We start from the raw sequence: 140,796 nt of genomic DNA, 5'->3' as shown, positions 1-140,796 counted from the left end.
TCGTCGATCTTAAGTTTCTTGTTCAGCAGAGCGTTAGCTTAACATTGTGGCCGCTAAGACCTACACTTGCAATGGTAAACAACAGTTATGAATAGTATCGCCGCTATAATGCCCTTGTCCGAGTGCTACTGTTTGGAAAGATCCCCAAGATGAAATTTCTACTGTCTTGTACCCCCAGCCAGTAATCTCAGGAGGCTTAAAAAAATCTTCCCAGCTAGAGGTACAACTTGCATATCTAGTCAACTTTGCCTGATTGTTACAACGATTTGTTTCGCATTTTACTTTTTCTATACTCCAAATTAGTATTACACTCTTTTGAATCACTTTTTTCGGGAATACGTATACAATTTTTTTTATTTTTATTTGGTCTTGAACCTCTAGCTGGTAGGATCTTGCCGGGCTCATAAAAGAGGTACAGCTTGCACACTTAGTTGACTTTCCCAATTTTAATTATGGTTTGCTCCACATTTTACTTTTATGCACTTCAAGTTGTAGTCTTAAACTCCTTGGAATCACTTTTCACAAGAGTACGTTTACATTAATTTTTTTATTTGGTCTTGTACCTCATGCCAGTAGGATTTTAAGAGGCTTAGAAATACTACCGGCTAGAGGTTCAGCTTGCATACTTAGTCGACTCTGCACAATTTTTAATACAGTTTGCGTCACATTTTACTTTTCTGCCCTCTAAATTAGTCTTGCATCCCTTTGAATCACTTTTTCCAAGGATAACTATACATATATTTATTTTTATTTGGTCTTGAACCTTTAGCCGGTAGGATCTTAGCGGGCTGATAAAATACTACCGGCTAGAGGTACAGCTTGCCTACTTAGTGGACTTTCCCAATTTTTATTATGGTTCGCTCCACATTTTACTTTTCTGCTGTCCAAGTTGTAGTCTTACACTCCTTGGAATCAAGGAGTGTAAGATTACAATTAGCACATTACAAGAGTACGTCTACTTGTCTTGCACCCCTCTGAATCACTCTTTTCAAGAATAAGTGTATATTTATTTCTTTTTAATTTGGTCTTGTACCTGTGGTTGGTAGGATCTTAGGGGGCTTAGAATATACTACCAGCTACAGGTACGGCTTGCATACTAAGTGGACTTTGCCTAATTCTTTTTATGGTTTGCTCCACATTTTGCTTTTCTGCACTCCAAGTTGTGGTCTTACACTTAGGAATCTTTTTTTTTTTCAAAGAAAACGTTGATTTTTTTTTCTTTGATTTGGTCTTGTACCTTTAGCCAGTAGCATCTCAGGAGGCTTAGAAAAGACTACCAGCTAGAGGCACAGCTTGCATGTTTAGTCAACTTTGCCCAATTTTTACTGTGGTTTGCTCATTTTACTTTTCTGCACTCCAAATTAGTCTTGCATTCCTTGGAATCACTTTTTTATGAATACATTAACATTTTATTCTCTCTTATTTAGTATATAACTTCTAGCTAGTAGGATCTTAGGAGGCTTAGAAAATACAGTAAGTAGAGCTTGCATGTTTAATTAACTTTGCCCAATTTTCATTACTGTCTGCTTCGCATTTTACTTTTTGGCATTCCATTTTAGTCTTGCACTACATTGGAATCATTTTTTCAAGAATATCTTCTTCTTCCTTGGTCGTGTACCTACCACTGTTTATTTGATAGCACAGCACACATGCTACAGCATCAAATGACGCCTTATGGGGAATCACCTGAAACTAAAGCACGCATTATTTGGCAAAAGGCAAGGGGTTTCTGGTTGATGTGCAAATAAGAAAGGTTTGATATATTTTTACTAGTAGCAATTTTTATTTAAAAATACAGTAGATAACAAAGGCACAGGTTAATGTCATTTATATAATTGTATGAATTCAGTATATATAGTTGATAACCATTCTGTATTTTCAGCAGAAAGTCAAATGTGGAGCAAACTGTGATAAAATTGGGCTAAGTCAACTAAATATGCAAGCTGTACCTCTAACCGGTAGTATTTTATAAGCCCGCCAAGATCCTACCAGCTAAAGGTTCAAGACCAAATAAAAAGCATAAATAAATGTATACGTATTCTTGAAAAAAATGATTCAAGAGAGTGTAAGACTAATTTGGAGTGCACATAAAGTAACAAACCTTTGTAACAACTGGACAAAGTTGACTAGATATGCAAGCTGTACTACTAACTGGTAGAATTTTCTAAGCCTCCTGAGGTCCTACCGGCTAGAGGTACAAGACAATAGAAATTTCATCTTGGGGATCTTTCCAACCAGCAGAACTATAAAAAGGGCATTATGATGGCGATGCTATTCATAATTTTGTTTACCTTTGCAAGCGCAGGTCTTAGCGGCTGAGTGAGCTAAAACTCTGCTGAACAAGAAACTTAAGATCGACTAGGGTGAAGGAAACAGCCACACAAAATTTAGCGAAATTTCCTTGATTTAAACTCAACAATGCATTATTCACATGTAAAGTATGTTATAATATTCATATCTCGTTCAATCTCGTCGCTTGAATGTTGGTAATTATAAAACTTGAATAGTCCGCCATATTGCTATAGCCGGCAATTTCCGATAATCACCCGACTCGGAAACTTAAAAAATGACATCGAGGAGACGAAACTGAAAGCTTGCCAAACCAGAAAACAGCTGTTAGATTCAAACACCTCTTCATTAGCACTTTTAGTTTTCTTTTGTTTTCCTACTTGACGTTGCTTCGTTCATGAATGTTGTAATTTTTCGTCGCTCGTGTGAAATGGGTTAATGCAAAATGTGTAACTTAAAATTGATTTTTGACATTCTTTCGAGGAAAGATCTGGTGAGGATGACAAGTGGTTGGCGCAATCAATCAGAGTCCTTATTAACAATCGTTTGGATCTGTTGTCAACATGGCTCTAATAATGGAGTATAAGCCCTTTGTTGGTGTTTCTTCTGCAGACACAGGTGTTGAGGCGGTTATCGGTCTCATTGATTACCATGCCTGCGAAGGGAAAGCTGTTGTTGACTGCTGGGTGTGCATCATTCAGAACTGAAAGGAAATTTGTAGCAGCGGCCAAGTCGGACACTAGAGCGAAGGTATCGTCGAAGATACCTTTGCTCTAGTACCTAAACTCAATCAAAGACCGAACAATCTTCATGAGCAATTTGCCAGGTAAAATTTCCGCACAGCCCCATACTATTGTACAACAGATCTGTTTTCCTAATGGCAATGCATTGTTTTTGTCATTGTTTTCTCTATCCAAGAACTGAATGCATAATGTAGTATGGGGCTGTGCGGAAACTTTACCACCGACTCTGAACACTCAAAAAGACTCCATCCCAGCGAAACTGTTCATTTGATGATGTACATTCTTATGTTTTACTCCATCTCATTTTTTTTCTAATTTAGTTTCACACTTTCCTTTCTTTATAGAACGTCACTGAACTTAGAATAATTTTACATTTGATAGTGGTGACATGTCGTCGCCGAAACGTCTTAATCTCGCTACTTTTTATTATGAAATGTTTTTTCTAAATCTTTCGTCATCAGTAGTTTTGTTTTGCCCGTAAAGGCAGTAGTTCTCAAATCACGGTAAAATTCGCATCCACTGCAGCTAAAGTAACCCAGCAACAAATGTAAGTGTTATTCGAGTTGATTCTTTGTTTTCTCTGACTGTATTTCAAAATTTTGTGTATGTTACTCTCTGGTTTAGTTTAAAGTGGTAGCCAGACACTCGAACAAGTGTGCAAATATGGCCAACTATCCAAATACCAAAATCACAAAGTCCTAACAGCACTAATGGGCTCCTAGTCTTAACTTTCTGGCAGAGATGTGTTAAAACGACAAACTTGCCTTCAGGGTCAGGGCTAGCTGCAGTTTTAACTTTGCTTTCTTATTATTACATCGATTATGATGTGGCACGTTTACCATTTAGCCTCGATTTGACTTGCTCGACCCAGCTTTTTTTGAGCTCGCCTCCAAAGATTACGAATTAACTTATGCCATTAAAAGAAGTGTCTCGTAAGTGTACACTATACGTATTACACCGCCCACTTATTCTAAACTAATCAGGATTTAATTTGTCTACAAATAAATTAAGACGGATTGATTTTGAAATGTGGAATCAGTTTCGAGCGTTAACCCTTCTTCTTGATAGCTTTTTCATACTCTTTTGTTACTGACGCCGATATTGGACCAAATAGATCCTTGACATTTCCAACTGCTCAGTGTAATGAGGATAAAAGCAATCATCTCTGTACCTGTATTTTATCCCAGAGGACAAATAATAGACAAGTTTTGACAGGTCCTGACACTAACCACATCTTGAAAGCTGTCAAGTTAAAGTGGGTAATTATCAAACTTTTATTATATCGCGCTTGTGCTGACTGAAAAATTACGAACAAAATACGACAGAGAAGAGTAAAAACGAAGAAAGTACTAATGATTCAGCCATACTTAAACGATGCTTTTATGGCCCAGTTCGACATAAGACAGACTTTTAGGTACACTCACATAGAAAACACAATTTTTCGATTTGTTTTGTTTTAGTGCAAGGAGTTTCCCAGTTCTTTTACAGTCTTATAGACTGAAATGATCTTAATCTTTCCAAATTACACATTTGGAATCCGTATCAATTTTGTGAATCTCCGTTCCTTTTAAGTTTTTTTTTCCAAAGCTTTGCGGTAAGCTGTTTGTCTACCGATGGAAAACGATTAGGCCTCGGTTTTTTTTCTAAATATGGTAACTCTTTATAATGCTAAAATGACTCCAAAGTGCTAATTTCTATACAATTTCAAATTTACACGTCATTTCAGGAGTTGAAATTATGAATTCAAATTTTGGAAAGAAAAGTTAATACTTTACTTTTTTGATAGCCAAAACAAGTCAGTTATTATTCATTTTAGGCACGGTTACAGTTACCCAGTATCAGTGTTAGTAAATATTGCAGGTATCAGTATGTGCTTAATTCAATATGTCGAAAAAATTGCACAGTCTGTTTCGTGTTTATCCAGCTTTTACTTAAATCTCGATTTAAGGGTTGGTATCTAAACATTATTGACATGGCATTTACCATAAAACAAAAGATGCGGCAGAGGTAAAGTGATTTTCCAACCACATTTATTCCAACTTTTCGGGCGAATTGTCCAACTGCACTTAACTTCTATTAATTATCCATCCGCTCTGATAGTCGGTACCACGTTTATATAAATTGCACAAAGCTTTCTTAGCGATCAGTCACTTGCGTGTAAACAAGCGCACCAAAAGGTAAGTCTGTGGTTCCACGTTCGATTTATTTTCAGTCATTTAGATTCTCTGAGTTAGCGTGGTTAGGAATTTGTGCGATGTCTGTTCTAAAGCTTCCACTCAGTTACAGTAAATTATAGCCGAATAGTCGTGTCTTCTGTCATGTAACTCTTCTCGCTGGTCGCGCTTGCATCCTCTGTTCGAGATTCCCCGTTCGAGATTCCCTCTAAAGAGCTTCACCTAAGATATCACGTCCTTAACAACAGAATGAGCCCGAATTCGACAATATTCGATTTGTAATACGATATGATTCTTCAAGATTATACTTACTACAGCTGCTTTGACCTTATATTTGTACCCAGTGACGGACATAGGCGCACTAGTTTTAAATAAGCGACATTATTTTCCTGTCTGTTTTACATAATGCTTAAAATATCAAGGGCCACGACAAAGTCTTTTCATTGTCTGGAGTAGTATTATTTGCTCTCAACCAAGTAAACCTGTCATCGAATATGGACTAAGTCGAATCTTGTATTTTTTTGAGAACCGCTACAAGCAAGTGAAATTTAACTTTCGGGAATCAACATTAATAGCAAAAGTACTACATGAAATCACCAGAAGCAATATGGCAAATTGATCTAAATCCTCTAAAGAATTTTTTTTCAAGATGGAAGCATGCTTTGCATCGAAACAAAATAAAGGATTAGCAATTCTGAAACTTTGCATCCGATTCGAACCTTAAGCCATGTCCTATAACTGAATATTGTAATTTTAAAAGCTCTCTCTTCCAGCCCAAACGATCTCCCACCGAATTTTGATGACAATGAATGTTTCATTTTATTGTGAATGCTTATTATGACTTGTAGTAGCCTTCCCTCCCCAAACGAGCTAACTCTGAAACATTCAAAGTCGTGAGTGTGCATAAAAACGTTTCAAAAATATGGTATCATAGTCTCAGGACATTTCTCGCAGATTTTTAAATTGTTTCGAAAAAGGAGACAATGTTTCCTTCTGAGACAAAGAAGAGGAGGTGAAATACTTTATTTGAGTGGAACCTTAATCCAAGTCTAACATGCATGTAGAAATTTAAAGCGCTTTTCCCTCAGCGGTTAAATGCGCGCAGAAAGCTCGAAAGACATACGTAAATCACACGTACCCATCATTTTAGAGTTCATGTTCCGTAATAACGTTCTTCACGGCTGAGAAATCCGTGACCCCTGATTCTGCATAAAAAAATCATCTCAAAACGCTTTGTATTTGTAGAATCTTTAACGCTTTGGGAGATCTTTATTATTATTATTTTTTGCATCTGAGTGGAGAATTAATCCAGGCATGAAATTTAAAAGTATATTTTGAGCCTTTTTTTTCTAGCAGTTAAAAGCACACAGAAAACTAAAGAGGAATAAGGGAATCATCCATGCGAAATATATTCGTTAACACCTACATGCAACTTCTGTAGAACAGTCGAGAACTTTTTGATCCTTTACCTCGCATAAAAAATCATTCTAAACGTTAGCTATTTTTAAGGGCCTGTACACTCTAGAGGGTTTTTATATTTCCTTTCATTATCTAGTCATTTATCTATTTCAAAGCATCTGTCTTGCAATTTAATAGTTCACGGAAGAATATTCTACGAAATAGCTGTTGCTTGCAATCCCTCTTTTCGATGCTTCGCTGTTGAAAATATTTAAGAGCTATTTCTATGCTAGATATTTCATATCTATGATAGAAATGAGGAAATTTTCACTTATCTGAGATGATAGTCCAAATCATAAGACGAGCTTTGAACGCGTTCGTGCAGCACCTAAAAGCTAAATTTTGCGAGCAGATCGTCAATGTTGGAAAATGCTAATGTGCTTGAAATGGTTGTCCATAGTTCGCGTTTCCTTAGTGACGCGATATTGGAGGGCAGATGTGAATAATAACGGATCCTCTTGAAACAGCTTCTACATGATGTTGTTATGTTAAAACATGGCTATAGGGTTATCAACCGCCACTAAAGAATCATTACAGCCAATGACAATGCAAAGAAACTGACCAATCAGTTTTTGAAACTCGGCCAGAAGTAAGACTAAGGCTAGCATAAAACTTTACCACCTTGAGTTCTTCCCTTTTGATGTCATCATTGCTGTTTCACTATTGGCATAAATTGATCAAAGGCCAATGATTTTGACAGCTACCTGCAGAAAGTACTCTTTTTAAAACGGTTATGTAATACCTCCGGTATTCAGATTCCCGACAAATTAAGGAAATTCGATTATGCAACAACACATAATAGCAGGGGGTTTCAGTGATCTCAACCATAAGCGGCTGCTGACGGTTTTATAGGCGGTTGTGCTCTAGGCCGTAAGGCGAGACACAAACACACGGCCTAAACAGACTGCGGTAAGAGATCATATGAGTCGCGATAGACCCACGGTAACCGAATTTATCAAAACTCTTGCGGTAGGCATTATGCTTGGTCGTTCGTTTTGGGGAGATGAGTCAATCTGTAAAGTTCACTGAGTGGCATCTCAAAAGAGCAAACACTTATTTTCGTGGCCTTTTAACCTTTTTAGCAAAAGAAGAACAGGTAAACCATGAACATGTTTTTCTAGTAAGGATATATGCAAATCAGTTTCAAAAACGTCTGTTTACAAGAACATGCTATGGTAATTTATCAGAAGATTACGCCAGATATTTTTTTAATTCTTCAAAGCAACCATATTTGAAATAAGGTCTCCTCTTCCATAGTTAACATAAAAATTAAGATCTTTCTTACCACGTAACCGCCTTTCGTATATACATATTAATTCAAGATTTTGTTCGCTATTTCGATGGAGGGTCTTTGGGCAGCATTAAGTGTAAATATTGATAAACGCAAGACGAATATTTAGAGCAGTGAATTAATACTCCAAGTCTCTTCCTTCTTTTTTAGGTACGACACATCATGAGCCTTCCAACAGAAAAAGTGATACCTAATGTCAGAAATGGGACTGAGGATTCACAAGCAACAGAAGAACTTAGCGAACAGGTCTATTACGCAATTGCCAGCGTGTATGTTGTCCTCGCTGTAATAGCATTCATTTTTAATACTCTTGTGCTTGTTGTATTCATGAAGGACAGCTCCCTTCGCTCGCACTCAAACATTCTTATTCTTAGCATAGCTATTGGCGACTGGATACAAGCAGTGGTAGCATATCCTTTAGGGGTTGTTGGCATTTTATCAAAAAGTTGGCAAACGACCGGAACGACCTGTTCATGTTACGGCTTCATTGTGGCGTTTTTATCCTTTGGCACAATGCTACACCATGCCACTTTTGCCATCGAACGTGCCATTGTAATTAAGTTTTCTTTCTCATTTTCCATTGTCAACAAATTAAAATACATCATCGTTGGACTTTGGTTGTTTGCCCTAATTTGGAGCAGCTTGCCTCTGATTGGCTGGTCAGGGTATGCCCCTGAGGGAGGACGCTCGGTTTGCTCGATTGATTGGCAAAGTTCTGATCCAAGTGCTGTTGCTTACATTTGGTGCATCTTCGTTCTTTTCTTCTTAGCTCCTTTTATTACCATGGTTACCGCATACGGCTCTATCTACCGCAACGTGAAAAGAATGACTCAAACTGCGCATAATATTTGGGGAGAGTACGCTGCTCAAACTTTAGAAACTATTTTAGCAGAATCAAGAACCGCTCGAATGGCATGCATTATGTCATTTTGTTTCTTATTTGCATGGACACCGTATGCCGCTGTATCACTTTATGCCATCATACGAGCACCGGAGCCTGCCATATCTCCCTTGATGGCCACCTTACCTGCTCTTTTTGCTAAAACAGCCCCGTGTTATAACCCGCTTATTTACTTCTTGCTGTTTAAGAAATTCCGCTCCAGTCTCAGAAAAGTGCTGAGGCCATTACCAATCTGCAGGCGCTTTTTGAGACAAGAATCAAGTGGGGGAAATATGGAGGTGATTTCACGTTTAACAGCTTCTGATGATAAAGAGAACACCAGCAAGCCTAATGAAGTATTACCAAGACAGGTTCAAGATGCGGTCACCATCTGATGACACAAAAGAAAATCGCTTTTTGTCACCTTGTTTTTTCATCAGATCATATGATCAGAGGAAGCTTCCAGTGACCTTGAAAAAGGTTTGATGTCATAAAGCTGATGTTAATGATCAGTTGTATAGCCGTTATTTGGCAAACGGAAACCAAACAATGATTCATTCTCAAACGATACTGGCTTCCTGATACGATAAGTCTGGGAAACCAAAGGAATTTTTTATTTTTTTTTTTGACATGCCAAACCTGGTGCTTATTAGCGTTACTTTTCCGCTTCTTTTTTCATTACCTTTCAAAGTTAATTTTGCGATGTACGTCCCAAGGTATTGAGCAAAACCTGATATATATAAAAAGGTTGAAATATCATCAGACTAACCGTCTTTTTGGGAGTTCTTGGACCAATGTTCTCATGTGGACTGGAGCCAATAAATGAGAGTCAAGAACAAGTTTGAATTCCTCCTTAAAGAGATGCTTTCATTGCTCGGGCTGCCCGAATGAATTGTGGAAACTGATATTTTTTCGTGATTAGAGATCAATATCTCAAGTAGGCGAGACAACAAAAGAAAACTATAACTATCGACATGAGAAGATCCGTGAATAAGTGTATGTTATCCACCGGGCAGGAGGTCTGTTATGGGAGAAATTGCACAAGGACTCAGCGGAATGCCTAGCTTGAAACCAAGGGCACATTGGTCTCCCATAAGGACCGACCTAAACCATTAACTTTATCAATCATGTCTGCGGTTTTGCTTTTTCCTCCTTTGTTACGCATTTTTGGGACCGTGGTCCGTATTGTAAAGGTTGACCAGTTACAAGGATGCGATTAGCCTTTCAGAATCGAGAACTTAAGATTTCAACCCGCTGAAAAAAAAGAGATTTGTATCCATAAAACAGACATTTTATGTTTAATTTTTTGTTTTCTTCTGGCTTGTCTTTCAAGTCAGAGATAACTTAAACAAACACGAATGCAGAATTTACTCGCGTTTTATTTGAGGCCGCAGAAAGGCTTCAACCTCAGACGTAAAGATAAAACGAAAAAAACCCTTTCGCGAGATGGCGATAGACCTTCAAGCATGACGAGATTGGGACGTTCAGTGTGCGCGGTAAAGATGTCATGTTTTCCAAACAGAAGAAATTCTGGTATTTCATCAATGTCTAACTAGACAGAGGATAAAATATGGCCGCCGGTGAATGTGAATTATATAAAAGATGATATCAACACAAAATGATAAAAGTGCGTGCACAAGCGGACCTTTGATGTCCTGTTTATCATACGAATGTTGATCACAATTTTTTTAATAAAACAAATTTGAAATTACATCATTGCAGTTTCGTAATAGTTTTACTTCCTAAGTCCGAGGGCAATTACGAGAAAACAAAAGCGTACGCGGTCCATCTGATGAAATCATTTTACCAGAGCATAACTGAAGTGTACTCGTGTAATGGCGTCTCCCTCAGAAAATTATTCTTAGAATTAAGAATCTCGACAGTTACTGCCGTCCATCTCCCTACGTTTGCAAAGATAAGGAACAAGGAGTACTGAGGCTATAAAAATGTATAACACGGAACATCGTGCATCTATTTCTTAAGAACATCATTTTCTGTGCCAACGCTGTTTAATTTCTTCAGCTTCATCACTTATCATCAGGCTAGACTTAAAGTAAATCTGGGTAAAAATCAGAACAATTTGGATCGGATCTTAGACGCAGAAAAGAACAAACTGGACTAATGAACCAGCGCGAGCCCTTGGAATTTGTATTTCTTACGACAAACAGAAAAACGGCAAAAAAAGTGTAACTAGAAAAATTTATAAGTTGTATATCAAGCTAGACATAACGAGAGAACGCAATCTTTTCCTCTTCAGGGAATGCCTTATTGTTTAAAGCTTGGCCATGGGAATCTCGCAAATTGTATACTCAGCGTCTTTGTTAGACATCAGTCCAGACAATATCTCTCGAAATAAGAGAGCCATTTTCAATTTCTATTTATAACATAGCTAGTAAATTGGTCTGATCAAATTCAATTGCGTGAGCGTGTTTCCTATTCCTATTGTACACGCTCATAACGTCAGCAAACAAATCCCTCGAGAAAAAAAAAATTGAAATTGTTATAAAACAATTGGTTCATGCGTCATATGAAGCACGTGCGAAGTTTGGAGGGCACTCAAGAAGCTGGAGTTGCTCGAAGCATAGCCGAGAGCAACTCTTACGCATCTTTCGTGCTCTCCAAACTTCCCGTGTTTTTCATATCTCGATGAACGCACGCTGATGTATGAACCAATTGTTAATTGGGATAAGAAACAAGACAACATAAAAAGAAATGTCGTGCACCAAGACTGTATGAGTGGGAGATTGCGGGCGCCGGATCCACATACTTAATTTAAATCTTTGCGTTTAGCCTGGATTTCAAGGTGTTTAATTGATATCCATTGTAACTCGAATGTTACAGAAACTTGGAAATCCATTGCAACCTACTTTTTTCCAAAAATACGGTGGACTAAACTTGCTTCTGTGATGTAGTTATGATTCCAGATTTCAAGAGAAAACAGATAAACCACCTTTTTATGAAGAATATTGGACAATTTTCAAGGAACTAAGGAACCTATACAACTGCGACAATGGTCATGATCTAATTCTTTCTAATAATAGTGAAGTTATTCTTGAAGGAAATAGCTTTTTCTCAAGAAATTGGACAGATAAAGGAGTGATCACTGTTCAAGATATCCTGGATGATAATAGAATTCCCTTAACCCTTTACACCCTAACATCATTATGCATATTCTCCACGCTGATCTCTATACATTCCCTGAGGTTCTGACGGGGAGAATTTGTTTAACAACTTGTTAAACAAGAGCTTCGTCAGTTGGCGATCATTTCTTTTATTTTCAGGACCTTTATGAGTGATTCTGGGATGATATTTTATGCTACCCACTCTTAGGGGTCAAAGGGTTATCACATGAAGACAAATTCAAGATCAAATCAAATTTTTAAAGTTATTTCAGTTTGTTTCGGCAGTTTCTAAACATCCATTACGTAAGGCTATAAAATTGAGCAGGCCAGAAAGCTCTACAGCTGTAAAAGCATCTTTAATTTTCTCAGCCCTGACTCATTCAATAAACTTTGATCTTTAACTTTCCCCTTTTCTGATGGTCCTCCCTATAGTTATGTAGGATTTGAGAGTAACGCGTTCGTATCAAAACTGGTTATCAAAATCCGTGTCAGGATTACTTGAAACAACGTACTTTTCATTGTTCAGATATGTTAAAACGTGGCTAAAGAACCGAACAGAACAACTGACGGATTAAAATTGATGAACCGTTACCAACGATTCTCACGTGACACTGAGAACCAATTGTAATACTAACAGTAGACGAACCAATCAGGTTACACGAACCATTCGTAAAGGTAAGGCTGGCAAAACTTGAGCTCGTCCCTTTTGATTTCATCATTGCCGTTTCATTATTGGCACAAAGTGATCATGGAAATGTCAATGGTTATGACAGCTGCATGCCCGTGGTAAGTGCTTCTTTCAGAAAGATATAATTCCTCCGGTATTAAAATTAACGACAAATTAAGGAAAAGCAACTATGCATCCTCATACAACAGCAGAGGTTTCAAAACTTTTTTCCGTAAGCGGCTGCCGATGGTATAATGGGAGGCTGTACCCTGAAATTGGCTGCAGGGTCAAACCCAAACATGAGAAACTGTCTGTTAGCTAAAGAGATGGCGGTAAGAAATCTTATGGACCCCAGTTGACCGCTGACTGCTTTTATTGAAACCCCCGCAAAAGGCGTTATGTTTAGTCGTAATTTTTTGAGAGATATTCTGTTAAGTTCAATGAGTGCCAGCACTAAATATTTGAGGCTTTCTAACCTTCAGGCGGAGCATAAGAAGACAAGTAGACCATCAACATGAATACAGGGGGTAAGTTTCTAAAGAAACTGTGGTGGTGCGTCGGTAGGAGAGTATAAAAGGGTAATTTAGTATTATCAGTTGGGTTCATAACGTAAATTAGCCACCGAGAAGAGTTTAGAAACTGTCGTTTCGAGCGTTGGCCCTTTGTCAGAGCGATTGGAGGAGTTGTGGGTTGTTTGTGTGTTTATATGCAGAAAATGAAGCTACGCTATTGGTGGGAATATGGTGACGAGAAAACAAGAATAAGTTGGTAAATAGAATAAGAGAGATGATAGGCTCGGTAAAGAAATAGGGAAAGATGTAAGATCTTAGCGTGCGGAATGTAGTCAATCATTCATTAGGGTGTCTTTTTTGTGTTGTTATTGTTCCTTGTCGTCTATTAGTGTATTTTCACCGGTTAGTTAGCTTCTGTTGTTTTCCTTATCACATACTTTCGTTTGTTATGTTTCTTTCGCAATTATTGGCGTCAATTACATTTTCAGTTAATCGTTTTCGCATGCATTAATTTTTAGTTTTTCGTACGTATATATACTTAGTTTTCTCTATTCAAGGCCTTTTCTTTTCGGTTGTCGCGCTAGTCGCAGTTCGCTTTCAAGTAGTTCCTTCATTCTTCATTTCGTCTTCGGATAGTGTTTTTTCGTCAAGCGCAGTTTTGCAGTAATCGTAACAATGTAAGTGTTGTCGTTTCAAGTCGGCTCAGTGTATTTCTTTCTTATCACCTTTACTTAATCAATTGTTGTAATTTTGTATTCATTTATTATTTTTAAGTTTCAACCTACATCGTTCACCGTCAATAAATCGTCTATTTTATCAGTAATTGTGGTGTTGAGAAGTTACGATTGCCGCAGTCACAAAAGATGTTTTTCGTCTTGTCACGAGCGTGGGGAAAAGATAAAATTCTGAGTCTCCATGAGGAAACCTCGTGGTGGACTCACGATTTTTTTCTATGTCCCACGCTCGCGACACGACGAAAATCACTTTTCTCTAAAATAAGTTAGCTGAATGAAAAGCACTCGTTGTTCACGTGGGAAGTAAGAGTGCCGATTTGAAAGATAAATTTTTGCTCTAGAGTTTTTCGGCTCTCCTAAATGTCTAGATATAGGGAAAGGCTGCAAACTGCCATATGCTAGAGTGGTTATAGACATTAAAGTGTTTAGCGACTGGTTTGCGGGATGCGTCCTTGTCAGAATGTGTTCTCGGAGTCGGTCACCTATAGTCGTTTTCCTGTTGCACCAATGTATAACTTTTTACAATACGTGAAAACTATGCAGTAGATGACATTAGCGCAAGTACACGTAAAATGATCGGTGATCTTAATGGATCTCTTGGGTCCAGACATTTTCTCTACGTTAAAAGTTCCAGGTTGGTTATTGATTTGAAATGAGCTTCTGACCAAAAAAGTTGGCTATGCTTTGTCGCGTTTAAATGAAATTAGTGCAGTTTGCGAAAAGATAATACTAGTTTCTGAATCGTTTTGGAGTAATTTAAAGTTTTTAAGAATAATAGATTTAACTGCGTGGTTGTGAGGGCGAAATGTGAGAGTGAATGGAATGCGATCAAAATTTTCCTTCTCAGCTGTTGTACTACTAGCTATCGATCAATTTGTTGGGCGAAGTGGCGGCCTGCCTGAACGACAGAAACAGGATAGCCACGTTTATCGAAAAACTGGCACATTGCCTCTGATTTTTCGGAAAAATCAGAGTCGTCACTGCGTAAACGACGAAGTCTGAGAAACTGTGAAAAAGGTATGGAATTCTTGCCGTGTGATGAATGCGAATATGAATACAGCAAGTAACTATGTAAATCTGTTGGTTTATAGTAAACACTGGTGCACAGACCGTTGCCCTCAGTTAAACTTTTGATGTTTATATAGTCGTCACTATATAAACGACGAAGTCTGAGAATCTGTGTAAAAGATATGGAATTCTTGACCTGTGATGGATGCGAAGATGAACACAAAAAGTAACAAGGTGAATCTTGGGCCTCGTTTTTCATTTTATTTACATATTTTGTCTACCTCGCGCACCTGACAAAATTCACGTGTGGAAGCTCTTTGTACCTCCGCCAATGTCATTTTACCTCATAGCTTGCTCTTCTACATGATGAAACAGAAAGACGACTAGCTGACCGATTCCGAGAACACCTTCACAATGTAGAAAGAAATGACATGGACGCATCCAAACCAGTCGCGAGACACTCTAATCTCTTATACTCGCCCACCGACGCAGCAACGCAGTTGATAGGTTGCCATGGCTATCCTGTTTCTGTCGTTCAAGTGGGCCACCACCGGGCCCAACAAATTGATCTATAGTCAGCACAACAAACGACTGAGAAGGGAAATACCGTTCGCGCTCCTCCGCCAATATCATCTACTGCATAGTTTGCTCTTAATGTAAAAGTTATGCATTGGTGAAACAGGAAGACAACTAAGTGACCGACCCGAGAACACCTTCGCGATGTAGAAAGAAATGACAAGGACGCATCCAAACCAGTCGCTAGACACTTTTATTTCCCTGAACATTCTCAGCAGCGCATGGCGGTTTGCGGCCTTTCCCTAACAACGAGCGCTTTTCATTCAATTAATTTATTGCTCTGCCATCTCTCTTATTCTAATTTGTTCTTGTTTTCTCGTCTCACCGATAGCGTAGCTCCATTTTCCGCATATAAACACACACACAACCCACGATTTCTCCAATCGCTATGACGAAGGGCTAACGCTCGAAACGTCAGTTTTTAGACTCTTAACGGTGGCCAAGTAACGTTATCAATTCACTGTGATAATACTAATTTACCCTGTTGACCATCGACATGTTAGTCTCGTTGGGATATATACAAATCAGTTTAAACAAACGTCTACACATATGAAGATGGTATGGTAATTTAAATTGTCAGAAGTTAGTCATATATATTTTATTTTTCATAGTTACCATATTTAAGTAAGATCTCCCTTAGCGTAGTTACCATTTGAATTAATATCTTTTTTGCATATTTAGAGCATTGAATTAGTTTTCCAAGTTTCTTCCTAATGTCACCATATTTCAATTAAGGCCTACTTTTTCAGAGTTACCAAATAGATGAAAATTCTTTCTTGCCACGGAATCCCCTTTCGAATATACACACGAATGCAAGATTTTGTTTGCCCTTTTCTTAGGAGGGTCTTTGGGCAGTATTAAGTGTAAGTATTGATGAACGCAAGACGAATATATGAAGCAGTGAATTTATACTTCAAGTTTCTGTCTTCCTTTCTAGGTACGACACATCATGAACCTTCCAACAGAAAAAGTGATACCTAATGTCAGAAATGGGACTGAGGATTCACAAGCAACAGAAGAACTTGGTGAACAGGTCTATTACGCAATTGCCAGCGTGTATGTTGTCCTCGCTGTAATAGCATTCATTTTTAATACTCTTGTGCTTTTTGTATTCACGAAGGACAGCTCCCTTCGCTCGCACTCAAACATTCTTATTCTTAGCATAGCTGTTGGCGACTGGATACAAGCAGTGGTAGCATATCCGTTGGGGGTTATTGGCATTTTATCAAAAAGTTGGCAAACTACTGGAACGACCTGTTCGTGTTACGGCTTCATTGTGACGTTTTTATCCTTTGGCACAATGCTACACCATGCCACTTTCGCCATCGAGCGCGCCATTGTAATTAAGTTTTCTTTCTCATTTTCCATTTTCAACAAGTTAAAATACATCATTGTTGGACTTTGGTTGTTTGCGCTAATCTGGAGCAGCTTGCCTCTGATTGGCTGGTCAGGGTATGCCCCTGAGGGAGGACGCTCGGTTTGCTCGATTGACTGGCAAAGTTCTGATCCAAGTGCTGTTGCTTACATTTGTTGCATCTTCGTTCTTTTCTTCTTAGCACCTTTTATTACCATGGTTGCCTCATACTGCTCTGTCTACCGCAACGTGAAAAGAATGACTCAAACTGCGCATAATATTTGGGGAGAGTGCGCTGCTTCAACTTTAGAAATGATTTTAGCAGAATCAAGAACCGCTCGAATGGCATGCATTATGTCATTTTGTTTCCTATTCGCATGGACACCGTATGCCGCTGTATCGCTTTATGCCATCATACGAGCACCGGAGCCTGCTATATCTCCCTTGGTGGCCACCTTACCTGCTCTTTTTGCTAAAACAGCCCCATGTTACAACCCACTTATTTACTTCTTACTGTTTAAGAAATTCCGCTCCAGTCTTAGAAGTTCATTACCACTATGCAAGCGGTTTTTGAGGAAAGATTCAAGTGGGGGCAAAATTGGGGCCATCTCATCTATAACAGCTTTTGATGACAAAGAGAACATCAGCAGGCCTGGGAAGGTTTTATCAAGAAGGATTCAATTTGTGGCCACCGTCTAACAGTACAGAAAAAAAGAGCTTTTTTTCTCCGCATTGTGTGAAAATGAATCAGAGGGACATTGCTGAGGCTTTCCAAAATATTTGATATCAGATAGAGGGTCTTAATTGGGTCAACCGATGGCCGTAAAACGGTAAAAAAAAAATTAGCGGTTAGGGGAAAAAAAATTGACAAATTTTCAACCATTAGTCGTAAAAAAAAAATTAAACGCATAAAAAGATTTCTGATGACCACAATTGAAAAATGTGAACCGTTAGCCGTAAATTGGCCAAAAAATTAACCGTTAGCCGTAAAAGCCATCACCTCATCGAGACCCTACAGAAGGCTGGTGGCACTTTCATAGTTTTTATTTCGTTGACAAAAACCAAGCAGCGATTTACTCTAACACAACACGTTCTTGCTGCGGAGATATAGCGTTTGGCGATAAAATTGTTTTCCCTCTGGCAAACCCAAGCACATTGGACTTTATGGGCGATACTTTTTGCCATGCCTTTCCCATAATATTGAACTAAACTTGAAATATAACTTGAACGTGATATCATCAGGCTAGCTATTCAAAATCTATTTAATGTCCCAAATACTTTCAGTGTTACCGAAGTAACTTGAACGTGATATCATCAGGCTAGCTATTCAAAATCTATTTAATGTCCCAAATACTTTCAGTGTTACCGAAGTAACACCCTAGAGATGTCTCACTTCTGTGTTGGTTCTTGAGAAGTTAAATATGGTTTGTGACATCAGTAAAGCGTCAATTTTGACTTTCTCGTCAGAGAAACTTTTGGTGCTCACGTTTCTCCCGAATTTAATGGTGAAAACTGAAATTTTTCTTTATAATAGATCAATGTCTCTCCCAAGTGGGGGAGGCAACAGAAGGAAGCTATAACTATTGACACGAGAAGATAAATAAAATAAATATATGTTATTTAATGGGCAGGGGGTCTATATGGGTAAAAGCAGTGCCTGAAGTCTCGGCCAAGAGCTGAACTAAAGACCAAGGGCTCTGAATTTCCCATAAGGACTGACTAAGACTGCCTAGTAACTCTTCTACTTTTCTGCCGATGTCGGTTTTTTCTCCTTTGCCACGAATTTTGCGGAAAGAATTTTGAACCGAGGTGCATAATTTAAAAAGCTGGTCGCAGCCGGTTACTAGTTCGCGATTAGCCAACGTAACCGGATCAAGGATAAAAGATTCCCGCCCGCTGAGAGGCTTCAGAAAAAAAAAAAAAAAATTCATATCTATAAACAGCCATGTAACTTTTTATTTATAGTGTATGCTTTAGTCACATGTTTTAAGTCTGAGACAATTAAAAACTGAAAAACACAAATACAGAGATTACCTGCATTTTAATTGAGATCGCAGAAAAGCTTTAACGTCCGACGTAAAGTAAAGCAAGAGAATTCAACAAATCTTTTCCTTCATCCTTAGTAATGTTAATAATTTTTCAACAAAAAAAAAATGATGACTGTTTAGTATGACGAAATTGCCATCTTCACACGTGATGATATAATTAATACGTTCGGTACACGCGGCGAAGATGACATGTTTTCCAAACAGAAGAAATTCTGGTATTTCAAAATATCTATTTAGAAATACGACTGATATCACATTGCCACCAGTGGATACGAATTTTATAAGCGATGATATCAACACGAAATGATAGAGTTGCGTGCACAAGTAGACATGTAATTTCCTGTTTATCATACGAGTGTTGATCACAATTGTTTCAATAAAATAAATTTCATTTGACCTGCGGATGAAAATCAAGTAAAGCAGGTGAACTGTGATTTTAGTAATTGCATGAAAGAAGGCTGAAAAAATTCAGGCCTCTACAGAATACAAAGCCGTGTTTCCCGCGCAGCTCTAGTTGAAGCTTGAATTATTTCATGCTTCTTTTCTACAGTTGCTGCAATTGCTTCTCACCTGCGAAAATTATTACTATACTTCATATATATGTTAATGAGGGATTTGAGAGGCAATTTTGGAACTCTTTTTAATTGCACCGAATGTAGATATTACCTGCTTGTCGAATGACCTTACCTCGCAGATTGCTACTTTAACTCTCGACACAAAAAAACCAATAATAAAAGAAGCTTGCGTTGAGAAAATGTTTCTTTTGCTTTAAAACAAAAAAAGCAACAACATCAGGAGGTTGAAGTCGACCATATTGTAATTCTGGTAAAGCTCTTCGGTAAGATACATGTGCAGATCTACAGAAACGGTCATAGCCGTGTATGTTTGGTCACGTAATCCTGCAAATTCAAATTAAACAAGTTTAGTCCGAGTGACATAATGAACTACTAACTAACCTCGCTCGCTCGAGTCGAACCGAAGAATATTGGCTCTCGGTCGTTTTGGTCAACAACCTCGGGCAAAAAATTTTCACTGCACGGCCCACGCGCTCAGCTAGTCAGAAGCTATTATTTTGCAACTGTCCATAGTCAGTGGTAGATATTTTATTTGAAGAGTCGCACGTGATGCAAGAAAAATGAAAGAACAATGTAGAAATCGTAAATAAATGTAGATTGAATTCTTATTTTCTTATTCTACAAAATTCTTATTATAGTCCATTTTTTTAAGTAACTCGACGCAGTTATGGATCTTTGTTACTATCATTATCATTTTTGTTTGTGCGCGGCCTGCAATATAAAAAGTACCTTGGCGATAAACTCTTCTCAACAAAACAGTTTTCGGGAATGCCTCTGTGGCATTAGAAGTTTAGTATAGCAAAATCACAATCACAGGCTTTCTTTCCATAAACACAACCGTTCTTTATTCTCCCACACCTTCTCTTGGGAAAAAAACACTCCCAAAAAAGCGACATGCATGACTTCACCATGTGCAGTGTCAGTCAAATTCAACTACGTTCTGGTGCGTTATGCCGTGAACGTTGCAAAAGTGAAATGTCCATGGGAAGACCATACTATAACCGTATCGGGCATTTAGATAACGCGCAAACTTTGGATTAAAAAATTATTTCGTTTCATGAAGCCGTCAATCATCTTGCGAACTCTGTCAATGGATGACCTGTTTGCGAATTCACTTAATAACACTTGAAGCGTAAAAGGGGGACTTGTCACTTAAACGAACGATAACTACGATTAATTATCGTATAGGACCAAGAGTTAACCTGCAAGTGCTTTCGTCTGAAAAGATCACTTATCAACAGAGTACCCCCGGCTTCCCCCACTTCCATCCTAACTTTTCTGATGGTCCGTCCCCACTAGTGTAGAATTTGAGAGTGAAAGCGTTCGTAGCAAAACTGGTCATCAAAATCAGCGCATGAGATTGCGTGAATACTGCTTAAAGATACTAAAATTTGTGCAAAATGAAATATAAAATATTCAGTGGTAAGTTCGAGTCGGGCTCTAATTTTGATGGTCACAGTTCGCCCCACTCCATCCATTGTAACATTTGCAGCTCTGAAATTTCCACTGATCTGTCAAATCCTTTGCAAATTCATGAAATGAGGAGTGAATACCCTCAACAGGTGTCAGCTGGAAGGTACACCTTCCATGGGAGTTGCAGAACTCTTGGCTGCAGGCTTGAGTGATTGTGGTGAGGTTTCTAATCACTGGTCCCAGAAAATTATCAATGTAGGTCTTAATCTCTAAACAGTCGGTTTTTGTCCTCTCTGTCAGATGGTCTCCCCATATAACAACGCCGGCGACTCCTTGCTCGGCTGACTGGCTAATTGTTGCCACAATATCGGCCTGTTGCACAAAGAAGATTGACAAGTAGACGTAGAACGCTTGAAAAATTTAGGCTTTGCTCATTTGAGCCTACGATTCAAACGGTCTGGCTCAGTTTTCGAGATCTATATTCATCACCCTTTTATGTGCTAACAATTTAGTGTATCGCATGAAATGGTGGGAGTGACTGGACAATAAACTTTCTTATATGTAAGCATTATCTCGATACTCGAATGAAATATTAAAGAATACACGTTATTCATCTTGTCTCGCTAACCGGGGTAAGTACGGCCGCCTGGCTAATGAAGTACAGGCTAATCCACTCTTCTCGCCCGTCACCTCATATGAAAACAGACAAATACATAAAATGCAACGAATTTAACCTGATGGAGTTTCGGTTGCGGCAAAATGCAAACAATCTTCCTATAACCCTACGTTTTAAGAGGTCTTTTTGCAATTTTCCAAATACCACTTTCATGCTCTTTCCACTGAACGAATCCTCACAATTTAAAAAGAACAAACTGGTATACTAAGGTAAGGGCACGATCTCGCATTTTTACAAAAATGCCGCATCGGTATTCACTCCAAAAGAAGCCAAAATAGGGAAGGCCAACGCCCCTTCGCTACTTCCCCTTTCTCCCTCCAGAAACGCCCTTAATGGAAAATAATATATTCCTCTACATAAGGTTACACTGGTAAAGACATTGAAACCACTTTCATCTTCTAGGTCCTCAACGTAATATTTTCACTTCTGAATGCGTGAGATCTTCGTTGGTAAGAGAAAAAAAAAAACAAGAACAACAAAAAAGGGGTATTACTCACCTCATTAAGATATAGCTGCGAATCTGGATAGGTTATGCGAACGTAAGGATAGACAGGAATGAAATGACCATCTAGTTTCTTTGAGTGTCTAAAGCCTTCCAATAATCTATACTTCACAAATAGCGTGTTATTTCGGGACTTGTCATTGTAAAGGTAAATTGAAGGAAACAATGCTGAACTAGACTCAAACATCCACCAGAGTTGATCGTTCATCTGCATAGTCTGTTTACTACAGGTGTAAGGTTTTGCGTCATTGTCGTTGTAACAATTTGGGAAGCCGTATAAACCCCAAGCAGACTTCGGACGAAGTTTTTGAGCGAGCAGTAAGGTGTCTTCAATAAACTGTTGAGCTGCAGTTTCAAATTCTACGCGGGCTATTTCTTCGATAAGACTGTCTGACCACAAAGGATGTCTTTCTTTGACCAACTCCATTGACTTATTTCTGCAAACAAAGCCTTAGTCAGAACAGCTACGAAGCTCGAGGAGAACTGTGAGCCTCTAGGAGCATATAGTGTCCAGGGACAAATCTACGAACACATTTTCGCGCTAATTGTAAAATTTTTACGATAAGCTTACAGTTTGCTCGTGGAATGTTTACTTTTCAGCTTTCTCTGGTACGACTTTACAAACAAGCAAACATTTTCCTTCTCGTGTAACAATAGCTAAATGTTCCTTCATCTTGAATTAAATTTGAAATGAACGCTTTCATCTAGTAGACGTAAGGTTTGAAAATTGAGGAATATCATTTGGAGTATCTCTTTGGATATTCCCCAGTTTTAGCTAGGGCATATTCGATTACGTGATGCATTTAGACTTATAACGCGCGAGCAAAAATATTTCATGGATTATAAGTACAAACACCAACAAAGAAACACACGAAAACAAATAAACATAACACGCATGCTTAGTTTGAAATTGAGTGGTAGTTATCCTTGTCTAGCTTAGCAGAACTTGTTGTAAGCCATTTTGTCATAACATCCCCCACGTTTACAAACAGTGATTATACAAACTCAAACCTGTAGATAGAAAGTTTATCCCAATTTCTGTCAAATATTGGTCTCCAGAACTCCCAATCAATTATGCCAAGGCCTTGAAAGTCTGGATCTTTTATCACTTCTGCAATGTCTTTTTCAACCATGGTGAGGTGTGCGGTCATGTTGGCCAGCTTAAAGAAGCAGAACGGTCTACTGAGAAATTTATCAAAACGTCCAGGGAAAGAGATTTATTTTTCAATATTAGCCACATCAAACATACAAGACTCTTTTTTGTATGCGCTACTGCGGTCAGGGGTGAAAAGGGGTCAGAGGTTTCCTTCCACGGGAAATTTTTGCATGTTTAGTACTCGGGAAACACAATTTTGAACACTCTGAGGCGAATTCGGCGTGTATTTACGTTTCAGCTCGTTCAGTCAAAAGTTCACCCTTTTGCATTAAAATATTGTGGGGCCTCGCGGAGGCTATTGTCAGTCATACATATATACCTGCAACGCTAAAATTTCTTTACCCCATTTTCGAATATACCAACCAGTCCGTAATTTGTAACTAGTATAGAGCTCACCGATAAAAGATGAGGGGAGGGAGGGAAGGGGGCTTCTCAGAGGGAGCATAGGAGCAAGAGTCTAACGGCGAAGTTACAACATACTTTTAAGCTTCCAGGCTCCAAGGTCGACGTCTACATATGACTCTGAATTAGATGTTATCCAGACAAAAAGTAATTTACTTTTGTAGCGATGAATTTACCTGTGGAAGGCCTCCATTCACTGCTTTCCCATTGCTATCATAATAAGGATACAAACCCAGCTGCGAGTTGTAAAATATCACGATATGCTCCCCACACCACGTTTGGTCAGGGTTGACTACGAAATCGAATGCACTAAAATCAAGAGTAACGTTCCATTTCGTTTTGCACAGCTCTGTCGGAGTATGCCAAACTGTGATAAAGGGCCTGTTCGGTAGAGGAGGTCCTTGAAAATGGCTGCATGTAGATTGTAACGTAGAGTGAAGATTGCTTGAAAGGATAATGACAAGAATAATTCCTCCTGTTGTGGACGCCATGTTGTTCTGTCACGCAGTACTGTCACGATATGATGCATGTGACTGTCACTTGACAACAGATAAACCCCTGGGGATGAGGGGTGACAAGTGACGGTAGTCGCAGCTCGCCCCAGTTGACCCCAAACAATTCAAATTTATTATGGCGAAATAAACACCAAACGAACAGGTACATGTAGCTAACTGTTGCTTGTTGGGAGCCATGTTTATCGTTGGCTTAACAGGTGGGATAGCGACTGGTAAAAGCACAGTTTCAAGCCTACTTAAAGATCTAGGATGTCCGGTCGTGGATGCAGACCACATTGCTCGGGAAGGTGAGATAATTGAAAGCATGCAATTTAATTCACTAAACATATAGTTTAAAACCATAATGGGAGAAAAGATGAGATAAATACATCTTATTAGACGTTTTGGTTTGTAGTATTTTTGAGTATTTTTACAAATTGTGCCGTATTTTGACGAGCCCGAGGACTGATCAAACAACAACTTTATGGGAGTATGTGCTGGGCAATTTAGTTGGTAATATTTCATTGTATAGCCTCCTTAATTCAAAGGTTTTTTTTTTAATTGAAATCTTCTCCCTCAATATCTTAATAACCTTGTTTTCTTGGTTGGTACAATGAGATGTAGAACTTGGTTTTTTCCTCTTGGTACATAACTTAGAGTATGGACCATGACCTTGGTTATGGGAATATACAGAGAAGGTATCGCCTTCACAAGCCCTCCTCATTCAGTTAAACCTTTAAACCCTAAGAGTGACTAACATCTTGTTTCTTCCAACAATATCACCTCTGAATCACACAGTAAGGTCATGAGAATTAAGGATATGGTCACCATGGAAGGAACCCTTTGATTGGCCAACAAATTCTCCTTGTCAACACCTAAGGAATGGTATAAAGAACAGTCTGGAGAGTATGCAAACTGATGTTAGGGTGTAAAGGGTTAAACCTTCTCATTATTTCACAACCTTGCATTCACACTTGATTTTACTTGTGAGTTCTTTTTTTCATGAGAAGGTAACAAACTTTTCTTCAACAATTTTTAGTTGTTGAGCCTCACAGGCCAGCATGGAAGGCTATAGTAAAGAACTTTGGAAGTGATATTTTACTTTCCAATGAGGAGATTGACAGGGAGAAACTTGGAAAAATCATTTTTGGAGACGATGCCAAAAGACGTATTCTGAACAAGTGCACTCATCCTGCTATTTATCGTTCAATTTTATGGACCTTGTTGAGGAATTTTTTTTCAGGTCTGTTTATTTTTTTACTTCTTGCAAGGTTGTTATTGAGTAATTTTGGGAGACCTGTTATTGTGGATCAAATAAGTTAAAACATTACTTGCATAAACACCAAAGATGTAAAATTCTACTTTGTTGTTGAAAGAACATGATTATACTTATGCTCAATGGTCAATGAGTGTTGGTCAATGAGTTTTAGCATAGATCTATATTTAACATCAGTACTTAATTATTAAGTACTAATGTTATGGGTGAAGCCTGCAAATTAATCTGAAAAATTTAGAAGCTACATGTACTTGCCATCAGCTCTGATTTATATTGCTCTTTCAGATTTGTTCTTTTACAACAATGACTTCCAGTAATTAGCCACCAATGTACAAGTTTTTTACAGAATTATGTTTTCCTAGATAGACATCTAAGAACTATGTGTATTTTGTTTTAGTTTAAAAACTTTGCTAGTTGTATGAGAGATATTGTTAGCCAATGGTTTGTTTGTAGGTCAGACATCAAAGGGTCTGGATTTAAATCAAGGCCACTGTGTCACTGACTCATAACCTCTGCTATTTCCCATACTTAACAAATAGAGAAGCCTTGATTGTGCTCTGTTCTGTTGTAAAGTGTGTAGGAAGCAGCTAGAGCATGAAAGAGGTGTAGTGAGAAACAAAGAGTATGTCTTCTGTTTCTCCGTACTTCTCTTGTTTAGAAATTTAACATTCAATCAATGAAAAAAGGCTTGAGAGAATTCCCAGAAAAGGTTGGACATAGTACAGTTTGGTAGATGGCCTGGCAGCTTTCGATCAGCTCTATGCTTTGTACTCTGATAGAGCATGCTCTTTCCACCAATGACAGCACATGTTAGATCCGAACTTTATTGTAAATGGAATTGGGTCAGCTGCAACATTATTGATTGTTTTGCACCACACAAACTGAGACTAACTGCATGTACACATAAGATAAAGTGTGACACTTGGCTTGCAAATGGACTCTTAATAGATGAATACAATAAAATGTCAGGTTTTTTTAAAGTTAGAGTTTCATAAGTCTTGTTAAACACTCATCAAAATTTTTTTTTAGGGGGGTACCCTGAAATTCAAGAATACACTGATGGCAAGATTCATTGCCTCTGTCTCAAGTACATGTTGTGTTACACTTGAAATGAGGGAATTCACTTTGAGTTATTTTTTCTGTTCACTTATTCTCCAGTCCATGACTGTCTACAGTGTGGACAATTTCCAGTTTATGTTTGAGCTGGCACTCCTACCCAGAAGAATGGACCTGAGACAACCACTAGAATCAGGCCCAATCATTGCTGTCCCTTTTAAATCCCATTTTTCACTATGTTTTCACAAAGGAAGTTAAGATGTCCTACAAAATTTGTATCCCAATATTGTACTTCTACTAAAAGTATTTCTCAAATTCTTTGTAGGGGAAAAGTTTGTAATACTTGATTTGCCACTTATGTTTGAGACTGGGATTGCCTTGTATCTGATGAAAGAAGTTGTTGTAGTGTACTGGTAAGTAATAATTACAATTATGCGGCATACACATAATTATTATGTGTATGCCGCATAATTGCATTTTAGTTTTCCTCCCTGATATTAGAGGCAGCTCAGCCCAATTTACTGAGTGGGAGGTCTGTATAAAGGGAAAAAAAATGCCTTGAATACAGCCCTCAGTCTTTAGCCTTAGGTTGTACTCATGACCAAGGGCAAAGGTTTTCAATACAGATGGACCAACACAGGTACAAAATACCTTGTCCTTTTTATCTGCTCATTTTTTTTTCCTGCTTGTTTGCTTTTTCCTGCTTTGCTCAGAAAAATTCTGGATTGGGGTCCATATTGTAAATAGCTGGTCAGGAGCATTTAAGTGCATGTTATTAGCCAAACAGATTGGAGAAATTAAGATTTTGGCCTACTACAATGCATCACAATAAAACAAAAATGAATTAACTGCTGGTGCAAATTGAATATAAAAGCATGTAGGAATTACATAGAATTTTGAATTGGGTCAGGAGCCCTTGGTCTTTGATTTCTGTGATTGGTTATTCATTGTGATTGGCATCAATAATACAATGTACATGATCAAATTGTCATAGAGGTTTTATCTGATATATTTAACCCCTAAAAAGTGTCAAGGATCTAATTTCTCTTCACAATTTCACCCCTGAATCACACATTAAGTTCACAGGAAATATTCACCATGAAAGACTAATTAAAGAAACTCTTGATTATTAAATAAATTCTCCTTGCCAGTGCCTTATAAAATGTATAGAGAACAGTATGGAGAATACACATACTGATGTTAGGGTGTGAAGGGTTACTCTAAGGCCAAGGAAATAGCAAACTCAGGTTTTCTTCCTTATAAGCTGTTTAATTTGATTATTTTGTTTTATTTCTCATAATCCTCCCCTCCAGCTGCATATTCCTTTGTGCAAGATCATAAATATTCACATCTTTGCATTAAGAGTTAAACATTTGTCTTAATTTCCCTATCACCTAGATTCTAATTTCTCTTCCCTCTAGTGACAAAGACACTCAACTGAAGCGTTTGATGGAAAGAAATAACTTCACACAAAATGATGCTGAACAGAGAATAAATGCTCAGATATCACTGGATGAAAAATGTCGTAGAGCATCTTATATCATTGACAATTCTTCCAACAGGGAGAATACTGAGACACAAGTGAAAAGACTCTATGAAAAATTGAACAAATCGTATGCATATCTACCTTTCCGTGGATTTGCTTTTTTACTACTTGGTTTGATCCTGTATTTTTTCAGTTTTTTAGTTAGTAAGTTACTGGTTGGCTGATAAAAATTATTTTCAGACAAAGGTGTTCCTCATCATCTAGACAATGTTATCAGTCAGACTAGATGTTCCTCGTTTTCTGAATTAGAAGGATTTTAGACAAGTTTGGTTGCTATTTAACTAGCTTGTGTATTCATTTGGTAGAAGTATCGTTAAATATAATGACATGAAATTTGTTTCTGGAAACAGTGATCCCATGGTTTCTCTTTTTCCCAAAGTTATGATTTCTAAAGGGAAAGATTATTTTGTCCTACTATGTATTGTTCATGGCTGCCCAGGTCTCACAGAGTTTCTTACTCGTCTTGCTTCAAGGTTCTTTCAATGTTTTTGTATAGAACATTATAGACCAGTTTCTGGTTCCCTGTTCCAAAATAACAATTCCTGGATTTCCATTCTCTATTTTTTATTTCTGGACTTCAACTTTCCGTATACGATGTATCAGATCTCTCTGCCGTGTGCAGATTAAAAGTCAATCAGAATTACAACCAGTGGTTAACTTGTGCTGGTTTGTTCTGAGCTGTTGTACTAATCGTTTTCTAGACTTGGTAGCAATCTGTGTAAGAATTTCAAATTGGAAATTGTGAGTATCTCTTACAATACTACTCTTTAGGTTCATTGCATCAGCTTGGTTATTAAACAAAAAAAAAATGCAAAATTTGTCACCGAACTAGCAACTTGAAGTTACTGTTTTCTAAGTTCATCTCAATGTCCTCTACATCTGTTAGGGTTTGTAGAAAAAGTTGAGAACCTGAAACTCCAGTAGAAAAGACACTTATTTTGAAGTTGCTGAAAGTGAATAACGTGCAAAGAGCTATATTTGTATTATTAAGGTTAAATCCCTCCTTCAGAGGCCGAAAAAATCGATTTTTCTTTTATTTGACTGAGCTGGACCTAACGTATTTTCAAATAATAGTTCATATATCAGGAAGGTGTCGTAATCTCGGACCTGGGCGAATTTATAGAGCATCTAGGGTGCGTTCCTTTGGGAGGATCCGGATTGGGATTTGTGATCCAATATCACACAGATCACGGTTAATGAAAGGAACGGAGTTTTAAGGTGCGTTCCTTTGGGAGAATTCGGATCAGGGTTTCTGATATATGGCGTTCCTTTCGAGCAAATTTATTTTCAGATCAGTGATCTATCTAATCCACTCTGGACAAGGATCAATCAGATCACTAGTCTGCGTGGGCTTAAGACGGATGAATGGATCTCTGATCCAACGCGTTCCTTTGGACGACGGATCCGAAATTAATAATTTTGCTCAGCGGTGCTCAATTTCTAACAAGTAGGTATTTCATGTATTGACCGGAAAGATTGTTGGGAATCGCTCCACAAATTCTGCGATAAAAACGAAATAAAATCGATTTTGTAATGTTAAATCGAGAGGCCACTGATCGCAGGCATTCAAGGTTCCCAAGTATCCATATCGTAATCAATACTTCTGTTTTAATTCCATCGTTTGATCAGTGATCCGATGAATCCTTGTCCAGAGTGGATTTGATAGATCACTGATCTGAAAATGGATTTGCTCGAAAGGAACGCCACAGACCAGAAATCCTGATCCGGATTCTCCCAAAGGAACGCACCCTTAGATTTGACCGATTTTCGTTAAATTTCGCCAAAACATTCTAGAAATAATGACAAACGAAAGTGGGTCGGGAAATTTTGATAGTTTAAATATTTGTCCCGTGGGGTGCATTTACGCAACACGCCTCGCATATTTTTAGCTACTTCAACTTTAGATGCCGATATCTAGACAACCAATCAGAATATCGAAAACGCCTGACTCATTTCTGTTGATAGATGCCTTGTGAATAAGACTGTGCAGCCACTTTAATTTGCTCGTCCCGCGGCATCCAATACCCAATAAATTTAATAAAAGAACCTTCAGTCGTTTCACGCCTTAGCGGTTCCCGAAACTTACTTTAAAGAAAAGTGATAATTTTTATCGTAAATTGCAGTTATTAAGCTTTCTTCTGATGTATACTTTGCTAGGAATTTAGTGAAACTAGCGCGCGTACGAAATTTTTCCCGAGGGACACCCGGAGGTGGGAAGTAACCTTAAAACCAAAAGTTGTTCAAGTTTTTTCCTTGTAAATTTTACCCTCCCCACTTTCAGTTCGCTGGTCTCCGTATCCTATACCCAGTACCCCGCTTTGGATCCTGCTCTCCCGTTCCTGTCCCACTGTCCCACTGTCCCAGCTCCACACTCCATTCTCTTATTTTCAACATTCCCTCTTCGTTTTCGGCACAATCAACCCGTTTTACAGAGAGACCATTCATTGTGTCGAGTTTCTAAACACTATGACCAAGAACCATCAACGAATTGCACCGAAGGAGGTCGAAAGCCTGAATTTTGGCAAACTTCTCGCTCGCGTGAATTTTGCCAAGTTAAACGAGTTCTATTCTTGATAACGGAATTTTGTCTGATACGAGAGAAACTGGCTCTAGACTATAAATAACCTGCAGTCACGAGGTTTTCACATGGCTTAATCTTGGAACTATACTTTTCGCCTCACATAATTCCTGTTAGTGAGTGTGCTGGAGGTCTACCGAAGGGTTTGCGATGAATGCTAGTAGAAGCTTTAGAAAGGTAGGTGGTTTCAAGTTAATGGCATTTTCCAACTACCTTCACATCTGGGAGTTTATTTGGACAAGGGAGTTAATTTACCCCGAAGATTTCACCAGATCAAGTTGAATGCGTCCTTCTGTCTTGAATGAAAAGTTCATCAGTTTCTGTCCGAGCCAAATTTGGGTGTGCAGTTGCTGAATAATAAACAATTATCGAATTTTTCCTGGTGCAACGTTAAAATATTGTGACCATTCTGTGCAATTTCGTCAAAATGCTTCGGATTGATTGATTGCAGTTCATGCACGAGACTTCCTCAAGGAATTTTTACGACTAAAACTCTTTAAAGAAGCGAAAGTGTTTCACTTTCTTTAATCTCATAGTCTTTCCATAGTTTCCTCGCGAAAGTGGAGGCTTTTCCATGGGAAAGAAATTCTTAGAAAAGAAGCGGTATTTAATTTGTTAAGTCGATGATTTGTTGAGTCGATGAACTTACGAACGAGTGTCGAGAATCTGAAGGAACCATTTTACAACTTAACTTCCGCTTGGCCGGAACGATCGTTGCGAACGTTGGTTTCCATGTGCAATTTCTCTATTAAGCATGAATTAATACACCAAATATAGAAAATTATGAGATGAATTAGGATGCAAATTAGGAATGAAACCGTCTCGCTTGTCCAAGTGCTAACAGAAATTTGATACAATCCTGAAATCCGGAAATGTGAACGCACGAAAGATTATTTCGACTCAGTATCATGTGTCCCTGACGAGTACTCTTTTTTAAAAGACTTTTCAAATTTCTAAGACTTTTTCACCTAAATAAATATTGAACACAACTGAAATGTTGCTACATGCTACAATTATACCTGTACTGTCTTTTTTTGTTATTCAGTTATATTCTGCATATTAGAGTCATCTTTAAACAAAGTTTCATATAAATAATATGTATAATATAATGTATCCATTATACTCATGGGTAGAGAGAGGCATGGTGGGAGTGAGGTGTCTTGCCCCAAGAACCCTTTAACCCATAAGAGTGACTGGCATCTAATTTCTCCTTACTGTATCACCCCTGAATCAAACATTAAGGTCATGAGAATAAAGGAACTGATCACAAACAAAAAAAAGCTTTTGATTTTTAGACAAATTCTCCTCGTCAGCACCTTAGGAAATGTTTAGAGAACAGTATGGAGAATATGAATACTGATGTTAGGGGGTAAAGGGTTAAAACAGCTAAGTCTTGAACCCGAATCTCTTAAAGCAGAGGATGGTTCAATAGAAATCTGATCTGTTCCACACATTCCTCCAAAACAAGGCATGTTGAAATGTTTCCATATCTACCCAGAAAACTAGTTTAAGACTGAGAAGTATTCTTACCTTAATCATTTAACATTCTTAGTGGCTCAGTTATTATCTTTACTCAAGGATCTAGTAACATTTTCATTACAGCTCAGCAAACAGTGATGTTTTTGGACATGTTTATCAATTCTTGCAGTCAAACATTTTCATATTTTCCAGCCTGAGTTACCCTAAGCTTGTCTCAGGGAGCTGCTTCTTCCTCAGACCTTTGTGGCTTAGGCAAAGCTATCCATATTCAAGACCTCAGCAAGCACACAATAACCCCCTTTCTTTCTGTTCCTCTCCTTGCCACCTCTCCACACTTTTTTTAGAGCTGTGTTACTCATTCCAGTTACCCATCTGCGTCCTGTTTGTCCTCAACTCTTCTCCTCCACATTTAGTTTGATCATTCAGTTTTCCCTTCCCCCCTAAAATTCTACTCTCATGAACTTGAGATCTTAAAGAGTTCCTGTCATGCAAAGGCTGACAAGTCCACAAAGCAAAAAAAGGCCTACTGTTAGTTAGGTAATGTTATTGACAGAGGTTTTAAACAAACCACAAATTGCTGCTAACCTTGGCACTTTTTTTTATTGAATATGCAGATGAAGTGGTACCTCACTTTAGTGTTCATACTGCTGTATAGCCAGGTGAGCTTTTGTCATTTTGAGGAGCGAAAAGAAAACACATTTCTTCACCTCAAGAAGATTCCTTCAACCTTCACATCAGTAAGTTTTATTATGACTGTTTTTTAGATTTAACTCTTTAATTAACTTCTAGATCAAATTTGTAATTATCTTTACTGTCAACTATATAATTCTTATAAAGCTGGTTCAGAGAATTTAGTATTGGATCAACTAATTATCCCCAAATTGATATTTTTCTCTATTCTCATCACTTATCTGTTTGATATTGTATTGATATTGTAAGGAGAAATTCTGACTTGCTCACTCATGGTAGTTAAAGGGTTAATGTGCTTAGCAATGCATAATAGTGCAAATGCTCTGAATTATTACAAAATGGATCGTGACTAATTCAATTGTAGGAACTCTACCAACTTTGAATTCATAACCATTTCAACCAAAAGAAGTGACCAGTTAGTAATTTTTCCTTACAATATTTATCGATTGTCCTGATGGGAGGTTAATTTTGAGAAGAAAGATGAACATTACTTTATGGAGAATGTTAGTCTTGATTTAATACCAAATTATCAGAGCCAAGGTCATTAGAAATGTATAACAGACAATGATAAGAACTGAGGGTTAAGTTTCTAAAGAAGCAGTGGTGCTGCATCGGTGGGAGAGTGTAACAGGTAATTTGGTGCTAACAACTGAGTTGAAAACATAAATCGTCCACTGTAAAGAGTTAAAAGGCTGAAATTTCGAACATTAGTCCTTCGTCAGGGTGATTGACAAAGGGCTAATGCTTGAAATGTCAGCCTTTAACTCTTTACAGTAGCCAATTTATGTTTTCAACTCAGTTGTTAACACCAAATTACCAATGGTAAGAATCAATTTGAAGACATTCAGTCAGCCTTCCATGGTTCACTTGAAGAACTGTTCATGCACCTTCATTCACCTTCAAACTGTAGATTAAAATAATGTGATTCATACAGTAGATCCTTGAGTAGGTATGCTTTAAGCTTTTAAATAATAAATGTTGAAAAAAAGCTTGTGCAGTTTGCTGGTAAGGTGTAATAGGCAGCTTCCCTTTGTTTTATGATTACTGTTTTGGAGATCTGTAGGTTGTCTTGCATGTATTCATGGTTGACATGTGCAGTTGTTGTTGTTGTTGTTGTTGTTTTTTTTCACCCAGCCCAAGTTTTTCCAAGCACACCTTTTTTAGAGTTTCCATTTTGGCAATCTAAAATCATTAACCTTTTAACCCCTAAGAGTGACTAACATTTAATTTCTCCTTACAATATCATCCCTGAATTAAACATTAAGGTCATGAAAATAAAAGAGATGATCACCAACTAAAGGAGCTCTGGATTATTGAACAAATTCTCCTTCCCATAACCCTAGGAAATGTCCAGGGAGTAGTATGGAGAATATGCATATTGATGTAAGGGAGTAAAGGGTTAAGTAGTGGCTTAATGAAAAAAATATTGGGCTGTGTAGTCAAGCAGACAGACAAAAAGCTTTTGTTAAGTGAACAGGACCACAGCAGTGCATGTGCAAATGCAGCTGAAAGCAACTCAAGACGATTGACAGACAGTGGTGCAGCTTAACCACCAGTTTTTACTAAAAATGCAATGCACATTGAAAGAAACAGTGACCATTACACACTACAGAAAACAATCAGCTAGCTCATACATACTAATTTTACATAGGCGTCTAAGAATGGAATTATATGCTTGTCTGTCAAGATTAGTATGCATGGGGTCTTAATTGATTAAATTTGTCAAGTATGCTTACAATTTACTGTTAAGTATTTGTACGTATGTGAATGCAGATTAACCCTTTGTTTCATGGGCTGCGTGTCACTCATCATTCTGGTATATTTTTCATCAACAGAATGAAATTGGTGTGTTGGATGCTGTTGTATGTCCTGGTGCCATCAGACAGTGTCCTTCTCTCCACTCCTGTTGTTCTGTTCCAGGCAGTGATGAGGTTCACTGCTGTCCTGCTGGTTACTCCTGTGAAAATGGTGTGTGTCAAGAAACAAGGAAAGACGATGTTGCTGCTCTGTTTCCTTCCATGGGGGCCAACATTGTAAAATGCAACAATCAGTATGCTTGCCCAGACAGGTATTGATTGATATTGTATAGTACTTGGTGTGGAGACAGATCAAAGTAGTAAAAGTGTATTGGTGTTCTTGTTAAAATAATAAAAAGTCACTGGTTTTGTTTATTTTTTAATAAACATGTATTTAATATGTAGCATTTTCAATTATCTTTTTCCCTATTTTTGAGTTCAGGATGTATGGAGATAAGGCAAAAATGATATATATTTATATTTGAATGAATAATGTCACAGAGATCTTTATTTTTAGCAAAGTAGTATGTAAGTAGGATTTAAATTTTTAATTGTTTCTGTTGTTTTCTGTTATTGTCATTTGTTATTCAGTAGTTATTATTTGCTCTTGTTAAAGTTCTTAGATTTAAATGGGATGTACAAATCAGCATATTTGTTAGGGTTAGGTTAAAAAAGTAGTTGCAATTATCTGGATTTCAGTAGCCTCTCACTAGGTTCTTCAAAATTGATTTTGGATTGTTTGAAATTTTAAATTTCAGGCAAATGAAGTACTACCATCTGTATCTTTTCTTAGTAATGCACTAATCAATTCAAAGCTTCAATTCCCCCCCCTCCCTCTCCCTCCCTGGCCAAAATTTTGTTTTAGTGTTCCATCCAAAATGTTCCTGTATTTTTATTTTGGACCTTTCAGAGTAATCTGCTCCTTAAAGTTACCTTTTTCCCTTTCAACACCTCCACAGTAAAAGGTATAATAGTTATTTTGCTGGAAAGACTTGATGGTTCTGAGTCAAATTCCTCACCCCACCCAGCAAAGTTTAAAGGGCCCACCCTTCCCCCCTAGATGTGGATGACAGTGATATGCCCATGGGATGCCCAGGGTGGATGTTAGAGCTGGTAAGAATACTACTTAACTCTCAGACATTCACACGTATTACATGTTAAACAATCTAATGGGGTGTACATGTATCTATGTCAGAAGTTTTCCAAATATTAAATCAAGATGCCACAACAAAACGTGCAGTCAGTATGAAACAGAGAATTCTAACATAACCTTAGTTCACTTTCTACATAAGTTTGCCAGTTAATAAAGAGAAGCATACACCTTTAGGTTGTATTGATATTGTAAGGAGAAATTCTGTCTTGGTCACTCGTGGGAGTTAAAGGGTTAAACCAAAAGCATCAGTTGTAATCAAATTAAGTTATCATTTCATTACTTTTATCTTCTAGATACACCTGTTGCCAAGATGGTAGTAAATATCACTGCTGTCCAATGTCAGAGGCAGTATGTTGTCCTGATCAATTACACTGCTGTCCCCAAGGTTACAGTTGCTCTAAAGATGGCAAAACCTGTTCATCTGGCTCTGATACTGTAGCTTCATTATCGAGTAAATCACCCAAATCTCTTAAGAAGCCCTTGGAGAGATTACTGGAGCAAATAAAAGGACAATATTCCAGCAAGAAGACCCTACTTTTAAAGCAGTCAACGGTCAAAATGGGAAAGATAGCAGCATCAAAGAGCAGAGACCATGAAAAAATACCTGTGATGAAAAAAACACTATCAATAAAGGATTCTAACCTGAATGATGTCTTGTGCCCTGATGGTGAGTCCGAGTGTCCAGATGGAAACACTTGCTGTAAGCTTCACACAAGGGATTGGGGCTGCTGTCCATTTCCCAAGGCTGTTTGCTGCGATGACCAAATTCATTGCTGTCCAGGTAATACCAAATGTAATATCGAAAAGAAAACTTGTGACAGGAAGACAGATATAGAAACTCTTCTTACCAAAATACAAGTATGGAAAGGAGAGACAGGAAAGAGCAATATTATCTGTCCTGATGGTCAGTCTGAGTGCCCTGAAGGTAACACTTGCTGTAAACTTCAATCAGGGCAATATGGTTGTTGTCCTCTTCCAAAGGCTGTTTGTTGCAGCGATGGAGTACACTGCTGTCCCAATGGATATACTTGTGACGTGCGTGCTGGAACCTGTACACAAGGAAGCAGCAGTTTACCAATGGTTAAGAAAGTGTCGTCATCAAAACGTGAAAGTGCAGCGAGTAACATCGTTTGTCCTGATGGTCAGTCCGAATGTCCACAGGGAAGCACTTGCTGTAAACTCTCTTCAGGTGAATATGGTTGTTGTCCTCTGCCAAAGGCTGTTTGTTGCAGCGATGGAGTACACTGCTGTCCCAATGGATACACTTGTGACGTGTCTGCTGGAACCTGTATGCAAGGAAGCAGCAGTTTACCAATTCTTAAGAAAATGCTGGCATTGAAACAAGAAAGTGCAGCGAGTAACATCGTTTGTCCCGATGGTCAGTCCCAGTGTCCAGATGGAAACACTTGCTGTAAACTGTCTTCTGGTGAATATGGCTGTTGTCCTCTTCCAAAGGCTGTTTGTTGCAGCGATGGAGTACACTGCTGTCCCAATGGATATACTTGCGACGTGCGTGCTGGAACCTGTACGCAAGGAAGCAGCAGTATACCACTGGTTAAGAAAATGGTAGCATTGAAACAAGAAAGTGCAGCTAGTAACAAAGTTTGTCCCGATGGTCATTCCGAATGTCCAGAGGGAAACACTTGCTGTAAACTCTCTTCAGGTGAATATGGCTGTTGTCCTCTCCCAAATGCTGTTTGTTGCAGCGATGGAGTACACTGCTGTCCCAATGGATATACTTGTGACGTGTCTGCTGGAACCTGTACGCAAGGAAGCAGCAGTTTACTAATTCTTAAGAAAATGCTAGCATTGAAACAAGAAAGTGCAGCGAGTAACAAAGTTTGTCCCGATGGTCAGTCCGAATGTCCAGATGGAAACACTTGCTGTAAACTCTCTTCAGGTGAATATGGCTGTTGTCCTCTCCCAAATGCTGTTTGTTGCAGCGATGGAGTACACTGTTGTCCCAATGGATACACTTGTGACGTGTCTGCTGGAACCTGTACGCAAGGAAGCAGCAGTTTACCAATTCTTAAGAAAATGCTAGCATTGAAACAAGAAAGTGCAGCGAGTAACAAAGTTTGTCCCGATGGTCAGTCCGAATGTCCAGAGGGAAACACTTGCTGTAAACTCTCTTCAGGTGAATATGGCTGTTGTCCTCTCCCAAATGCTGTTTGTTGCAGCGATGGAGTACACTGTTGTCCCAATGGATATACTTGTGATGTGTCTGCTGGAACCTGCACACAAGGAAGCAGCAGTTTACCATTGGTTAAGAAAATTCTGGCATTGAAACAAGAAAGTGCAACCAGTAACATCGTTTGTCCTGATGGTCAGTCCGAATGTCCACAGGGAAGCACTTGCTGTAAACTCTCTTCAGGTGAATACGGTTGTTGTCCTCTGCCAAAGGCTGTTTGTTGCAGCGATGGAGTACACTGCTGTCCCAATGGGTATACTTGTGACGTGTCTGCTGGAACCTGTACGCAAGGAAGTAGCAGTTTACTAATTCTTAAGAAAATGCTGGCATTGAAACAAGAAAGTGCAGCGAGTAACATCGTTTGTCCCGATGGTCAGTCCCAGTGTCCAGATGGAAACACTTGCTGTAAACTGTCTTCTGGTGAATATGGCTGTTGTCCTCTTCCAAAGGCTGTTTGTTGCAGCGATGGAGTACACTGCTGTCCCAATGGATATACTTGCGACGTGCGTGCTGGAACCTGTACGCAAGGAAGCAGTAGTTTACCAATTCTTAAGAAAATGCTGGCATTGAAACAAGAAAGTGCAGCGAGTAACAAAGTTTGTCCCGATGGTCAGTCCGAATGTCCAGATGGGAGCACTTGCTGTAAACTGTCTTCTGGTGAATATGGCTGTTGTCCTCTTCCAAATGCTGTTTGTTGCAGCGATGGAGTACACTGTTGTCCCAATGGATATACTTGTGATGTGTCTGCTGGAACCTGTACGCAAGGAAGCAGCAGTTTACCAATGGTTAAGAAAGTGCTGGCATTGAAACAAGAAAGTGCAGCGAGTAACATCGTTTGTCCCGATGGTCAGTCCGAATGTCCAGATGGAAACACTTGCTGTAAACTTCAATCAGGACAATATGGTTGTTGTCCTCTTCCAAAGGCTGTTTGTTGCAGCGATGGAGTACACTGCTGTCCCAATGGATATACTTGTGACGTGTCTGCCGGAACCTGTACACAAGGAAGCAGCAGTTTACCAATGGTTAAGAAAATGTCGTCATCAAAACGAGAAAGTATAGCGAGTAACATCGTTTGTCCCGATGGTCAGTCCGAATGTCCAGAGGGAAGCACTTGCTGTAAACTGTCTTCTGGTGAATATGGCTGTTGTCCTCTGCCAAAGGCTGTTTGTTGCAGCGATGGAGTACACTGCTGTCCCAATGGATATACTTGCGACGTGTCTGCTGGAACCTGTACGCAAGGAGACAGCAGTTTACCAATGGTTAAGAAAACGCCGGCATCAAAACAAGGAGGTACAGCGAGTAACAAAGTTTGTCCCGATGGTCAGTCCGAATGTCCAGATGGAAGCACTTGCTGTAAACTCTCTTCAGGTGAATATGGCTGTTGTCCTCTTCCAAATGCTGTTTGTTGCAGCGATGGAGAACACTGCTGTCCCAATGGATATACTTGCGACGTGCCTGCTGGAACCTGTACCCACGGAAGCAGCAGTATAGCTTCTCTAAAGATGTATGCAGCGGTGCAGGTAATTACGCACATCAGGGCAGGAAGTGGCATCGTATGCCCCGATAAACAATATCAATGTCCTAATGGAAGTACCTGCTGTAAAGTGCCATCTGGAACGTACGGTTGCTGCCCGTTAAAGAATGCTGTATGTTGCAGCGACAACATACACTGCTGCCCGGAGGGGTACACATGTGACGTCAAAGGAGGTATGTGTTGTAACGTCAAAAGAATGTATGTGTTGTAGAGTTTGACTCATTTACCTTTTCAAACAGACTGACAGTTACATGTATTTCAAGATTCTCAGTACCAATTTAAATGCATTTTTTTTTTGGGGGGGGGGGGCCGAGTTATATTTTAAATTTTCCTATTTCCTCTTTTTTTTTTTCGGTTTTTGTCTGTGTGTGTTTGGTGTTCTTTCAGTGTCTTTTTTGTTGTTGTTGTTGTTGTTTTTGTGTTGTTCATGGAAATTACTTGGTTTTAGCTGTTACTGCCACCCAACAAACCAAAGAAACGAAACAAAACAAAAACGTAAATAACCATTCCATCGGATTCTCGAGATCGACCAGCACGGCTATCGTCTGAATTTCATGTGTAAAAGGTGTTTCTTTGGGTTGAAAAACAGGTAAAATTTGGTGGAGATTAGAATACGAATAACAGCCTTTTTAATACTCGTTCAATAATCGTAATATTTTGATGTTAAAAAAAAAACCCTCTTTGTGTAATTTCAGGGAAATGTCATAAAAATGCTGAGCGCATAAAGATGATGCACAATGTTCCGTCTTCCAGGTCAATAATGGGTATGTGTTTCAAGATTCTTTGCGAACTACTTTGGTAATTTAATGAATTGACTAATACATAAATATAAGCGCTCAAACCAATATCTTTCATCTTCTGTTTCATTCATTTCATTTCAAGAAGAGCAATAAACTGCCTGTGGAAAAAAATAAATGTTTTTTTAATATTCCTTGCTTGCAAAGGATCTCAAAACAGTTTTTTCCCATTTTTTTTCTCTAGAAGCCAGACAGAACTACATTAAATGCCCTGATGGATGTTCCTGTTTGGATTACGAGACCTGCTGTGAGTTGGCTGATGGAAGTTACGGCTGTTGTCCTTTACCACATGCAGTTTGCTGTGAAGACCACAAACACTGCTGTCCCTCGGGATATAGGTAATATTACACAAAGATTCACTACTCCCTCCCCCCCCCACCCTATTTTTCGTTCACCATAATTACAGTCGAACCTGTATTAAGCGATCACCCTGTATTAAGCGGTCGGTCCTCCAAGTTTCGAAATTACTTTGCTTTAATTACCGTTATTTTTACCTCTATTACGCGGTCACCCCTGTTAACCCTTTACGCCCTAACATCAGTAAGCATATTCTCCACACTGTTCTTTATACATTTCCTAAGGTGCTGATAAGGAGACTTTGTTTGCTAATCTAAAGGTTCCTTCCCTGGTGATCATTTCCTTTATTCTCGTGACCTCAATGTGTGATTAAGGAGTGATATTGTAGGGAGAAATTAGATGCTGCACCAAGCGGCTGAAGGGTTAAACGGTCGTGGTCACCCTTTACTGACTCTCAATGGCTTGCTTGTATCGTCTTCCACCTGTATTGAACGGTCACTTAAGCAGAACCACTCAAATTAAAGAAAGAATTATCTTTAAAGCAAAATTTAATCCATGTTTTCTCCCGAAATCAATGATGTTTGTAGTATTTTCAAGCAAGTTTTAGTACATCAAATGGTCAGTTGTGACATAAAATGGCGTTTTTTTCATCGTTTTTACAATACCTCTATTTTCTTGGCCATACTTCGTGGGTGGCCGCTAAATACGGGTTTGACCGTATGTTAGTTTCTTCCATTTTCCCTTTCTTTACTTATTGTTCTCATTCCGTCTTGTTCATTTGCTTGTTTGTTTTTTTGCTTTTTTATTAAACTTTCCTCAAGTCATTCACCTAGTTATTCAGACCTTCAATCGGTTAGCCGTTTAGTGAGTTACTTATAAGCTAACTGACCCACCCTCTCTTTTAATGTAAGGGTAGTTATTTTCAGTGGATGAATTATTTCTTGAGAGTCTATTTACTCTGTTTTCTTTCTTTCTTGTGTCTTCAAAAATTTACCCTTTTCTATTGCCCTTCGAACGTCAGATGTGACTTGGCTGCTGGGATGTGTGTTACTGGTAATGTCCGCCTCCCAATGCTGAAAAAGATCCGTTCCCCGAGAAAACAGAAGACTCCAAGAGTTAACTTAGACGAGAAAGTCCGCTTTGTTCCCTCACATGTCCAAGATGAGTATCCTGTAGCAAAGGATCTGTTGCAGTGAAAAGAAACTTCCGTTTAAGCTTGCTATCTTTCCGAATTTTCCGAAAAATACATAGATTTCTTTGATTATGTTCTCTGTTAATTTTCTTTTATTATACTAAAGTTTAAGAATAAATTAGTTAGGCCATCATTTACTTGTTATTACGCTATACTTAGAACCATGTCTTGCATTTCAGCCGTTTAAGCTTTTTCATTTAAAGACAGACTTCATATTAATTGAACCGATTTTCAGCTTTCAAAGCTAATGAAGTGTAAGTGTGCTCGAAATCCCAGTCGTCCAAACTCTCCGCCATATATTTCAACTTGATGGGTAATGAAGGCAAAGCACACACTTGCCTCAATCTTTTATGACAGTTTGTGATTTAGAATGAGTTCGTCGTCACTTGATCTCCTAGTTTGTCTTGTTATCAAGTAGTCTTGTAAAAGATGTGGCTGCCTAATTTTATCAAGGTTTTCAGCTATTAATTAGGCGATTCGACAAGATTCTTATTATTTCTATTATTATTGTTATTATTATTACTATTGTTATTATTATAGTCATTATCATTATAATTATTATTATTAGTATTACCATTATTGATATTTCTCATTTGACATTATTGTTTTAGCCCCCGCGCTTTTTAGGGGGAGATATCTTTTTCTCGATGTTTTTCTTATGGGGGAATCCAATTCTTTGATTTTATGGGATTGCGGAAAAATCGACGAAAACAACCCCAAACGCAAGAAACTTAGAGGGGAACAAAAAGCACGATTGAGAATTGTGCTGGTAGGGTGATATCTTTTGATATTAAACTGCAATTTGTGTTTCCGTTTACAGAGGGGTCGTTGTAACCCAATTAGTTAACGAAGTTTGTAAGCTCTTACATGGAAAAACGAGTCAATGTGATATTAATTACGACGAGCTTTTGTGCTAGACAGTATTTTTAAAGTTTTTTTTTATCTAAGAGATTTCTTTAAGTAAAATATTGCTAATTGAACGCGTAATGTTGCAAAAAAAAATAAACGACAGTAATTTTGTTTCTCAACAAAGAAATAACTTGATAAGATATGCATATTCCCAGAAGCATCCCATCGGATCATGACGAAAACTTGATAGTTCATTCCTCTAATCGTTGTGTAGATCATATTTGATTAGCCCCTACCAGGCTCTAGATAAGGGACAAGACCGAAAAGATGGGCCACTTCAATTTGCACGCCCTTCAAGCCTAAAGGTGTGGCACAAATATATTTATCGTACACTTTTTTCTTCATTTTTTTTTCTTCATTTTATTTCCTTTTTTAATATGCAAGCAGTTTGATCGTCCAGTCAAAAAACGTGTGGTTTCTAATGATGGTTCAGAAACGTACTGAAAAGTAACCATTAAGTTGCGCATAAGGAAAGGTTTCCTGATGTACGCTTGCAAAGCTTACAATTTTCTTGAGCGTCACCATATATGTTTCCTTATCGAAGCAGAAAATGTTCAAAGAGTTTATATCCTCGCGGCAAATTAACGAATTTCTCTACATACCACGTGCAAATATCCGAATTCATGACCCATCAAGAATTTTTGCTCGTTCGCGAATGGTGTAAACGCATCACGTGACCGAATGTTCCCCAGCTGAAACTGATTCCCTAATTTCAAATCTTTCTTCCACTACGATAAGTTTAGTCTGACTTTAACTCAAGATGAGAGAGCGTTTTGTGGTTGTTACTGAAGTTTGGCAATACATGTTTGTTCATAGAGTCGTACCAGAGAACACTCAAGAGAAACATTCCACGCAGCAAATAGTAAGCTGTCCGTTGATACATTTTTCATGTGCGTTGCAAATATTTGAAGGATATTGAAACATAACAGCCTTAATTTGGCGCGACAGTATGCTCGTATAATTGTCCTTGGACATTATCTGATTCGCGAAGTTCACAGTTTCCTTCGACCTTCGCTCTCGGAAAACTGTTCGCATCTTGGAACAGGTAATGTCCGCTGACAAATATCCGTGCTTTTTTCGCGCCAAATAGAGGCTTTTGTTGATATATTTTGGCGCAAAAATGTGTGTTACTGCCTGTGTTTATGTTCACAAAATTAATTTACACGCCCCTTACTCAGTTAATTGAAATCCTAACGTCTTCAACCAAACCAAGGGTTGTTTCGTTTTCTTTACTGATAATGCAGATTTCGTGTCACCTGGCTTTCATATGCAAAATAGTTATGAAAACGACCAGCGGTAAAAAAAATTGCAGTGAGAGTGTCGTATAAAACTACATGAAACTCGTTCCTCAATATGGCGGCTCGTACCTCGGGTTTTGTCTGGTTGACTGCAGTTTTTCTGCGTTTCTTTTGGGTTTGCCTTCCACAAACAGGCTACATCCACCCAGACGAGTTTTTCCAAGGACCAGAGATCACTGCTGGTGATTTATTTGAATTTAAACACACAAGAACGTGGGAATTCCAGGAGGAATTTCCTGTCAGATCTGCGGCTTTCCCATACGCTTTCACAGGCTTACCGTTGTATATCTTGAGGACCTTTTTGGGTGTAGAAGCTATCAGTTCAAAAGCTCTTGTTGTGGCTCCAAGACTATTTATTTGTGGTGCTTCATTGATCATTGATCTGTCAGTTTATGTAATTTGTCGAAATCTTCGAACAGACCCAGCACCGTCCTTATGTCTTCTTGGAACTTCCTTCGTAACCCTTGTGTTTTATACGCGAACGTTTTCCAATACAGCTGAGGCCATATTATTCGCTTTTCTCCTCCTTTTAGTTGTGCTCTCCTTGACGAAAAGAAGTGCTTTACACTCAAGAAAGGACCAGGCACGATACCTCTTGATAGGGGCCATGGTAGGTGCAGGGATTTGGATCCGTCCCACCTTTCTGGCCTTTGCTTGTGTTCCTATGTTTTGGTGCCTGCTAGATGCTTGTTTACTCAGATGGTCCATCGATAAAATGATTACAAAATTTGTAACAAATATTATGAAATACTGCATTTGGTTGGGTCTTGGTGGAGCTCTGACAATTGTTAGTTTGATTATATTAGACTCTTATTACTTCGGGTATTTGCAGATAAGAAAATTTGTTTTGACTCCTGTAAACTTTTTCTTGTACAACATGGACACCAGCTCACTGGAAGAACATGGTCTCCATCCAAGGATTACACATTTTGCAGTTAACATGCTACTTTTGTTTGGACCGCTAGCTTTAGTTTTGTATGTATACACTGTCTATGCCATGATGGGAAGAAAATTTTTTGCACCTATGACAACTTTGGAAAGCACAAATGATCAAAAGGACAATACTAGCTATGATTTAAAAGCTCATTTCATTTTAAGGATGTTGTTTTGTAGTATTTTAGTTCCTGTGGTGTTGCTGTCGTTAATACCACATCAAGAGGCGCGATTTATCACCCCAGTTCTCATTCCACTTGTAGTTGTTTTTTCTCAAAGCTTCTTTTCTTCATCTGTTACACCCTTGTTGCTGTTATCATGGCTTATCTGGAACATACTTGGCTGTATGATGTTTGGAATATTGCATCAAGGGGGTGTCTACCCATGTCTGGAACATCTCCAAAGACATCTTCACTTCACACGGATTAATACTTTGAGCACATCAATTCATATAACTTTTTACCACACCTATATGCCACCCCAACATCTTTTAGCATGGCCCAAGTTGGCTTATAGTTCCCACAAAGGGATGTATCACAACCTGGCATTGTATGACTTAAAAGGTGCTTCACAATATGAACTAAACAATCATTTGACAGTGATTTTGGAGAAAACTGAGGCTCGTGGAATGAAGAAAGAGGTAAATCCTAGTAAAACACTTTAATTTGTGAGTATTGCATAATTTTGGCGTACACTGTACTGCTGATTTGACTGTTAAATGTGTGAATGCGTGTCCCTTTGTAATTTCATAAAATTACATTGAATGAAGAATCTTTCAGAGAGTTATGGGGCAGCAAACTAAAGTATGCACAGATGAATGAGCACAAATCCAATGTTAATGAAATACTACAATGACAAACTTTAATGTTTATTGGTTTAACATTTTTATGAGATCTTTAGAAATCAGGGTTTAACATGAAGTGTGCAATAGATTAGCCCTTAGATTAGTAATCCTCTCAATTGACTTCCACATATTTATTTGTGACTGAGACAGAAGAATTAAGTGGTATATCAAGATGACACTCACTTCATGATAAACTGGCCTGTTCTCATAATCTGTTTATGAGGAAACACATTGGGATCACAAGGATAAGATACATTGTAATTGTTTCTGGGAATTAAAGGTTTAATTGTGTTATAATTGAGCCTGTAGTTTACTATTGTGGTATGATAAAGCACTCCCATCTCCAATCCAATGTGAGATAAGTAGGTCCCTCTTTGTCAGTTTTAGATAAGCAGGTTGTTGGTAAACAGAACATCCCTTCTCTTTGAGATGGGAACAGGTTGGAAATAAAAATAATGCTTCAAAATAAAACCAGTTATGTTATTGAATTGATGGCATTTCTAACCATCCAGTGTACAGAAATGCAGAGTATTGAGTGTATTACATATCACAGTGGCTTAGTGTAAGTGTTCACTGTATTTACTAGCAGACTATTCATGTGTTTTAACAGGTTTTCTTGGTGTGTCCATCAACAGTAAAGTTCCATGACCCCCAGTTTGAGTTGATAAAGCAGTTTTATCCCCATCTAAGCATGGAAGACCCCCCTGACTTGAACAGTTTGTTTAACCCAGCTCAGATGAAATCTGTTACCTGTTCAAGCAGTCATCAGGGGGATAAATACCAAGATACAGGGTTTATGGAGAGCACCTGTCAAAAAGATAACAAAGAGAAAGACAGAACTTGGTGGAAATTCTTCACTTGGCAAGATCTCAACAGATGGACTACATCAGAGCTTTCGTTAAATCTCTACAGATACAAGATGCACTAGAAACTGCCTAAAATATACCTCTACAGCATACAGTGGCCCACAAACAAAGAGAAGTGATCAGGCAGGTTTTTCAAAAGGTGTTACTTACTTAATGTAAGTTGTGTGTGGGGAAATGTTTGTCAAAGAAAGCAGTTATGGACTTGGAATTTAATCATGCAATCCTGTCTCCTTGAAGTAGTGAAAGAAAAAAGAAAGCAATTGAAAAGAAAACCAGCAAACAAACATAAATTAAGAAATTGACAAACAAACAAAATTCTGGCACCTTGTTATTATCTAAAAGCCAGACCTCAGAGTAACTTCCCACCAACTTTATTGTGGTAAAATCCATCCTGGAGTAGAGATGTACAGTGTAAACTAGAGAATTGTTAAAGCAACCCAAACAGATGTTTGAACTTTTCAACTAAGAAGACAATTATTTACATGTGTTGTTTAAGGCCATTTATGGTTAGGTATACAGTCAAATATACATGCCCACACATACATGTAATTATGCCATTCAGATTAAAACTCCCTGCCTTTACATAATCATTCAATCAATAATCTAATCAATCTTCTTATTCTATCATCCACATGTTATTTGACTGATTAATTAATCATTTAATCATTTAATTATTTGCTCAATCATGCTTTGAAACATTCAATCAATGAATCAATTAATCATTCAATTATATTATCCATAATTTTTTCAATCTGTTAATCAATCAGACAATCATTCAGCCCACATTTATTTGTTCTCTGACATTTGTTACAACAATGGTGCAGTTATTTTAATTATTTTCTTTGTCTAGCATAAGTTCTTTGCAAAATCCTCTGTATTTCCTGGAGAGGACGTCTGTAACCTGTATTGACAGGGTTTGAACAGGTCCTGGAAAAACTATTTACCCCTTAAGCCCCTGAGGGTGATTTGCATCTAATTTTTCTGTACTTTGTCACTACTTAATAATGACCACTTACTCAAGAAGCTCTTTTTTTTTTAAAAAAAAAGTTATCCCTGTGAATTCGGTAAGAAATGTATAGAGAACAGTGTGGAGAATTTGTATACTGATGCTGGGGATATAATGGGTTATGTCCTGGGATTTTGTACAGGAATTTTCCAGCACCAGAAAACCCCAGAAAAATATCCCTGATTAGTCCTTTAGAGTCCTGAAAACCTGGGTGATATGTCATATGTTGTACAATGTCTGTTTTTCTTTATTCGCATCACAAGCCATTGAGATATTTCAGGTAGAAATTTGGTTTACTTAGAGGGAAAGGGTTAATGTTAATCTTCGAGTCCTGGAAAATTCCTGGAAAAGTGATTCAGTCTGAAAAAGTGCGTAAGCCCTGCTTTGAGTGTTACCTAACAAACAGAACAAAAATAAACTTACTACATTATCATGTTTGTTGAAAGATTATGCCAAGAAATAGAAGTATTTAGTTAGATGCATCAGTAAGTCTCTAAATTATTTCAAATGAACAAGACTTTCCACTGTTGTTAGAAAGTTATTCCACGTTCTATAGGCTTTGTATTTAGTTTTTTACTGTTTGTTATTTGTGGTTGGTTTTGAATTTAAACGAGCATCTGTGTAATGTTCGAAATTTCGCACGCCCAGTAGAATACATTGCATGACAAATGAATTTGAAAGCGTAATATCTAAGCCTGTATTGCCTTGAGATTTCTCACAGAGCCAAAAAAACAAAGAAAACTAGAAATGGACAAAACAAATTAAAACAAACTGTGTTCAAGGACTATGATTTATTTATGAGCCGTAGGAGACCTCAAAGGAATAATTGAAAGAAGACCCCACGCAAACTGGCTAGCTCAAATGGAATTAGAATCTGTTTTCTCGCGTCAAAATCCTATAAAGTGTCTCAAATGGATTGGTTCCTTGGTAGTCTGGAGTTTACATATCACTCCTTCGCTGTGCGTTTTGAAGATCGACCTATCTCAGTGTTTTCGCCCCTTATTGAAATTTTAACGATTTTCGTGTTACATACTCTGATCTCTGAATTACATCGACAGCTAAGCATTTGCAATTGTTCTTCAACTCGAGAATATTTTCGAAGCATTAATGATGCATTTGAGAGAAAACATAATGTAGTTTCTTTGAAATTTCGTTTCAGTAACGATAGTGATAACATCGATATGATTACACAGTATGGTGAAAAAATAAAGTCGGTTACAAACGTTAAATTTAAACTTCGCACTCCACATGCGAATCCTACTATTGATTGTTTGCGCTTAGTTTTTTACTTTTCCTCCGTTCACATTAATTGTCAACTTGAATAATCCTCTGGGTGCTTTTCAACATATTAAGGAAATTGCTTTCTTTGCTATGACAACCCGACATTATATTGAAGATTTTGGGAATAAACAGCAATGACTAAGTAATGGTAATAGGACTGGGTGAAGTCTAATTGATACGACTGATAACAGAATCGGACGACCGCGTAGCGGGAGTCCGATTTGTTTATCACACGAATGATTATAGACCGGATTGGACGACACGAAGTCTCACGACCAATTAATCAAAAAAATTATAATCTCCGAGATAAGAGGAATATCTAAGCTATAAAAGAAAGGGAAAATTTGCACTAAAAGACTAACAAAAAATTCTCCATTTTGAAGGCAGCTCCAATTTAGGAGTCTGTACACTGTTTCTATAATGGTGATTAAAACCAAGGTTGTGATTAATTGATTTAAACTACAACTATGACAGTGATTGTTTGATTCAAACTACATATTTGAAATAGGAGGTTTCTTTAACCAATTACAATCGAGAAAATTGTAATTTTTATGTTAATTAAACAATGAAATATCCATTCCTTCTTACAATTAATTGAGTGTATGCAAGGTTAAATTATTAAAGCATTGTTGAATATGTTTGGGTCAGTTGAAATGAAGTTACCTATCTAACAAAGATGATTTTGTGGAAGTTTGTTACTGCCGCTTTGTTTTTAACTTGCATTTCGTATGCTGTTGTTCTGTCGGAAGAGGAAACTCTTTACCGAGTCACATCGAAAAGATTTCGGTTTGTGAACTTTAAAATTGAGTTATTCCACGCTCTTGATGGTAAAAAGATTGTGGTTGGTTATGAAGAAACTCGAGAACACTGCTTGTGGAAATGTTTGAGAAGCCTCGAATGTTTCTCAGCAAATATCTGCATTCACGTAGAAAGTAATGGAAAGGTTTGGTGCGAGTTGATGTCTTCCGATAAACACACTTTGCCAGCACTGAGCTTTCAGGCGAACGAAAGCTATCATCATTACTTCATTCCGGTGAGTAAGTAAAATTTTTAGGGCTAGTTGGGTGTAGTATTGCTGCGTGAATTTCTGTTTGACAGTTTTGCTATTAAGAAAGATGTTTTCTACGAAAAAACATCTTTATTAATTCTTCACCGAGCTCAAAACTTACCATCTCTACTATTGCTATCTAAAAGTTTTGTTATTATTATTTCGATGTTTTACATCTGAAATGTTAGGCTTTCGGAGTCAAAGAGTTATTTGTTTCATTACAGAATCCATGTGAAAGTTCTCCTTGTCAGAACGGAGGCACCTGCCGAAGACTTAATGAAACAAATGACTATAGGTGCACTTGCACTGGAAACTATGCTGGAAAAAACTGCGAGCGCAGTAAGTTCATTAATTCAATTACTTTGAGTATCGTATACTCAACATAATATCTTGTCCCCCACTGGTCATTGGTATGTGTAAGATTATATAGATAAACAAAGCTTGTTAATTTCTAGAAAGCTACGAAAAACATTAACCTTAGTTTGTCCGTCACAATTATTGTAAAAAATGATCGATTCACGGGAAGCATGGAGCATTTCTTAAGTCGTTGAAAGGTATGATGGGCATTAAGCAATCAGGACCTACAGAGTAGCTTTAGAGGGTGACGTCATGAGAACATCTACTTCATTCATGATGTTTTCAAAAAGTTTGACATTGCAAAAACTTTCAAATATCAGTCGTGCCCGTAAACTACCAAATGTACTTGGTTTGATACAATCTCCTGCGTTTATTGCTAGGATTTGAAGGAAGGTTCGTCTCCTCTGTAAGAGTCAGATTTTTAGCTAGCTTATTACGGAAATTTGGCAGAACGTTTTCAAAACTTCCTGATAAGAGTGTATAAACGCCGTGATTAGAAAAAATTAAATTAAATTTGTAGCAACTTAGGTATCTTCTCGATACCAAATTGGAAGTGTATTGACAACTCAGAGGGTATACTATGATGTTATTTTTGTTGAAAATGTAGCATTTGATTATCGCCTTATACAACCTAAGTTAGTAGATTACAGATACTGTCTCAGACTGTCTGAAACTGCAAATACTAGTATCTCCTCACGTAAATGAACACAGGTAAAAACACGCTTTCAGCAATCTGAAAAATCGGAAACATGACAACGACTATTTTATTATAAAAGTTTACTTCTCTTATTTTTTGATCCTTTGCATTACCATTATTTCAAATAGGCGTAACGGGAATAGTATTATCTGTCCTTTTTTTCCTTTTCCAAGTTTTTTCTAATTGTTGTGTTGTCCCTTACTTCCCCATTGTAACAATTCCTCTAAGAAACTCTATTGAAAGTAAACACTGTCGTTTAGTCTGCCTAGAGACTTCTACAGTTCCTCTATCTTCGCGTGGAAAGGCTAATAGCCTTCAGAAAGTGATGCATAGACCGGTCTACCAACTGATTAACAACTTCAATCGCTTTATTTCTTGGTGTGCGTATGTGTGTGAACGGTTTTATTATTATTTGATTTTTTCAAAACAGCCTCTTGTGTTGATCAAGGATGGAAGTCCTTCAAATCTACTTGTTACAAGTATTTCGATCAAGTGGGGAAGGAAAGGGGCCAAGCTAAATCACACTGCCAATCGTTCACCAGTAACTTGGTAATGTTTAAGAATGCTGATGAACAGAAATTTGTCATTAACGATGTCCTTCCTACTCATTACGGCCGCGTGTGGATTGGACTAAGTCGTGATTCAGCCAACAAAACGGTTTGGAGATGGGATGATGGCTCCCCTCTGACCTTTGCCCATTGGCAGTATAATGAACCAAACAACCGGGATGAAGATTGCGCTCAGATGGTGACTGGGTGGCACTATAATGGAAAGTGGAACGATGGCTGGCTTGACATTCATTGTGCTGATTCTAAAGGAAATCCCGGTTTTGTTTGCGAAAGGGAGGCAACCGTGTTTTCTAATCCGTAGTGAATCTTTCACTCTGATGACACTTATGTAACTAATGGCACCCACACTGGAAATCCATTGGTAACCACTCGCTTATTTTGAGGGGAAAACCCGAGTAAACTACGCTTGCAAGATTTAGGGTCTCCAAAGTATGGAACTCTACATGAAATAATTCTCAAGCCTTCTCTAATTCAAAGATTTTTAAGATTATTAGTTACATGTATTCACTTTACATTAGATTGCAGTTGTGTCAATCCCCGAATTATCTGGTAAATCAGTCTTTCCATGAATTCTATCACTTTCTAGGCCTTTCTTAGCCTTATTTTCTTTTGTAATTTTTATAAATGCATATAATATTATTGTGTGTTATTATTATATGGCAGGGTAGTGCGGAGGTGAATCCGAGCGTTCTGATTGGTTTTTAATCTGTCGGGATATTGCCATACTGACCGTTTCCACGGAAAAGGCCAGAAACCGTGTATTTTTATTCTCGAAAACTGGCAAATTCAAAACTTGCAACTAAAACTGCGAAAACGAAACCTGTTTTCTTTTTAAAGAATCTATTAAACAAGTCACCAAACGAGTGTTGACGAAGACGAATAAGTTCATTCACTAAGCAAATTTTGTTGCGATCTGGAAACCTCTGCAACAAGCATTGACGAAAGCCAGGAAGCTATTTGTGATTGTATCAATTAGTAAACTGATAGGCTTTAACACAAAAAGATGGTTAATAAAACAGACACTCTTGCTCACTTTGTAGATGTAACTGAAATGAAAAAACCAAAGAACTAAAAGCCTAGATGCATCTGACCTTGACCACCTTTTATCGGAATTTCTTTATAATTAATTGGTAGTAGACAGCCTCTCTGAGATGGTATATCCTGTCTCTAGAGACAGATGAGGGGGCGGGACAATTCAATGGCTGGTGTTTGATTGAGACAACATTTGCATGAAGACCAATGCTGGATGCGCAAACTCGCCTGCAAGGAGTACAGGGGTAGGCATCCTAGGCAGCAGCAGCTTCTTTTATCCTCTTTCTTTGAAAACAAAAAGCAGCTGCACTATCATTGAAATCAAGAGATATCTTTTGTGTAGCTCCTAATTGTTCAAGGAAATCGCCTGGAAATGGAAAAGAGAGGAATATAACATTGTTGCTCAGTAAAATTCAAAATAGTGGTGTCCACGGTCGAGATTCTGGAACATGCAAAGACAATCATTTCTAAACGTTAGGTCACTCGCTAGCAGCCCAAATCGTTATATCGTATCGTATACCAGTATCAAGATAAACTCCCTGAATTTAATTACAAGCTAACAAAGGCATTGATATTTCCACTGTGTATACGAAAGGGAGATGCTGAGGTATTACAAGCACTTTTCGTCGCCACTCTCGTAACATCCCCAGAATCAACTAATGTTTAGCTGCAGTGATTGTTTTAAAGAAATCGTGGAGAACATCCAAGGTAAGCGAAAATATAACATGCTTGGAGGCTATGCCAGCTCTGTAAGTGGTCCTGAGGTATAATGGATGTAATAACAATCATGATATTCTTTGAGACAATCGTAAAATCAGCCAGGCTAGTTTGTGAGAACCTCTACAAACACATGCTATAAAGGGAAAGGCAAAACTGATAATTTGATAACCTACAGACGAAAACAGTAATTGAAAACAACCGTAACACATTTTACTAAGATCGAAATATTGAGGAACAAAAAAAAAACTACATACTTTCGTAATGTTGAAATTAAAACGGGATAGAAAAGGCGCAAAAGTCCAGTTTACAATAAAGGATTCCTTGATAGCAAAACTCAGTTCTGAAAAAATGTATATGGAAAGATCATCAGCCGTCGTTTAGTAATAGTAGAAGCAACTCACAATAACGATTTCCTTCTTAAACGCTTGCCATCCTAGGTGCCCGCGGAATTGGATAACACATCCAAGATCCCTGTAGATTAAAACAGCAAGTTTCACCATCATCGAAAGAGCCACAACCAGCACACTTGACTATTGTAACATTTACAGTAACTTGATCCACCTACAATAAAAACAAATGCAAAGAAAACATTAAAAAAATTACAAAGTTCAAAACAAAGTAAAAAGAGAAGCAATTATCTACAGCCTCGGGTGACAACGACGGTAATAGAGTGCAGAGACGGTGACAGTGACGATGATAACAATTATGATGATGATTTCGGATTTTGTACATTAGTAGCCGATGTTAGATTTAAGACACTTGTGGCCGATTTTAGATTTTGCATTCATAAATCGTTTATGGAATAAGGACACAAGAAGCAGATTTTATATTTTGGACCCAAGTGGCCGATTTTAGATTTTGAACACTAGTGTCCAAATTTGGATTTTTGACATTAGCTGCCGATTTTAGAATTGGGAAACTAGTGGCCGATGTTGGATTTTGGATACTAATGGCCGGTTTCATATTTTTGGACACTAATGGCCGATTTAGGCATTGATGGCCGATATTATTCTTTAGACACTAGTGGCTAATTTTGGATTTTTAACACAAGTGACAAATTCTAAAAAATTTTTCGATATTAGTGACCGATTTTACATTTTGAATAGTATCGGCAACTTTATATTTGGATACTAGTGGCCGATATTGGAGTTAGGACATTAGCGGACGATTTTGGATTTTGGACCCTAGTGGCCGATATTGGATTTTGGAAACTAGTGGCCGATATTGATATTTGGACACTAGTGGCCGATTTTGGATTATGGTCCCTAGTGACCAATATTGAATTTTGGACAATAGTGGCCAATATTGGAATTAGGAAACTAGTTGCCGATTTTGGATTTTGGATACTGGTGGCCGATTTTGGATTTTGGACCCTAGTGGCCGATTTTGGATTTAGACACCAGTGGCCGATATTGCGGCTTCGTCTCCAATAATTTAGAGGCAGCAACCACAAAACAACAACAGCAAAAATAGAAGAACAAAACAAAAACACAACACAAAAACACAACACAAAAACACAACACAAAAACACAACACAAAAACACAAAATAAAAGCACAGAACGAAATAAAAGTGCAGAATAGGAACCTAGATTGTTGGAGATGTATTTTTAATTTTTCTGATTTTGTTTGCTAGTTTGTATTTAGTACGCTTTACGTTGATTTGAAGTGGGATACATTTCTACTGCAACAAAACCTGCCGGCGGAAAATGCTTCGTAGGACAATCGCTTAGTAACTTGGTACCATAACTGCCCCCTTCCCGTGATATTTTGACTTTCTTTCCACTCACACTAAAACATGGTTATTTAACGTAGATTGTTTTAAATTCAATTTTGCCCGTCGTTAATTTTTCCATGCATCCAAACCTCCAGGTCTGTTGATATTGCCCTATAGTGTACATTTTTCGTTTAATTCAACCAACTTCAAGTCGATTTAGGAGTATGAACTGAATATTTCTCCCTCAAAGACTTTCTTTTGTTTTTCATTTTGTTTTTTGTCTTTTACTGTAGTTTTATTAAAGAAAACTCAACACAAATATCATGTGATTGTTTTAATCATATATCGCTGTATTATCAGCGCTGTATTATTAGCTTATTACATAGTTTAACTCAGGAGCTATTTGGAAATTTTCCACATGACTGAGTCAGTATTACTAACAAGTAAATCACATTTAGCAGGTGACATTTTCAGGCCAATCGCATATATCTTTTTTCTCGTTATACTTGAGATCATGCGGGCAATTCATCTGGTGCGCTATGCCATTGGAACAGGCAATGAACCCAAAGCAGTTGTTGGGATCTTTGTAATTTCCATCTGGTTTTTCTGTACAGTCAACTGAAAAGATCACAAACCAGAATGCAAACATTAAAATTAAAAGAGAAGAATGCCTAAGGGACCATAAAAAATATATGCGAGGATCTCAAAGGGAGTGTAGCTTTGACGGTTGACGGTTAAATTTTACCTATTTTGGTGGTTGTCAGTCAAGTTTTTGGGCCCTTTGACCATTAACGATTGATAGGAAGACAAATCCTCTACAGTTTAGAAATGATCGACATTAATCGACTTTCATTTTTTAAATTGAATTGCAAACTGTTTTCAGCCCTTCTCAGTCCTTCTTTTAAAGGTGGATTGAAGTGCAATTCTAAGAATTTTCATAATAATTAATTTGAAGTTCAAAACAAGACCTTAGTTCCCGATATTCTAGGCGCAAACAATATTAGCAGAACTTTGCAGTTCTCATTCTTGAACATATGCATAAGTCGATGTTTGTATACTCAAGAACCTTATCTTGGTGTGGGTTCAGAACGACATATGTTTCATTATTCTGTTCCATTATTCTCCTTTTTTCATTTTTCTTTTTCTCTCTTTCTAGGTTACTCTTTTCAGTGCCATTTAATTAAAACATTGGCATGTGCTGTGAATTGGGGTGGGCTTTTCAATTTGGCGATCAAAAGCACCACTATACTTGAGAACACTTTTTATATCGAATGACTTCCCTGCTCGTCCACTTAACTTGGTAATGTTAATTAATGCCTTGTTGTAACCCATCCTGGTGACGTGGCTAAAACCACAAAGGCGACTCCAAACAACTTCTTTTTCTTGGGAAATTGTCTCTGATTGACTAACTGGAAAGGCATACTAAGCTGGGTTACTGGGTATTAAGAGGCTGAGTGATTGGGTGCACATGGGTGCCCTCTTTGTAATTCGCCTTAAGACTTAGAGAGATTTACAGATGTTACAGAACACTTAAGCGCAAAAACCGCAAAGACTTGGCTCACAAGTAGCTTATGCTCTGGCTGCGGTGGTACTTACACGGACAAATCATAGTTTGGCATTGCTGGGTCTCTGTGTCAGGTCCAGTGCATTTCTTACCACCATTGGAAGGAGGGGGGTTGGTGCAGCTGCGATTTCGTGCTTGAGTTCCACCGCCACAGGTAACAGTGCATGGACCCCAAACACTCCAGTCAGACCAGCCACCGTCAACTGAAAGAACGATTTAGTTGGAAAACACCCAGAGTAAGGAAAGGAGCCCCAAAATATGACCTGTAATTCGAAACACCTACGTCTTTCTTTCCAAAAAAAGATTATACACAAAAATAAAAAAATGACATAAAAAAAACTAAACGAACTTGCGTTAGAAATCAAAAGTAACATTCAAATCTGAGATGTGCCCATATTTTTCCGTATCAGTTCTTTTTGTTTGAGATACCAAAAATCAAACTGACCAATAAGGAGAAAGAGAGACTTTGAAGCATATCATTGACACAGGACGAAATTGCAAGAATCCGTAAACGGAAACGTGGCAGAAACATGTTAAACCGTTCTGGAAACACGACGGATAACCTGTGTTTCCGTTACCGGTTTCGTGACGTTTTCTCGCGTTTCCGTTGCTGCGTATACAACGGAACCGGACCACTTTTTGTGCATGTTAAACATAACGGAAACATGGAGTTGCATGTTTCCGCCACGTTTCAGAAATACGGAAACATGTGATTTCGTCCAGTGTGACCTGTTCAGCCAAAGATTCAAGCGCAAATGTTTAATAAAATAACCTGTTCCTTGTACCCTGTTTAGTACAGGTTATCTTTACTTTTCAACTATCCTGTCGTGTCAGAGATAAAAGTGAAGGAAGTTGTGCTCTAACATGAGGATCTTTCAGGGACATTTCCTTCCGATAAGCAACAATTGGGGGACTAGGATATATCTGCGCTTTTCAGCGAATGTGGCAATGACTTTAATGTCGTTAACAGTGGCCGTAGAGTTCCTAGAAGAACCGTTATAGCCAACAAAACTGGTTTCGGAAACGTACAGTATCTTCCTTCGTCAATTGCTTTATAGGTGCTCGTGTGAGGTAGATGGCATCTACCTAGAGGGGTAGGGTCGGTGGATTTTGGGATCACACGGTTTTCAGGGGGAACGGAGAAGGGGGGGGGACAGTCATCGCTAACAGAGCATACAGAGGGAACATAGGATAATACGAATATTGGAAAGATTAATGCTGGATCAGGTGGAGATTAGGTAATATTATCCTGACACCCCCCACCCTCCCGTGATAAGTGATGAATAATAATGGCCAGTTACTTAATTTGGTGACGTTACAATGAGAAATAATAAAAATTCGTTGGGAGAACAGCAAATGTACCTTACCAGGACTGCATTGCACATTTTCTGGCCAATCACACTGGTCTAATTTCTCGTTGTATTTGAGGCCGGAACTGCAGCTCATTTTGTACACGATTTGATTGGAGCAAGCTATATATCCATAACAATTATCGGGATCTCGATAGTTTCCATCTGCTTTACCGTCACAATATCCGGCTCCTGATAAAATAAATAAAGAAACAAACAAATAATTAAAAAGAAAAAACAGTAACAACAAAAACAACAATTACAAAAAACAACAAATTAAAATATAATCAAAACTTGTTGTGATGAAGATGGCTAAATATATTTCTGACGCCTGCTGTGTACCTAATAAAGTGGTTGGAAGCTTCCATGTCTCAATTCAAATAAAGGCTTTGAAACAGAAAAACATTTCATTTCATATACTTTATAAGAGTAATGCAATCTTTCCAGAGATGTAAAAAACAAAATATACAAACCGTATGCAGGCTGCAAAAAAATTAACGACACAATGCTCAGAATCAAGGACACAAAAGCCCAGATTAGAACCATGTTGAATGAGACCTGTGAGAGAAAACTATTAATATTAAGCAGTTAAGTATTTCATTAAAAGGCAGTTGTTTGAATTAATTTCAGGGGTCTACAGATCACACTTTTCTAGCGCGACTACGCTTTGTAATCCTTTTTTTCTTATATCTGGCTTAAAAATATATAGAAGTGATTTAAATTTGTCCGCTAAAATTAACCGATCATGTAAGCAACTTAATCAAAATTAAGTTATTCACAATCGGACGATCTAAGTGTGTAAGTCTTCGATCTAGTGCTTTTGCTAATCTACTTATTAACAACCCCACCGGGGTACGCGAGGTGGAGAGACACGAGAATAAAGAATTCGGGAAAAGACGAGATACGAGAGAAAAAGGATGGAAGGCAGGAAAAGGAACAGAGACGCAAAATTTCGATCCTTAGTCTTTCATATGCAGTTCTTCGGACTAACTGAAATGAAAGAAGACGTAAATAGGCGAAAGGTCGGTAGGGGGCTTGAAAGAAGGGATTCCCCTCCCCCTCCCCTTTCTGTGAGGGGCATATTTTTTATATCTCTCAGTCATGTATATTTCATATTTCTCTTAGCCAGGAAGGAATCTTTCAAGGAATACACCGTAATGATTCGATTGTAATACTTAAATCGAATTGGATTTCCACGGTGAGTATACATTCATAAATACACGATTTAAGAATGAGACTGAGATACGTATTTTTTTTCATGCTGCAATTTAAAATCAGACGAAGACTGTAAAAGCAACTCAGTAGGACATGTATTCCGGAGAAACTTACCTCACCTGGAATGTGACTGTGACTGTGACTGTGACTGAGCAGGGCACGAAGATGTCTTCTGCACTTTATGAGTTTTATCAGAAAACAGTGGTGTTTTAAGCGTCTCAACAAAGCTCTATTGTTATTAAATAAAGCTGCGGTTGACAAACGCGGTGTTCTGTTCCGCCCGTATTTGGACAGTTGACTTACAGCATAAAGTCGCAAGTCACACCCACACGGTTTTCTTTCTGTCGCTGTCTATTAAACATTGGTTTGTTTCAGCTGATCAAATACCTTGGTTTTTTTTTGAGAGATTTTCTTCAATAGTTTATCAATTGTAGTTTGTCGGAGGGGTTTCGATCCAAATTAAAATTGCTCTGCTGCAAGGAAATGTTTCTCATATTGCCATTGATTAGTACTTGTGTATGGAGCCCCTCATGTTTCATCCAAAATTACAATCTCCTTTTTTTGCGCCTTTCTGTACACTCCCCTTTTTTGCGCCTTTCTTTAAACTCCCCTCTTTTTTCGCGCCTTTTTTTTACTTTCACTTGGATAATAACTCAAATAATTCATTATTAACAAGTCATTGTAGCGATTATTGCCGATTCTTACCGTTTGGTTCGTGTTTTTGAGATTTCTCATGACGTGAGATGTTTAAGCTGAATGACAAATAGTGAATAATACACGGACGCGCGTAGATATGGAATTTCTCCTCGGGTGCTCACGAGTAAACGTAGCGAACGAGTGAGATATGGAATTGAACAAGAGAAGAGAAACTCCACATCTACAGGAAACCATGTTTTATACAATAGCCCTTTACTGACAAGAAAAGTTGTCTTTACTAAGGAATGAAAAAAATAGGATTCACAATATGCGAAAAAAAGTCGTATAGTGCGTTGACAATAAGGCTCAAGATGAAAAACGATTTGAATCATTACAAAACAAACAATTGGCGTAATTACTTTCAATTTAAAAAGATTCTATTTTATTGACTTTTTCCTTACCGACAATAGAAATCTTTTAAGTCGGCCTGCGGCAAATCTACCAGGCATCAATTTTCGTTCTCAGCCGCGAGAAATGCCATAACAAGGCAACCGAGTAGGTAACTTTCGGTTTTTCTAAACGTTTGAACGTGTCCTTTAGTAGCATGTCGTAATGATGTGGGATATTGATCAAATGAAGCCTTTAAGTGCTACTGTGGTTCTTTCTTTATTCACTCCGAGCTTTCGCCGTTCTACGGCATCACCAGGGAGGACGATAAAATATTTGCGCTATGGTTTTAAACGTTGGAGATGCCACTGTAAATTAGCATAGTGTAGAACTAGCCAGTAGGACGCATGAAAACTAATGGCGTGATAAAATGTTCTAAAATATGTGTTAAAAACAGTTAATTAAAATAGCTCATTAAAATAAATCATTAAAATAGAAGATCGTTAAGTTCAGTGCATTCCTCACGGGAGTTCAGTCCCGGCTTGTGCTTTCTGATGTAATACGCTTCGTACAATCGCATGTTTTTCTACAATCTAAGCCTGCGTGCATTTCGGTAAACATAGGAAGGTCTCGTGTGAACTTTTTTCTTCAAATAAATACCACTCCTTTAAAAGGTTTTCCATGAATGCAAGTTTTTCATCATTACTTAATTTCGGTGAATTGCTTTTTAATCATCAATTCCAATTCATCTTTATAATATTCTTATTTTTCTGGGTGTTATTTCATATTAAAAAAATTATTCCTGTGGGAGCTCTAAAGGTTTTGAAAAAAATTAATGGCGAGCTTAGATCACTTCTATGATGACTAATGATCAGTATCTTTAGTACAAATGTTTGAGAACAATCAAATATGGTCTATTTATTCTCCGTAAAGTCTTTGTGAAAGTTGTCCTTGTCAAAACGAGGGTCCCTGCCGAGCAATTTACGAAACCAAAGACTACAAGTACAATTGTTTCTGTCGGCACTAAAAACTTCTTCGGAGTGACGTGTGAACAACTGTGTAAGTCCTTTACGTAATAAAGTCAACTGCTAGCTGGGGAAAAGCAATAACCTCTTTATTTATATTATTGGTCAAAAAAGTCTAGTGTTACAGGGGCCACTAAATTTCTTTCTCTAGCTATGTATGCCTGTTATACTAACTGAACTGAAAACACCTTCCCTTACTTGGAACATAATTTGTTTTGTAATACTTTAATCCGAGTGTTGCTGAGTCAAATTCTTGTCTTTGTTTGGAGGTGGATCATGAATACTCTCAGTCTGTGTTCTTATTGTAATCATCTCGATAGCTGTTTTCTTCTTTTTTGTTATCATTTTTATTATTTATTTCACAGTTTGGGTTACTAATCCGAAATGGAAAGTTGCCAGCACATCTTGTTACAAGTATTTAGCTCAAGTGCTTAACTTTTCCCGAGCTAAATTGCATTCTAAAACATTGTAAAGCACTTTTTGCTGACTTTCAACACTTCAGAGGAACACGCATTTGTCACCCACGAAGTCCTTCATGAAGTGTGCGACAGTGTGCGGATTGGACTGGGTCGTAATCCATCCAACAAAGAGGTCTGAAGATAAGAGGACGGCACCCATCCGTCTTTTACTCTGTAGGAGATAAATGAACTAAATTACTTCAGGCGTAGTAAAGATTGTGCTCAGCTAATGTTTGGGTTGCACTTGCTATGAAATCTACTGGTATGGTGAATTGCTTGACATAGATTCTGAATGACTAACACACGACCCTAGCTCCATTTGTGATAGATGAGTAGACATCAGCTATTAAACAACTTTGAAAAACAAATTTCCTAAACATAAATCATTTTTGCACACTATTCATGAGAGTGGGGCGCTTGTTTCACATTATGGCCCGGGGAGTAGGCGCTTATTTGAGCGTGGGTGAGTGTGATTGTGTTATTATCATACACTGAGTAATCTTCAGTTCCACTCACTTGGAACACTTAAATGATTCATCATAAACAAGTTGTTGTAGCGATTATTTCATATTTTACCGTTTGGATCGCATTTTTGGTATTTTCTATACTGTGAGACGATTTTGAAGGATAAATTCCCCTCTTTGCTTATATTCTTCATTGAAAATGTAATCGTATTCACGAAAGGGAGAGCTCTTCAACGTGGCCCTTCTGAAAGACCTCAGTATGCGATCTTCAAAGTCGATTTAATTCACGCCCTTGATGTTTCAAGAGTCGATGTGCTTTGCGCAGGAAATAAAAAGATTGTTTACTGAAGTGTTTGAAAAGTACACAATGGCGTAGAAACTTTGGCGTACACTTCGGAAAAATAGGAAGGTCTTGAGTGAACTTCTTTCTTCAGATAGGTATGGCTCATCAAAACATTTTTTGTCTGGAAGGCAAGTTTTCATCATCACAGAATTTCGGTGAGTTGCTTTTTAATATTTAATTAATTTCATCTCTATTAGTTTTCTGGGTGTTATTTCATATTTCAAAAATCCTTCCTTAGAGGCTGTTAAGGTCTTGAAAGAAAATATCCATTGCAAGCTTAGTTCGCTCCAGTGATGACTAATGATCAGTATCGTTGATACAAATGTTTGAGAACAATCAATTATGGTTTCTCTATTCTCCGCAGAGTCTTTGTGAAAGTTGTCCATGTCAAAACGGGGGTAACTGCCGAGCAATTTACGAAACCAAAGACTACAATTGTTCATGCACCAATCATTACTTTGGAGTGAACTTTGAGCAACTACAACAGAGATGTTTGGAGATGGGAGGATTGCACCCATCCGTCTTTCAATCAGTGGCAGCATAATCAACCCGCTCCCTCCAGGTCTAATGAAAACTGTGCGCAGATGATATTTGGGTCGTTTAGTAAACTCTACTGGAACAATGGATGGCAAGACACAGGCTGTGATCGACTAACAGCTGATCCCAGTTTTATTTGGGAAAGAAGGACAAAAATTAATGAGTAAAAAGTTCAAAATGATTTTTTGACACTCTTTAGAGGTGCTAAAACTACATACAACGCGCACTATCCGTTTCCGAAGGCGACTTTGTTAATAAAGTCAAATACGCATAACTGCTGTAGCTCTTAAGGCTATGGATATTGTTTTCGGAAGAATATAAAACCAATAAAAGAAGTAAATAGTTTCACTGAAATTGAAGTATTTAAAAAGGATTTGAAATGATTCAAAATCAACTTACATTATTGATTACGTAAAAATTTGATATTTTTAAACTGATTTGAAAAGTGAGCGCTTAAACTTTTGCACCATGCATGTTCCATTGATTGCTCTCAGAGTACCGTCCGACCACATTCAGTACGTCTCTTAAAACGAGAGTAGCTTAAATCAAGACAAGAGAATGGCTTCGATCTATTTATGGTTATCTATATTACTTTTTGTCAGAGTCTCTGTCAGGTAAATTATTAATACATTTAGGTTTACTGCCATTTAGCCTTTTGTACACCAATACAATTGCTTCTGTTATTCCATGATACCGGTTGCATCAAAAATCCTGTGAACCTGAGTGACCAAATGTGGGCTTAAACGCATTGCATGCAAGGTTCGTTTTGCTGTTATTGATCAATTCTGTGCCAAAACATGAACCCAAAACGTATATTTGATGGGGTCGGACGCTATAGAAAACAAAGATGAAATGAAATAACTTGTCTTTGCCTCCATTCCCGATTCAAGCTCCGGGTCAAATCGCCATATCTACTCTACCTTATGTTCCTCGCTTCAGTTTTCATCTCTGGCACAAATAGCTAGTCCTTAGGGTATCTTTGTTTCGTATAAGCGTCTCATTCTAATTAAATCTTAATTTTGATCTGATTACTTCTATATCTTCTCAATAGAAGTCTCTTTGTCTACATTTTATCGGATACTTCTGGAACTGAAATTAATTTTGTTGCTCACTGGGGAAGCTGTTTCTCTGGAAATAACCTTTTGTTACTTTTAATCTAATGTAATCGTTATTTTCCTAGAAAATTAGATTTGAAAAACAAAAGGATAATGCGACATTTATATACTATAAAAAATTCATTTTTTTACAGTCACCTCTTTTGGTGGATTAAAATAAACAAAGTGATATGAGTCATTCGGGTTTTCCGTATGGTCTGCGTGTGTCTAATTTGATTTAGAGACCATTGTTCGTTGGTTTGTTTTGCTTTTCGGTTTTTTTTTTTTGCCTGTCGATTATTTCAGATATAGAGAAGCTAATTAAAATTTAACCATCTAGCTTCTTCCAAAGTGTAAACAGAATAAGGTAGATGGTAAACTTTGAGCTCGGCATAGAAACAGTTTTCTCCGGACCATCAAACGATATAACTGCAAAAAAGTTTGCGGAAAAACGAGCATCTTCAAAGATTTCCATTTAACATGGAACTGTGGAAATTGAAGTGCTCTTCTCTGCTAATCATTTATACTGTGGTCCAAACTGTTTTCGCGACAAGTAAACCTTTTCAACGCAGCAGCTCGAGAAGACTTCGATATGTAATTTTCAAAGAGGAGTTATTCCATGCTCTAGGTGCTGAAACGATCGAGGTGGCTTATGTTGAAACTGGAAAACTTTGTTTGTTGAAATGCGTGAAAAATCTACAATGCTTTTCAACAAACATTGGCGTCCACCTCCGAACTGACGAACGAGTTCGGTGCGAGCTGCTGTCTTCGGACAAGTACAGGGCATTGAAAAGCTTTCGTGCGAATACAAGTTTTCATCATTACAGAGTCTCGGTGAGTTAGTATTTCAAACTCTGTCTCTATTTCTTCTTTTAGTTTTGTTTTATTTTTTAAATTTTTTTTTCTGTTGTTCTCTATTTTGATATTTCACATTTCATAGGCTTATTTAGTCCCTGTTTTGTAGTTGACTTGTCGTTCCTTGCTGGAAATTGTTACAGTTAAAGCAGTTCTTAACATGACTGGTACATCCGTGTAATCAAATTTTTAATTGCGCTTCATACTACCATTGCTCACGCTGATGACTCAAGAGGTTTAAGTTGCTCTAACGCATCTTTCGTTCTCTACAGATTTCTAGCGTGCCTCATTTTTCAATGGACACATGATAACGCATGAGCCATATATCAAGTGATTTTAAAAAAACATGCGAAACAGACTTACACTGATCAAATGTTTTGTTACAGAGCCCATGTGAAAGCTATCCATGTCAGAACGGGGGCACGTGTCTACCACGTTATGAAACAAGTGACTACAATTGTAAATGCCGCCAAAACTACACTGGTGTTAACTGCCAGAACCGTAAGTTTTTTCTGGAATTGTTTTTCGCTGAGCCCAGTACTAAAAAACAGGATGCGAATAGGTCCAGTTTTTTTAATCAGGCGTCTGTAGGTGTTGATCTTAGGGATTACTTTGAAAACTGCTTAGACAGAGATGAGTGAAAAGTGTAGAAATAAAAATATATACCGTAATAGAGAAAGATCAATGGTTTACAGTTACTTGAAGGTCGCTCTGAACCATGTAAATAAACGTACTGCATAGTTCACCGCAAAATGTAAATGTGTCTTCATTTTCCATAGCCATTTAATCCCAGTTACCACTGTTGTTTGAAAACGTTAATGTTGACCTTTCTTTACCTATGTTAATGACGTGTTTTTCAAATTCTGCAAAAAGTGTTTTTTCCTAGTTAATTTCTTCAACATTTAAGTCTCTCTTACTGGTAATGATCATGTCAACGAATTGTTTCACATTTAATAAAGTAGAAGAAATATGAAAAGCGATATGCTGATTGCAATCCAGTGATCAAAAAGAGGGGTCACCAAAGTCATTTTCGAGTTTACAGGCCCACAATTGATCAACCATTTTAATGGGAAAACACAATCGATTGTGGTAGTATATATCTGGCAAAGAATAAGTGTTAGAAAAAACCATGTTGTATCACCTTTCGACTAAATTTTATTTTTCAAGGACAAGGTTGGATCTCTGGCATTGGTGAAGTTAGGAAGTATTACAAGTACTTCATTAGAGACTCAAGCTGGTTTAAAGCTAAATCGTACTGCCAGTCATTGGATGGAGCTTTAGTAACCTTCCAAAACAAGAAAGAACTCAAGTTTGTTACAAGCGAAGTCCTTCCTCTAACATATAACAGCGTGTGGATTGGACTGAGTGACCCAGGGAAGTCTCGGGAATGGAAGTGGGAAGACGGCTCCACATTATCTTTTAGTCACTGGGCTAACGGTGAACCAAACAACCCGGGAGGAGAAAACTGCGTGGAGATGATAGAGGTGTACCACACATGGAATGATTTTACTTGCGAACATAGTAGGCCTGGTTTCATTTGCGAAAAGACGGCTATCGGGAAGGAAAATTATGATAAGAATGTCAATAATGATAGCAATGACGGTGACGGTGACGGTGGCGGTGGCGGTGACGGTGACGGTGACAGTGAGGGTGAGGATAAGGATAACGATGACGATGACGATGACGATGACGATGACGATGACGATGACGATGACGATGACGATGACGATGACGATGATGATGATGATGATGACGATGATGACGATGACGATGATGATGACGAATAAGATGACGGTGATGGTGATAAGGATTGAGTGACAAATAACCACTGACTACATTCAATAAACGTACTGCATAGTTCACCGCAAAATGTAAATGTGTCTACATTTTCCATAGCCATTTAATCCCAGTTACCACTGTTGTTTGAAAACGTTAACGTTGACCTTTCTTTACCTATGTTGATGACGTGTTTTTCAAATTCTGCAAAAAGTGTTTTTTCCTAGTTAATTTTTTCAGCATTTAAGTCTCTCTAACTGGTAATAGTCCTTGCATTTGACTTTGTCGAGAGAATATCATTTTGTTTAGTAGATTTTTCCGATGGGCGAATTTTCGGAAGAATCGTCTGGATGTTTATGTATCAAGTTTTATGCTTAACCTTTTGACCCTTCAGAGTGACTAGCATCTAGTTTCTCCATACAATATCACCCCTGAATCACATGTTAAGGTCATGAGAAAAAAGGAAGTGATCATCAGCTCAAGACTCTTGATTTTTTAATTAATTCTTCTTGTCAGCACCTTAGGAAATGTAAAATGTTAATGTTAGGGAGTAAAGGGCTATTGATAGCTGCAAAAATTTTGCTTGGTACCATATCTCTTCTGAAGAGCACAGGATGAAGGCTACCGTATTCTATGTACAACGATAGGTTGGAATTATATACGATTCAACCTTGATTTCCGTCTGTATTGTTAGTCTCTTTATTTGAGCTGAGGTAATCGCCGGGATGTGAAGATGAGAGGATTAGAAAAAGAATCACACATATCTTAAACAAAGTAATTTTTTGTGCGTAATATCTCTCTCTTCATCTTGTCTTGTGCTTTGTTTGAAACGAAGTTAAAGATAGATTTGATAATTTCTCAGATGTCACACTGAGAGAACATACAGGATATACCAACTAATAATACAAGATGACAAATATTTATAGCTTTTGTTTTTATGATATGCCGGCACTTACCAAATAAAGAAAAGCAGTGAAAGCCCTAGAAGTCTCCAAGCACTGCACTTAATATGTCCTTTTTTCCATCAGCTAAGTATATATTAAAATTAGCGGTGTCAATCATGGGAAAGAAAAGCTGCTCTTTTTAAAATTTACATCCTGCTCTTATACGTCATATCGATGAAGGAAATTAAGATTGTTTAACAATATCACCTACAAATAACTGACGACTTGAGTCTCAAAAATTGCTATCAAAAGAATTGGAAATCTGCTACAAGCTCTAACTAAAGCTTAAACCTTAATCAACTCTATAAGGTGGCTGTAAGCACCTTAAGGACCATTTCAAGCCTTTAAATTTTTTAGCAGCAAAGTGTTCGTCGGAGTAATTCCTTCACAGATTGTCTCACCACACTAATCTTCCAGCAGTAACGCAAAGGCCGGGGTTTAGTGACGAATTAAAGTAAACTAGAGTAATTGTCTGGGCACAATAATAGTCGACTACTGTCCACTATAGGTCTACAAAGCTGTGATTATACCATGTGGAAGATAACCAACAGCAAATGCCACCTACAACTAAATTACACTGGACACTCCTATCCGGTGACCTATCTTTTTAATTGTATCTTTCGAAACAGACGTTGGTAAGGAACATTTAAGGAAAGTTGAAAACAATTGTTCGATAACACTTTTTTTCTGAGAAATCACCTTAAACAAGAATAATTCGCAAAAGCTGGAAAGAGTTCTTAATTTACGAAATGCGAGAGGAGTAATTTGTAGACATGTGACATTGGTGATTGTTCAGGAAACTCTGTATCAAAATTGCAGTGAGGTTGTAATGTAAGACGATCTTCCTCCGAGAAAAAGCAGGTTGAAATCAAATGAAGTTGAACCTCGATTTAACGTCGCTATCATGAGTCAGGGGATCCAAGCTAATCGCAAGGATTTAAAGTGAAGAGATAGATCAGAAGCACTTAAATCTTCATCAGTGTTATTGACGTGTAATACATCTCGCTCTACCATCTGTTTTTTTTTTTCGCTCTATATGAAATTAAAGAGCTCATGATTTTAAAGATGTCATACCAAGAGAATATATTGAATGTAGCTATAAAATTAGTACAAAAATCTTAGTAACCTCGGGTACTATAAAGCCGGCAGTTACCAAATAAGGAGAGATTTTGGCTGCTTCAAATATGTTACTTGATGTTCAATTTTCTCCCTTTAACCTCAATAGTTTTACCATCTTCTTCTCTTATTATCTCAGCTATAACTTAAAGCGATACTATAATCCTTCTACCTGCTGTTATAGTTTCATTATACAACTCTTTCGCGACCAAAGTTTACTGATTATGCACATTTATTCAGTTTATAACCTCTGTCTTGGTAGCCTATTTTTGTATTCGAACACTTGTTATCGATATTGATTGTAACCGTAAAAGTGAGACAAAAAGTAAAATAATAACCATTTCTATTATAAAGTAGTCTTTGTTGAAGAAGTTGTTCATATTTTGGGCAAACTATTCTAGTTACAAATACTTTTGATTCAAAAACTCCGGCAGGCGAGACTCGAACTTAAACTCTGTTTTTATCAGCGGAATCCTAGAGAGTCAAACAACTTTTCATATTTTCTTTGTACTTTATCAAGAAAAATAAAAAAGATGCGTTTGGAAGTAGTCTTGGAACATTTATTTCTTTCCTCTTTCACTTGTCATTCAAACTGAAACGTCCACACCTAGAAACAATGACGAAAGTTACATCATGCAATGCTTTTCACCCCACTGTTAATGAAGTATCCGTTTTTATAACAACGCTTCAGTAGAAAACTCCATTTGTGAAACCATTTCTGGGTTTGCAAATAATAACGAAGGGTTAAATACGCAAATCTTTTTATTGGATCGTGCACTGAGACTCAACTTATTTTTAACTCTGTTAATTTAATACATGATCTCTTGTCGAAAAACAGTTAAAGCCAACGGATTCCTCTACTCCTTAACTCAATAATACTGCTAAGATCTTTGGAAGTTGATACAGTTCTGTTTACTTTAACTTCTGGTGCAATAATCGTTCCCAGAGCTACAAATGCAACCCCTCAGGTTGGCATTATGAATACAAAACATGGTTTAACCCTTAATAACCCTTAAACTCCCATAAGTGATCAACATGACCTTCTCCCTACAATATCCATACATTATTCAGTAAACAGGTAATGAGAATATTCAAACTTATCAGTTAGAAGCTATCTTAATCTAGCACCAAGTTCTCATAACTAACTTACAAGGAAATGTGCAGCAGCTAGGGGGGAGAATTAACTAGCAGATCTTGGGAGTTAAATGGTTAACGCTTTGACCCCCAAGAGTGATCAGCATCTAATTTCTCCTCACAATATCACCCTTGAATCACATATCAAGGTCAAGAGAATATAAAAAATGATCACCAAAGAAGCTCTTGATTCTAGATTGTTAACCCTTTAAACACTAAGGGTGACCAGCATCAAATTTCTCCCTACAATATCAGCCCTGAATCACATGTTAAGGTCATGAGAATAAAGGAAATGATCACCAACGAAAGAAGCTTTTGCTTGGTAAACAAATTTTTCTTGTCAGCACATTAGGAAATGTATAAAGAACTGTACAGAGAAAATGCATACTGATTCTAAGGTGTAAATGGTTAAATTCTCCTTGTCAGCACCCTCGGAATGAACAGCTAACAGTATGGAGAATATGCATGCTGGTGTTAGGGTATAAGATATAATATTTTAGCTTATGCAGAAAGTCATTTCCTAAGCTGTTGTTTACATACTTTCAATTGTTCACTTTATAGCCAACTAGATGTCAAGAAATATTTAATTTAGTTTCTTTATAAGCCTGTGGATCTCTAAAGCTTAACAAAACCCATCACATAACTGTAGCAATCTGGGGTTGAGATTGCTTCATTGCCAACAATGTCAGCAAATATAAATGTTTAACAATTCAATACATAATAACTCTCCTTTGTCAAGAAGTCAATAAATGTTCCTCATGATCATTAGAAACTCTTTTTTTCTGTGGAGACAATTAATCTAACTAATAACAGAGAACTTAACATTTGGTCTATTACCCATCAAGAGAGCAGATCTATCCTAAACAGAGTCTCTCTAATATCTCTTCTTGGATGAACCAGCCCCCTTTGGAGACTTAAAATAGAAGTCAATTCCTCTATGCTGTGCCCTTGGTGTTTTTCTTGAGTCCTTCACTTTTGATGTGTGCCGGCTCCATTCTGGTGGGCAGACCATTGGCTTGGGATAGTTTTCCCCAAGAGTTACACCTGCATGTTTCAGTTCTGATGATGACAACAGCCAAGGGGTGTGAACTTTGGCTCCTTTCAAACCAGCCAACTCTGGAACCCAAAGCCTCACAAAATCTCCATCTGCGTCATAATCAAGAGCTTGTTTGATCATATTGAACTTTCGATTTTCACGGGGATCATTGCCAATGCCTGCTGAATAGTTCCAATTGCCATAGTTACTGGATACATCATGATCTAGAAGTAGAGATTCAAACCACTCAGCTCCCATGCGCCAATCAAGCCCAAGATCTTTTACCAAGAAGCTTGCCACATTTTGACGTCCACGATTGGACATCCATCCTGTGTAGAGTAGCTCTCTCATATTTGCATCCACAAATGGAACTCCAGTCTGCCCATATTGCCACTGTTCAAATGCCATCATATCTCGCTTCCATGGCAAACCTGTTTTCCTCATAATTCCTGACAGGTAAAAGATGGAGTTGCCATACTTGAGGCTGACGAACTTGAAATAATCTCGCCACAGCAGCTCAAAAATGACCCAGTAAGTGGACTGATTTGCTGTACACTCAGTTTCATACCTTTTAATGCAATCAAAGACTTTCCCTGGTGAGAGAGCTCCCACAGCTAGCCATGGGCTGAATTTTGTTGAGTAGTCTGATCCAATAAGCCCATTGCGAGTCTCTTTGTATCTTGCAACAAGATCTGTGTCCCATAGGTACTGATTAAGCCTTTTGAGAGCAGCAGTTTCTCCTCCAGAAAATGGGAAAGCTGATCTTGAATCTGCTGTTTCTTCTGAATAATCCTTTGCAAGTTCCTTTAAAGCTGGCATTCTGCCAACATGATCATCTTTTAAAAATGCAGGCAGTGATTTTAGACAATCTGGGGCTGGAATCAACGGCCGCACTCTGCATTTTGCCTCAACAGTTTTCCGAAATTCTGTGTATGTGTCAGGCAAAAACTTCACTGAGGCAAATGGTAAATCTTCCAAATGGTACAATGTCAATCCCCAGAAGGACTTCACAATGACCTTTTTTGCTTCGCAAACCTTCATCAATTCAGCTTCTACATCTGTTTCTTCCTTTGTGATTTCTCTCTGATAAACAAGTGAAACATGTCCTTCATTCTTTTCCTGGCATAAACTAATTATGTCTGAAACTGCTTCCTTTGCTGTCTGCTCAGTGCGCACAACTAGGTCACTTCCAAGTTTCCTTAATGATTCTCTTAAGTCAGACACACTCTCCAGAATGAACTTGGCTCTGTGTATTGCTGTCTTTGCAAATTTGTAATGCCATGTTACAGCAGTGGGACTGAGTATGCTCTTGTCAAAGCAAAACAAAGGAATCACAAAGTCACTATTCTGATGTGCCCATTGTAAGCACTCGTTGTCATGAACTCGCAAGTCATTTCGCATGAGGTAAATAACAACAGATTTGCCCCTTGTGGCTTCCATGGTAGGGGTTACCTGTAATTAATAGTTTTATATCAATTACATGCTACTAGAATGGTAATGATAAAAAATAAAAAAAATATCTAGACAATTCTATGACAAAATCATTACATAACAGTGTATAAGTGTGTTTGGAGGAACCAAGTTTTAAACTGAATTAATGAATCTACTAAAATATAAAGACATAGACAGGTGTTTTGTAGTTTAACCTCCCTAATTATAGATATGGATATAAAAATTGATAAAGACATTCTGCATTTAGAAAAATTCCCGAAAGAGATAAAAGCCAGTTTTCCTGTACAGACCACTGTTAATTATATGTGACACAAAATCATCCTCTATTCTATGACAATTTAAGGTTCCTCTAATAGTAAAACAATCCCAAATCCTTAAAAAGTCTTCAAGCACCAATTTCAATAAGAATACTGTAAATAAAGATTATGTATAATTGAAAGCTGAAAGTCCATAAGAACAGACAAGCAAAAAATTACGTAACACAACAGAAGATTAAAACTCAAATAATTGAACACTTTATTGACAATTTAAAAAAGCTGCAATAAAAAGTGGAAATTGAGGGTACCTAGAACAGATGTAGGTCTCTAACAAATTTTGAAAAGCGGTGTTACCGAGAACAACAACTGCACTGTGCTTCCGGCTCGATTCGTCATGGACCTCGAACGGATCACTTAACGGTAAGCATCAGAGTCAGTCTTTAGCAAACAGTGATTACATTAAGACTAAGAATAAGCACTTTACCTCGCAGTGTTGATATCTTCTCAAGGAATGAAGAAAATTTCTGCCAGCTGAAAAGAAACTCACTTGAATGTCTGTGAAAGTGAAGAAGCAGCCACGTTGAACTAAGAGTCGATTCATGGGAGTTGACACGGAAAAGACTGGGAACGAGAGAAAACAAAACATCGTTACCAGTTCCCGGCTTCATCCCTCGGAGACTCATTAGCACGATCATGGGATGGGCCAGTCTATGGGTTGGTTATTCGTGCGACAGGAATTTTGTAGAACAATCTGTGTATTGTGGCCGAGTTCCTGGGAACAGGGAAGCCAGACAAAATAAAACTTTTAGAGAAAGTAAAATCACCTTTAATAAACAGGGGGAGAAAGTTAAGTAATCAATGATCAATGTCCCAGAATCATTCTTGGAATTTCTAAATATGTCTACACCAGCGACAATATGTCACTTAAAAGAGTTGTTCAATCGGTATATGGTCAGTGGCGCCTTACTCAGGCAAAGGGAGTAAGTGAATTTTAACAAGCTCCTTAAAGACAAAAATCCACGGAGACTACATACATCATTTGTCAGCCCGATAAGCCGAAGAGATATTCAGTAGTATGCATGTACCAGGGAAGTAATTACTCCTCCTGTTTTGTTGTATTCGTGCTTATTGTAGGAGTCAGTTTGGTATGATTCAATTTAACTTTGTTTTTCTTTTTTTTATCTTGTAGCTACAATAAGGAACTGGAGGTTATTCATAATTATTTACGTAGACGAAGCCATTTCTTGTCAGTATCATGATTTTCCTTCGGTTTAATGACCTGGGATGAGTCGCATTGTAGAACTCGAGATCGCGTTGCGTGACGAGGACCAAACGACGGCTCCATGAGATACTACTTCTATCCCTGTAACTCTGTCTTGTAACTGTCCTATTACATTTGCTCAAGTGTAAATGCAGATAGGGACGTCAGTACTGAATGCACTTTTGTGCTCAACCTTACAGAGAGATTGCTTAGTTTCTTCTTCTTTAGTTGGTGCGCTTCGTTTTGCGAAAGTGTTTTACAAGTCATTAAAAATGTTCACGACACACAGAGAAGGCAACTTTCTAGTGTTTCAAATATTTTATCACAATAACAGTCTTTACAGCTTAATTTAATAAATAATGGTTTCAAAGACTGTTGGTGCTATTTACAAATGCAACATGCACAAAGACTAAAAATAAAGGAAAAGATGCAGTAAGACCAGATTTTGTCTTCATTTATGAATTTTCACACAGTTGCCTCGTTTCTCAACTTTTTTTCTCTTTGTGTTCACCATACATACACGATACCCATTTTCAAGCCATCGTGGAGATTGCTTGACATCGCAGTGAAGCTCACTGAATGAACAGAGAAATTTGACTTTTCAAGAAAGTAAATTTTATGTACAAATAGGAAACAAACAAACCATCATACCACAGAAAAGCAAATAAGACGACAGAAATAAAACAACAAAAATAGATTTCACAATACTTTTCACGGTAGAGAGTCATTTTGTAAAATTTGAATTTTCATTTAGTCACCTGTTTAATATGGTAAAAACCATCTTTAAAAAAATAAGTTACTTCAATAATTTCCTGACCACACTAGTTCTGTTACTCCATAGAGCCAGATTGAGTTGTCGTAAAACCAACACCAAAGTAATCACAACGGCCAATCATATCAATGGAAAACATCATCGTTTGCCAATGAGAACCCAAGTAAAAACAAGCAAACTGCCTAAAGCGCGGGAAAACGCGGGCGGCCAAGCCACGATAAGTATTCGTTTCGTATCTCTTTGTTTGAGAGGATGGCGCGAGTTTTCTAGAAAAATCACAGAGCGAGGTAAAGCAGAAACAAGTAAACCTGGATAGCTATCGAAACTCAATTTAAAATTTTTATACTTGAGTGAGCAGGTGAAGCAAATCCAGTGAAATCCCGTATCACTTTCATTTCTGGTTTCTATCAGTTAAAAGTTAAACTATCAAAGCTGATGGCAATTGGGCGACGGTTTGCTTTAGTAAAGCTGATTCTCTATTTTTTGTGGTTATACACGCATCTTGGAGGTTTGTATCCCTAACTCGGTGCCAACCATAAGGCAAGGTTTGTATTAGAATTCTAGAGTTGCTTCACCAACCGGAAACATAGTTCTGTGAACAGGTGCGAACTGGAACTGCAGCGTCACCGTGGCATCGTAAAAATTACTTGAGAGCTCACGAAAGGTTAAAATCTTCCCAAACTTAGACCTAATTGTCAAGCACACACTACACAAGCATTTTTTCTTTTGGATATCAAACTTATCACATGTCCTAAACTTGGTTAAATGGATTGAAGGGTCGGGTTAAAGTCACCATTTTGGACATCGGTCCTTTGTGTCTAAACGGTGACAACTGAACTTTTGTTGGAACTTTGAGTGCTCTGCAAGAAAATAAGAAAAAAGATCAAATATCTTCTTGAGTTGCTTTTTAGGTGAGAGGGTGTTTGAACAAAACTTAACGAATACTGCAGCCTAAAGGCAATCATAGCATTTGAAGAACAATAACACAATCGATCGCAAAACATACCTGTGAATTCTAGCTGTGGTTGTAGCCTTTGGGTCCGGTTCTTTGCTGTGCGTAGGATGATGCGATGAAAACAGCACACAACCAGAGTAGCCGGGAATATTGCCACGCCTTGAACAATCCAAATAAATATCAGTTAGCCTTGGAGCACGTATCATAACATTTACGGGTTAATATTTCATTTGAAACCTCGATACTACTCAGAACCACAAATTCATTTTTAAGTAAAAATAGAAAAGTTTCCCATCAGAAGAAAAGCTTGCCTACAAGCGTCTCCCACAGTTTTTCAAGCGATCGGCGTTTAGAACCATAAAAAACTGCAATAACCCACTCCTCCAATGGGAAAATTCAAGGGGGCTAAGTCAAGAAACGTTCTAAGAATGCCCCTTTTCAAGTCTTTTTGTCAAATAATTTTTTTAACTAATTACTTTTAAGGCTCTCAAGAAGTTACATACACCTTTCAACCCTGGCAGCAATTATGATGGAGAAGGCAATTTAGTTTTTTTGAACAGGTATAGAAGAATTGACCTCTCTCACTCAAGCTCCCAGGTGCTCACTCCCGCTAAAAGTTACAGTGTATGTCTCTTGATGTGCGTTTTTCATTCATTAATTGTCAACCAACATAAACTCCATGTTATCTAAAACTCCTTCCTATTTCTTCTGGCTGCTTGAATATCTGATTTCTCATTGCACTGACAAGTAATTTTTTTCATAATACCTAGCGGTGTCTGTGTATCTTGGTTGCGAAGTACGCACCACAGCAATTGGTGTGTACGTCTTCCTTGGATGGTCTCTGTCACCAAATCCAGGAGTGTGGCCACTGCAAAGAACCAAACATATTTATCCCTTTAGCTCCCAGAAGTGATCGACACGTTACTTCTTCCTAGAATAACCATACGTTGTCCAACAGACTGGAAATGAGAATACTTAAAGTAATCAGGTAAAAGTTGTTATCTTGATCTAACACCAAATTCTCACAACTTACTTACAACGAAATGTTTAGCAGAAAGGGGGAGGATTAACAATAAGATCTTGGTAGTTTAAGGGTTAGAAGTAATCAGACCTTTACAGCAGGCCCCAGTGATGAAGGGCACATTAATAGGTAAAGTTCTATAGGAATACTATAAAAATAAACTAGTGACAACAAACCTGTATCCTGGTATATGTCCTGTCTTTTTGCTTGGGCTGCAGCTGGATATTGAATGACAAAAATGTCAACTGAGTCAAAAGCTGTTATCAATTTATTTCAGTTTGTTTAAGTATATTTTACTGTACACATACCTAATGGTTCTCTGATCTGTCTTTATTAGTGCAATTTATTTTTATTAACAAAATAATTTTGAAACAAGAAAATTTTCAAAAAAGCCAAAAATGGAGTAAATTACAAAGCTTGTGGTTATTTGACCCAGCATCTGCTTCATAAAGCATTTGGTTACAACCACTCTAAACAAAGACCATATGAAAATCATGGAAAATGTTGCGCATATCTTTTTGAATTGAATCTGTATGATACCATGTCTGGCTGCAGTTCAACTGTGGTGATTGGTGGTGGGACAGATGGAGCTGGGATTATTTGGTTAATTACTTCTGAACTGTACAGTTTCAGAATCCTCTTTTATCTATTCAAAGAAAAATAAGAGACTCAAGTCTGCATAGGAGAGGGGAGGGGTTGGCAGTGGGGGTAGGGTGGGGTTGGTGGTGGGGGTAGGGATGGAAGGGAAAGGGAGTGGATCGAGGGAATGTGGATCGAGTCCTATTGTGAATTCCATAGATCAGCACACTTTTATCAACAGAGGATATTAATTACACTGCAACTACTATAACTAGGGTTACTCACTCAGAACTGGCAAATCTGATCACAAAAAATAAGCTACATGTTACAATTGCTTAATTCTTTGTACGCACTAACTGGCACTATCCCCATAATATTAATGGCAACCCTGCAAACAGCTCTTCAATGACTTACAAATCTATGGGTCCTTGTACATGGTGTCCATTACGTGACTGAACAAAATCCCAGCTGTGTGGTCTGCTACCAATTTGCTGAAGATACCAAAGTGAAACAGAAAAATACAGTCACACAAATAAAATTAACTAGAGACCAGTGGGTCATTAAATTAACAACACTTAACAGTAACATTTATTTAACAAATGGTTCCTTTGTAATTCAATACTTTGGTCTGTAGGAGATCAAACTTCCTTCAAACACTAGCTGTTCAAAGCATTCATATCAATAGTGAGCTGTTTATGTCACTCATCCTTAATCACTGGCTTTCAATAACCTTCCCCTATCCCAGAGTCAAGGTCATTCACTTTGATAGGTCGGCACATGAATGTACTCTCCTTGGCTAGTGGCAACAAGTAGTTCCCAACCCAAGGAGTAATTCAATAGCTGCTAACAAACTTTCAGAGGAAGATGATAAATTATTAGGGGTAACCTGATTGGCAACAGAAACACATAAGTGCTCACTGCACCTACTCAGAAATATAGGTACGTTGACAATCTCCATCTACTTAAAACTTGATTTGCAAATTCTTGAGCCTATAGAATGAAGCCATTCCTGGGATTACCTCCAGCAGTGAGGACCATTTCATTTGAGTCTGAATTAAACTGAATCTTTCAATAATTATAGCAAACTGAAAAATTGTATACCTGCCAAAGTTCTGATTTTGGTGCATATCTTTTTGAATTGAATCTGTATGATACCATGTCTGGCTGCGGTTCAACTGTGGTGATTGGTGGTGGGACAGATGGAGCTATTCTTGAACTCCAATCTACTCCACTGTATAACCTTTCAATAAATGATGAAAATGGCAGTTAAAGGGAGAGAATAATGAAAAAAAAGTGACATAAAACATATAGCATGTTATCAAAAATGGTAATGTCATTATTGAAAAATAGTTTTTTTCTCTATCACATTATACCAGTAATTATAATAAGTCAATGCAATTATAGTAATTTTTTCAATGGCCTTTTTGATCTATTATTGTATTGGCTGGGTAATAAAGGAGGAGGAAAACCTTTATGACCAGGATAAACAATTTCATATTTATTTTGGTCATGTACAACTGATGCACTAAGATTACACAAACCCTTTCAATGCAATAGAAGCTGTTATTGATACCATTAAGGTGGACTGCATACACAGTGTAAAAGAACCTGCTTTAATTTTTCTTTTAATTTAAATAAGATACTGAATCAACAATTGTGAATTCATTCATACATCACTGCTCATTGTAACAGTCAATTTAACAGCTACATACTTTTGAGTTTCTGATGTGTAGAATGATCTTGTTGCCACTGCATCCCTCCATTCTTTGTTCTTTAATAGTTCACTGGCTGGAACCTAAAAAGTTCAGGACAAATTTGCCACTTCTTTTTTATTTCTTCTTTTTGCTAGTAAGAGTGACTCTATGCTTATGACTGGTTGACCAGTCAGAATCAACTCAAAGTGTTCACCTGAGTTATCTGAGCAATTTGACATTATCTAGGGACAATTCATTCATTTTTAATGCCACACCAGAATGGAAGGCATCACTAGGCACAAGGCCCTCTAAGATGCAAATTTAAAAGTTGCAATGTACAAAATTTTGGGGTGTTGGAATCTGGCCATCCAAAGGGGAGGGGGTGGGTATTTCCCCTTGAAGTTCACAGGGGTAACAAAAAGACTTCTCAGGGATATAAGATTTAGTCTCGACTCAGCTCCAATCATCCTTGGTTACTGACATGTGGTATGAACGCACATCTCTCCTTTAAAAAATAGCAACTCACTATGATCCATACCTTTTGGGAGATTTCCTTTGCTTCTTTCGATCCGGGAAATTGGCTGGGTTGCTGCAGAAGCCGCTCTAATTCTGCCAAAAAAAGTGATGAATAAAAGTCCCAGTCAGCACAATCTTAAGCTCTTATACCTCGAATCAATTTAATCCTTCATAGAAACCGTAAAAAGTATCAATGTATATTTCCAAGCGTTTTGAGCGCTAACTTTAAGTTGAAAAGTTCTCCAAGCGTAACGCACGAAGAAAGAGTTGGCTTCTTCATCCGTGACAGTCTGTCACGTACTATTAACGTTATATGCTAAAAGTTGGTAAATTATGTTGATACTCCAATCTTTACTTAGTACTTGGCGTCAATGAAATTACATAAATCATAAGAGACTATGCAGTGTTATTCATGCATTTTGAAAATGATTTCTTCTCAAACTAGAGAGTATTATCTCGTCTTCGAAGAGTGACAAAGTCGTGAACATTATTAGAACAATTGTTTGAAGTACTTGAACGCGCACAATAAACTTGCGTACCCCTGCTTTTCGCCTCCCATGGAGCGTTCTGCGACCTCAAGTCCGGAATAGGGGAGACAATCGGTCGTCCGTAAGGCATGGCGGACTGTGGTCTATGATCTTTGTTCACAAGAGGATCTATTTGCTGATAATTTCCATCTTCCGCGTCGGCACCGACTGAAGTGAAACCACTTGTTGGATCGACAACTGGAGTATCGCTTCGCCTCGGTGCGTCGGCGCGACGCTCGCCCTTCTCCGCGAATTTACGAAAAAATGCTTCGTCTTTCTCTTGAAATGAAGCTACATCGTAAGTGGAGAACGTTGCTGGAAATTTTCCGGATGCCTGTTGGCGTCTAAATCGTTGTTCCAAGGCGATAGGGTCTTCAGAGAGATGGAGACGAAATGTGCCGAATGGCGGCCGGGGTAAGGAAGTATTCACCGCCGTAGCCATCCTAGCAAAGCCAAATATAGTCTTTTTGAATCTTCAGATGCACATCTTTTAAGTCGACTGTTGTGAATGATTTGGTAGAAGTTTCAGATATTGATAAAGAATCTAATTTGTAATGATAGCCTTGTTCTGGAACTTGAACCGTCTGGTCGTCAACATGCGGTTGCTAAGGAAGCTTCTATCGCAGGCTCAAATAGGTCCGCATTGGTATCCAGACAACCAGACGCTCGTAGGTATTTTTTCATAAATCGAGGAGCTGAAAATATCTTATTTTCTTATTCATAACGTTCGACGATATTTTCAAGTTAAAATGTAACTTGATGCAAAAAATATCCCGCAACAAAATTAAGGCAGGCTCTGGGGCCAGGACTACGAGATTTGGATGAAATTTGATTTTGAACACTAAATGGATTTTAGACAGTGTCAGTCTCAGTCAGCAACTAGGGTCCGATTTTTGATTCGTACACTTATGGCTGAATATGGATTTTAGACAGTAGTGGCATATTTTAGACACCAATAACCGATTTTTTTACTTTGGACACTAGAGGCAAATTTTGGATTTCGGAAATTGGTGGTTGACTTTTAATTTTGGACACTTAAGACTGTCCTTGGATTTTGGAGACTGGTGCCAGATTTTGGATATTGGAGACTGATCACAAATTTTTTAAAAAAGGCAATAATGGTTCTGGACACTAGTATCCTATTTTTTTATTGTAGACATTAGAGTCCAATTTTTATGTCTACTGCCTCCTATATCATAAGAAGCAAAGCCACTATGTTATTGTGATGAGGAAAAATTTTTTTCTTTGAAAAGAGCAGATTTTACTGTTTGAATCAGCGACTTATGTCCAAGAGGGCGCTAAGTTTGTAATGCAAGTAAGCTGTGAAATATGATACCTTCGGCCCTATCAAATGAAAGGATGGAACTGAGGTGCAAAATCTCCTTAAAAGGCTGAATGCGTTGTTGTACGAAACAAGTCTCACAAAAACGGAATTGCAACAAAATAAGAAAATTATTTATGATATATAAAACTGAGGAAAATGAGCTTTTGAAGGAAATAAATACTAGCAAGCAAACTACATTCTTTTTTATGTGCTGTGCCATTTACTTTAACCTAAAAAATGTTTGAAATAAACGAGAGAGAAGGTGGTTGTTGACCACTTTTATTAGCAATAGGGTGATAAGTAGATGTGTAAAGTTGAGCTTAAAATACTCCTGTCCCCTGGAAAAGATTACATCTCAAACAGGTTTTTTTCTTTCTTTCTAGTAGGAGAATCACTACTCCATAAAGGCATCCCTATTATTCTCATCCAAAAAAGCAGCTACTTGCATGTAAAATATATATTCAGCACTCAGGGCATTAGTTAGTTGGATGCTTTCTGTCACATAAGTAATCTACCCAGCTTAAGTATTATCTACATAATAGGGTTACTGTAAAAATAATATCAATTCTTAATTATAATCAATTTAATCAGTTTAAAACACCACATAGTAATAATTACAAGTGACAAAGCTTGTGTAAAATGAAAAGGATGTCTTTTTTCTTTTACACTGTAAACTAAACAGGGAAAGTTCATCATCTAACTGATATAAATTCTTAAGAACCTAGAAAATTATTTCTAACTACATTCCCCTCAAATGTAAGTTGACAGTCTTGACTCATGCATAACCTATACTGCGAAACTGGAAAAAACGTAGGAAGCTTTAGGTTGTCTGAAAAATTAATCATGCTAAACTAATTTTGTTTTCTTGCCTTAAAACTCTAAAAAAACCTCTACACTTGACTCAAACATCTTGAAATAATATTCAAGCCTCATGCATAGCAACTTTAGGGAATCCCCTATCGAGAATTAAAGACTGAGGATCAAGTTTTGAGGGACTATCAACTTAAATTTAAATGTTACAAGCAGTAATTCTGAATTCATATTTTGCTTTGCAACAATGCATACAAATTCTTGCATTATACTTAACTTCAAAATTAATAATTGCACCCAAATAAAAAAAACCCACATTATACCACTACTCTACTATTTTACAAGAGCAAAAGGAGAAGGCAAGGATTATATTTATGCCACAGCTGCATTGTCAAATCGGTGATAGCGGCCATCTTCCACATCTTCTGAGTCCGCATCTTTTCTGTAGAGACCTGAAAATTAAACAACTTATACTCAGTCCAGATTCACTAACCTGCAGACAGAAATGCGAACTAGGTTTGAAAACTAACTCTTCCTGGTAGTTCTTAAGTTAAGTTTTTAAACATTAAAGTTTTGTTATTTTAGAGAAATTCATAGAACCTTTCCCCACAGTGAGCAGACCATGCCTCTCTTTTTCAAAGCAACCCCACCCACCCCCCTTCCCTTTATCATTCATAAAAAATAAAAATTCCAAATTTGTAAAAATCGATGGCATGACAAGCTTTTTAAACATCTCATAGCCAAATGAACAGCTGCAAAAAAAAGAAAAATTCAGAGCACTGTTTGTGTAATTTCATATTGACTTCAAAGTTTCTACTTCTAAGTTTCTTACTCTTTCATCTCGTTGGGATGATTTTCCTTCATTTTACAATCAAATTCTTGCTCACCACTTTGGACCAAGGTTTTTTTCAGAGCAAGCACACTTTGCTCTCCAAACAAGAACAATGAACAACATAAGGGTCTTTATTGAGAGTGGTTTTTGGAAAATTTTCTTACCAGTAATTGTGTCAATTTGACACGAAGCACCCAAGCCTGTCTAATGGAAATCTTAAACCTTACCATCCTCTTGATCTGACCATTAATAAAGAAATTTACCATCCATCTTGAAACTGAAATACTTTCAGTATTGCATACACAAAAGTACTGTATATTAAGATTGTAAAATTTCAATTAGAATTCCTCATTTACCATATTTCTTCCTGATTTCATCATGCTTCTTCTTTCTCTCTTCACGCCTTCAAGCAGAGAAGAAAAGCCAAAATTAAGTAAAACTACTGGAGGAAACTTAGTTGACATAACCAGTACTCAAATGCAGATGTTTTGATTTTTAGACACTCAGTGTCTACAGCTCCTGTCAGTTACAATAACATAAATTGAAACCTAAAGTTATAACCATGCAAACCTTTCTTTGTGTTTAATCTCTATTTCCTCCCTCTGACGACGCCACTTTGCTTCTTCTTTGCCAGGTCTAAGGAGAAACATTGCAAAACAGTAAGTCTTCTATGTACATTTGCAATGCAATCCAAGATGTAGAAGTAAAGTTACACACAGTAGCCCATAAGTTGGGACAGAAATCAAAATCTTTATCATCATTACTATATGTATCATGTGATTTACTGTCATACCCTCTTAGCTTCTTCTTGCGGCAACAGCAACAGTAGATACAACATCCTAATGCGACCAGTACCACAAACCCTGCCACTGGAATGGCAATGATCAGGACTTTGCCAGATACTTAAAAAAAATAAACAGAAAATGCAAGTTAAATCCCCAGTAGGTATGTTCAGAACAGAATAGATAACTTTTTTTTATTTTAATCTTTCAAGCCTGAGAGTGACCATCATCTCCTTTTTCCTTGCAGTAATGCTGCTGAATTATTCATTAAAATCAAGAGAATGAAGAAAATTATTGCCAACTTTAGGAGCTTTGATTTCAAAACAAATTCTCCTTGTCCATACCAAGAGAAATGTACAGAGATGAGTATGGAGAATATAGATACAGATGTTGGGGCTTAAAAGGGTTACTAGTAACCCTTTTCTCCCTAACATCTGTATGTATATTCTCCATACTGTTCTTTAGACATTTCCTAAGGTGCTGATAAGGAGAATTTTTTCAACAATCAAGAGCTTCATCTGTCGGAGATCATTTACTTCATTCTCCTGACTTTAATGTGTGATTCAGGGGTGATATAGTAGGGAGAAATAAAATGTTAATCACTCTTAGGGATCAAAGGGTTAAGGCTCAGAGTGGTCATTTCCATATGGGTGAAAGCAATCTGCTATCAATAAGAACCCTGAGCACAAAATTACATCAAATCAATGTTTACACAATACATCATCCAGTAGAAAAATTATTGGAAAAAATACATCCACTGTACATAATAAAAATATTCCTTCCAAAATTCCATTTTGACAGCAAGTAAATGATGCAGATCATGTTGTTTAGTAAACAACACACAAGTGAAACTTCTTGTTAAAAGTAAAATAATCTTTAGAATAATAGGGGAAACACCCTGAAATAAATTCCTCTACAAGCTAAAAAGCTTATTGAACTTAATAGCATCTTTCTACCAAATTACAAACGAATTACATATATGATGGTTGATTTATCTAGCACAGAACTGGCCATTCTCTCACCAACCAGTAAAATCCTCAATCAATCTACTGTACATTCACTATACAACTTAGAAATTGTACTTACAGTAAGGCTATCAAACTTTGACTTAAATATTAAGAAACAAAACTGTGCACTGTACATCTAAAAGGGAAGAAGTAATTTCCTTTACAAAGACAGGCCACCTTGAACAAACAAATTTACTCACCCACACATTGCTTGTATTTCCAATCCTGGCTTCCACAAGCTTTATTCATTATGCTTTTTACAGAATCAAATTTCACACACTTGCTACTCCCCTCACAAAATGCACACTAAAGTCCAAGAAGAATTTAATGTAAGATAAGGAGATAAATGTTTTTCAAACAAGTTTTGGACTAATTTGCTGTGATTATCATGACTGGGCAGCCATTTTGTTCTCTTCAAGCACAAGCTGTATGATCAGAAGTATACCTGGCCTTATAAGGGCAGAAATAATATTTTACTGCAATTGTCCGTATACTTCTGTCAACCACTGCCTTGTCTATAACTTTTAAAGATTAACTATTAAATCTTCTCCCTAACAATTAGTAACTGTTAAAAAAGTCTTTTCCAGTACATTTCCTTCATATGCAACCCTATTTTTTCACACAAGATCTCATTAGTAATTCTCCTTACTATCAGCCATACAATTCCTTTAGTTTAAGTTTGGAGAATTTAGTATTAGATGAACAAACAATCTGCAAAACTTAATATTTTTCTATATTCTCATTACTTCTCTGCTTGATATTAAATTGGTATTATAAGGAGAAATTCTGTCTTGGTCAATCATGGGAGCTAAAGGGTTAAGTCTGAGATCGCAGAGCTCCACTGTGATAAATACTTAACAGTGGCTCTAAATACAGGCAAAATGAGGCAGTTCCTGTTTTCTAACTAGCTTACTGACCAGGAAATGTGTATCTAGTGTGTTTAAGTAAAGAACAATGCTTTATAAAGAATGTGAAAAAAAATTTTAAATTACATGGACAAATGAGCATATTTATACTGTTAGTTACATAATATTACTTTGTGAAAAGTCACACTGCTAAATCCTACACAAGTGAACAATACATTATCAGTACTAAGTTTGGGTCCTATTTGCAATCAACTCCACAGTGTCTTTCTTGCCTTCTAAGGATTACCTCCTTGATTAGCACAAGGGTAAAATTATTTTGGCTAAATACTACATTCTTTACAAGGTTGATTATTCATCAAAGGTAAATATTGATCCCATTATTTTTGACACCAGTTCTTGTTTTCATGGCTTTTGATTTCGTTGTGATTCATATGTTAGAATAGCAATGAAAAATACTTGACCAATATCATGGCTACCTAACCTAGTGCTGAGTCATGAGTCAATATGATTATGTAACAGAACATATGAAGACAGCACTCACCCCATCCTGTTCAATACAATCTTTGCAGGTCTTGTTACTGTATTGAAGGCACTTGTCTGTAAATGAGTAATAACAAAGTACAAAAATTATTTTAAAGATTGTGATTACTTTTAGAATATACAATCCAGAACTCTCAAATCTTATGTATTGAGCATAAAACACACAAAAATGAGTTCAATCTTTGGCTCTCACCCTGAAACTGTAATTTCTCTCACATTTAGGGTTTCTGATTTAAACTGCTGATTTTTAGATAGCAAACGGCTGCTTTATAATATCTATAAAACAACTCAACCTTTTAAACATAATTTGCTCCTTGTTCCCTTGCACTTGCTTTGAACACTTCCCTACATTGGAAATTCTTGCTCAGAATAAAGGAATACTTATCTCATGTACTTCAGTTTGTTCACAATTTTCCAGGAGAGTATGCCCTCCCCCCCCCCAGATATCCCCTCCCCTCCATGGAAAGTAGTGTCTGTGACATCATGATCAATGGCCGTGGGGTCAAAAAACTTCCTCTTCAACAAATTGAAGACTCTAAATGATCTCTATCAAATCAGGGAAGTTATCATCCAAACTAACCAAAGATCTGCCTGTCTAGGCATGCAACTTCCTCATTGTAGTCTCGCTTGAACCACTCAAAACAAAGGTATTTTTTAAGGATAACCAATCAAATTCAACATAAAACAGAAAAATTTCCTTTTCTACATATTAAGAACATTTTTCAGCTACCGTATTAACGAATCTTATCTGGCAAACTTTGACTGGCTAATTGATTGGAAAGAATGTCATGTTCAAGCAGGACTTCCTTGAAAACTGATAAACCCTATTTCAGTATTTCAGACAATAACATCACAAAAATAAGCTTCCGTGATCTAAGATAGTGACATTTGACCAGTGACCAAATCTTTCTTGATTCTGAGGATCACATCAGCCCAGGTTGTTCCCACATACATCAACAGACGTAATGAGTACTTACAAACCCTACATAAAGGACTGCATGTTTCATAAATAATCCCAGATTCAAACAATTCAATTTGTTACAGGCACAATGATAATTCTCTATACATTAGATACATGCCTTTTTTGTCCTTTTAACTGTACAAGCCATCTTAGGAAATAATTATTCTCAAGTAATGCTAAGTGTAAACATGACAGTGCAATAACTTTAATTTATATCTGGGGTCCCCTAAAAAATTCAACCATGATCGAGCTTTTTTCACTTGAAATACCTAATCTAGAGACAAACTTGAACTCAAGATAGTTGGTGTTTCTGATAAAATTCCAAACACAGACAGAGCTTGAAAAGATAGTCAAATTTATAACCTTAATTTGTATCTCGTTCTATAAAATCTGGTTTCACGTTAAAACCTCTGTAAGGGCAAAAGACATAATCTGTCACCAGTTTGCGACGAGCATACTTCTCCTCGAGCAACAGTAAGACTTGCTTATCTAATGTGTCATCCTGATATCGACATCTCGTGTAAAGTAAACAAATACAACGAAAAAAACAGCATAATACTAAAAAGAACTGTAACATTTTCGCAGGTCTTGAAGACCTATAATGCTGGTATACAACTTATTCGCGTTTTTTTAACACTTGAATTTTAATATCTGTCTATAATCAAGCTATCAGAAATACCCATAGGGATAAAAATCAAATGAGAGAAGAATTGAAAGCCAGAGTACGTACTTATTTCAGTTTTGTAGATCACGTGAAAATCGAGTCGCCCCTCAAGGCTTAAATTTATCGTTGTGTACACACATTCTGTACATAACGATTCCCCTGTTAAAGTCGTTTCTGTCTGATTCAGAGCTACCGCACGTAACTTTGATTCATAACGTGTCAAAGAACATCGCTTTACGTGTTTCAGATACATCGGAGGTCCGTGATCGGACGTGTGAGATATTGAATTCCTATATATGGCTCTGAACAATCTACATTCAAACAGACGATCACTTCATCAACAATTTGACCCACCTTCTGCTTCTTTAGTTCCCAGACATAGTTGTACAAGGGAAATCTGTATCAAACAAACCAATAAAAGCACGAAAGCACACGAAACAAGGTTGTAAGGACGCATCATAACTCGAGGCCCCAGTGTTCTTTCCTCAATAAAGATTTCTACGCTGTCATATGAACTCTGGGAAGGGTATGACGTCATCACCTTTCATTGTGTTCGGTTGTTATTGACATCATCCACAAATTTGATTGGCTTGTTAAAAGTTGTAATTGTGATTTATTACGCTTGAAAAAATTAAAATATTCATTTCACTTTCTGTTAAGGTTGCCAAATGTTTGTTATATCAACCAGTTATGATTCATTTATTCTTCGAGAACTCGACTCGAGCTGATACGTGGAGCCCTCCACTGGGGGTGGCGTAGTGGAGATGGGATTATGTTCCCGAAAAATGATTACAATACAATTATGCTTTGGTGAATCATTGACGCTTTATCACTCGCTAGGTTCGGAAAATTTGTAAAAAAATGCTCTATCATCGATGCACTATGTGTTTTGTCGTTGTTTGTCCGTTTTTTATTTTGCTTTCTCTCTGCCTCATTCGACATGCTTAAACGTAATGCTGGGAGACCTTCGGGGAACCAATAAGGGTCCAGTACATCTTTTCGAGGTATATACACTGGTGAGCTTCCGGGATAAAATTTACGTAAGAACATGGAAAGGATATTATAAAGTTTTCTCCGTAACTGGAACCGCTTTGTTTGGGTTTTTCCTTCTTTTTATAAGTTCTCGAGAAATTACTTATTGGCTTTGCGATTGGACTTCGCAAGGAAAATTTCCGTAAAAGTTGAACAGAACTAATAAATCATGGTTAAAATGAATGAATAGGTATTTTCTTAAAGATTTTCTGATGTACTCATCGACCGCTGATTACAATACATCGGCCTCGAATTTTAAAGGAAGTCTGTTAGGTCACAACAAGAGACTAGAAATAGTTCAAATTCTCTCGGTCACTTTCGGCGCATTTCGGAAACAGTGTCGCATCAATTTATCATGTGCCAGTTACTTGCAATCTGTTGGTGTACATATTCCCCGTCCCTGTTACCCTATGCATGTTAGTTTAACTCTCCATCGCAAAATGATATAGATCACAATGAAATGCAGGCGTTATGTCTATCTCTAACGAGATCAGACGGGCCGCTACCAGCACAGAGAACAATCCCGAAAGAGATATACATGTTTTTATTAACATTGACTCCCGTACAAACTGTCTCCAAAATATTGGCACACCCAGAAAAAATATCTACAAAAGTAAAAACTTCCCTTCAACGAAACTCGACACTTTCCAGCTTGAAACTTCTTGATACGTGTTTCAGTTGAGTGATGCATCCGCTATTAGAGACTAAAAATAATTAGTAAATAAATAATGCTAAAAATTTTATACAAAAATGCTCTATCATCGATGCGCTTTCTGTTTTGTCGTTGTTTGTCCGATTTTTGTTTCGTTTCCGGGAAAAAGTCTCTGTGGCCTACGAAAGAATTCCTGCCACATTCGACATGCTTAAACGTAACCCTCGGAGACCGTCAGAGAACCGAATAAAGGTCCAGTTTTGAGGTAAACACACTGGTGAACTTCACCGAAAAAAATTTACTAAAGAACATGAAAAAGAGACTATATCGTTTCTCCATAACTGGAACCGCTTTTTTGGCTTTTACTTTCTTTTTATAAGTTCTAAAGAAATTATTTATTGGCCTTGCGATAGGACTTAGTTAGGCAAATAGCCTTTCAAAATTATGAGCTTGTCATGTTTTCTTAAAAAAAGAGTCAAAATATTCTGACAAATTAATCGCTGTCAAAGAGAGAAAGTATGAATATTTTACTCGGTGACTCACCTGTATTTGAAATCGCAGTATGAAGCACCAGTTGATTTACACATCAAATGCTTTAGAAGAAAGTAGATCTTAGCGACAGAAATGTTATGACTATCTTAGCCGGAGCCTGAGATCGGATTAATCAATTGTGGTTATCCGGGTAGTAGTTTTAGGTCGAACCAGTGTTATCCGAAACCAAAATAGAAGGACCTTTCAGTAAATCCAAGAAACTTTAGTTTTATAAACTTTTCAAGTTTCTGATCAAGCCATCCTTGGTTTAACATATAGGAAATGATGTTTACTTCGATCTAAACAAAGAAAGTCGAAAATGAACCAGAAAGAAACCGGATAGTGATGCTCCACATAATTTGTGATCCATCCTTTCATTGCTAAGTTTACAAGGTTAACACAACTGATGAAGGATCGCTTTTCAAATTAGCTTTGCAAGGAAAATTTCTGCAAAAGTTGAATAGAACTGATAAATCATGATAAAAATGAATGAATAGGTATTCTCTTAAAGATATGCTGATTTACCTATCGACCGCGGATTACAATTCATCGGCCTAGAATTTTAGCGGAAGTCTATTTGGTCACAACAAGAGATTATAAACAGTTCACAATCTGTTGGTCACTATCGGTGCTTTTCTGAAAGTGTCGCATCAATTTTTCATGTACTAGTTACTTGCAATCCGTCGGTGTACATATCCCCCGTTCTTGTTTTACTTTTTCATATTCGTTCAACTCTCCATCGCATAATGATATAGATCACAATGAAGTAGACGGCGTCATGTCTATGTCTAATGAAATCAGACGGTCCGGTACCAATACAGCGAACCATCCCGAAAGAAATATAAATGTTTTTATTAATATTGACTCCCATACAAACTGTCTCCTAAATATGGGCACACCCTCGAAAAATACCTACAAATGGAAAAATTAAAGAGAGGTGAAAAAACTCACCTGTAACGAAAGTCGCCACTTTCCATCTTGAGAGTTATTGACGTGTTCTAGTTTAGTGATGCATCCGCCACTATAGACAAAAAGATACTTAAATATCAAATAATGCTAAAAACTTGTCCTGAAAATCAAATCTAACCCTTCAAAAAAAGAAACAACAACAACAACAGAAAGGAAGACCATCAACCAAAGATGAAAGCATCTCTATAAATTTCCTCGTGTGCATTTTTCGTTTGTTTGAGAGGACTAGCTTTTATTCAGAAAAGATAAGCAATGACGTATGTGTAATGGTTTTCCGAGAAAATGAGACTAACCACGTGACATATCGTTTTTAACCAACTTCCTGAATTTCTAGGAAACAAAATTTTCTGTTCTTACGAATCGTTTCTAACACAATTTACCTTCATTTCGCCGAAGAATTTGTGGCAAAAGATGGATTTCATGGAAAAGACGACGAGGTTTGTAAAAACTAGCCCTAGAGTTCAGTAAATTATCTGAATTTATAACATAATAAGAAAAGCTCAGGCGAAATTGCAAAGGTGTGAAGTCAGTTAACCTAACAAAAGTCCTTGTTTGAGTCATCCGTTTGCGAAATAAGCATCAATTATGGAGCTGCAACGCGTAATTTTAGTTATCGTCAGTAGAAGCATCAACACCATCCAAATGCTTTCAATATTGAATCTCGATGCAGTTATGTAGCAGCAGTATTCGCAAGGAATTTCACCAAGAAATGGGCAAAATACACTATGTTGCAATTTTGAACGTAAGAGGGGTTTTGAAATATTCTCATTTACCAGCGGTTGAATTTCGCATAAAGAGCTCATTCACCGGCATTTGCCATGTAGATCAGTTTATGATATACAGCAGCGAAGTTCAGCCGGAATTAACTTTAATAAATTTCTACTATAATTATTGAAACACTTTTTAGATAAGCCATTCTTACGAAGCCAAGGATTCCATCGTATCATTAACAATGGGTGAGTAGCAAGTTTGATTTCATGTTTTCCACATGTTATCTTTGTTAAAACGCTAGGAAATGTTACGTACTGTAAGATATAAACCTTTCATAAACGAAATAACCTCCGTGCGAAGTTGGCTCCATGAAATGTCACTTCTCTAACTACAAAGAAGCCAGTAAGAGTTTTAAACATCACGTATTGGATACCCCACCATTGGCTAACCAGGTGGTGAAGACGTCAGATAAATGCAGATAGATAATATTTAACGCTACCCAGGTACAAGAGGCGGCATTTCAAACTGGTAGGCAGTGTAAATAGACAAGCAACACTAACAGGTAGTGTTAAGCATCAGGCAAACGTAGCAGAACTTATGCTACAGGGGGAAGCTATGTGTAGATTAAATATGCAGGGCAGAAAAGATGCAAGCAAATAGGAAATAGACAAGCAGAACCTCAGTACGCTATACAGTTGGTAGGCAGTGTAAATAGACAAGTAACACTGACTGGTAGTGTTAAGCATCAGGCAAACCACGTAGCAGAACCTATGCCACAGGGGGAAGCTATCTGTAGATTAAATATGCAGGGCAGAAATTTTCAAGAGTTGGTAATTTTACTTGATATAGAGTATAACCACAGTCATTAACAGAGGAGAGAAACTGTTTGACTGCAGACAAAGACAAATTGTGACTGTGAGTAGTGAATATGAACCTGCAGCTTAATAGGGTCATTTAAAATCATTGCATGTATGCATGCAGACATGCAACACATAACCACAATGTTCTGTTTTGACAAAGGATACTGAAACAAAGCAACTTCGGGGTTAGTAATTAAATGCTGAGTGGTCAAGGAAGGTAGCAATACATTGTTGATTAGATGCGAGACATCATGGTGATGCTATGTAGGAGATGCTAGAAGTTAGATGCTTAGACAAAAGACAGAGACAGATTGTGACTGTGAGTAACAAATATGAACCTGCAACTTAATATGGTTATACAAATCATTGCATGTATACATGCATACATGCATTACATAACAACAATGTTCCATTTTGGCAAAGGATACTGCAACAAAGCAACTTCAGGGTTAAGATTAGTGCTGAGTGGTCTAGGTACACAGTAATACATCAGTGACTAGATGCGAGAAATGATGGTGATGCTATGAAGGAGATGCTAGTAGTTAGATGCTTAGATCCCAGTGGTTAGACATCTGCAATTTTTTCTTTAAGTATTGAATTAATGAAAATCATGAGGGAATTTTCTTGATAGTCACTGACAATATCATTTTCTTATTAGCAAACAATGATGACGATGGATTTGATTTGATTAGGCCATCTTTGATCCAGCAATTAAGAACCATCCTAGATCAGTACCCAGATGATGGACAGATATTGAAGGTATGAAGAAATCAAAGTGCTCTGTGAGCAAACTCGTGAATTGACACATGATTTTTTGGATTATTTTTAATGTTATCTGGTTTAGGGAATTTTGTGGTTGATTGTCATATCTAGAGTACGAGCAGTAGTTCAGTGTTTGCTAATGTAGCAAAGAAACAAAGTAACGTTGGGATAAGAAGGCATTACAAATATAATGATCATGCTATTGCATTTGACAAGGGTGGATGATGTCATGTGTTTTAAACATATATCATTTCTGTTTCTGGTTCAAAAGAAAAGGTCGGAAGTAAATGTGGGTAAAAAGTGAAATTTACTGTCTCTCATTGTAAATATTAGAAAATCAAGGCAATACTGTCTTAATGAAAACATTAATGATTCCCTCTTTATCAAATGAGAGAAACGGGAACGAGTTTTGAGTGATATAACTAAGCCAAGACTGTCACCGTCATTTTGGATCTCCGCCTGGGTAGATTTTAGTCACGTGCTAGGCAACGTACTGAATCAATAACAAGATAGAATTTCATTTCAGGCCTATTTATCAATTTTGTGGTGTATAACTTTCGCATTTTAGTACGTAATATGTATTTTGAATCTTCAAATTGTCTTGAAACTTAAAAGAAAATTGTTCTTTAAAAATTCACTGAAAATCGGTAGCTAAAATTGTTTGTTTAGGTGTTATTTGATTTTCGTGTTAACTTGTAATTTCGTTAGTCGCCGGCATCATCTTCTGTTTCACACAGGAACAACACACGATACGAAGCGTAATGATCGATTCTGTCCTCAATCTCACGCCGTAGCAGAAAAAGCTTTTGAACATCTGTAAACTCCGAGCGCTTCGCAGTAAAGGATATTTTCAATGAATCTTCGGATTGTTTTCAAGTTCAAGGATTGTAAATTACAATTTTATGAAAAACGAAGGTTGTTCTGTTATTTCAGTGTGAATCCTTGCATGCCTGCCAGTCGCTGGCGCCGCTTGTTGAAACTAAAACGAAAAAAAAAAACCCTTTTAAGATTATCGTTGGCTTCTTTGTCACCCCACCACTATTCTTAGCAACAAAGGTCTCCATTTGTTTTTTGTTCGCCAAAAACTATCAAATGCACTCCAAAGCGTAAAATCGAAAAAAAGTTTACAGGAATCGACCAATCGAGCGAGCGAGCGAGCGAGCGCACGTATGCCATTTCCCACATCGTAGCTACCACTCGCTCTTGCGCATGCGCGCAATTCACGAGTTAAAAAGGGCCACCACAACCAGTCCTCTGAAAGGTGGAGGGGGGGTGGGTTATTGTTACTTTTAGACATCGATCCTTTCAATTGGTATTATGTGAGGGTTAAGCGAGTGGGGAGTGCCAGACCTCAAGTCAAATATCACAATTGGGTAAAGAAGATAACTGTTTATATTAACACTTTGATTTTAAAATTTTGTATGCTGTGTTTATATAGAACAATGATGCATACAAGAGTTTTCAATTCTTTTCATTTGTGTGCTTAATATCTTTTCTGGTCTTCTGTAATTTACATCTTGAAATGTATTTGGTTGTATCAGGAGCTCATCCAAAATGCAGAGGATGCACACGCGAGTCATGTAAAATTCCTCCACGACAAACACAGCTATGGCACAGCCAAACTTCATCACCAGGGTATTGCTCAATTTCAGGTAAATTTGTTTATCAATGTGCAAGCTTTACATTCCCTTTACTTTTCACTGTTACAGTCAGAAATAGCTTGTTGGCTTGAATCGATCAACTTTGAATTTACTTATTTCAGTATTAAGCAACAATTAATTTGTTGTTAAAAGCTCCATATAGATTAGACTCAACTAAATCTGCGTGGCTAATACAAACTGGTCTCCTAATTGGGAATAACACATCCTGACTCATTAATTGTTCGTTTTGTAAAGTGACTCCTGATTGTTTTCATGTATCAGGGCCCAGCACTTTATGCATATAATAGCGCCCAATTTACAAAAGATGACTGGAAGGGCATACGTATGTTGTGTGATAGTATCAAAGTCAAAGACCCGATGAAAGTTGGCCGTTTTGGTCTTGGCTTTAAGTCTGTTTTCCATATGACAGGTGAGTCTCTTGAATCGCTATGTTCTCAGAACCTAACGTGAATGTTTCCTAGGAATTTTTCATTATATTGACCGTTTGGATTGATAGTTATAGCTAAATTCTCTGAAAGAATCCTTTAAATGAGTTTTAGTTTAGATTATTTTCTTGTCATTTAGTATTTGTTTACATATTTTATTCTTATTTTATGTGAGCCTCTGGCTTGGGAGTCTGTGTTATCACTCCTTACATTTAGACAAAAGTTAAAAAAAGTTACTGGTTCATGATTTTAAATTGTAATACTAAGAATACAAATAGACATCAAATTCACCAGAGAAGCTTACCATTTGACGGAAGGTTGCAAATTTTGGCTGCGCTTTAAATTGTAGGATTTTTCAGGGGAATTTTTTTTGTCGCTGATTAATAGAAAATCGAAAAATTGGCCGAGGTGGAAACCCGGAAAATGTTTGTACTTAAGGGTAAAATCATGCTTGTGCTATCCTTGCAGATACAATTATTACCTTCGTGTAATCGTATTTATCTCTGCTATGCTTGCTTGGTGCTGTGAAAAGCAACAATTTTTCTCCGATTTTGCAAAGATGTGTACATATATTCGATTGTTAAAATGCGACAAAGTTATATGTGTTCGTTTTCAGATTTACCAAGTATCGTAAGTGGTTCGCAGATTGGAGTGATTGATCCGCACGAAGAGTACTTTAGCGACGAAAATGGCAAACGAACCGGTCACAGGTGGCGATTGAAAGAGGACCGAGACATCATAAACAGCATCCCAGACCAGTTTCAGCCATACAAAGGGATACTCAATTGTACAGAGGAAAACTTCAAACAGGGATCCTATAATGGGACATTGTTTCGTTTCCCTTTAAGGACAGAACCATCCAAGTTATCGCCGACGTTATACACTACCCAAAAGGTGCACACGTTGTTTGAAAGTTTTGAGGCAGATGCTCATTTGATCCTTCTCTTTCTTCAGTATCTGGAATCCATAGAGCTTTTTGTTCGAGAGGAAAAGGACAGTGACGCCAGAAAAACGTTTCAAGTCCGAATCACCAATAATACCCTAGAGTTAGTGCGAGAAAAGAGGAGTGAGTTTCGAAGCAAGATCTCATCAGGTGAACTATTGCCAGAAGCTGCTTGGGTAACTTATCCTATTACAATCGAGGCAATTACCTACCCTAAAGGCTTCCCAAGTACGTCAGAGCGACATTCGTTTCTGGTTACTAACTACTTTTGTGGAGGAGAAATATCGTCAGAATTTAGAACCTTGGCTTCAGATCAAGATCTCAGCTATCTGCCTTTGGTAGGCATCGCCATGGAGTTGCCAGAACGCCCTGGACAAGAAACGCCAGACATGAAAGGCCACGTATTTTGTTTTTTACCACTACCAGTACAGAAGACAAGTTTGACAGGATTGCCAGTGCACATCAACGGCTTCTTTGCTTTGAGTCAGAACAGGCGATACATAAAGACGCCTACAGCTGAACAAGAAGATCTGGCTGAGAAGGAAGGTCAGCCCCTGACTGACAAGTCATTGTTATGGAACCAGTGTCTTCTGCAAGAGGCCATCCCTAAAGCGTATGCTTCTCTGCTGCTGGATGCTACGAACGAGCAGAACTACAACGGGCAAAGCGAAGCCGTGTACAAGTAAGCGTATGTGCCCCTATAATATAATTACCTCTTTTTGCTAAAACTATATGTAGCAAAGAGCTCAAGAAGATGAGTTGACGGAAACAGCTGAAATAGATTGAGACATGCAGTCGGTCTCCTTTAAGACTGATTGTGTCTCTATTGTTGATAAAAGTCTACTAACTCAGGTTTAAACAGTTTATGGATCTAAAAGTCCTTCTTTAGTTTAAACAGTTTCCCATAATTTCTCCATTGAATAGAGCATGGCCTGATACAACTAACATCGATCAGAAATGGAAAAGAGTGGAGAAGCCCCTATTTGAGTTGCTTCTTGACAAAAGCATCATCTACACTCCGGCTCGAGGAGGAAAATGGATAAAATTGGCAGACGCGATCGTTGAAAGACTTGCAGGAAGTGATCCTAAGGAATTGCTGGTGAACGTTTTTCTTGCAGCGAATGAAAACGTCGCCTGTTTACCCGAACACGCTCTAAAAGCCATTTGCTTGTACTCAACGTTGAGTGCAGAAGTAACACCTTCGTTGACGCGAAGAGTCCTAAAGAATGTCCCCTCTAGCTACTCAAACTTAACACGGTCAGAAAAACTTTTGCTGCTGAAATTTGTACTCAAAGACGGTTGCCTTTCTGACCTACTTGGATTGGTGCTATTACCAATCTCCAACGAGCACTTCATTTCGTTTTCTAATACAGGAGAGGCTGTTTATATTTCGTCACCAGCACATCCCCGTGAACTTTTACCGTGTCCACGACAAAAGTTCCTTGATGAGAACATCGACAAAGATTTGTCACGAAAACTGGATGCAGTCGCAAAACAAGGTATTCAAATTGGCAGTAGTTGTTACAACAACGAAAAGAGCCATACGAAGAACTAAGCTGGTGCTTTGCATCTGAAAAAATATTATACTTAATCCTTCTAGTCTACCAGGTCTAGAACCTTGAATTGCAAAGTGCCAATTTAAAAGATCATCGTATTTTATCCCACGGAAGAAATCGAGACAATTGAGATCTCTGAGTTACCTTTTTGCTAGCATTCACAATTCACAATTATTTTACCTATTATTTTCTCAACTTTTATGATTTTGTATGGTAACCTGTTCCATTTATGCGAGACCTGTTTTCACAATAGTGCCGTATTTAGAGGCAGTATGTCTGAAGTTTTTCACATATAAAAGCCAATTAAGATTTGCTGAAGAGTCACGTTACTTTTCGAACAGGATGCACTCAATTACGGCATTTCACCAAAGATGACGTTGCCAGACTTCTCCGGTCGTCACTCCCACCTGGATGGTTAGAGGGACAACACATTTTGTGGAATCCTGGAGTCGGAGGCCATCCGTCCAATGACTGGCTAGGAAATTTGTGGGCATACCTAGGAAAGAACTTCCCCTCTGTAGACGAGCTTTGCAGACTTGAAGGCCTGCCACTACTTCCACTTGATATCTCTGAAGCTCCGATTACCCTCGTGAGACTTAAGCAGCTATCTGATGTTGTGGTGAGAAGCCTTCATGGCGATTCTTTAGACGACGCTATTGTCGGAACTTTGAAAGAGCTTGGAGTTACAGTAATGCGAGGATATCCAAGTTTCCTTGGCCTGCACCCTTCCGTTTCGAAAACGTTTGTTCATCCGCCATCAGTTCAAGGGGTCTTAAAAGCTTTGGAAGCTTTTCTTACCTTAAAACCCACCGCCGTGCAAACCACAACAGACGATGGTAAACGATGTTTTAGGAAGTTTGTTGCCAAAGCCTCTTCGTTAAGTCCAGATGAGAAGAAAGTCTTGAACTGCATACCGCTGTTTGAGACTATGTCCGGAGCCTTTGTTTCTAAAAGTGATGGCCTTTGCGCTGCACCTGACGAAGCGTTTCCAGTGAAAACCCTCAGAGATCTCATCGACATTCGAGAGAACGATACAAAGAGACTAGCAAGCTTGTTAGACATCCAAGTCTTGACACGTTCTGAGGTTTTGCTTGAGGTGATATTTCCGGATGTAATAGGTCAGCGTTACTCTACTGAAGAAATTGACAGACTCATGGGATTCGTGATGGATAGATATCACGTTTACGCCGCAGAGGATGGGCGATTTCAGAATCAGTTAAAAGACCTGCCCTTTGTCTCAACTAAAAATGACAGAGTGAGACCTAAGGAGGTGTTTGATCCCAGAAAAGACTTCTTAAAAAGAATTTTCGTGGAGGAAGATGTGTTCCCTGTTGGAAAGTACGATCACCCTTCAGCTCTAGTAATCTTAGAGTGCCTTGGCATGAAAAGCGAAGGAGAAATCACGGGGCAAAATGTGTACGAAAGCGCAAAAGCAGTGAATAACATTTTTGACTTTTCTGCAGCGGAAATGAAGTCATCAGCGATCATGTCATTCCTAACAAGCAATCCGGCAAAACTTGAAGAGATCGTCTCTGGAACGTCAGGTTTAGGAGAGCTCGGGATGCATCTTAAGGGTATTCCATGGGTCTCTGTGATGAGACGAAAACCTGACGACTTCCCCGAAAGTCTTCCGTTCTGGGGAGAAAAGCACACACAACCTTATTTTCTAAAGCCTTCCGATGTCAAGTACAAACAAGCAGCAAACATCATTGGATCGACAAAAGCACTTGTCAAAGCTGAGCCGTCTGGCCAATTAACTCGCTTCTTTTCATGGAACGCAGACCCGGCTGTTTTGGACGTCGTGCAGCACTTGCAGAATGTAATCCGAGCCTACAGTCCACAAGACAAGCCGCGTTATATTATCATCGCCCAGGAAATGTACACCTTTCTCAGTTGTGCAGATCATGACGAAGTACTTGCTGCTTTGGAGAATGTCAAGAACCTTCCGTGGATTTGGAACGGAGATGGATTTTCTTCCCCTAGATTCCTGATATCTCAGAAACCTCCGATTGATCTGTCACCATATATCTGTTCCCTTCCCTCAGAGGTGGCAAGATTCTACAAGCTGTTTGCAAAGTTTGGCTTACAAGAGAAGTGCGATGACGCATTCTTGGTGGAGGTTCTTCACCTAATAAAGGAGAAGTACGATAATCACCCTCCGCCTCCTCCGGCAGAGGTACGGAAGGACTTGCAATTGTCTGTGGACATTTTGAATGAAATTAAGCCAAACGTTGGAGATCAGTTGCCGCCTGAACTTCAAGAAAAGGTGCTCATTCCGACACATGTGGAAGACGACGCGTATGTTAAGCTTGCACCAGTTGAGAAATGTATTTACTGCGAGCATGATTGGCTAGAAAGAAGTAACCACGGTGGAGAAGAAAATGAAGGCATGGGATATTTTTATGTACATCCAAACATTCCAAACAGCACAGCTGAACTTTTGCACGTTCCAACGTTGATGAATCGAATGTTGGAGCCAGACGAGCTCGATTTTGGAGAGGAATTCGGACAAGAAGAAAAACTTACCCGTAGACTTAGCAGACTTCTGGAGGACTACTCTGATGGCTTTGCAGTACCCAAAGAGCTTGTTCAAAACGCAGACGATGCAGGTGCCACTGAAGTGAGGTTTCTATATGATGAACGAACGAACCAGGATGCCATGACTTGTCTGATTGACGAAGAAATGAAACACTGTCAGGGTCCTGCTCTGTGGGTCTACAACGACGCCGAATTCAGAGACGAGGATTTTACAAACATCGCAAAATTAAACGGTGCTACAAAAGAACAAGAAACTGAGAAAATTGGCAAGTTTGGACTTGGTTTCAACGCAGTCTACAATCTGACAGACGTTCCGATGTTTTTGAGTAGAAATTTCTTTGTGATTTTCGACCCGAACAAATTCTATCTTGGAAAGGCAATAAGAAATAAGAGCAAGCCTGGAATAAAGATAAATCTCAACAAAAACACAAAGAGACTTCGGAGTCTCAGCAATCAGTTTAAACCGTTCAATGGAATATTTGATTGCGATCTTCACCTGAATAAAGACGACTACTCGTACCCTGGCACTCTGTTCCGTTTTCCATTACGTACCAGAGAGCAAGCCATTAAAAGTGAAATCAAGCAACTTCATTACGACAACGAACAAATGAAAGAACTCTTAAAGCTTTTCGCCTCTGGTGCTAAGACCCTACTTCTCTTCACGCAAAATGTGATGCGGGTTAGCATTTACCACCTACCGAAAGACTCGAACCTTTCCTGTCCACCTTCGCTTCTGTTTGAAGTTAGCAAGTCATTGTGTAGAGAAGGGATCCTAAGGGAATTGTCTTTTCCCGTTCCACTTTCCCATGCTGCTAAGAAGCTTAGTAAAGAAGAGCAGTACCTTTTGCAACAGTGTAATTTCTTGCAAGCATCATCTGTAGTTGCGAAGAATGCTGATAGCTCCATGCATGTCGTTCTTTGTTCTGCGCTTACAATTGAAATTAAGAGCACCATTACGGAGAGCGGAAAACCTTTTGTTGAAGCCGAGGCCTACAAGCCAAATGAGTCTCAGATTTGGCTTGTTGCATCTTCTATGGGCAAAGGACTCACAGTGCAGTTTAAAAAGGATGACAAGAGTCTATTTCCATCAGCGGGAGTAGCTGCCAGATTGATTTTCGATGATTATGGAAAACTCTTACCAATACCTGTTGTTGATCAAGTCGCTGCGGATGTGCAACGTCCTGAAGGAAAACTATTCTGCTACCTTCCACTTCCAATTAAAAGTGGGTTCCCGGTTCATGTTAATGGGACGTTTGCAGTGGCTTCCAGCAGGCGAAGCTTGAAGGAGAAGACAGCAGACGATAAAGATTCCACTGGAGTGGAGTGGAACAATAGTCTCATGCAAGACTCCGTATGTGAAGCCTATCTAGACCTTCTAGAGGACGTTAAGACTTTAGTTGCTGACAAATACCAGTTTTATTCACTGTGGCCTAGAGCGTGTGAGGTAGAGCAAAACTGCGAGCCCCTTGCGCGTTCGTTCTACCAAAGTTTGGCAAGTGGAGGCTACTCTCTCTTTTCCAATGGAAAGCAATGGGTGAACATCAATCATGTGGTATTCCTGGAGCCTAGCTTTCGGTATGATCCTAAAATCGGACAGCTCTCTTTTGAAGTTTTGACGTTTTTCAAGAAAGAGGATACAATAATCATTGACCTTCCAGCTGAGATCTACCAGTCATTCGTCAGTTATGATCTCGTGACAAAAATCCAGGATAAAAACTACAACAAGAGTAAATTCTTTCGTGAGTTATTCTTTCCAAACATTGCTTCGGTTCCACCACACCTGCGAGACCACTTGGTATTGTACGCACTTGATGACATAGATGGAGAGTTTGACGATTTAATCAAGACATACGCTTGTATTCCAACCTCACCAAATGGTCGAAAACTTAAGTGTCCTGCCCAACTCATCAACCCGACCAAGTTAGCTGCCTCTCTGTTTAGCCCAGGGGACGAAATGTTTCCATCTGGAACAAGAGATACGTTCCTGAACGGTTTACGCCTTGCCAAACTTGAGCAACTTGGAATGTTGGCAGATGATCTCCCGTGGCCAAAACTTGCAGAAAGGGCGCAGAGTATCAGTCTACTAGGTGATCATTGTAGTGATTCAGCGTTAAAGCGTACAAAAGATCTAATCGATCATCTAGAGAGAAATTTGTTGCATGTTAATGAGAATCGTGCTTCATTTGAATCTCGGGACACATTTTTACAAGCCAGATTTTTGCCAGTCCTTCAGAAGCCTGAAAGTTTCCCACTCCCATGGAAAGCAGATGAATTTCACTTTAAGAAAAGCAGAGTATTCATGTCTCCTACAGAGACCTTTCCGAAGAGATTACAGAATTTAGTCTGCTGCACTGAGCCAGTACTTGATTTACACTTGCCAACCATCGTCCAAACGTTCCTGCAGTTGGACAGGAAACAGGCTACATTAGACCATGTTAAAATGCAACTTAACATTGCCGCGTCTGCAAGCACACAGAATCTGGAACCCTCTGAGATCGACTGCTTAAAAGAAGTTTGCTCGGCAGCGTACAAGTATCTCGAGGAAGCTCTTTGTAACAAGTGCATCACAGAGGAGGAAGTAGGATGCCTTTTTGGCGGGAAAAAGTTTATTCTTTGTGAGGGGGAATTTGTTTTAACGGAGAAAGTAGCTTTCGAGCTGAATTGCGATTGTTCTCCATATCTTCGCCAGCTTCCACAAGATTTAGTAAAGCGTTTTGCAGGCTTAATGAAAATTGCTGGAGTGAAGGCTGCTTTCGATGCCAACGATTTCATAACTTCTTTAAAGCAAATAAAGCAGACATTTGGGGAGGAAAATCTCGATGAGAAGAGCATTCAAGTAGCAGTTAACATGGCTGTTCAACTGGGAAATATTTTAAAGAGCCGTAGTGCACAAGGTGTCGAAAATGAAGGAGAACAAGAGACAGTCTTTCTTCCTGATTCCATGGGTGTGATGAGACCTGTTGGTGATCTCTGTATGGGAGATTGCGACTGGATACCACACGAAAGTGGTGTATGTCTTGTAAATGAAATGATTCCTTTTCCAGTGAGTGCTCGACTTGGTGTCAAGACCCGTCGCGAGGAAACTCTAAATCGTTTCTCTACTGGGATTCCTTTTGGACAAAGCGAACTACTTGAAAATCGTCTAAGGCGGATTCTTACAGCCTATCCATGCGAGAAAGAAATACTAAAAGAACTTCTTCAGAATGCTGATGATGCACAAGCAACAGAGATATGCTTTATCAACGACCCTCGCCAACACTCAGACGAAAAAGTATTTGGAGACTCCTGGAAATTGCTCCAGGGCCCTGCGTTGTGTGTGTACAATAACCGACCATTTACGGAGGCTGATATTGTAGGAATACAAAATCTCGGCGAAGGCAGAAAAGGAGACGATCCTAACAAAACCGGCCAGTATGGTGTTGGTTTCAACGCTGTGTACCATCTAACGGACGTACCGTCGTTCGTCTCTAGTAGTGAGGCGATAGGGAACGTTTTGTGTATATTTGATCCCCATTACAAATACGTACCAGGTGCAACTGAATGGAAACCAGGAAGGATGTTCAGAGAAGTGGAAAAGGTCAAAAACGTATTTCCAGACGTCTTCTCTTGCTACGACCAGAAAGAATGTCCTGTGCAGAATTCTACGATGTTTCGTTTCCCATTACGAACGGAAGAGATGGCAAATAGCTCTAAGATATCCAAGACCCCAGTAACACCCGACGCGTTAGAAGAAATGATGAAAGCACTTAAAGAAGAACTCTTCGAGGTTCTGATCTTTGTGAACAACGTAAGTAAGATCACCTTGTGTGACATAGACCCTACATCTGGAGAAAGAAAAAACACTTATTCTGTCACAGCAGTATTGTCGAAGGAGCACGAAATGAAAAGGCAAGAGTTTGCCACCTTTATCAAGAATCTTAGAAAATCAGGTGAACAACCAAGCGACCTTTACCCATATGACATCGAGGTTAAAAAGTGTTCGTATGTTCTGAATCTACAAGACAACTGTGGCAACCAAGAAAAGTGGCTAGTTGTTCAGCAAGTTGGCTTTGATAAACAGGTGCAACCAAGCATAATAGATGCTTACAGAAGTGGGGATCTGGGAATGCTACCTCGTGGTGGAGTTGCCTACCTTCTGGAAAAAAATTCCACACTTCATGAGCCTGCAAATAGAGCGAAAAAAGCTTACTGTTTCCTTCCACTTCCTCTCGAGACTCATCTCCCATTGCACATCAATGGACACTTTGCATTGGACCATGAGTCAAGAAGAAATTTGTGGAGAGACAAAGCTGGTGATTCTCGCACCGACTGGAACAATGCTGTGCTTGAAGACGTGATTGCATCATGTTACCTGACACTTCTGGATGAAGTCAGGAGTTTTCTTCACTTTCCAATCTCTCCCACTTCGGCAAAAAGTAAACCTCATTGCAACAACGATGCTTTGTTTACAAAGATTTATGAGTACGAAAAGCTTTTCCCTCTGGTTATTTCAGAAGAAACCTACTGGGCGACCTTAATACGAGCCGTTTATCGAAGGATGGACGAAAAGGGCTTAAAACTCCTCCCAGTGGTGAGACGTGGCAGATCAGAAAGGAATGACGAGAATACTCAACTTACGTGGCTTCCTCCAACAGGTGAGGGAAAAGAAAAGGCATTTTTCAATGATCTGGGAGCAAGTGATTGTTTTGCAAAAAAACCGAGATGCTCCTTTTTTGAAAGCGACCCGGAAAAAGAGGAGAAACGAAGAATGGAAAAGATGAGGAGGTTCGAAGACATTCTTCTACAAACAGGCTTTAACCTTGTGAAATTCTCGTATCTTGTGTATGATGCACTGAAAAAATCTGGCGTGGAATCGCATTGTGTATCGCCTTCTGCAGTAATGGCGTTCTACAAGACTTTTAATGATGACAATCCCCTATGCTTTGTTGGACCTATGTCTGTTCATATAAAAAATACGCCATTTAAGGAGGTTGAAGACGTCTTGTTAGTTTTGAGCTACTGCAAGGATGACGAAAACTTCTTGGAAAACCTGTCAGGACTGCCTCTACTCGTAACACAGAACAAGCGCCTACACACGTTCAGTCCAGATGATCCTAAGTATCTATCGCTTCATCATGGTATCTTACCACAGAGCAGTGAGATGTTTGTCCACAATGATATAAGACTTCGCATCTTTAACGCCTCGAAGAGTCAGAAGTCACCTGTGTTTAAACGTTTTGGAGTGGAAGATTTTGCCAAATTTTTGGATGGGACCCTACCACATGAGTATTTTACCAGCAATGGCTTCGTTCCATGGTACCCGAGACAGGAATCAGTGCCTTACAGGCAATGGGTGGAAGCAGTTTGGAAGTTTCTGAATGAAGAAACAAAATGTCCCGTCAAGGAAGAAGGGAAAACTCCATCACAAGAAGAAGAGATTGAAATAATCAACACAATTCTTCAACCACTGTCAAATTGGAGTATTCTTCCATGTACTGAAAAAATCCAGATGCTACCATCGGGTAGAACAGAACACTTCCTTGTTTCCCTTAATCTTGCACAGGCTGTACTTGATTTTTCAGGCTCCGATATCGATGCCGATATTTCCAAACTTGTTGAGGCTTTTAGGAAGCTGAGCCTAGCCGAGGTGAACTACAATTTCTTGCCTCGCGACTCAAAGAACCTTGCAAGCAAGTTGGTAGCATCACTTAAGACACCAGAATCGCTTTTAAAGTCATTGGAGCTTAAAATGGCAACGAACCTGAATGCTATTGAGGGCAAATTGACGAGAACAGAATGTCATGACATTTTGGCATATTTCAGTCGTAACGTGAAGAGACTGCAGGAACGCGACAAGCTTGCACTAATGAAACTGCCATTCTTTCAAACAACACATGGGGGACTCACAAGTGCTTGCTGTGAAACGATTTGTGTCCTACCTCATGGTATCCCACGCAAAGAAATAGAGGAGCTAGGGAGTCGATTAAACGTGGTGTTTTTGGAAGAACGGAAAAGCCTGCTTCCACTGTACAAATTTCTCGAATTCAAGTGTGTCTCCGCAGTTGACTTCTATTGTAAATTCATACTGCAGAACATGGCAATTTTTAGCAGCACGGCAAGATTTACTCATCTTATGCACATTCGTGACGTCATTTTGCCAGGACTATCACAAGGAGACATAAGCGACGAACAGAAACTGCTCGAGCAGAGGCAGCTCGAGCAGAGGCAGCTCGAGCAGAGGCAGCTCAAGCAGAGGCTGCTCGGTTGTTTGAGTGAAATAGCTTTTGTTCCCTTTACAGATGGAAGTTTGAAGAGGGCGTCCTTTTATTACGAACCTGGACATGAAGTTTTCAGTGAATTGCTTCCTGAACACATGTTTCCCCCAGAGCCATTCAACACGCCCGAATGGCTGGAGTTTTTGAAGAAAATTGGGCTGACCTGTGAGGTTTCTGCAGATCTTTTTCTGAAGTTTGCTACTGAAATTGAACGCGAAGGTGCAACACAGAAAAATGATGTAACTTACCAAAAGTCCAAGGTACTAGTGCAACACCTGTTCTCCCGGGAGAATCTTGTGGAAGAAGGGTTTTTGCATTCTATTTGTCACATCCGGTTCATAGCCACTGATCCAGTGGATGCCGAATTACGAGCAATTCATCCTCAGTTCGGTGCGGGAAAGGATGGCCAGACTTCCTACATTGCATTTAAGGATTCTGTGTTACCAGAGCACGGTAAGGCAGCGTGGACAACGGCATTAATCCTTCCACAATGGGCAAATCCAAGAAAATATGTGTACTTGATGAGATACAAAGGTTGGAAAAATGAGGATGCCTTCTGTGATGCTGTCACCTCCCATCTTCAGATTCTAACTGAGCCGAATATGAATCAAGTTGTCTTTCACTGCCAAAATGTATGCTTTCAACTGGCAAAAGAGAACGACATGGAAACTACTCGTGATCAGAGGGTGACTAGAACGTCAGTCATGTTGAAGATCTACGCTTTATTGCAGAAAAACACCCCTTTAAGTACTTTCGCGAAAGAACGACTTTGTCATACACCCTGTATTTTAGTGCAAGAAGGTCAACGCTTTGTTTTTGCTAATCAAGTGGTTATCGAGTTATATGAGAACCTTGAAATCAAGCAGTTTCTATACAGAATGCCAAACGAATTAAGTAGGTTTTCGAAACTCTTTAAATACCTGGGATGTTCTCCATGTGTCACACCCTCTAACTATACTATGGTATTAGACATGCTGCACGAAAAATGTCAAGGCGAAAGCCTTCACGTAAGCGAGGTTTATTGCGCTTTGAGAGCAGTCAAAGGCCTCATGGAAACAATGCAAGACTCACCCAATGCAGCTCAGGTTATTTCGTCGTTGTATCTCCCCGCTACCTGTTCTTACAGCGCTTGCTTGGACAACAACAACGGGAGACTTAAAGTAGTACTGATGAAGGCCACCGAGCTGATCTTCGAGAATACTCCCCTCTATCGTGATCGTATCAAAAACTTCAACGCACCTTTTGTGGTTGACCTTGAAAGAGCTGACGTAAGCTGCAAAAATAATGCAAACTACGAAGATTTAATCATGCTGCTTCCTAGTAAAGTCCGACCACACATGATGTCATGTGTAATTGAAGAAAAGTTTTTGAATTCCAATGATAACGCCAAAGGTTTTGACATAGGTGCTGCCAGTTCATTAAGGAGACAGCTCCACTCAGAACAGTTCTATCGAGGAATTGTGAGACTTCTTCGCCACGTCCACCGAGGTAGTAGTCTAGATCAAAATGTGGTCACAACTGTTAAAGGCGGTTTGGAAAGAATTGAATTCCTTGGAATGACAAGAATCCTTACTCATTTGGTTCACAACGGGATTCCTATCAGAGAGAGTGAACGCGAAGTTTCATACTTTTTAGAGAAGGTTTTAGACTCCGGTCACCAATTCTGGAAAGTATATGTTAACGTAGGTGACGACGTCGAAGAAACCATGTCAAGGATATCTCTCACGTTGTCAGAGGTGATTGCAGAAGTATGCAACGGACTTCTGCGAGAAGCCGCCATGTATATCCCAGTGATGCTGGTCACTCCACCTGGTAAGATTTGGTCTTTGCTAGATAGCATGGGGATTCGACAAGACGATTCGAACGTCAAAGAAAGAGGAGATGTTTTTCCACAACCAGGAAGCTTCATACCAATAGCAGAACACAACCTTTTAAATCCAGCTTTCAAATCCTTCGAGCCTGGGGAATATGTTGGATACGAACTGGATGATCCAAGTCTTCATCTCGAAGAAGGGGATGCTATTTTCATTTATGCTGTGATTATCAAAGACGTATCTGGCGAGAACGTCAGCTTGTGTGAGAAGTCCTACCAAATAGACATTGGACATGAAAAGGAACAGAAAGTTGCCCGTGCCACTGAGCTCTATAAATTTTACCGTCTACAAGAGATAGCATCCTCTGCTACAGTCCTTTCTGATCAGGAAGGAAGCTCTCACTTTTATGACAAGGAGATATTTGTCGACATCTCGAGAATTCTTGAAGACGCATGGAAGCTACCAGGGAACATCAGAAGACAAATTATCAAGAGACTCATTTTGCAGTGGCATCCGGATAAGAATCCTGGAAACGAAGTCTTCTGCACGGAGGTATTCCAGCATATGAAAAATGAAATTGAGCGACTAGAACAACAGCGTAGATGCTTGGAGACCGGGGGTCCTCATAGATCTTACGGTGCGTATTTTAACTTCTGGGGAGCTCGTGCAAGGCGATATAACTCACAGCGCCAGAGATACAGAGAAAACTTCATTGAACACTATGGGTCTTGGAGCCACAGATCGCGATTGTGGGAAGTTCCTCCTAGCTTCTGTACCACCAATCCCCAACCTGCTCAGGCACAACGCTGGTTCAGACAAGCTGAAGCTGATCTGGAAGCTGCTGATAACGACATTTCCACTGCAAAGCCGTCTTTCGTTTGGGCTTGCTTTAAATGTCATCAGGTAAGAGATTGAGTGCACAGTAACTACTTCGAATGTGTCACTAGTAATGAGAAATCCAAGGGAACTCATACAACCATAAAACTAGTAACGAGCCAAGTAGCTTATGATGGAAGATCTGATTTATTTTGCTTCTAGAACACAAGAAAAGATCATTCATTTACGTCTTTTCAGAGAGTTTTCAATCAGGATTTGACTTGCTAAATACAATTTGGAGCACAAGTAGTGCTTTTCAAATCCTTCAGGCGTGATGACGCTAACGTTCACTGTTTTTCAGGCCGCCGAGAAAGCACTGAAAGCCGCCCAATATTCTTTAGATTCAAACAAGACCAATGTTCACAACTTAGTGCAAAATTCCTTATCACTGGATGACTCTCAACTGACAACATTATCGGGCCAGCTTGAAATGCGCGTGGGCGACTCGACGCGCATGCGTTACCCCGACCAGGTTGATTTTCCTGAGATTCCAAGCGACATTTACACGGAAGAAATGGCGAGAGATGCTGTGGATCTAGCCTCAAGGTTATTACAGAACGTTAGAAGCAGAATAAGATAAGGTACGTGCGTCTGTAGGGAGCCATATGGGCCACAAATATGAATCACGAGCATTAAAACTCTCTCGTAGGTGTTGGAGAAAAATCGTAAGTGAAATTCGATTTAGTTGCCGTTTTAAAATGGTCAATCGATAGTGCTTAGTACTAATATCTTGTCTTGTTGCACCAAGCACCGTTGTAAGGCTCAAATTCCAAGGGACGTTTCGACTTTATACTGCTAGTCTTCTTCAGGCGATAAGGTCGACTGGTCATGCGTGATCTTATAAAGCATGATGCTCTACTGCGATGACTGGTTTTTCAGCAGCTCTGATTGGTGCATTCGATCCTTGCTGTACACTCAGTGATTTGCTCCCTCAGCGGTCCACTGTCACACGGCTCTCCTGTTGTTGTGTTTTTTGATCGTGGGCATCCACTATCCCTGTTGATGTTGTTAGGGTGAAGTCTTATATGAATTGCCTCACGATCAATAAACTTTACCTTGTTCCAGAGTGGTTTGTATCCGATGTTGTGGACATGCTCTGAAATGGCGGAGGTTTCGGTACGGGCGAGTCGAATGTCTCGATCGAGCTCCTTAATTCTGTCTTGCATAGGTCTTCCAGTCTCTCCGATGTATACCTTGCCGCATTCACAGGGAATCCTGTAAACTACACCATCTTGTTTAGCCGGGTCGACAGCGTCTTTTGGTCTTACTAACTGGGATCTTAGCGTAGTCTACGACTTGAAAAAAGCGCGTACGCCTTGTAGTTGTAGGCAACGGCGAAGCTGTTCAGACAGACCTTTGACATAAGGTAAAACCGCAGTAACTTTAAACTCGTTGGCGGGTTCGGCACTATTGTTTGGTTTTCCGTTCTTGGTAAGTTTCTGCGAGAAAGAAAAAGAACTACCATTAGAAACCAGAACAGATGACAGATGTTTTTTCTCTTCGGATATGACGGAGGGTTTTGTTACGAGACGTTTGGCGCGCTCGTAAAGGCACTTAACAATACCGCGTTTCACTGATTGAGGGTGGTGTGAATCATACGCTAAGTATTTATTGGTGTGCGTGGGCCTCCTGTATACGCTGGTGGTGAGGGGGCCGTCAGGCTCTCTTAAAACTGCGGTGTATAGGTAGGCGAGTTTGTTGTCTTTCTGTCTCCATGGTGAAGCGGATGGAAGGCTGCTGGTTGTTTAAATGCTGTAAGAAGTCACCTACGTTTTCGCGATCCAGGATGGTAAAGGTATTGTCCACTAAGCGTTTCTAGATCCTAGGCTCGTAGGGTGATGTAGTTATCGCCAGTTCTTAGAAACTCTCCATGTAGAGGTTAGCAATAACGGCGGAAACCGAACTCCCCATGGCGGCGCAGTCTTTTTGCTCGTAAGTCGATCCGTTAAACTGGAAGTATGTGGATCTCAATACAAATGTCAAAAGGTCGGCAATCTTTGCACGCGTCAGCGTGGTGCGGTCTGCAAGGCTTGGGTCGTTCTCGAGTTTCTTCAGTGCGGCTTGTACAGCGGTGTCGATAGGGACGTTGGTAAACAGCGATTCTATGTCGAAAGATATCATGATCTCGTTTTCTAAGATCGTCTCATAGCTTACGGTGGATACAAAATGGGCTGAACTGGTCACTGTGTACTCTGACTTTCCTGTTAAAGGAGACAGGATGTTGGCTAAGAAAGCGGATAAATCATATGCCAAGGTATTTACGCACGACACAATAGGTCTTAGCGGTACATTGGCCTTATGGATCTTAGGTAAACCATAGATTCTAGGCGGCTGTTTGCGTCGGGGTTTGATCTTGTTGTAAACGGCTTCTGGTAGATATCCGCTTCATTTCAAAGTAAGCAGCTTTTCGGACAACTTGTGGGTCAGACGGTCTGTCGGATCTTTGTTGAGGAGCTGGTAGGGTCCGTTCTCAATAAGCGTAGACATCTTAGCTCGGTAGGTGTCGGTATCCATGAGTACGCTAGCGTGCCCTTTGTCCGCTGGGAGAACCATGATGGACTCGTCTTCTTTCAGGCTTTTCAGTGCATCTCGCATCTCCTTCGTGATGTTAGGCTCTGGTGGTTTCGCCTGTCGAAGGATACCGTTAACAGCTCTTCTGACAGTATCTGCTTGTTCAGCGTCGAGTTGTCTTATGGCTGCTTCGACCTTGGCGATGATCTCTGTGGCAGGAATATTTGCAGGAGTTACGGCGAAGTTCAGTCTTTTCTTCAGTAGGGCTTTCTCGGCATCGCTAAGGGACCTAGAAGATAAATAAACAACCCAGTTAGCTTTGTCAACATACGATGTGTCGACCAGTGACACAGTCGCCTGTTTTTCTCGAATGAGTTTTTCAAACTTCTGCTTATGTCTGTCTTATGTGGTGTTGAGGACTCGTTAGGTGTTGGTCTTAATCTGCTCTAGTATCTGGTTGGCGTCGTTTGTCGAGAGAGCAGATGTTATGCTCTGTGCTGTGGATTCTATATACTTCTTTGCATCTCCCTTGGCCTTCTGTGTCAGTCTGATCCGTTCCCTTAGGAATCTCATGGGTGCGAGTTCAGCGACTCTGCGTGCGCCTTTGGTGGGAACTGGCGGTCGAACTCGTAGATCTATAGGAACAACGCAGTTCTTGATGCACCTTGTTACGAAGGTGAGATAGTTGGTGTAGCGTGCAAGATTGCTCGAGCAACGCTCGTTTCGACGAATCAACCTTAGGGCTGTGCGCCCATATATCCAGTTAGGTAGAGTTTGGTCACCTTTTCCTTATTATGATCGTGAATTTGACATGGAGACAGATGTTTCTGCGTAAACTAGATATTAGTATATTTCCATTATGTTGCTAAAAGATAATTAATTACTAAGAAAATGACTCTACCTTATAGAAAATTGATCCCGTGCAGGAATTTCCTGGAAATAACCCTCCTTTATACTTTTACCTTCTTAAAATTCTCGATTTTAGGCTAAATCCATGTTGAATTCCCGATCAGGAAAGTAGTTTTTAATTTTAATTTAGCACGTTTTTCTTAGAGGTGACTTGAGGTGTAAACATGTAGTACTTTTCATCTTCCGCACTGAATTTGCAATCAGATAACTTATACGAATAGTACGTAGCTCTTTTAGGGGCGGTACCTTGAGTACGCCCTTTCTTTTCCGAATTTGTGTTTATTCTACTGTTATGCAACAGCCCTTAAGGACTATTTTCTCTTAAGATATCTTTTCAAGTATGATTTTAATTCTGTAAGTAAGTTTATTGTAATTTTTATATTGTCAATCTTGTTTTTGTTTTGCCCGAACTTGACCGAAAGACTAAGAAATTTAAGATGGAAAGTCATTTTGTAAAGCGTAAACATCGCGAAGGTATCTACTTAGTATGCGAACTCTGCTCTGCGTAGCTAAGCGTGATTCGCTAGTTAAGTGTAAAAGCATGACGAAGGTTAGAGATTGACAGCTCAGTAAGCGTCATCTTTATAAGCGGTGACCCACACTTTCCAACAGAGATCAGAGCTAGTCCCTGTTGTAATAACTTGCGCAATAAAAGAGAGAATAAAGGAAATAGTCAACTGAATGACGAGTGTTAGGAAATAACTTCTAACACAGGTAGTCACTTCGACCTCAAAGAATAAGTGTCAATAAGATTTTTACTTAATACGTTTTTCTGCTAACTCGAACTGGTTCAATGATTTTGACTGCAATATTTTATTCTTTACGTAGGAGGCACTCTTCAAGACAGTTTGCTTGAGATAACTCGTTGTGCATCCCAAGATGTCTTTCAAGTCAAGTTTTCAAATAATTTTCGGACTTGGTTTACGAGACAACGGTCATAATTCCTAGTATCTTTCATGACTTGCCCGACCAGAAAACATTTATAAAAGATGGCGTGAATAAGTAAGTTGTGGAAAAATAAAGAAAGAAAAGACAAGATGAACGGTTATCTTTGTTAGGTCGATGATCCATTTATAGTTCTTTGTACTAGACTCTTTTCAAGCTTAGTTGATATCAAAGCGAGTGAGGTTTTTTTTTTATAAATTTTATTATATTGCGTGACGAATAGTTAGTCGAAAATTCTGTAAGATTCTGTCGCACATGAATAGCCATTGAGGAATGATACGTTATTGAGCAGTGTTATGCACGACTAGAATAATGCAAGCAAATCTAAAAGAGTTAAGCTCGTGGTTTACCTTTGTTATTCTTCTACGGTTCTCTTATAGATTAGTGGATTAATTTTACACCATGATAACCTGCGCTCTCACAGCCGGGAAAAGTATTGAAATATGAAAAAACTTTTGTCGTCATGTTTCTACATTATCCATGAAATTTTTTCGTTTCTTATGGTAACTTTGTGTTCTTATTGAAGAGTTAAAAGGTACCCACGGACAGAACGAGGGAAAAGAATGTTACAGGTAGCAACCAGTAAAGCTATCCTCGAAAACCTTTTAACAGTTTAAGGATAGGACGTGTTCAATCAAGATCTTTAGTGAGAGTGATGTCAAATAAAGTTAAGATTCAAGCTGTAATTTTTTTCTCTTATCCTTGAAGTAGATTAGCCATCATTACCAGCGGAAATTTCCAAGCAGAACTGAGGTTAATTAAAAGCTATTATTGTATTCATTTTTGGGCGGTTTCTTACACTGTATCAAAAAAAAGGGCTTTTTCCCCAAGGAGGTACTTCCTGGCGATGGGCTAAAGCGAATGTGCTGCTAGACGAGGTCGCATTTTCACGACTGGATTTACTATAACGGGGTTGAATTCCTAGTAGATTCACCAGTTTGGAGTCGCACATAATTATTGGGATTGTGAGGGTAAGAAAATTCTGGTAGGGAATTAAAACTGATATGGGGTTTATAATTGGCCACAGAGTAAAGTATAATGGGTTAGGGGTTCTAAAATGCCAGCTGCACCTACCCAGCAAAAATTTACCTATGACACCCCCCCCCCCAAAACTTTTACCCCACTACCCCACAGCCCCCTAGCCCTTAGTCCTTATTGACATCAATGTCTTACTGAGTAAGATACGGAGAAAAATTAAAAGGGCCATGCCACATCATTGCAACATGGCACTTTTTTCGTTTTATTGAGTGGAAGGATTCTAACAAAAACTTCACAATCACTTGATGAACAAACATTAATGACGGATGGCTCTTTGAAAAAGATGGGATAAATCTAAAACAGATGTCTGACCCGAACAGAAATCCGTCTAAATTCCCTATAATTTTTTTCCATCCATATCTTACTTTTTATTACTGCTTTATTTGTCTTTGGGCCGTTATCGGGTCAATAAGTCCGAACTAGGATTCTGCACCTCTCGCGTAGGACCCATGGTGTCTCGGCTGAGTTGACTGGCACGGCTCTTTCCATCAGAGAACCTTATTTTTTTGCAATCACATAATGCTTGCGTTTTCAAAAACACACTTCTTTTACTGTCAGCTCACAAATACACGATGAAACTAAAATAGAGGAAACTGTAAGGTCACCTACTTCTAAATAGGAATGGGATGAAAAAAAACACCTTTCTCAGGAAATTTTATAGAGAGATTTTATTCTCATCCATAGGCTGGTCCCACCGTTGCTGCATAACAAAAAAACCGAAAATAATTTTGAACTAATGTGCATTGCATAGTGATTGAAATAACACACTACGAAATTTTTAGTCACGCATAGTTTTGTTAGTTCGCTTTTTGTTCCTGACCTCTCCCCACTTTATCTTTCGTCTTTTGACGCCATTCAAATTCGCCCCAACTCATACTCAGTTTTCAAATCGAAAATGGCTGTACAAATGAGGCTACGGTCAGAATTTAGCAAGCAAAAATGTCATCTGAGATATAATGCCTAGATGAAACACCTGGAATTTTCAAGTGGGTATTCTTGCCTAGTTTTGATAAATAAATTTCTCATTATCTATGCTCTGCACAGTCTGCAGTCTGCGTTTTATCATGACGGTGTGAAGATGGTTATTACTACTTTAAGGCAATTAATTGTAAAATTTTACATCATCTTTTTTGACCAAATATATCAAACTGATAAAACCAAATGATATTGATTAATGTTTTTTCATAAAAAGCATATCAGTTGTTTATTTCCTTCGATAGTACTTTTTGCGGTAAAAGCAACAGTAGGTATAGCATCTTAGGGCGACCAGTACCACAAACCCCGCCACTGGAAGGGCAATGATCAGGATTTTGCCAGATACTAAAAAAAAAACAAAGAAAAAACAGAGAATAGAACTTAAATTAATACTTTCAGAGGAGAACGGATACCTTTATTTGATTTAAACACTTGAAACCTGAGAATGACCACGATCCACTTTCTTCTCATAGTAATACTAGTGAATTAAAATCACGAGGGTAAAGATAATGATCCCCAACTAAAGAAGCTTTGATTGTTAAACAAATTCTCCTTGTCAATATCAAATGAAATATATAGAGAAGAATATGGAGAATATGGATATTGATGTTAGGGTTTAAAGGGTTTAGGCTCATGCATTTTACACACACACACTTTACACACACTTTATTTTTCTTTTTTTTACAAAATAATTTAGATTATGTTGACCCGCAGATAGCAAATTTGCTATTCGAGGCGGGTCAATCGTCAACAAACATTTACAATATATAAAGAAAATTAAAAACTAAATAGTTAGATATTGTTAAATTATAAAGAGAAGCAAAACTGGTAAATACATCAATAGTTGTTCAATAAAGTATAGAAGCAGATAAATTAGTACTGAAAGCAATCGGATCAATTTGTTTTAATTATGCAGTCCTTAAGTTTAGAGGAGATCTTTTCAACATCAAGATAAGAATCTTCATTATCTAGTATCTGAAATAAAGACGTTTTTATTTGTTTATTAAAGGAATGTTTTGATAACGTTTTGAATTCTTTTGGTATCTTATTCCAAATTTTGACACCAACACGCGAGAAAGCCTTTTTTTGTAGGTTAAGTCTAGAGTACTTTGTACTAAAGAGCTGCGATTTGGATGATCGAGTATTGTAGGTATGAATATGAGATGTTTTAGTAAATAGTTTCAAAATATTAATGGGAGCCCTCTGGTTGTGCACATCAAACATAAGTTTACTTACGGCTTCATAATATAGGAACGTAACAGGCAGAATTTTTGCTTTGGCAAATAAAGGGATGGCATGCTCTCTTCGATCAGTGAAATAGATTAGGCGCAAAACTCGCTTTTGAAGAACTAAAATCTTGTTTAAATAAGCATTTGACGCATTGCCCCAGGCAAGGAGTCCATAAGTTATATAAGGTAGAATTAATGAATTGTAAATATTTACAAGGACAGTAGAGGGAACGAAGTACCTCAGCTTTGCAATCATCCCTATTGTTTTACTTATTTTTACGATAACAGAGTCAACATGGTTTTTCCATGACAAATTTTGATCAATTAAAACGCCTAGATATTTGATATAACTTTTTTGCTCTAAACTAACTCTTCGGTTTGTCTCACAATCTAAAATACCTATTTGTGGAGAAAAATGCATTTTTTTCTGACGAGGACGAAAAATTAAGAAATTTGATTTTTTTGTATTCAATGTCAACCTATTTGTAGTTAACCAGTCATGTACGTTATTCAACTCTACATTAACCGTTTGCTCGATCGCCTTAAGATTCTTATCAGCATAAAGTATATTAGTATCATCCGCAAAGAGATAAAATTTTAGTTTATCAGAACAAAGGTGAATGTCATTTATGTAAAGTAAAAATAGAAGAGGTCCAAGGACTGATCCCTGGGGGACACCACAGGGAGAGATAAGTTTTGTTGATAAGTGCTCTCCAATCTGAATTGTTTGTGTTCTATTTTTTAAATATGATTGAAACCAGTCATTTATCAATCCACGGAAACCGTAAAAGTTCAATTTATCGAGTAATATTTCATGATTGACCGTATCAAATGCCTTTTTCAGGTCAATGAAGACACCGCATGAGAAGTACCGTTTATCCATATTACGTAGTATATCTTCGACAATATCAAGTACTGCATGCTCTGTGGAATGTGACTTGCGAAAGCCATACTGTGAGGAGTACAATAGGTTGTTTTTGTCAATAAATTCCTTCATCCGGTAGTACAAAAGTTTTTCAAAAATCCTATTAAAATTAGACAAAAGAGATATTGGTCGATAGTTTGAAGGGTCGGTCTCGTCGTCACTTTTATATATTGGCGTTATTTTAGAAATCTTAAGTTTTGAAGGATAGACACCATGGATAACAGATAAATTGAAAATATGAGAAAGAGCTGTAGATATGATATTGCAAGAAGATTTAAGCAGTTGTGTAGGGCAGGAGTATAAGCCACAGGATTTACTATTTGGTAGGGATAATATTTCCTGTTTAACTTCTTCTGGTGTAATGGGTTTGAAAAAGAAGGAAGAATCAGGTGATTTCAATTTACCAAGATAACTCATATAGTTATCTTTCTTTGGCAATTTACTTGCTAATAAATTACCAACACTTGCAAAATGCTTATTTAGAATATTTGGTAATCTGGAAGGATTTTGTGTTATTTGATTGTTATTGCTTGGGTCTTTCAGCTTCGTTAACACTCTGCTTTTTGTCCTTTGGTTATTTATTAATTCATTTATTACTTTCCACGTCTTTTTCATATTATTTGTATTTTTCTCAAAGAAATCATAGTAATAACGTTTTTTACACAAACGAATAAGGTTTGTAACTTTATTTCTATAATATTTATATTTGCTGTGTATTCCATTTACATATAGCTTGTTCTTTATTTTTATTGATGTCCTTATTCCTTTTGTTATCCACGGTTTTGCAAGTTGTTTAATTTTACGTTTGGATAAAATTTTAACAGGCGCATGGTTATTCACGACTGAATTTAATTTTCTGTAGAAAGATGAGAATAGTTCATCAATATTATTTGTTTTTGAGGCAATAATAGCATCCCAGTCGATTGCGGACAAATCATTATTAAATTCCTCAGAGGAGAATTGAGAGAAGTCGCGTTTTTTAATTGTTTTCTTGACAGGTTTGTTACATGGCTTATGAAAGCAACCTGCTATCAATAATAGCACTGGGCACAAAATTAAATTACATTAAATCAATGTTTACACAAAAGCTAGATCATAATGTAGAAACATTTAAAAATTCATCCGTTGTAACTCATAAGAAGATTTCTTTACAAATTCCGCTATGACAGCATGTAAATGCTGCAGATTATGATGTTTGCTTAACTATGCACAAGTAAAACCTGTTAAAAGTAAAATAATCCCTAAAAGATTGAGGGAAACACCCTAGATATCTTTAAAAAGAAACATTTCATTAAAAGCTGAAAAGCATGTTCCTATCAACACTAACAGATAAAATAAATAATAGCTGTTTTATCAAGCACAGGTAAGCCATTTTCTCACTGACCAATAAAATCCTTAAATTGTGCCTTCGATAGAAGGCAATCAAACTTTGACATAAAAATTAAGAAACAAAATTGTACAAACAATAAAGTGGTAAAATAAACCATATGTGCAGTTGTAAACGAAGAAATAACTTCCTTTAGAAAGACAGGCACACTTTAAAAAACTGTATCAAACACAAATAAAAGCACGCAAGCACACGAAACACGGTTGTAAGGAAGCATCATAACTCGAGGCCTTGAAGTTCGCTCCTCAATATTGTTTTCTACAAAGTCTTGTGAACTCTGGGAAGGGTATGACATCATTGCATTTCATTGTGTTCAGTTTTCTTTGACATCATTCACAAATTTTGACTGGAACCGCTTTGTTTAGCTTTTTCTTTCTTTATAAGTTTTCAAGAAAATTATATATTGGCTCTGCGATAGGGCTTTATCTAGACTTTATCTATAAAGAGCCATTTAAATCATTTTTTTGTCAAATTTTTCCGAAAAAAGTCAAAATATTCAGACAACTTGATGTTCACCACAGAGAACAAGTATGAATATTTTACTTGGGGACTCACCCGTTCCTTAAAATCGCAGTACGAGGCACTAGTTGACTTGCATATCAAATGCTTCAGACGAAACTAGATCTTAGCGATACAAATATCATGTATATCTTCGCCTGAGATCGGATTAATTAACTGTGGTTATCCGTAGTAGTTTTTTTTTTTTTAAGTCGAACCAGTGTTATCCGAACCCAAAATATAAGTCCTTTCATTTAAGATCAGAAACTTTAGTTTAAAAACTTTTAAAGGTACTGATCAAGCCAACCTTGGTTTTGACATGTGGGAAATGATATTTACTTCGATCGAAACAAAGAAAAGTGGAGAACGGACTGGAAAGAAAACCTGATAGTGATGCTCCACATGATTTGTGATCCATCCTTTCGTTGCTAAGTTGACAAGGTTAACAGAAGTGATGTAGGATCGCTTTTCATAGTAGCTTTGCAAGAAAAATTTCCGTAAAAGTTGAAGAGCACTGTTAATTGTGGTTAAAATGAATGAATAGGTACTCTCTTAAAGATTTTCTGATGTACTCATCGACCGCCGGCCGCTGATTAGAATTCATCGGCTTCGAATATTTAAACGAAGTCTGTTACGTCACAACAAGAGATCATAAACAGTTCATAATCTCTAATTCACTATCGGTGCATGTTGGAAACAGTGTTGCCTCAATTTTTCATGTTCGAGTTACTTGCAATCCGTCAGTTTACATATCCCCCGTCCTTGTTATCCTTTTTCATGTTCGTTTAACCCTCCACTGCAAAATGATATGAATCCCAATGAAGTGGTTTGCGTCATGTCTACGTCTAACGAGATCAGACGAGCCGCTACCAGCAATGCGAACCATCCCGAAAGAAAAATAGATGTTTTTGTTAATATTGACTCGCGTACAAACTGTCTCCAAAATATTGGCACACCATCGAAAAATATACCCACAGATTGGAAAATTAAAGAAAGATGAAAAAACTTACCTTCAACGAAAGTCGACACTTTATTGATATGTGTTCCAGTTGAGTGATGCATCCGCCGTCAGAGACAAAAATATACTTAATTGTTTAATAATGCTAAAAAATTCGTCCTGAAAATTAAATCTAACCCCTTCGAAAAAAAACAACAACAAAAAACCATCAACCAAAGATGATAGCATCTCTAGAAATTTCCTCGTGTGCATTTTTCTTTGGTTTGAGAGGACTAGCTTATATTCAGAAAAGGTAAGCAATGACGTGTGCGGAAGTAGTGGAATGGTTTTCCGAGAAAATGACACTAACCACGTGACATATTGTTCTAACCAACTTCCTGAATTTCTAAGAAACAAATTTTTCTGTTCTTAGAAATCGTTTCGAACACAATTTGCCTTCATTTCGCCGAAGAATTTGTGGAAAAAGATGGAATTCATGGAAAAGACGACGAGGTTTGTAAAACTAGCCCAAAAGTTAAGTAAATTATTTGAGTTTATACATATTAAGAAAAGCTCAGGCGAAATCGCGAACGTGTGAAGTCACTTAACCCAACAAAAGTCCTTTGTTTGAGTCATCCGTTTGCGAATTAAGCATCGATGATTAAGCTGCAACTCGTAATTTTAGTTATCGTCAGTAGAACCACCATCCAAATGCTTTCAATATTGAATCTCGATGCAGTTATGTATCAGCAGTATTCGCAAGGAATTTGACAAAGAAATGGGCAAAATACATGTACTATGTTGCAATTTTTAACTTATGGGGGGTTTTGAAATATTCTTCTTTACCAGCATTTGAATTTCGCATAAAGAGCTTATTCACCGGCATTTGCCATATAGATCAGTTTATAATATACAGCAGCGAAGTTTAGCCGAAATTAACTTTAATTAATTTGCACTATTAATGACTTAAACACTTTTCAGAGAAGCCATTCTTACAAAGCCAAGGATTCCATCGTATCATTAACAATGGGTGAGTAGCAAGTTTAATTTTTTGTTTTCCACTTGATATCTTTGTTAAAACGCTAGGAAATGTTACGTTCTTTTAGATATAAACCTTTCAAAACTGAAATAACTTCCGTGCGAAGTTGGCTACATGAAATATCCGCTTCGAAACCAGTAAGAATTTTTAAAGATCACGTATTGAGTAATGTGCGCTAACCAGGCGGTAAAGACGTCAGACAAATGCAGATAGACAAAATGTAGAGCTACCCAGGCATAAGGGGAGGCCGTTCAAACACTGGTAGGCAGTGTAAATAGACAAGCAACACTAACAGGTAGTGTTAAGCATCAGGCAAACCACGCAGCAGAAATTATGCCACAGGGGGAAGCTATGTGTAGATTTAATATGCAGGGCAGAAAGGATGCAAGCAAATAGGAAATAGACAAGCAGAACGTCAGTACACTATACAGTTGGTAGGCAGTGTAAATAGACAAGTAAAACTGACAGGTAGTGTTAAGCATCAGGCAAACCACGCAGCAGAACATATGCTACAGGGGAAGCTATGTGTAGATTAAATATGCAGGGCAGAAAGGATGCAAGCAAATAGGAAATAGACAAGCAGAACGTCAGTACATTATACAGTTGGTAATTTTACTTGATATAGAGTATAACCACAGTCATTTACAGAGGAGAGAGACTGTTTGAAAGAAGATAAAGACAGGTTATGACTGTGAGTAACGAACAGGAACCTGCAATTTAATATGGTTATACAAATCATTGCGTGTATGCATGCATATATGCATTACATAACCACAATGTTCTATTTTGGCAAAGGATACTGCGACAAAGCAACTTCAGGGTTAAGCTTAACGCTGAGTGGTCTAGGTACACAACAATACATCTGACTAGATGCGAGAAATAATGGTGATGCTATGTAGGAGATGCTAGTAGTTAGATGCTTAGACCCTAGTGATTAGACATCTATAATTTTTTCTTTCAGTCATGAATTAATTAAAATCATGGGGGAATTTTCTTGACAGTCCCTGATGATATCATTTTTCTGATTAGAAAACAATGACGACGATGGATTTGATTTGATCAGGCCATCTTTGATCCAGCAATTGAGAACCATCCTTGATCAGTATCCAGATGATGGACAGATATTGAAGGTATGAAGAAAAGAGGGCCACCACAACCAGTTCTCTGAAAAGTAGGGGTGGGGTGGGTTAGTGTTACTTTTAGACATCCATCCTCTCAATTAGTGTTGTGTGAGGGTTAAGCGAGCAGGGATGCCAGACTCCAAGCCAAATATCATAATTGGCTAAAAAAAGATACCTCTTTCTACTAACACTTCAATTTTACAATTTTACACGTTGTGTTTATATGGAACAATGATTCATGCAAGGGTCATCAGGTCTTTTCATTTAGGTTTGCTTGCTGCAAACATTTTTACTAGTCTTGTGTATTTTACATCTTGAAATATGTTTTGTTGTATCAGGAGCTCATTCAAAACGCAGAGGATGCACAAGCAAGTCATGTAAAATTCCTTCATGACAAACACAGCCATGGCACAGCCAAACTTCATCACCAGGATCTTGCTCAATTTCAGGTAAATTTTGTCTCTGATGTGCAAGCTTTACATTCCTTTTTACTTTTTCTCACTGTTACAGTCAACAATAACTTGTTAGATGCAGTTAAATGCAATTTAACGCAGTTAAAAACAAAGAGCGTCAGCGCTCTCAAATAGTCAGCGGTTTTTTCATATGTGCATGCTTTGGAATTCTATGTGCTCTGCGAGGCGTTCTTGCGTGTACTTGTAGCGTTGTGAGGAGTGACAGCTCTTCGTCCGGGCAGTTTTCGTCTTCTCCGTTCGTCTTTTCATCTCAAAAGGCTTGAGCGCTGTTATCTTTCTTTTGTTTTTCCTGGAGGTCAACTGATTTCGTTCGTATAGATCAGCTTTCCGGGCGTTCAACAAATAACCGTGCCGCCGCCATACTGGATTTATCGGAATTAACTTCTTCGACCCCTTTCTCTGCGGATTCTTCTCCTTCCTTAACAGAAACCTTTCTTGTGTCAACCCTTGCAGCCACCCCTCCTTCTTTTGTGCTCTTCACCCAGGTTCTCAGTCAAACCTTTTCCCGAGCGTTAGGCGAGTCGTTACCTCACATTTTGGCGACGATGCAAAGCCACTCCACGAATACATGTTCTTCGGTGTCGCGTAACACATCCGCGGGAAACATGCTCTCGAGCTCAAATTATTCGGGCTCCTTTGCCATCAGTTCTCCCCCGTCCTCTGCAGGCTTATCGTCAGGTAATTGTGTTGTGCCTTCATTCATTTCCACGTATTGCACGTTAGGCAATTCGTCTTTAACCTCGCCATCTTTGTTTGGCTCTCGGGATGTCACGAACGGAGCGCTTCCCGCCATCGACCAGTCTTCTGCACCGGCGTTCTATATCGGTTCTGTTCACGCATCTACCATTTCGCCGGGATCCCGTCTTCTCTGAACAAGCCTTTTGTGGTTGGCCCAGGTTATTCTCCCATCCCAGGGAAGCTGGTCACTAAGATCAGGTCAGGGCAATTTGTTGATATCGCCGATCGTCTAGGCGACAACTTGAAGGCCCTGGAAGCGAAGCCGCAAACATATCTTGACGGCAATTTTTGGCGAGTTCATCGAAAAACGAATATAAGAGATCACCAACATTGTCACATGGGTGGAGGCATTCACGGTCTACATGTGGATTTTCTGCTGCGCACATCCTTCTAGATGGCAGGACATGACGCATTACAAGCTCCTAATTCTGAATACTGCACGCCAGTTTCCCGGCAAGGCCTTGGCTTCACTACGACACTGCCTTTCGGAAGGACGCAACTACATCAGGCCTGGCAGACTGGTCTAATATAAACCTCGACCTGTACAACTTCCATACTCGTTTGGTGCCACAGTCCCAGCCATCAACCGCATCTTCTCCATTCCCTAACTCAGGCAGCTTGTCATCCAATCTTCTACAGATCATGGAATGACGGCACCTGTCGCTTGCCCATTGGTCAATGCCGGTACCGCCACTGCTGTGATAAATGTGAAGGGGACCACCCTCGCGTCAACTGCCCCTTTCGTGCCTCCACATCGTATCAAAAGCGCTCCCAAGAAACTACTCCATCTCAGTACAAATGTCAGTGGCGTTGAGGCGGTCTCTAGATCGCCCAAGGCTCCTTACCTTAAGAATGATGTAAATAGTGTACAGTTATTTCGTTTAGTTTCAGTTTCCCGTAGTTCCTATTCGGTTCCAGTTAATGTTGTTCTTTCTTTGGCATCGGATACACTTTGTTGCGGCCAATTTTGTGTAAATGAGCCTCCCATCTCCTCCAACACAGGGAATTCCATTACTGGTGCTGTTCGGCAAGATTTGGTCCCCCCTTTTAGAATAACCCCTCTTATTGCAGACAAACTGCAGCGGAAAATTTGTTTTCACCCTGATCAAAGAAAACTGGATTTCGTGATTTCTGGTATTACCATTAGTTTTCGTCTTGGCTTTGATCCTTCGGCGGTATCGTTGAGGTCTGCGAACCAGAATATTTCATCCGCGTCACTTTACCCTTCTGTGATTGATCAGAATAACCTCACAGAACTTGAGAAAGATCGCGTAGCTAGCTTCTACTCTATATCTCGAATTCCAAGCTTTCATGTCATTGGCTTTGGGGTGATCCCAAAGAAATATCAACCTGGAAAGTGGCGGCTTATCTTAGATTTATCTAGCCCATTGGACCATGGCGTGAACGATGGCATTCCTAAGGAGCCTTTCTCTTTACAATACATGAAAGTAGATAACATCATCAGCGGGATCATGTCTTATGGCCAAGGAACACTTATGACAAAGTTTGATGCGGAAGGTGCGTACCGCAATGTCCCTGTCCATTCTGATGATCGTTATTTGCTTGGTATGAAGTGGCGAGGCAATTATTTCATCGCTTTGACTCTTCCCTTCGGATTACACTTACATATCTTCTCTTCTACTGAAGACCTGTTGGAGTGGATTCTCAAACACAAGTATGGCGTGAAGTTTCTCTTACGCTACCTGGATGACTTCCACACATTGGGTCCCTCCAACTCACCTGTCTGCCAGAACAACCTGGATTTGTGCATTCGGCTTCTTGGGGACTGGGGTATCCCCCTTCACCCAGGTAAACTAGAGGGACCATCCACTTACTTAACAGTGCTCGGTATCGAGCTGGATTCACTAGCCCTTCAGGCTTGTCTTCCACGGGACAAGTCTGAGCGTTTCATTGCCTTGTCGGATACTTGGTCTTCCAAACATTAATATATGAGGAAAGAGCTGGAATCTCCCATCGGCAATCTCCAACACGCTTGTTAAGCCATTCGTCAGGGGCGTACTTTTTTACGGCATATGATCAACATATTATCAGCGTTCCAGCGGGATGACCACCCCGTAAGGCTTAATCAGGAACTCCGTTCAGACCTTTCTTGGTAGCGTGAATTCTTCCATTCATGGAGTGGCATCAGTTTTCTGCTCTACCCCAAGTGGCCACCACTACCTGATTTGTCTGTTTCCTCAGATGCAGCCGGAGCCTTGGGTTACGGTGCACTCTGTTACCCTGAGTGGTCTGCCTCTCAGCTGCCGTTACAGGCAGCAGGCATTCCCGGAAAGTTCTCTGGTCAAAGCTTTAGAGTTGGGCTGCAGCTACAGCTGCCCCGCGGGACATTCCCGACCTTCTCACAAAGACCGTGGGACGCTGGTCAAGTGAAACGTATTTATTGTATGTGCGCACATCCGTGGATAGCATCCTCTCAGTAGCGGAACGAATTTCATAGCCGGTATGATGCTCATAATCTCTCACTTCCACCACTCATTTGGTGCCGTCGGATTGAGCAGTTTTTCTTGGGGCCATGGCCTGCCGTTTCCATGAGCCCCATTTGTCCGAGCTGATTGCGCTTAGCTCGGAGGTCCTCGGGCTGGGCGTGGGGGCTCAGAAGTCTTCATCTAGGAGCCTGCTGCCAATAGTAGAAGCTCCTGGATGTTTCAGGCACCCAACCTCCAATTAGCGATGCAGTTGTTAAAAGCGTTAAATGCAATCTAACGGAGTTAACATTAAAAGAAATTCAGCGTTCTTTAGTAGTCAGCGGTTTCTTGCCTATGCAAATGCGTTGAAATTCCATGTGCTCTTCGTTTGAGGCGTTTTTGCGTGTACTTTCGGCGTGTACTTGCAGCGTTGTGAGGAGTGGTAGCTCTTCATCCAGTCAGTTTCCCCCACCCATTCCCTTCCTCTTGCCACTGTTTATTCAGTGTGACGGGTGTCTCTTTCCCTTTCCCGTGTGGGGGTTCATGGCGTGGTTGCCAGGATTTTCCAGCCATGAGAGAGGTCTCCATTTAGGAGCTGGCTGCCAATAGTGAAAGTTCCTGGTGTTTCAGGCACCCAACCTCCAATTAGCGACGCAGTTGTTAACTTGAATTAATCGACTTCAAGTTTACTTATTTCAGCATTAAGCCACGAGTTATTTGTTATTAAAAGCTCCATATGGACTAGACCCATATGGATTGGCGTGGTTAATACAAACTGGTCTCTTTATTGTAAATAACACTTCCACTCATTAATTGTTCATTTTATAAGGTGAATCTGATCGTTTTTATGTAACAGGGCCCAGCACTTTATGCATATAATGACGCTCAGTTTACAAAAGATGACTGGAAGGGTATACGGATGTTGTGTGATAGTATTAAAGTCAAAGACCCAATGAAAGTTGGCCGTTTTGGTCTTGGCTTTAAGTCTGTTTTTCATATGACAGGTGAGTCGATTGAATTGCTACGTTCTCAGACCCTAACGTGAATGTTTCCAAGTCGTTTTTTTCATTGTATTGACCGTTTGGAAAAAAAAATTACCGGAGCTTTTTCTGTTTTGGTGATTGAGGACTTTGTGCGTTTTCCAGGAACAAACTTTTCCGGTCAGAGATCAATGAATTTTCTGTTGGAACTTATTTATATTTTTTCTTTGTCACAGCAGCACCACAAAAGAAGGAATAATTCTTGAAATTGTGCAATTCTTTTCCTGTTAGAGTTACATGTAGGGAAATTACGGAAGAATATTCATAGATATCCATAAATGAATACTTTTTATATTTAGTATTTGTTTACATATTTTTATGCTATCACTCCTTACGTTTTGACAGAAGTTAACAAAAGTTACAAGTTCATTATTTCCTTTGGTATACTAAGAATACAAATAGACAACAAATCAGTAGAGAAGCCTATCATTCGATGGGAGGCAGTAAATGTTAGCGGCGCTTTAGATTGTGAGATATTTAAGGCGACTGCTCTTTTTTTCGCTGTTGAATAGCAAATCGAAAAATTAGCCGGAGTGGAAACCCAAAAAAATTTTCATACTAAAAGGTAATAAACAGCGTATACAGTTTTAACCTTTGTGCAATCATTTTTATCCCTGCCATGGTTGCCACAATTTTTCTCCGATATTGCAGAGATGTGTTCGGACATTTTATTGTTGAAATGCGACAAAGTTATATGTGTTCATTTTTAGATCTGCCAAGTATCGTAAGTGGTTCGCAGATCGGAGTGATTGATCCGCACGAAAAGTACTTTAGCGACGAAAATGGCCAACGAACCGGGCACAGGTGGCGATTGAAAGAAGACCGAGACATCGTAAACAGCATCCCAGACCAGTTTCAGCCATACAAAGGGATACTCGACTGTACAGAGGACACCTTCGAACAGGGATCCTATAATGGGACATTGTTTCGTTTCCCTTTAAGGACAGAACCATCCAAGCTATCGCAGACTTTATACACCACCCAAAAGGTGCACACGTTGTTTGAGAGTTTTGAGGCAGATGCTCATTTGATCCTCCTCTTTCTTCAGTATCTGGAATCTATAGAGCTTTTTGTTCGAGAGGAAACGGACAGTGACGCCAGAAAAACGTTTCAAGTCCGAATCACAAATGATACCCTCCAATTAGTGCGAGAAAAGAAGGGTGAGTTTCGAAGCAAGATCTCATCAGGTGAACTATTGCCAGAAGCTGTTTGGGTAACTTATCCTATTACAATCGAGGCAATTACTTACTCCAAAGGCACGCAAAGTGCGTCAGAGCGACATTCGTTTCTAGTTACTAACTACTTTTGTGGAGGAGAAATATCGTCAGAATTTAAAACCTTGGCTTCAGATCAAGATCTCAGCTATCTGCCTCTGGTAGGTGTCTCCATGGAGTTGCCAGAACGCCCTGAGAAAGAGAAGCCAAACATGAAAGGCCATGTGTTTTGTTTTTTACCCCTACCAGTACAGAAGACAAGTTTGACAGGGTTGCCAGTGCACGTCAATGGATTCTTTTCTTTGAGTCAGAACAGGCGATACATTAAGACGCCTACGGCTGAACAAGAAGATCTAGCTGAGAAGGAAGGTCAGCCCCTGACTGACAAGTCATTGTTGTGGAACCAGTGTCTTCTGCAAGAGGCCATCCCTAAAGCGTATGCTTCTCTGCTGCTGGATGCTATGAACGAGCAGAACTACAACGTGCAAAGCGAAGCCGTATACAGGTAAGAATCAACTACTGACTTAACTGTGTGCCCCTATAATATAATTACCTCTTTCCCCTGAGACTATATGATGCAAAAAGCTCAAGAACATGAGTTGACGAAAACAGCAACAACGGCGGTCTCTTATAAGACTGTTTGCGTCTCTATTTTTGATAGAATATCTGCTAATCTGATGCGTAGACATTTTATGAACGTAAAAGTTCTTCTTTAGTTTTAAGATTTTTTCATCATCTATTTCTCCTTTGAATAGAGCATGGCCTGATACAGCTAATATCGACCAGAAATGGAAAAGAGTGGAGGAGCCCCTATTTGAGTTGCTTCTTGACAAAAGTATCATCTACACTCCGGCTCAAGGGGGAAAATGGCTAAAATTGCAAGACGTGATCGTTGAAAGACTTGCAGAAAGCGATCCTAAGGAACTGCTGGTAAAAGTTCTTCTTGCAGCGAATGAAAACGTCGCCCGTTTACCCGAACACGCCCTAAAAGCCATTTGCTTGTACTCAACGTTGAGTGCAGAAATAACACCTTCGTTGACGCGAAGAGTCCTTAAGAATGTACCCGCTAGCTACTCTAACTTAACAGGGTTAGAAAAACTTTTGCTGCTGAAATTTGTCCTTAAAGACGGTTGCTTTTCTGACCTACTTGGATTGGAGCTGTTACCGATTTCGAACGAGCAGTTCATGTCGTTTTCCAGTACGGGCGAGGCTATTTACATTTCGTCACCAGCACATCCCCGTGAACTCTTACCGTGTCCACAACAAAAATTCCTTGATGAGAACATCGACAAAGATTTGTCACAAAATCTGGATGCAGTCGCAATTCAAGGTATGCAAGTTGGAAGTAGTTACAACAACGAACAGAGCCATGCGAAGAATGAAGCTTGTGCTTTGCATCTGAGAATATATTATACCTAATCCTTTTAGTTTTCTAGGTCTAGCACCTTGAATTCCACAGTGCCAAATTTTAAAAATCATTATATATTATTCCACGGAAGAAATCGAGACAATTGAGATCTCTGAGTTACTTTTTTGCTATCATGTAAGAAATTCACAATTATTTTACCATCTTATTTTCCAAACATCTTGATTTTATATGGTAACCTGCTCCATTTATGCGAGACATGTTTTCAAAATAGTGCCGTATTTAGATGCAGTATGTCTGAAGTTTTTAACTTATAAGAGCAAACTAAGATTTGCTGAAGAGTCGCGTTACTTTTCGAACAGGATGCACTCAATTACAGCATTTCACCAAAGATGACGTTGCTAAACTTCTCCCGGCGTCACTACCACCTGGATGGTTAGAGGGACAACACATTTTGTGGAATCCTGGAGTCGGAGGCCATCCGTCCAATGACTGGTTAGGAAACTTGTGGGCATACCTGGGAAAGAACTTCCCCTCTGAAGACGAGCTGTGCAGACTTGAAGGCCTTCCTTTACTTCCACTAGATATGTCGAAAGCTCCCATTACCCTCGTGAGACTTAAAAAGCTATCTGATGTTGTCGTGAGAAGCCTTCATGGCGATTCTTTAGACGATGCTCTTGTCGGAGCTTTGAAAGAGCTTGGTGTTACAGTAATGCAAGGGTATCCATGGTTCCTTGGTCTGCTCCCTGCCGTTTCAGAAACATTTGTTCATCCACCATCGGTTCAAGGGGTCTTAAAAGCTGTGGCAGCTTTTCTCTCCTCAAAGCCCACCACGGCGCAAACCATAACAGACGATGGTAAACGATGTTTGAGAAGGTTTTTTGCCAAAGCCTCATGGCTCAGTCCAGATGAGAAGAAAGTCTTAAGCTGCATACCGTTGTTTGAGACTATGTCCGGAGCCTTTGTTTCAAAAAATGATGGCCTCTGCGCTGCATCTGAAGAAGCATTTCCGGTGAAAACCCTAAGAGATCTCATCGACATTAGAGAGAATGATGCAAAGAGATTGGTTGGTTTGTTAGACATCAAAGTCTTGACACGTTCTGAGGTTTTGCTTGAGGTGATATTTCCGGATGTAATACATCAGCGTTACTCCACTGAAGAAATTGACAGACTCATGGGATTCGTGATGGATAGATATCACATTTTCACCGCGGAGGATGGGAGATTTCAGAATCGGTTAAAAGACCTGCCCTTTGTCTCAACTAAAAATGATAGAATGAGACCTAGGGAGGTATTTGATCCCAGAGATGACTTCCTAAAAAGAATTTTCGTGGAAGAAGATGTGTTCCCTGTCGGAAAGTACGCTCAACCTACAGCTCTAGTAGTTTTAGAGTACCTCGGCATGAAGGGCAAGGGAGAAATCACCGGGCAAAAAGTGTACGAAAGTGCAAAAGCTGTGAATAATATCCTTGACGTTTCTGCAGCAGAAACGAAGTCATTAACGATCATGTCATTCTTAACTAGCAATCCAACAAAACTTGAAGAGATCGTCTCTGGAACTTCAGGATTAGGAGAGCTCGGGATACATCTTAAAAATATGCCATGGGTCTCTGTGATCAGACGAAAACCCGATGACTACCCCGAAAATCTTCCGTTCTGGGGAGAAACGCACACAGAACCTTATTTCCTAAAGCCTTCAGATGTCAAGTACAAACAAGCAGCAAACATCATTGGATCGACAAAAGCACTTGTCAAAGCTGAGCCGTCTAGCCAATTAACTCGCTTCTTTTCATGGAACGCAGACCCGGCTGCTTCGGACGTCGTGCAGCACTTGCAGAATGTAATCAGAGCCTACAGTCCACAAGAAAAGCCGCGTTATATTATCATCGCCCAGGAAATTTACGCCTTTCTCAGTTGTGCACATCATGACGAAGTACTTGCTGCTTTGGAGAATGTCAAGAACCTTCCGTGGATTTGGAATGGAGATGGATTTTCTTCCCCTAGATTCCTGATATCTCAGAAACCTCCGATTGATCTATCGCCATATATCTTTTCCCTTCCCTCTGAGATGGGAAGATTCTATGGCCTGTTTGCAAAGTTTGGCTTACAAGAGAAGTGCAATGACGCATTCTTACTCGAGGTTCTTCACCTAATAAAAGAGAAGTACGACGATCACCCTCCGCCTCCCACGGCAGAGGTACGGAAGGACTTGCAGTTGTCCGTGGACATTTTAAATGAAATTAAGCCAAACATTGGAGATCAGTTGCCGCCCGAACTTCAAGAAAAGGTGCTCATTCCGACACACGTGGAAGACGATGCGTATGTTAAGCTTGCACCAGTGGAGAGATGCATGTACTGCGAACATGAGTGGCTAGAAAGAAGTAACCATGATGGAGAAGAAGATGAAGAGATCGAATATTTATACGTACATCCAAACATTCCAAACAGCACAGCTGAACTTTTGCACGTTCCAACGTTGATGAATCGAATGTTGGAGCCAGACGAGCTGGATATTGGAGAGGAATTCGGACAAGAAGAAAAACTTACCCGTAGACTCAGCAGACTTTTAGAGGATTACACTGATGGTTTTGCAGTACCCAAAGAGCTTGTTCAAAACGCAGACGATGCAGGTGCCACTGAAGTGAGATTTCTATATGACGAACGAACGAACCAGGATGCCATGACCTGTCTGATAGACGAAGAAATGAAACACTGCCAGGGTCCTGCTCTGTGGGTCTACAACGATGCCGAATTCAGAGACGAAGATTTTACAAACATCACAAAATTAAACGGTGCTACAAAAGAACAAGAAACTGAGAAAATTGGCAAGTTTGGACTTGGTTTCAACGCGGTCTACAATCTGACAGATGTTCCGATGTTTTTGAGCAGAAATTTCTTTGTGATTTTCGACCCGAACACATTCTATCTCGGAAAGGCAATAAGAAACAAGAACAAACCTGGAATAAAGATAGATATTAACAAAAACACAAAGAGACTTCGGAATCTCGGCAATCAGTTTAAACCATTCAATGGAATATTTGATTGCGATCTTCACCTGAGCAAAGACGACAACTCTTACCCTGGGACTCTGTTTCGTTTTCCATTACGTACCAGAGAGCAGGCTATTAAAAGTGAAATCAAGCAACTTCATTACGACAACAAACAAATGAGAGAACTCCTGAAGCTCTTCGCCTCTGGTGCTAAGACCCTTCTTCTCTTCACGCAAAATGTACGCCGTGTCAGCATTTTTCACCTGCAGGAAGATTCGAACTCCTCCAACTCGCCTATGCTGCTGTTTGAAGTAAACAAATCTTTTTATCGTGACGGAATCACAAGGGAACTGTCTGTTCCAGTCACACTTACACCAGCTGCTAAGAATCTCAGTAGTGAGGAGCAGCACCTTTTGCAACAGTGCAATTTTCTACGAGCGTCCTCCGAAGTCATGAAGCGTTTGAAACATTCCACTTGCTCCAATTCAGTTTCTCTCAGTTCTGGGCTCACAATTACCATCCGGAGTACCACCACTGAGGTTGGAATAGCATTTGTCGAAGGCAAGGACTCTTTACGAGATGATTTGGAGATTTGGTGTGTTGCCTCTTCCATGGGCAAAGGACAAGCAATGCAATTTGCAAAGGTTGACAAGAGCCTACTCCCATCGGCGGGGGTAGCAGCCAAGTTAATCCCCGACAAGAGTGGAAAGCTCTCGCCCGTGCCTGTTGGCCATCCGATCACAGAGAATGTGCAACAATTTAAGGGAAGATTGTTTTGTTACCTTCCGCTTCCGATAGTCAGTGGTTTTCCAGTACATGTTAATGGGGCATTCGCTGTGGCTTCTAACAGACGAGGTTTGAAAGAGAAGACATTTGACGACAAGAATTCAATGGGAGTTGAGTGGAACAATCATCTTATGCAAGATTCAATTTGTGAGGCATATCTAGACCTTCTCCAAGACGTAAAGAAGATGGCTGCAGATTCGTACCATTATCACGTCCTGTGGCCTAAAGCTTGTGAAGTAAATCCGAATTGTGAGCCTCTTGCACGTTCATTTTACCAACGTTTGACTTGTGGAAACTATGATCTCTTTTCCGATGGGAGTCAGTGGGTTGAACTTAGCCATCTGGTCTTCCTTGATCCAAATTTTCGCCAAATTCCAGTAATTGGGGGATTGTCCCTAGAAGTTTTAAGGAGATTGAGAAAAGAGAATGAGGTCGTCATTGATCTTCCAGCTGAAGTCCACCAGTCTTTTCTGAAGTATGGCCTCGCAGAAGAAATCCAGGATAAAGGCTACGATAAGTCAAGGTTTTTTCGTGAATTGTTCTTCCCAAACATAGCTTCTATAGCACCAGAACTTAGGGAAAAGTTGATTTTGTACACTCTTGATGACAAAAATGGAGAGTTCGACAGTCTCATTAAGAAATACGCATGCATTCCCGTCTCACCGGATGGCCAAACACTGAAGTGTCCAGCTCAGCTAATCAACCCCCATAAGGGGGCCGCCTTGCTGTTTAGCCCTGACGATAAAAGATTTCCGTTTGGTAAAGAGGATACTTTTTTGAATGGCGTACGACTTGCCAAGCTTGAACAGCTCGGGATGTTGACAGACAGCCTTACATGGGAGGAAGTTTTAGAGAGGGCACAGAGCATTACCATTTTAAATGGACTCTCTTATACATCTGCATTGAAGCGCGCTAAAGCCTTGACGGCTTATCTTAAAAGAAAATTGACCTCTGAAAAGGGAAACTCTGTACCGGTTGACATTCGCAACAAATTTAAAATGGCCAGGTTTCTTCCCGTGCTTCAAAAACCGGAAAAATTCCCTCTTCCTTGGAAAGGAGATGAGCTACGTAGTGTTACAGCAGGGAAATTTGTTTCACCCGTAGAGTCCTATCTTGAGAGCGAGAAGTATTTGGTTTGTTGCAGTGAACCGATAGTCGACATGTGCATCCCAGCAGGCGTGAAAACGTTCTTGGATTTCGAAAAAAGGCAAGCCACAGCTGTTCATGTTCAAAGGCAACTCGAGGCTGCCTCAATTGTGAACATAGATGTACTGGATTCTCCAGAACTTGATCGTGTTGAAGAGCTGTGTTTAGAAGCTTACAGGTATTTTCAGCGGTCACTCAACAACAAAACAATCCATGAGAAGGAAGTAAGAGAGATATTTGAAGGAAAAAAGTTCATTCTCTGTGGAAGGAATTTTTTTCACACGAAACAGCTAGCTTTCAGGTTGGAGACTGATTGTTCTCCGTACATACATCAGCTTCCGCATCACTTAGCAAGGTCATTTAAAGAGTTAATGAAAATTGCAGGTGTGAAGGCTGTTTTTGATGCCGAAGATTACGTCACCGGTTTGACGCAACTGAAGGAAGCGTTTGGGGAAGAAAAGCTTGACCAGGAGGGTCTTCGATTGGCGGTTAACCTGGCTCTTCAACTCGGAAACAGCTCGAAACACCCTCAAGAAGAGCTCTTCCTTCCTGATTCTAAAGGTGTAATGCGTCCTGCCGATGAACTTTGCATGAGAGACTGCCCTTGGATGCTTGACGAAATCGACGTTTATTTCGTCAATGACATGATTCCCCACGTAGTAAGTTCCAGACTGGGTGTGAAGACACGACGCGAGGAAGCATTAAAGCATTTCTCCAGTGGCATTCCTTTTGGACAAAGGGAAAAACTTACAAATCGTCTACAGCGTATTCTTTTAGCTTACCCGTGTGAGAAAGAAATCTTAAAAGAACTTCTCCAGAATGCTGACGATGCACAAGCTACTGAGATTTGCTTCATTAAAGACCCTCGACATCACCCAAACGAAAGAGTATTTGAAGACTCCTGGAAACCCCTGCAGGGTCCTGCACTATGCGTGTTTAACAACAAACCTTTCACTGAAGCCGACATCGCGGGAATTCAAAATCTCGGGGAGGGCAGTAAAGGAGATGATCCAAACAAAACCGGTCAGTATGGGGTTGGTTTCAATGCTGTGTACCATCTGACTGACGTACCGTCGTTTGCCTCTAGTGGTGAAGAGATTGGAGATGTTTTGTGCATATTTGATCCGCACTGTAAGTACGTGCCAGGTGCAACCAGTTTTGAACCAGGTAGGATGTACAGAAACGTCCCAAAGTTGAGAAAAGTATTCCCAGATGTTTTTTCCTGCTATAATGATAAAGAGTTTCCCTTACGAAATTCAACAATGTTCCGCTTTCCATTACGAACTCTGGAAATGGCGAATGATTCCAAGATATCGAAATCACCGGTGACGCTTCAGGCATTAGATGAAATGATGAACGCACTAAAAAAGGAACTTTTCGAAGTTATGCTTTTTGTCAACAACGTTACGAAGATCACTTTGTGTGAAATTGATCCGAAAACAGGGAAAACTAATAATCACTATTTTGTCGAGTCGAAAATGACGGAAGAGGATGCAGCGAAAAGGCAAGAGTTTGCGAGTCATGTCCGACAGATTGGAAAGTCAGCTGGCCAAAGAGACAACATGTTTCCTAACAACATTGAGGGGAAAAAGTGTTCGTATGTTGTGAAGCTGCAAGACAGTAATGGCAACGAGGAAAAGTGGCTTATTGTACAACAGATTGGCTTTGATAACAAAGTGCAAGCAAGTATTACAAATGCTTACCAAAAGCAAGATCTGGGAATGCTACCACGAGGGGGAGTTGCTTGTCTCTTAGAAAAGAAGCCAACAAAGAACTGGTTAGAGAATAGAAAGAGAAGGGCTTACTGTTTTCTTCCTCTTCCTTTAGAGACTAACCTTCCAGTCCACATTAATGGTCACTTTGCATTAGATCATGAGGCCAGACGAAATCTGTGGAGGGATGAAACTGGTGGTTATCGTAGTGACTGGAACAACGCTTTGCTAGGAGATGTGATTGCACCGTGTTATCTGACACTTCTGGATGAAGTTAGGGAGTTTCTTCACTTGCCATCAGCGCCTGATAAGGAACAATTTACCCTTCACTGCACTGAAGAGGCTTTGTTCAGGAAGATCAACCAATACGAAAAGCTTTTTCCTTTGGTAGTTTCGGGTGAAACGTACTGGGCAACCTTGGGAAGAGCCGTGTATCAGAAAATGGACGAGAGAAGATTGAGACTTCTACCGGTGGTGAGAGGTGGTGAAGCAGAAGGTACTGTTTCGGAGCAGCGAATGACATGGCTCCCTCCGACAGGTGAGGGGAAAGAAAAAGCGTTCTTCAATAACCTTGCAGAAAGTGGTTGTTTCTCTAGTCACTCAAGAGGTTTCCTCGGTAAATGTGACACTGAAAAAGAAGTCAAACGGATGCTTGAGTACCGAAAGAGATTGGAAGAAATATTACTGGAAACGGGCTTTAATCTTGTTAAGTTCTCGTTAACTCTGTGCGAAGCATTCAAAAACTCGTTTGTAATTTGTGATTGCGTATCACCTTCTGCAGTAATAAGGTTCTACAAGACCTTCAGTGATGTCGAACCCATTTGCAAGATCGGACCGATCTCTGTTAATGTTGAAAAGAGTCCATTCAAGAGTGCTGATAACGTCTCACTCGTGTTGAAGTATTGCAAGGAGGATACGAACTTCCTTGAAAACCTGCCAGGCCTCCCTTTATTAGTAACACAGGGAAACCAGCTACGTGCATTCAGCACCACTGATCCTAGGTTTCTGTCGCGTCATCACAGCATCCTACCGCAATGCAGAGAATTGTTTGTCCATGAACGTCTAAGGATACACATCTTTGGCGATGTAAAGAGTCATGAATCATCGGTGTTTAAGCGTTTTGGTGTACAAGACTTTGCCACTAACTTGAATCGATGCCTACCATCGGACTTTTTCACTGAAGACGACTATGTCAGCTGGTGCCCAACGCAAGAATCAGTGCCCAATGAGCATTGGATACAGGGAGTTTGGAATTTCCTCAACGAAGAAACGAAGTTCGTTTTGAGTGAAATGGAGCAAGCTGATAGAGAGAAAGGTATTTATACAAACCTCCAAGGGAGACTCAACAGGATTCAAGAGATACTCCTACCCCTTTTTAGGTGGAGTATCCTTCCGTGTACCGAAACAATGACACAAAGAGATGGAAGAATTGCTTGGAGACCAGAGCACTATCTAGTACCCTTGAGCCTCGCACAGTCTGTATTTGATTTTACATCTTATGATGAGAATAGCAAACCTCTTGTTGAAGCTCTGAGGCAGCTTAATTTAGCTGAAGTGAATTACACCGTTTTGATGTCAGATTCTTGTTCTCTGGCAAGCAAGCTGGTAGCGTCACTTAAAAGACCAGAATCTCTTCTCAAATGCTTTGAGCAGAAATTGAAAAAACACCCCAACGCATTTGAAGACAAATTGAAGCTATTAGAATGTCACAACGTTTTGAAGTGCTTCAGTGACAGCGTGAATAGACTGGAAGAACGTGACAAACCTACGTTGAAAAGGCTTCCTTTCTACCAAGCAACACACGGCAGACTTATAAGTGTGGGCAGTACAGCGGTTTGTGTCCTACCTAATGACGTTCCACGAAAGGAAATGGACGCTCTTGGACGTCGAAGAAATGTGATTTTTCTAGAAGAATCTTTTTCACTCGCTCCTCTTTTTCGATTTCTTGAATTCCAATGCATTTCCTCAGTTGATGTGTATTGCAACTTCATTTTGCAAACCTTCGACATTTTCAGTAAAGAGGCAAGGTTTGCTCACCTGGATTACATCCGTCATTATATTCTTCCGAACAAGTCAATCGATGACAATGACAAGAGTAGGCTCATGGCTTCTTTGAAAAACACGGCGGTCATTACTTGCGAAGACGGAAGTTTAAGAAAGGTATCCTCTTTCTACGATCCCCGTAATGAAGTCTTCATAGTTATGCTTGCAAAGGACATGTTCCCTCCAGGTCCATTTAACCAACAAGAATGGCTGTTGTTTTTGGAAGAAATCGGGCTAATATGTGTCGTCTCAAGAGATCTGTTCACGATGTTTGCCAGAGAGGTCGCCATTGAAGGAGCTATACGACCCTCAGAGGATACTGATAAAAAATCGAAAGTATTGGTGAAGAACCTTTTTAGTCGAGATAATGTAATAGCAGAAGGGCTTCTACAAACCGTGTGCGACATTAGTTTTGTGGCCACTGAACCTGTCGAGGAAAAGTTTCGTCAGCTCCATCGGCAGTTTGGTGAAGTAGGTGGTCAAACCCCCTACATTTCGTTCAAAGGATCTGTGATTGCAAAGCACGCTGAGATAGTTTGGACGGCGGCACCTCTGCTTCCACAATGGGCACATCCTTGCAACTACCGGTACCTGATGACATTGCCAGTTAGAACAAGTGCCAGTACTTACTACAACGCTATTTGTTCCTGTCTTCAGGTTCTGACAGAGCCCACCCTTGACCTGGTTATTTCCCACTGCCAAAATTTATGCTTTAAGCTGGAAAAAGACAACTACAGTGATGTGCTAGAGAGCCAGAAATACACCAGAATTTTAGTAATGAGTGGCATATACGCGTTCCTTCAAGAAAAGGCCGTCTCAAGCACCATTGTAAACGAAAGGCTGAAGGATACTCCTTGCGTTTTGGTGGAGGAGGGAGGCCGTTTTGTTCACTCGAAGCAAGTAGTTCTTGAATTGTATAGGAAAGATGAGATTCGACCCTTTCTTTATGGAATGCCGGCTGAGCTGAGCGCGTTTAAAAGGCTCTTCCAATATTTGGGATGTTCGCCATCTGTCAAACCTTCTCACTACGTCATGGTTCTAGATATTTTACACAGGCGATCGATGGAAAACATGCTGGAACCAAACGAAGTTGATTTCGCTTCAAGAGCAGTGAAAGGCCTTTTTGAAACGCTTCAAGACATTCCGAGTGGAATGGATGGTATAACTAATCTGTACCTACCTTCTGCATGTCTGTTTAGTAGCGGTTTGGTTGAGGAAGTACCACCTATCGTGTTGGCTAGGTCGACAGAATTAATTTTCGATGACGCTCCATATTACCATGATCCAATTGGAGAACTTGACGTCCTTTTGTTGTTGACCTCAAGAAGGCTGGGGTATGCATCAAGTCCAGTGCAAATTACAAAGACCTAGTGAAGCTTCTTCCTGCTGCTGTTCAACCTCAGATGATGTCTGAAGTTATCGAAGAGAAAATCGTGGAAGATGATAATAATTCAGTTTTCGAATTTGGGGCTGCAGACTCACTGAAGAAACAATTCAGCTCTGAGCTGTTCTATCGTGGAATTGTCAGGCTTATTCGTCACGCCAATCAAGATGGAGGTCTTGATCAAAATGAAGTCGCAGCTGCAAGGAGCAGTCTACAAAACATCGAATTCTTTGGAATGGTTCAGGTTGTTACTCACCTGGTTCATAATGGACAGGTCATCCAAGGGAGTCAGCAGAAGTTCCCTTCTACATGAAGAAATTTCAGAATGCGGTCAAGAGATGTGGAAAGTATACGTCAGTGCTGCTGAGAACGTTGAAGTAGTCATGTCTGCAATATCAGTAAAGCTATCAGAGGTGATTGCTCAAGCGTGCAAAGGACTGCTGGGAAATACCATTCTCTTCATTCCTGAGATGCTTCGTTGCGACCCAACCATGATCAGCTCCATTTTAGATAGGTTTAAGATTCGCTCAGACGACTCCTATGATGCTGAAAAAGGAAATCTACTCCCAGAGCCAGGCAGCTTTATTCCTCTTAAACTTCACAATCTCCTAAATCCTGCTTTCAAATCCTTTGAACCCAGGGAGTATGTTGGATACGAATTGGATGATCCCAGTCTTCAACTTCAAGAAGAGG

At 38.9% G+C, this 140,796-nt stretch overlaps 13 protein-coding genes and 1 pseudogene across 18 annotated transcripts; 8 read left to right on the top strand and 6 right to left on the bottom strand.

The window, feature by feature from the left end:
• Positions 1 to 7,394: 7,394 nt before the first annotated feature.
• On the top strand, positions 7,395 to 9,484 carry LOC131771364 (visual pigment-like receptor peropsin). Of its 2 annotated transcripts, none has more exons than XM_066173276.1 (2): positions 7,395 to 7,573; positions 8,106 to 9,484. In XM_066173276.1, exon 2 carries the CDS (start codon positions 8,118 to 8,120, stop codon positions 9,228 to 9,230), a length of 1,113 nt encoding a protein of 370 aa, XP_066029373.1. In that variant the 5' UTR covers positions 7,395 to 7,573; positions 8,106 to 8,117; the 3' UTR covers positions 9,231 to 9,484. The 2 variants fall into 2 exon arrangements, with proteins under 2 accessions (XP_066029373.1, XP_058943127.2); XM_059087144.2 differs by having other exon boundaries at positions 7,395 to 7,760.
• A 3,563-nt stretch (positions 9,485 to 13,047) lies between these two features.
• On the top strand, positions 13,048 to 17,634 carry LOC131771382 (visual pigment-like receptor peropsin). 3 transcript variants are annotated; one of them, XM_059087164.2, is made up of 2 exons: positions 13,048 to 13,151; positions 16,392 to 17,634. In XM_059087164.2, the coding sequence occupies exon 2, from the start codon at positions 16,404 to 16,406 to the stop codon at positions 17,505 to 17,507; it is 1,104 nt and encodes a 367-aa protein (XP_058943147.2). In that variant the 5' UTR covers positions 13,048 to 13,151; positions 16,392 to 16,403; the 3' UTR covers positions 17,508 to 17,634. The 3 variants fall into 3 exon arrangements, with proteins under 3 accessions (XP_058943147.2, XP_058943146.2, XP_058943145.2); XM_059087163.2 differs by lacking the exon at positions 13,048 to 13,151 and adding an exon at positions 14,804 to 14,887; XM_059087162.2 differs by lacking the exon at positions 13,048 to 13,151 and adding an exon at positions 16,179 to 16,317.
• Positions 17,635 to 18,876: 1,242 nt separating this feature from the next.
• Positions 18,877 to 24,085, bottom strand: LOC131771346 (hyaluronidase-1). The gene is made up of 4 exons (XM_059087124.2): positions 23,757 to 24,085; positions 23,034 to 23,182; positions 22,018 to 22,459; positions 18,877 to 21,216 (listed from the first exon to the last, which is right to left on the bottom strand). The coding sequence occupies exons 1-4, from the start codon at positions 24,069 to 24,071 to the stop codon at positions 20,872 to 20,874; spliced, it is 1,251 nt and encodes a 416-aa protein (XP_058943107.2). The 5' UTR covers positions 24,072 to 24,085; the 3' UTR covers positions 18,877 to 20,871.
• A 90-nt stretch (positions 24,086 to 24,175) lies between these two features.
• LOC131771344 (dephospho-CoA kinase domain-containing protein) lies at positions 24,176 to 28,598 on the top strand. The gene is made up of 4 exons (XM_059087122.2): positions 24,176 to 24,382; positions 25,114 to 25,317; positions 26,732 to 26,819; positions 27,828 to 28,598. Exons 1-4 carry the CDS (start codon positions 24,271 to 24,273, stop codon positions 28,114 to 28,116), a joined length of 693 nt encoding a protein of 230 aa, XP_058943105.1. The 5' UTR covers positions 24,176 to 24,270; the 3' UTR covers positions 28,117 to 28,598.
• A 1,949-nt stretch (positions 28,599 to 30,547) lies between these two features.
• LOC131771325 (uncharacterized protein ZC84.1) lies at positions 30,548 to 42,692 on the top strand. The gene is made up of 7 exons (XM_059087101.2): positions 30,548 to 30,707; positions 32,624 to 32,746; positions 34,535 to 34,767; positions 35,942 to 39,546; positions 40,069 to 40,137; positions 40,355 to 40,508; positions 41,489 to 42,692. The coding sequence occupies exons 1-7, from the start codon at positions 30,681 to 30,683 to the stop codon at positions 41,661 to 41,663; spliced, it is 4,386 nt and encodes a 1,461-aa protein (XP_058943084.2). The 5' UTR covers positions 30,548 to 30,680; the 3' UTR covers positions 41,664 to 42,692.
• A 1,229-nt stretch (positions 42,693 to 43,921) lies between these two features.
• LOC131771327 (GPI mannosyltransferase 4) lies at positions 43,922 to 48,286 on the top strand. Its single transcript, XM_059087102.2, has 2 exons — positions 43,922 to 45,439; positions 46,254 to 48,286. The coding sequence occupies exons 1-2, from the start codon at positions 43,922 to 43,924 to the stop codon at positions 46,569 to 46,571; spliced, it is 1,836 nt and encodes a 611-aa protein (XP_058943085.2). The 3' UTR covers positions 46,572 to 48,286.
• Positions 48,287 to 49,472: 1,186 nt separating this feature from the next.
• On the top strand, positions 49,473 to 52,358 carry LOC131771363 (C-type lectin domain family 6 member A-like). Its single transcript, XM_066173559.1, has 3 exons — positions 49,473 to 49,829; positions 50,069 to 50,183; positions 51,329 to 52,358. The coding sequence occupies exons 1-3, from the start codon at positions 49,473 to 49,475 to the stop codon at positions 51,766 to 51,768; spliced, it is 912 nt and encodes a 303-aa protein (XP_066029656.1). The 3' UTR covers positions 51,769 to 52,358.
• Positions 52,359 to 55,255: 2,897 nt separating this feature from the next.
• LOC131771380 (probable endochitinase) lies at positions 55,256 to 59,228 on the bottom strand. The gene is made up of 5 exons (XM_059087160.2): positions 59,177 to 59,228; positions 58,321 to 58,405; positions 57,866 to 58,039; positions 56,531 to 56,701; positions 55,256 to 55,552 (listed from the first exon to the last, which is right to left on the bottom strand). Exons 2-5 carry the CDS (start codon positions 58,391 to 58,393, stop codon positions 55,389 to 55,391), a joined length of 582 nt encoding a protein of 193 aa, XP_058943143.2. The 5' UTR covers positions 58,394 to 58,405; positions 59,177 to 59,228; the 3' UTR covers positions 55,256 to 55,388.
• Positions 59,229 to 69,372: 10,144 nt separating this feature from the next.
• Positions 69,373 to 73,172, bottom strand: LOC131771343 (cryptochrome DASH). The gene is made up of 2 exons (XM_059087121.2): positions 73,061 to 73,172; positions 69,373 to 72,319 (listed from the first exon to the last, which is right to left on the bottom strand). Exon 2 carries the CDS (start codon positions 72,305 to 72,307, stop codon positions 70,706 to 70,708), a length of 1,602 nt encoding a protein of 533 aa, XP_058943104.1. The 5' UTR covers positions 72,308 to 72,319; positions 73,061 to 73,172; the 3' UTR covers positions 69,373 to 70,705.
• A 976-nt stretch (positions 73,173 to 74,148) lies between these two features.
• LOC131771338 (protein SPMIP7) lies at positions 74,149 to 80,488 on the bottom strand. The gene is made up of 9 exons (XM_059087114.2): positions 79,914 to 80,488; positions 79,397 to 79,467; positions 78,877 to 78,959; positions 78,266 to 78,404; positions 77,579 to 77,655; positions 76,762 to 76,803; positions 76,331 to 76,432; positions 75,616 to 75,723; positions 74,149 to 75,469 (listed from the first exon to the last, which is right to left on the bottom strand). Exons 1-9 carry the CDS (start codon positions 80,341 to 80,343, stop codon positions 75,361 to 75,363), a joined length of 1,161 nt encoding a protein of 386 aa, XP_058943097.2. The 5' UTR covers positions 80,344 to 80,488; the 3' UTR covers positions 74,149 to 75,360.
• Positions 80,489 to 81,491: 1,003 nt separating this feature from the next.
• Positions 81,492 to 88,240, bottom strand: LOC131771340 (pituitary tumor-transforming gene 1 protein-interacting protein). The gene is made up of 7 exons (XM_059087116.2): positions 88,042 to 88,240; positions 86,064 to 86,119; positions 84,857 to 84,962; positions 83,661 to 83,769; positions 83,438 to 83,503; positions 83,224 to 83,270; positions 81,492 to 82,487 (listed from the first exon to the last, which is right to left on the bottom strand). Exons 1-7 carry the CDS (start codon positions 88,223 to 88,225, stop codon positions 82,408 to 82,410), a joined length of 648 nt encoding a protein of 215 aa, XP_058943099.2. The 5' UTR covers positions 88,226 to 88,240; the 3' UTR covers positions 81,492 to 82,407.
• Positions 88,241 to 91,198: 2,958 nt separating this feature from the next.
• Positions 91,199 to 114,348, top strand: LOC131771362 (sacsin-like). 3 transcript variants are annotated; one of them, XM_066172985.1, is made up of 10 exons: positions 91,199 to 91,308; positions 91,779 to 91,827; positions 93,101 to 93,201; positions 94,746 to 94,856; positions 95,127 to 95,274; positions 95,907 to 96,915; positions 97,158 to 97,732; positions 98,131 to 109,298; positions 109,573 to 109,852; positions 113,520 to 114,348. In XM_066172985.1, the coding sequence occupies exons 2-9, from the start codon at positions 91,824 to 91,826 to the stop codon at positions 109,849 to 109,851; spliced, it is 13,395 nt and encodes a 4,464-aa protein (XP_066029082.1). In that variant the 5' UTR covers positions 91,199 to 91,308; positions 91,779 to 91,823; the 3' UTR covers position 109,852; positions 113,520 to 114,348. The 3 variants fall into 3 exon arrangements, with proteins under 3 accessions (XP_066029082.1, XP_066029081.1, XP_066029080.1); XM_066172984.1 differs by lacking the exons at positions 91,199 to 91,308; positions 91,779 to 91,827 and adding an exon at positions 92,885 to 93,005 and having other exon boundaries at positions 98,131 to 106,516; positions 106,547 to 109,298; XM_066172983.1 differs by lacking the exons at positions 91,199 to 91,308; positions 91,779 to 91,827 and adding an exon at positions 92,885 to 93,005.
• On the bottom strand, positions 110,884 to 120,750 carry LOC136283953 (uncharacterized; annotated as a pseudogene).
• Positions 120,751 to 121,046: 296 nt separating this feature from the next.
• LOC136283853 (sacsin-like) lies at positions 121,047 to 140,223 on the top strand. Its single transcript, XM_066173292.1, has 8 exons — positions 121,047 to 121,138; positions 121,607 to 121,655; positions 122,694 to 122,794; positions 123,124 to 123,234; positions 127,279 to 127,426; positions 128,173 to 129,181; positions 129,432 to 130,006; positions 130,405 to 140,223. Exons 2-8 carry the CDS (start codon positions 121,652 to 121,654, stop codon positions 140,088 to 140,090), a joined length of 11,634 nt encoding a protein of 3,877 aa, XP_066029389.1. The 5' UTR covers positions 121,047 to 121,138; positions 121,607 to 121,651; the 3' UTR covers positions 140,091 to 140,223.
• Positions 140,224 to 140,796: the final 573 nt, after the last annotated feature.

Source organism: Pocillopora verrucosa, chromosome 10 (assembly GCF_036669915.1).
Source record: "Pocillopora verrucosa isolate sample1 chromosome 10, ASM3666991v2, whole genome shotgun sequence".
Taxonomy (NCBI): domain Eukaryota; kingdom Metazoa; phylum Cnidaria; class Anthozoa; order Scleractinia; family Pocilloporidae; genus Pocillopora; species Pocillopora verrucosa.
This window is presented reverse-complemented; position numbering and strand designations above follow the sequence as displayed.

Excerpts from the sequence above, each read along its gene's own strand:
- LOC131771364 (XM_059087144.2), top strand. The coding sequence starts at position 7,668 with ATGAGTCAATCTGTAAAGTTCACTGAGTGGCATCTCAAAAGAGCAAAC. Across the intron at positions 7,761-8,105 it reads TTTTAGCAAAAGAAGAACAG|GTACGACACATCATGAGCCT; the intron begins GTAAACCATGAA and ends CTTCTTTTTTAG.
- LOC131771382 (XM_059087164.2), top strand. The coding sequence starts at position 16,404 with ATGAACCTTCCAACAGAAAAAGTGATACCTAATGTCAGAAATGGGACT.
- LOC131771346 (XM_059087124.2), bottom strand. The coding sequence starts at position 24,071 with ATGGCGTCCACAACAGGAGGAATTATTCTTGTCATTATCCTTTCAAGC. Across the intron at positions 22,460-23,033 it reads GATAAACTTTCTATCTACAG|AAATAAGTCAATGGAGTTGG; the intron begins GTTTGAGTTTGT and ends CTTTGTTTGCAG. Across the intron at positions 21,217-22,017 it reads CGCAGCTATATCTTAATGAG|GCCGATATTGTGGCAACAAT; the intron begins GTGAGTAATACC and ends TTTGTGCAACAG.
- LOC131771344 (XM_059087122.2), top strand. The coding sequence starts at position 24,271 with ATGTTTATCGTTGGCTTAACAGGTGGGATAGCGACTGGTAAAAGCACA. Across the intron at positions 24,383-25,113 it reads AGACCACATTGCTCGGGAAG|TTGTTGAGCCTCACAGGCCA; the intron begins GTGAGATAATTG and ends AACAATTTTTAG. Across the intron at positions 25,318-26,731 it reads GTTGAGGAATTTTTTTTCAG|GGGAAAAGTTTGTAATACTT; the intron begins GTCTGTTTATTT and ends AATTCTTTGTAG.
- LOC131771325 (XM_059087101.2), top strand. The coding sequence starts at position 30,681 with ATGAATGCTAGTAGAAGCTTTAGAAAG. Across the intron at positions 34,768-35,941 it reads CAGTATGCTTGCCCAGACAG|ATACACCTGTTGCCAAGATG; the intron begins GTATTGATTGAT and ends TTTATCTTCTAG. Across the intron at positions 40,138-40,354 it reads GTCTTCCAGGTCAATAATGG|AAGCCAGACAGAACTACATT; the intron begins GTATGTGTTTCA and ends TTTTTTCTCTAG.
- LOC131771327 (XM_059087102.2), top strand. The coding sequence starts at position 43,922 with ATGGCGGCTCGTACCTCGGGTTTTGTCTGGTTGACTGCAGTTTTTCTG. Across the intron at positions 45,440-46,253 it reads CTCGTGGAATGAAGAAAGAG|GTTTTCTTGGTGTGTCCATC; the intron begins GTAAATCCTAGT and ends GTGTTTTAACAG.
- LOC131771363 (XM_066173559.1), top strand. The coding sequence starts at position 49,473 with ATGATTTTGTGGAAGTTTGTTACTGCCGCTTTGTTTTTAACTTGCATT. Across the intron at positions 49,830-50,068 it reads ATCATCATTACTTCATTCCG|AATCCATGTGAAAGTTCTCC; the intron begins GTGAGTAAGTAA and ends GTTTCATTACAG. Across the intron at positions 50,184-51,328 it reads TGGAAAAAACTGCGAGCGCA|CCTCTTGTGTTGATCAAGGA; the intron begins GTAAGTTCATTA and ends TTTTCAAAACAG.
- LOC131771380 (XM_059087160.2), bottom strand. The coding sequence starts at position 58,393 with ATGGTTCTAATCTGGGCTTTTGTGTCCTTGATTCTGAGCATTGTGTCG. Across the intron at positions 58,040-58,320 it reads TTTTTTGCAGCCTGCATACG|GAGCCGGATATTGTGACGGT; the intron begins GTTTGTATATTT and ends TTATTTTATCAG. Across the intron at positions 56,702-57,865 it reads AAATGTGCAATGCAGTCCTG|TTGACGGTGGCTGGTCTGAC; the intron begins GTAAGGTACATT and ends TCGTTCTTTCAG.
- LOC131771343 (XM_059087121.2), bottom strand. The coding sequence starts at position 72,307 with ATGGAAGCCACAAGGGGCAAATCTGTTGTTATTTACCTCATGCGAAAT.
- LOC131771338 (XM_059087114.2), bottom strand. The coding sequence starts at position 80,343 with ATGGCTACGGCGGTGAATACTTCCTTACCCCGGCCGCCATTCGGCACA. Across the intron at positions 79,468-79,913 it reads ATGGGAGGCGAAAAGCAGGG|AATTAGAGCGGCTTCTGCAG; the intron begins GTACGCAAGTTT and ends TTTTTTTGGCAG. Across the intron at positions 78,405-78,876 it reads TACACATCAGAAACTCAAAA|GTTATACAGTGGAGTAGATT; the intron begins GTATGTAGCTGT and ends ATTTATTGAAAG.
- LOC131771340 (XM_059087116.2), bottom strand. The coding sequence starts at position 88,225 with ATGACGTCATACCCTTCCCAGAGTTCATATGACAGCGTAGAAATCTTT. Across the intron at positions 86,120-88,041 it reads GGGAACTAAAGAAGCAGAAG|ACAAGTGCCTTCAATACAGT; the intron begins GTGGGTCAAATT and ends ACTCATTTACAG. Across the intron at positions 82,488-83,223 it reads TGAAATCAGGAAGAAATATG|GTCTCTACAGAAAAGATGCG; the intron begins GTAAATGAGGAA and ends TTTAATTTTCAG.
- LOC131771362 (XM_066172983.1), top strand. The coding sequence starts at position 92,966 with ATGAAGGAGATGCTAGTAGTTAGATGCTTAGATCCCAGTG. Across the intron at positions 94,857-95,126 it reads AGGGTATTGCTCAATTTCAG|GGCCCAGCACTTTATGCATA; the intron begins GTAAATTTGTTT and ends TTCATGTATCAG. Across the intron at positions 95,275-95,906 it reads GTCTGTTTTCCATATGACAG|ATTTACCAAGTATCGTAAGT; the intron begins GTGAGTCTCTTG and ends GTTCGTTTTCAG.
- LOC136283853 (XM_066173292.1), top strand. Across the intron at positions 127,427-128,172 it reads GTCTGTTTTTCATATGACAG|ATCTGCCAAGTATCGTAAGT; the intron begins GTGAGTCGATTG and ends GTTCATTTTTAG. Across the intron at positions 129,182-129,431 it reads CAAAGCGAAGCCGTATACAG|AGCATGGCCTGATACAGCTA; the intron begins GTAAGAATCAAC and ends TCCTTTGAATAG.